The 115,343-nt window shown below is 39.6% G+C and overlaps 5 protein-coding genes across 13 annotated transcripts; 4 read left to right on the top strand and 1 right to left on the bottom strand.

Moving 5' to 3' along the window:
• Nucleotides 1-3,709: 3,709 nt before the first annotated feature.
• On the top strand, nucleotides 3,710-6,385 carry LOC122401185 (glycosylated lysosomal membrane protein-like). Its single transcript, XM_043403155.1, has 6 exons — nucleotides 3,710-3,905; nucleotides 4,506-4,763; nucleotides 4,857-5,060; nucleotides 5,133-5,363; nucleotides 5,446-5,738; nucleotides 5,818-6,385. The coding sequence occupies exons 1-6, from the start codon at nucleotides 3,834-3,836 to the stop codon at nucleotides 5,987-5,989; spliced, it is 1,230 nt and encodes a 409-aa protein (XP_043259090.1). The 5' UTR covers nucleotides 3,710-3,833; the 3' UTR covers nucleotides 5,990-6,385.
• Nucleotides 6,386-7,988: 1,603 nt separating this feature from the next.
• On the top strand, nucleotides 7,989-67,342 carry LOC122401210 (sodium channel protein para). The gene is made up of 33 exons (XM_043403210.1): nucleotides 7,989-9,210; nucleotides 20,815-20,892; nucleotides 22,756-23,281; nucleotides 25,022-25,199; nucleotides 29,116-29,148; nucleotides 34,696-34,851; nucleotides 35,156-35,361; nucleotides 36,909-37,037; nucleotides 38,945-39,036; nucleotides 39,514-39,726; nucleotides 40,235-40,295; nucleotides 40,366-40,675; nucleotides 41,298-41,585; nucleotides 43,936-44,400; nucleotides 44,686-44,776; nucleotides 44,838-44,906; nucleotides 46,734-46,984; nucleotides 47,318-47,491; nucleotides 47,569-47,919; nucleotides 48,580-48,794; nucleotides 50,062-50,087; nucleotides 51,198-51,287; nucleotides 51,552-51,657; nucleotides 51,750-51,874; nucleotides 51,953-52,215; nucleotides 52,375-52,548; nucleotides 56,401-56,523; nucleotides 58,915-59,037; nucleotides 59,950-60,144; nucleotides 60,210-60,455; nucleotides 60,530-60,800; nucleotides 62,019-62,323; nucleotides 64,013-67,342. The coding sequence occupies exons 4-33, from the start codon at nucleotides 25,053-25,055 to the stop codon at nucleotides 64,793-64,795; spliced, it is 6,081 nt and encodes a 2,026-aa protein (XP_043259145.1). The 5' UTR covers nucleotides 7,989-9,210; nucleotides 20,815-20,892; nucleotides 22,756-23,281; nucleotides 25,022-25,052; the 3' UTR covers nucleotides 64,796-67,342.
• Nucleotides 67,343-75,873: 8,531 nt separating this feature from the next.
• LOC122401204 lies at nucleotides 75,874-80,768 on the top strand. Of its 2 annotated transcripts, XM_043403188.1 has the most exons (4): nucleotides 75,874-76,262; nucleotides 76,341-76,453; nucleotides 76,540-80,336; nucleotides 80,627-80,768. In XM_043403188.1, exons 3-4 carry the CDS (start codon nucleotides 76,574-76,576, stop codon nucleotides 80,650-80,652), a joined length of 3,789 nt encoding a protein of 1,262 aa, XP_043259123.1. In that variant the 5' UTR covers nucleotides 75,874-76,262; nucleotides 76,341-76,453; nucleotides 76,540-76,573; the 3' UTR covers nucleotides 80,653-80,768. The 2 variants fall into 2 exon arrangements, with proteins under 2 accessions (XP_043259123.1, XP_043259122.1); XM_043403187.1 differs by having other exon boundaries at nucleotides 76,540-80,762.
• Nucleotides 80,769-81,974: 1,206 nt separating this feature from the next.
• Nucleotides 81,975-103,972, top strand: LOC122401205 (long-chain-fatty-acid--CoA ligase 3). Of its 8 annotated transcripts, none has more exons than XM_043403192.1 (10): nucleotides 81,975-82,178; nucleotides 82,263-82,932; nucleotides 92,554-92,662; nucleotides 98,229-98,583; nucleotides 98,724-99,092; nucleotides 99,406-99,801; nucleotides 99,879-100,191; nucleotides 100,293-100,556; nucleotides 100,637-100,912; nucleotides 100,977-103,972. In XM_043403192.1, exons 3-10 carry the CDS (start codon nucleotides 92,643-92,645, stop codon nucleotides 101,129-101,131), a joined length of 2,148 nt encoding a protein of 715 aa, XP_043259127.1. In that variant the 5' UTR covers nucleotides 81,975-82,178; nucleotides 82,263-82,932; nucleotides 92,554-92,642; the 3' UTR covers nucleotides 101,132-103,972. The 8 variants fall into 8 exon arrangements, with proteins under 8 accessions (XP_043259127.1, XP_043259124.1, XP_043259128.1 ...); XM_043403189.1 differs by having other exon boundaries at nucleotides 81,975-82,348; nucleotides 82,816-82,932; XM_043403193.1 differs by lacking the exon at nucleotides 82,263-82,932.
• A 5,748-nt stretch (nucleotides 103,973-109,720) lies between these two features.
• Nucleotides 109,721-112,588, bottom strand: LOC122401191. Its single transcript, XM_043403168.1, has 2 exons — nucleotides 112,531-112,588; nucleotides 109,721-110,134 (listed from the first exon to the last, which is right to left on the bottom strand). The coding sequence occupies exons 1-2, from the start codon at nucleotides 112,586-112,588 to the stop codon at nucleotides 109,989-109,991; spliced, it is 204 nt and encodes a 67-aa protein (XP_043259103.1). The 3' UTR covers nucleotides 109,721-109,988.
• Between the last annotated feature and the right edge of the window lie 2,755 nt (nucleotides 112,589-115,343).

Raw genomic sequence — 115,343 nt, 5'->3', positions numbered from 1 at the left:
AAACGCAGGCAGGGCTAATATACTAATTTCAAAGATGCGCGTGTTAAGTCACGGATGATGATGAAGGCCTCTTAACATCAATTTACCCCGAGAGGAATGTCCAACTGCCTTTCAGCGAGGAATGCCGCGAGTTAGAACCCTCGAAGTCGAATCAGGTACGTTGGTCAGCAGGTCTGAGTAGAGACGCAGGAAAGAAACAGGTAGATAGGTAGGTAGGTAGGTAGGTAGGTAGGTAGGTAGGTTGGTAGGTAGGTAGGTAGGTTGGTAGGTGGTGCGCCAGAGCAAGCGCTTTCGCGGGAGGCGAACGGTGGAGGCAAGTCGAGTCGAACCGGCAAGCCAGACGGATCATTTTGTGGAGGCTGAAACCCCCATGAAACCGGTTCCTCCTTGCGCGCGCTTCTCTTCTTTTCTTTCGTTGTTTTTTCTTGCGACGTAGTCGCCGTGTAACCATCGGCTGGTACTACTGCGATGCATACTCGTCTGTTACATGGTTATAGGTACAGGCAACCAGTCGAAAAATATGGTATAAGCGAAGGACGCGATCCATTATTTCAATATGGCCTATGTTTCTGATGCTTGTACACAATTTTAATGGCAACGTTGGTCGGAACGATGTACATACTGCCGCGAACAGTCGGGATTCGCGTACTTACAGTGGACCAACATTCTATAGGAATACTACTATTTTGAAAGAAGTGCTAGGAAATAATAGGACTAATAAGAAGTATGATCGAATTTAATCAAGGTTAAAGGTAGCCATGATTATAATATGATTATTACTACGTAGGAACGATTATGAAATAACGAAGTATTTTATAGAAAACATGTGACTTTTCTTGCCGCGACCGCGTTACTTGATCACGTCTGTAATTGCTTGTGATTTCTGCAGGACAGAATATAGGACCGGACGAACTGGATGCGACTAGTAACCATAGATGGCAGTCCGATGGTTTAGAACTGTCCGGTCGCCGAGGGATCATGAACAAGATACGTTTCCCAGCGCTTGTTCGCACGTTCCAAACTTTCGAAGTATAGTAGTAACACCATACCCAGAGTTCGACAAATTTTAATTTACGTTCGTTCTCTGTTTCTTTTAATCCAATATCCAGATGAAGTCACGTGGGTCGAAGATCTCCACAACTAGAACTTGAGACATCGTAGCAACTATTTGGAAGAATGTGGTTTTGAGAAAATAGCGTAAAAACGTGTCGATGATCGTTCGAAATTGGGAATTTCCCAGTCGCATAATTTGAGAAGCAAACTGATCTGTTCCGAATAAAATCGTTGGTTTCGGGCTAACCGGCTCGATAAACGCGACGACGGCAGCGTCATCAAGCTTCTCGGCGACCGGCCGATTGAACGCGGGCCGCGATCGTGCCGATTCTTCTGATTGGCCGAGAGACCCGGCGTTACTCACGGCGCAAGAAGACTCTTTGTCTGTTTTTCGTCCGGCCGGGCAGCCGGCAACCGGCGGAGCGCAAGTTATACGTGCAGTCGGAGGTCCTTCAGCCGTCGCGTCGGCTGCAATTATTACGCTCGCTTTCGAATTCGATCACGACCCGTTCCGTAGTTGTCGTGATCCTATCCACCAGAGCTTCCCTGTCGTATCGTAACACGCGGCGACCCACGGAAGAGAACCACGGACCGTGCCGGCGAACAGATCGGTGGTGTGCTTTTAAAAAGTTTTCCAGGCGAATACAGCGAGGATACTGAAGTAACGATAGTGGCGATCCGATAGAAGGTAAGCTTCCTTTTCCCCTGAAACTATCACGCAATGAAAGTTACTGAAAAATGGTGGAGATTCGTTAGCAAAATTTGTATAACAAGCTAGCATAAATTGCTCATTTACTGTAGCTACAAAAGATTGCCTATTAATGGTATTCATGATTTGAGAGACGTCCGCTTATTTGCGGAATTCAATTATTATTTTATTATCTTTTCCAAAACTACTGATCACTATATCTAAATTCGATTCAAGGCGATCTTTCTAGTATAGTTTCATTTTTCGATTTCGTGACTCAACGATTATCGAGACGAAAAAATTGAATCGTGGTTTTGTTTTCTTTGTGTACGAAGCTCGAGAATCAGTATTTTCATTACTTTATTTGTAATTCCTATCCTTGCCTTTTCGAGAGAGCAGAACGCGTAAAAGAATACGGAGGAGATAAAACCAGTTTTAGACTGAGTTACCCGGTACGTAGGACTGTTGTATTCTCCCGCGGATCCCGACTTCCTCCGACGACCTTCAGCAGAGTATCGTTAAATCGTCAAAGAGCATTGGCCGCGACTGCTTCGGGCAATGCGAGGAAACTTGTCAGAAAAGTTGCATTTCACTAGTTCGCTAAAAAAGTAAAAGAAATAATGTTATGTTTGTTATTCGATGTATCTCGTTGTGAAATTTTTGATCGAACTTATGAATGTTCGATGTGCAAAAACGTACGGATGGAGGAACCGAGTGAGAACCCGAAGAAACGAAGTTCCTTGAAACGCTAGATGTATGTACGAACATTTGTACACACGTATGCATGTATGTGCTTCAGGCGCGGACACTGCTTCGGTCAAGGTCGTAGTCTGCAAGTTAATGCTCTTTTTACACGTTCTCTTTCCCCGGCTGTATACGGTGTCTCGAAAGAATACAATTAACGTCCGCCTATGCCAAACAGTTTACAATAATTATTACAAATAATATGTAACACAGTGATCGGTTTTACAATAACGCGAATTGAATAAAATATTTTTTTTTTAGCACGATACGCAAGCCAATATTACTTTGCACATTGTGAATTTCATTTAGAAGTACGTATAACCAATATTACAACATTTATTTTCTTTTACCGTTGATAATCGTTGTAATATTTATATCATTATTAACAATAAATTCTCAAAATGAAATACTGTGCCGAGGATTGGTAACTCCACCACCGTTGGCGGAATTCAATGGCCAATGGGGTACGAGTTTCCTTCCCTCGACGCGAAATACAGCTGTAATATAAAGGCACGAATTATGCGAACTGAGTTAACAACAGCCTACATTTCACTGGAAACATTAATACTAAAATTTAGGTGCGTTGCAAACGTGTAAGTACTTCAGTAAGTATATCAATTCTTTGTTTCATAGATTTTGAATGTAGCGTCATCTATGTGCAAGCAAAGACGTTCATGATTCTGCCTTATCCTACGATATAATTTTAACATATTCACTTTTGTAAGTATATAAATCATTGAAACATATTCGTACAGATACGTGTTTTTACAGTGTGTTTTATCATTAGTGGATATAATTTAGAAATGAAAAACATTTCATACAGACGTGGGTCCTACTTGCTTGGTCCTGAGTCATAGTGTGAGTAATTGTGCCTCTTTGTGTTTTGTCTTCGCAGGAAACTGTTTTCAAAAAATCAAGTAGAAGTTTGCAAACAGTAATACTTCTTTATTAGAGGTATAAGTTTCGTGGAATCAGTTAGGCTCATGTTACACCAAATAACTATAAAAACAAGATCAGACAATAGAAGAGTAATTTGTTTAGTAATGAAGGATACTAGTAAAATGTATCTAGTAGTCCGATATACTTTCAATTAGTACTATAATATTAACTACGTTTTGATTTGGACAGATTTAAGAAAATTGGTGTTACCGAACGATTTGTAAAAATCCTGTTATAATTTTCTGTGAACGAATTCAAGAGGCGTCGCCACGGTCGCCATAACGTAGATCCATTTTGATACCAACGGCCGCGTCAAGCGCGTCTGCCTCGAATCAGTAGCAAATCAGTAGCGTCACAAGTTACGGTGTGTTGTCAGTGAATGTTTTGATGTGTCATAACGTCACACAAAATGAATAATATTTTTATGTTATTGTTATTCTTTACTACATTAATAGATTTTGGATATTGCACGCAAAGATCTGTAAGTGATAATACGTTATTATTACGACCGTAACCGCAACAATGCACTTTTATTAGTTCAGTTATATGGATCAATGTTCTTTCAAATGAAAAACAAAGATCGCGCGTATATGATTCATCGTTCAATTGTTGTCTCGAGTTCAGAGTCTGTTTACATTGTACAGTCGTATCTTTAATTAATTGTTGAATAACAATTTGATAGCGATTGGGAGCAGTTGCTTAATGAGGAACACGAGAGCCCATAACCCATTTATTAATTACCGTGAGAACTCTAATCGAGCAATTCGTAATGATATAATGTACCGATATTTAAGAGCAAATTAATCATGAAATTATCAGTTAATGTTTATTACGTGAAAATATTGAAATATCGTTATTAGAGTAGTATGTTTTCATAATTCGTCAAATAAATTTAATTTATGATCGAATATATAATACAAGTGTTATAAATAGTGTCGTTCGACAATTTTCGTACGAATTTTTTATAGTATGATAATTATAATATAAAATTATAATATAAAATTATAATTATACATTATTTAAATAGAGTTGTAAACAATATGTTACATTTTTTTATATAAAAGAATTTGCCTGGCACTAGTTACGATCATGGCTGAATCCTGACTGTGGCACATTATGTAAAGAGAGAAATTTGACAACACTTTATCTAAGAGCAGACGGTCCTAATGACACTTTGCATTATTTATGGGATTTTGGTGGTAATCCGTCCATATTATTAGCACTTACTCCACCTTCAGCTTCCATCAATATTAGTTGGGAAGATTTTATTGAAAAGAAGAAGAATTCGATACTGTTTTCAGAGAAACCTATTTATACTTTTGGAATAGTTATAAATAAGGTAAGTTGATGTCTACAATCACTGTATATTAAATCTTTCTTTGTGTTAATAGACTATATTCTATAAATTAATAAAAATTGATTTAATTTCTAGATTATAGAATTTAATGATTTAAATGACACAGGATTGGTAGATATTACTAATATTGTAAATACAAACATTTTGCACCCAATGTTTTTCCAATGGGAGCGTAAGGCTTTATTAACTAACAACGAATTTATTACCTTGGATATGGAAGGCAGCTATTACAATGATGCCAGTACAAATATCAGCAGACATGGAACTTTGAAGCTTTCGGTAAAGTATTATACTTTTTAAATTAGTGATGTATTTAATTTCAATGTACTCTAATTTAAATTTATTTTTCAGTTGAAAGGATTTTGTTCCCTCGATCATTCAGAAGTAATGCCTCATATGCTGCATTCAGAAAACTCCACTCAGGTTGATATTATTCTTGATAATCTACAAACCAATAAAAGCTTTCCCAACAGTAGATTTGCTATTGAGTTACTTGTAGTAGGCGAGGGAAATCCTGATATACCTATGTTTGTTAACCCCAAAAAAAGTTTAGACGATGAACATACTCCTGGTATATTTGAGGTAATATTTATATAATCGCTGTTATTGGCAAGGGAAAATAAATTAAAACTAACTGATGTTATGAAATTATTTTTGATTTTAGGTTGTTGAAGTTAGAACTCCACCTTATAGGAGTATGAATGATTTCCTGACAGAAGGGGCTTATTTACAGTGGATACCAGTCTCTTATACCTCTGTATCGCGTAGTGTAACAAATTCTACAGAAACAATGCAGTATCCACCATGGAAAGTAGCTAATCATACAGTTGCTATTCAGAATTCTATGTTATATTGTTATTACGGAGATAAGGTTAACGATCTGCTTATGCAAAGAATCATTGTATCGTTAGGAACAAAAGGGGATGGTTTTTATAAGAAAACTTACTATTCTACATGGTAATTTGAGGTTTAATTAAGATTCTATTCATTTTATGGCATGGTAGAACAAATCAAGTAACGTTGATATATTTTTCAGGACATTTTTAGTTGGTTATGGTACACCACCCAATGAAAAATTCTCTTATTTGGTGATTATGATTATTTCAATCGGTCTTGGCCTTCCACTGCTCATTCTAGTAGCAACTGGTTTATACATGTGTATTCGAAAGTTACCCAATAGAAGCAGCAATACTTATTTAAGTCAATGAGAGAGCTTGTAGTTTCTATAAAAAATTGTGGCTATTGGGTGTTTGCTAGGCATACGAGCACATTTAGTTGCATTTACGATACCACCATTAAACTATACAAAGAGATTTTCCTATATTTATATATAGCACTATATTTTTTACACAAATTTTCAAGTCGGTTCGCATACTGACTTGAAGTAAATATTAATGCAACGCATAAAGACTATTCTGTACAAATTTATACACGGTTCATTAATAAATTAAAAATGACAAATTGCGTGGCGTCTTTTGTCATTTCGGATTTTAAATCCCTCGTTCGAGCGAGAGACGACGTGACGAATGAATAAAATAAATAATAAAAAAAAAATCTCGTCAAACTTATTTCCACCGAAGGGTAGAAAGTTGCGCGCCGTTACAATGGCGATGGTAGCGGGACGACGTAAGATCGCAGCACAATCGTTGTCCGGGTAGTTCCTCGAAAAGAAATCTGCACGGTGCGAGCTCGTAGAAAGTGTCGGTCGTCCCGAAACGACAGGCGAATGTTTTCAGGTACAGATAGTAAGGATGGCGCGGTGTGGTACCGTGTTTCTCGCTATCACGGGGGTGGCGGGCGAGGTGCTGTCAGTGGAGGAGTACATTTTCATTGATCCGTTCGTGGCACGGAAGTCTGGGGCGTGCGAATTTACGAATCCTAACCGCGATATCGACCTCGTACCATTTATGATTGAACCGAATGACGAAGCAGAATACATTTTCCGCGAGTTGTTCATAAAACGGATTATCGGTGCACGAGTACGATCGAGAAAAACTGGTAAAAAATCGGGGAACGAATTTGATCCAATGTCGAGGTACGCGTACCGTGATTCTTCGGTCGAAAGATAGAATTTTAACACGGTGTTAAAGAAACTGAATCATTCCCTCCACTGTTTATGTTTCTTTAGCTTGAGCGAACACGGCATCTGTGGAATTAAGAACCCGCTCTGTGAGCTTCAAAACGATGCCAAACATGCATGAAGAACCCCCCTCTCCTCGACGAAGGAAAACTATTGGGGTCCTTCTACAGTATAAATGTATTTACTTTTTACTCGGTTTCATATTTTTTATGTTGTTTACCAAATTAGTGGATTTTAAAGTTTTTGAAATATCTAGGATTAAAAAAGAATCTTGTTGGTATAAAAAATTTATCTCATTGCTTTTCACAGAAGTAGAGTGAAATACTTGCGGGCCCCTCACACGTTGGCACGGTGGTCACTGGTGACCGGCGCCTCAAATTAACATAAAATAAATGAATTTTGATACTTGTATTTGTCACGTTATAATATGAGAAATGGTCGAGTATAAGACAGGGGAAAATTGGCGTGTCTGTCAACGCGTTAACACCGCCACGGACCCTGAATTCGAGACACGATTTTACGTCCCATTCATTCCTCTTCGAGCGACCCGTTTGAGTTCAGCTGCCAGAAAGAAATTCTCTGCTCACCCTTGGTTAGGGGAGTATGTATATATATATATGTAAAAATTGCACGTTTTAGAACATAGTTAAAAAAGTTACGATTTTTATGATTTCAGTCTTTCGCATACAAAATGAAGAACAAAATTGAAGAAATGCCCACACTTCGAAGTTCACTTACCGATTCTTAGATACTGTCACTTTCGCGAAGACGATATTAAATCGATTTTACTATCCATGAGGCCCACCAAATTTGCGAATTGTGCGAATTGTTCAAGTAGAAAGGTAGTTGAAAAAAGTTGGAAATAATTAGAATGGACGATTTAGGGTAGAATAGGGCCGGTTGAGGGAAGCCGACGATCCCGATTTTCGATCTTTAAGCGAGGAACTACTGTACCGCGATCGTGATTGGGCGAGTACGGATTTGTAGTTGCGACAGTCTCTCGCGCGCAGTAGTCGACTCCTGTGGGTGGTCAGACAGGGGGCGATTCGCGTAGAGGGTTGCGAACGGTGCGGGTTATAGTGGGGCGCCTCGAAACTAGTTCCAGTTGAGTCCGCTGCGCGAGATTGGCGCGTGGCGGTGCAATAACGCCCGCGTCGGGTTTGTCTGATCGCGACAGTCCTCGAGAGTACCTTTTCCGGCAGCAAAAAGTGCGCCAGGACACGCACAGTGGTCGCAGAACAGTGGACTCAGACTCAGTGAACGAAGTGACCGAAATCGCGCGGCGAGGAGAGTAGTTTGGACACGAGTAAAGGAGGCAGCGCGTACAAGAAAACGTCGAGAGACGAGGTAGAGTGCTAGTGACGACCGAGTGAGAGGGCAAAGGGGGGTGAGAAAGAGTGAGAAAGTGCTAGGTGGGAGACAGTGAGAGAAACATAACGAACGGGGCAGCGAAGAGGGAGAGAAGTAAGAGAAGGGTAGGGGGCGAAGACAGAGGGGAACCGGAGCGTTAGAGAACGCGCGCGCGCGCGCCTATGTGCCAGGGGGAAACGAGAGACAAAGGAAGTGGTGGAAAGGACCCGGACGGCGAGGAAAGTTAAGGGCAAGAAGAACGGCAGGAAGGCAGGAAAGACGAGGGAAGGTTCGTAGTCAGAGAAAGCCAGCAATACGGGGGTGACAGCGGCACGAGAGGTAGAACGCGTCGGGTCTGTCCCCCAGAAAGGGACCGTCGCGCGCAACGCGATCAATTTTCGTTGCGACGCGGGCGGCAGAGACTGGAGGAAAGGAAGAAATGACGACTGCGGCGAGATACCGATAACCGGCCAGATAATGTTGTCGCAGAGCAAGTTTTACGCTCTCTTTATCCACTACACGTTTGTGTAGCGCGACACGGGGCGGGTCCTTGCCGCTGCGGTGAAGAACAGAGAAGTGGGAAGAGGAGGTGGAGGCGCGTGAAGAACAAAGGACAAGAAGAAGAAGAAGAAGAAGAAGAAAAAGAAGAAGAAGGGAGGGAACGAAGGAAGAGTTTGCTGGCGGGGAATCTCGGATAGACCAAAGGCGCTCGAGGATTGCTGGTCGAAGAAAGAAAATAAAAGAGAACAGAGAGGGGGACAGAGAGAGAAAGAGAGACAGGGAAGTTTTGTCGTGGTACGGTGTTTTAAAAAAAAGTTTACAGTGTCGTTGCTTGGTAGTGTGCTACTCTCGCTGAAGCTGAAGAAGCAAGGCCCGCGGAGGTATCTCAGAACCCGCCCCTCCTCGACGTCGCAGTGCCTCTTCTCCATATCGCTACGTCGTACTTCTTTTTCGTTCAAGCCGCGACTATTCCACGCCACCCGGAGAAACTCCTCGACCGTAAGTGCCAACCTTTATACACGTATACGCGAGATCAGCTGGATCCCCCTCCACCTCCTCTCCTCCTCGCGTAATAATTAAACGAGTTTACCCGCGAGTGAAACGATTCGACCATAAACACCGTGCCGTATCGCGGACGTATCGGTTGATTTCACTATTTTCGGACCGCGTGTGCTAACCACCGAGAGGCGCTAATGGCGCTTCCCTTGCGGTTCGTGTCGTTTCATAATCGCATCGTACGGCCAGACTTTCCGTCGCGAACGGAAATCCATCGTACGTATCGTCGACAATTACGCGACAGCCCCTTGATAATCAATTACCGTGACCAGTAACGTTCCGTTTCGATTAGTCGAGAGGATAAGTACGAATCGAATCGTAAGGTGACACACACATACACACACATATACAGGTGACATATATCTACTTATAGCGTGACGCGCGACTGCTGTTCCATTCTCGATATATCGATCGATACCGCCTCGGTCAGGGATCAGTCAGGGGTTCACTCGCGACGACGATAAGCGCTTGCTCTTCTTCTTTGCTCGACTCTTCTCGAGATTGGTCGCACGTGAAATAGGTTTCGGCCTGGTCCGTTGTGTTGGTAGACGAAGGTCGTGTGTTTCCGAGCGCTCGTGACAGTACGTTTATATCGTGTTCCTCCGTATGCCCGCTTGTATTCTTGTGTCTCGTGATGACCTTCCTCCGCGCGAAAATTGCCGGTCAATACGACGTGCACGATCCGCTTAGGAGTCGTGCGATGGTATCGATCACCGGACTCGTGCACGACGACTTTCGCAGGGACTTTCCTTACGCGAGGAAACGCGTGAACCGTGTCCACCGATTCGAAATATCGAACGGTCGATCGTCGATCGTCGGATCGATCGAACCCCGTCACGCTCGGAGCCTCGTCTTGTAGGTTAACTCGCGGTAGTAGCACCTTGAGCCTTCATCGATAAAAATAAACGCGTCTAGTCTGCAGTTAAATAAAAAAATCATTCGAAACGATGCAATCTTTGGTATGTCATAAAAAAAATACTCGCGACAATCGAACTGGTTTTTTATCGATTTATCGAAAAATGTTATATCGTGTGCTAGGGGGTTAACGTTTTCTTGAAGTTTAAGGTTTCGAAAGTGCGTCTTTAATCGACGAAAATATAGAACTTTAAAGGAATCATCCAGTTTTATAACTGTTTTTCCTTTCCAATTGTACTTTGTAAATAGTTTCAGCCGAATGTATCGCGTACTTAATAATTTTATACTTAGATAACATCCACAATGCAATGCGTTAATACAAACACTTGTACGCATCGAACACGCGAAATTTTTGAAGTAGTTTTCGCGATCACGCCTACATAGTTAGTAAATTAAAATTTGTCGGTTGTCTTTTGTTTCGATATTGTGAATGCTTGATCGTAAATCGCATGCGATTAAAGACAGTATTCTTCTTAGAACGCTATATTTGCAACGCTTAAAGTTCGATAAAGTATTTTCCTTAATAAATAAAAGATCGATACTATAGCCGTGAAATGTCAAAGGTCGTATCAAAGCTACATTGTCTGTGCTAAAAGGAAGCGTATTTTCCCGTCCATTCGGTACGAGAAAAGCGTGACGTCAATCTCGATTCCTTCGACTCGGTTTAAACATTCCTGTTGCTAGTACTCGATACATATAACATTCAATTCAGTAAAATAATGCTTCCAAGGGTCACTTGTTGGCGTTTCGCGTGCAACATGTTTCCTGATCATACAATTTTCATATATATTCATGAATGCCATACTTAATAGATGTCTAGTTGCTTCCTCGAATTGTTCAACCCCCTATAAATAGCATTACACGCACGGGGCTCGAAATTTTCCAGAATTGCTATTTTAGGACTTGATCACAATTTTCCATCCTGGAACTTGCAATATTCGAAATTATACACTCCCAACTTTAGAAATTGTGATTTTACTAATTAATAGTTAATGCTTTTCTAAACTCTATTTATTCGAAATTTCCATTTCCCAAGATGGCTTAAAATTCGAGGTTTCGAACGACCGTAATCGTTTAGAATTACAATTTTAAGATATCCTCGTAATTTTAGAAATTACCATACTAAAAATTTGCAGTTTTAGAGCTCGTAATCCCAAGAATTGTAATTTCAGAATTAATGGTTGTCGAGAGTGGTGAAGGTTAGAGATTGATTTCGAAGAATTCGCTGATTTTAAGGGTGTTTGAGGGGTAACCGAAACTTTTTGATACGCCATGATAACGGGTGTAACAAAAAAAAAAAAACGCGCGCGCATCGGAGATGGCGAGGGCGAAAGAAGGAGGGAGATTTTGCAGGGCAAACGATGAGCGATCAAACGCAACAGGTGCGATATGCTTCGCACGACGTTCTGAGCACAAATGCACCGAAAGGAGTATGCGTGTACAGAGCCTCGATGTTAGTGTATTTTAATGGAACTCCGCTATCTGTGACCTATTATTATCCCGGTGGACAATTAACAATCAAAAGAAAAAATGTTGATTTCGTTTGGTATACTTGGATGCGACTCGATAATTTTATTTACGCAATTATTGATCAAACGTTACTACAAAGTGAAAATTAACGGAGTTTTTCAAATTCGTTCGAAGCAATTCTTGGTGTATAAATAAATATCGAGTATTTATAGTTCGTGTATAAATATCTTGATGGGAGGCATTGAATGAGATTCAGTACTTGGATCTATAACTTAAATCTTAATATTTTGTCAATGCTAGGTGGGGCAGTCGTGATTAATAATATTTTACTAAAATTTATGTAATATCAATAGTTTTTGGAATTATTGTACTTCTTTCGAGAAGAGAACATTGATCAAACATTACCAAACTTCGTCGATTTCAATAAGAAATGCAATACTATATAAAATAAAGTTTAATCTTGTCTACTTCAGCTACCATTAACCAAAAATACAAAATTAAGTTTTATTCGACTTCGATAGAAAGAAGTACAGTTTTTTGAAATTCATGGAAGATCCCAGATATTTGTTAAGAATTAACTGTAGAGAGAAATAAGATTAGACTTTCGACGGGGAGAGTGTGTGAAAAATAATGAAGGGTTCAAGGCTCTATCGATTGATTAAGAACAAGGTGATCGAGATCACATCCGATGTGTGGTCTTCCGAAGCGCAACGTCAAGTTAGACCGTAAGAGAAGTCAGGCGTTAGGCAGGCAGGCAAACGGGCAATCGATCGATTGTCCTCGCAAGAACGCATGGCCCTGTTCTGCACTGTACTTTAGCTTCAGATATACTTTGTCTTTTGTGGGTCGTGTCATTGCAGCTGATGCCGTGAGAACAACAATTTTGCATTGTGTGCTTAACACTTTTATTAATGTCGTGCGATACTCTGCACTATCTCAACGCCTACTATGCAGTTCGTTACACGAATAGCGTGTTAAACAGAAAAATAGGAGATGTAATTTCCAACTAATTCAATTTAAAAAAAGTAATTCATTATCCAAAGCCAGATCGTATTCGTTTCGAGTTCGTTTCATCGTACAATTTCGTTAGAGGATGTTTCCTACATTCTCTTACTTTTCACAAGTTTCGTAATATCAGAGCAATTTGTGTAATGCAACAAGTAATGATGTCGGTATTCGATAGTTAATGATTCTTAGTCGGTAGAACGTCTAATGTATCGGGCGAGTCTCGTAGCTGGTCTCCATAGGCGCACCAAACTTACTTTCTTCCACTGCGTCTGACTATTTCGTGCTCTTACTACTTGCAACTCACCTCGGAGGCTACAACACTCGCGCGAGTGGGTTAATTTGTCCAACCATAAACAGAATGACTACTTAGAGAATGATACTTTATTTTTGTGCATTAACAATTGTTGTTAAAAATTTTTGGATAATTCATGTATCTCAAAGGGATTAAAATAAATATGTAGGTGGCCTATTTGATCTTTAATGGTGTTTAAAATTTGGGAAGCACAACCAACTTTCCAGTATATAAATGAATTATATTAAATATTAATTAGCTTCCATAGTCCTAGTGTCGTTCCGTTCCCTACATTCATTACCAAATGACCGGCTGATAACGTAAGCCCACTGTTGAAATTTTATCTTAAGCCAAAGTAAGAGTCGATGAAAATTTAGTTCCATAAGTCCAGATTAGGTCAATTTCTGCCAGGTCAGCCTTAATCCACCAATATTGCTCTTTTCAACTAAATAATTAACGAATCGGAAGACAACGGTGTTCCTCGATACATACGATCCTCGAACCATTACTCTTTCGACGATTTTAAACATTCCAACTCGACTGCATTACGGTTGTTGCCGCCATTACGGCGTCGATTCTAATGAAGATGTCGTAGGAACAAAAATGTCTGACACCGGTTAATCCTGCTCCCCGAAGTCCAAATCGAATGACCTACATGGGATTCGAGTTCCCGAGGTTCTCGCGATCGTCTTCGCGATCATCGTCGGCGACGGATGGCGATACACGGGAGCAGGGGGTTGGCCGGAGTAGATGGCAATAACGCGTTCGCGATGTAAAAATTCTCCTCCCTATCGTTTTTTGCCGTTTTCGATCCTTGGCATTGGCGGATGTAGCTCGGGGGATCGTGGATGGTGGTGGTAACGACGGTGCGGCGACGGTAGCGTCAGCGGTCGTCGTCATGACAACGTTTTTCCGCAACGTACCCGGCCTGGTTCGTGACGTCACGCAACGTCGGCAGCGGTGTCGGCGTCGGGTCGCTGCTGTGCCACACCGCGACGCGGTGAAAACGGTTTTCCGCCGCTGGTGGTTTCTGGCGGCGCCACTGGGCGCTCTGCGCTCCATCAAGATGGCGGCCTCGCAATTACCGAGAATGCGGCGGTCCCACCACGAATGCAGCGCGTTTCACGCGAGCCTAATCCCACCAGACTCTTAAACCTCGAATGTGGGACACCCTCAATCGAAACACACCGCCTTATCAAACGCACAAACCATCAACCGCGTACGTTTCTTCGACTTCTTCTCCAAAAACCAAACGCCACTGCGATCTCCAACATCTTACACTCGAAATTTTTGATAAACTAGTAAATTTAGAAATTACTGTACTAAAAATTTGCAGCTTTGGAGTTCGTAATACCTCAAGAATTGTAATTTCGGAATCGATGGTAGTGGAGAGTGTTGAATGTTAGAGATTGAATATGCGGTTTTGAAGAATAGCAACAATCGAAACACACTGCCCTATCGAACACACAAACTATCTACAAACTATTGTATATATAAACGCCACTACGATCTCCAACATCTTACACTCGAAATTTTTGATAAACTAGTAAATTTCGTCTACTTTCCCCCAAAGATGTGCGTGCATGAGTCGTTAGATCTGATCTGTTTAGCAATAATGTCGTGCACGTTTCCGTTTGCTCTACGAGTAATAAAAGAGAATGTGTTGAAATTGGAAAAGAAGTTTTAGAGACGGTTTCTGAATGTACATTTATGGCAGAATAATATCAGAATATTGCACGGTTTTTAACACGAATGTTTGTGGAGACAGAATAATGAATTCAGGGATACGCGGTAAACAAAAATATTGATTATACCAAATTTATTCAGTACACGAAAGCGTGACATTTACACGGCGTAAAGAAACAGGCGAGAGCCGTTTGTAACGTAAAAATGTAAATTTAACAAAAAGTCGACGTACGATACGCCGCGAGACATCGAAATATAAACTATTTTCGCATACTTTTCTCGAAGATACGCTTGTACCTTCAGTGTTAAATCTGCCGGATCTGATCAGACTTTCAAACCACGAATGTGGGACAACTGTGAACCGAAACACTCTCCCCAACTCGATAAACTGCTAAATATGAAAATTTGTTCGCTTTTCTTTCCCCCCTTCAACGAAGTGCGTGTAAATCTACTAGATCTCATCAGAGTTTTAATCCTCGAATGTGGGACAGTGAATCGTTACACGTACACCCCTAATCGCTGATAGACTACTAAATATGAAAATTTCTTCCCCCGAACAAACACGTGTACTCGTATCCTAGATACACACTTTTCTAAACATGAAAAGTTAAATTTCTCCCCTAGTTTTAGGATCTCCAAAGCACCTTTGGAAAAATTCTGATTTAGAAATTCTCTGTTATTACTATTATGGCTGATATGGGTCCACAGGACTTAATTAAATTTCCCCTCGTAACACAAGTGCTCAGGAGCACGTGACCCTTCCTGACCCTTCCAGTTACGGCCCTGCACCCACGAGTTTCACTACCAAGTTTGCCCCGTTCGAGCCTCGAATGTGGAACAATCCGAACCGAACGCACTCCCGGATCCTCGGCGAAGTATTAAATGTAAAAATCTCTTCGTTCTTACCCCTTCCCATAAATAAAGTGCGTGCACGAGTTTCACTGCCAAATGTGTAAAATCTGGAACACATTCCGGGTAAAATTATTACTGGCGAATCAGTTTCTGGGTCGTCTCGGTATTATGCGAAACAAATTTTCGAGATTACTTTTACCACCGAACGATAAGTTGAAAACAACTCCATTACGCGTTTGAGCGACACGGAAGGGGACGCATGGAATTGATTTTCGAGCACGATCGGAGCTCGCGATCAGCTATTCCTGTTCTAGGAATATATCGTACGTACCGCGGGACCACTATATGCATCGGGACTATTTATTGATCCGCGATTCGGGCTTTCAAAAAGACCTTTGGACCGTCTTCTCGCGATATTTCCGTAACTCGACAGTCGACGGAACTGTGCCTTGCACGGCCCGTAATAAGTAGCACAAGTCCGATAACATAGCTTTGCGATGAACAACCAGGCGCACGTTCGTATACATTCATCCCTGCTATCGAATCACCGTCGTCATTAAGGTACAGTTCTGCTTTGTTCGAATCGAGAAATCAACCCCGTTGATAATTGCATTTTTTTAAAAATCTCCTCGTAAAATTGTATTCGTAAAAATTTTAAACGTTTAAAGACTTCCCGAACAGTTAAAGCCTTTCGAGTACACTATACGGGTCAACGAATACAACTTAAAACTTTTAAAGTCGACTTTTTCTTGGAACCACTTTACTCGACCTGGCGCCGATAAAAAAACTCCGAGAAATAATTAAGCGATTGGCTCGGAAGTTTACGTGCTTGTTCGGAAAATGTCCGTCCGTAGTTGTCTCTAGAATTATCGCTGTTTTCCGTTTTATCGAGCAAACTTGCCGTCATATTTTTAGAAGAAATTCGAACCGTTCATCCAGGACCGTCGGTTCCCTTACATTTTTTATGTTTTAAATAATTCTAGCACCGACGATAGCCACATTCGTACGGATTAAGTATCTTTTCTTTTCGTCGCTGGGGGTGATCTTGACATCGTTTTCATCAAAGCCCGACTCGTCTATCTTTTTTTTTTTTTTTGGAGGCTACCACTCGCGGTGTCCTCTACAATTAAATCCTTTCAGTATTTTTTAAATTCCAACGACACGTATTTACAGGTTAAACACTAACGAATCACGAATGCTTGTTTTGAATTTCTGGGCGACGATTTGTTTCTCGAAAAAAAAATATATTTTATTGATACTTTAATAAAGTATTGAGCAGGCTGTTTTTCAACCTAACAGAGGTCAGAATCACTGCAACGGAGGATCGATGTTGTTCGTACGCGTCCGTACGTTCGAGTTCATTTAAATACAATTTAAATTTAATTACGATACCATAGTCGGATTGTGTTTCGACGAATAGCGATCTCAAAGCGCCCTTGTAAATTCCACATCGTTCACGAAAAAACGAGTCCTTAGTCCTTTTAGCGAGAGGCCTCTTGTAACGTCGAATGCTTTTGTTGATTTCCCGATGAAGGCTAATTTACCATAGACATACCTGACCCCGTTTCTCCCTAGCCTGCGTGTTGGCAGAGTGCCGTTTTTATTGTAGCCGTATATCCGCAGGATAAAAGCTGCAATAGGCAATTAAATTGAGCATCATTGCGTCCCGGTATCGTTGAATTATGCGTTTCTACAACATTCCGTTGCGCATTCGGTGCGTCGGAGGACTTCCGGTTACCCGGGGACGCTCGATTTCAGGTACCCGGTGCTCGAACCGAGCTCAAACAACCCCTTTTTACAAAGTCGAACGTCAACAGTGATTTATCAGACTAAAATTACAAATCTGTGGGTTTCTGATTTCTTGGTGCTACTATTTCTGGATGAAATTACTTTCGTAAAATATTAGTTACATAATTTACTACTGTAATTTGGAATTTAATATGGAAAATTGCCCAGATGTTAAACTCCTTCGAAAGTTATAGCATTTCTAATAACGAAATTGGAATAATAACTCCAGATGGTCATCTTTTTGTAATTTTTTTTATTTTCTAGGTAAATTATACCTGCCTGATCGAGTAAACGTAAATAAATTGTTGTGAGATGATTTTCTTCGTTGTTTATTGTTCCGAATAAAATTTTTTCCCATCTCTGGTCTCAACCTATTGGTCACGACCCAAAAGTGGGTCGCGGTACCTTCTGTATTGGGTCGCGGGGCTTGAAAATCATCTATCGATAAAGGTTTTAGGTTTTCGTGAAAAAGAATTACTGAAAATGTACGTTGAGTTTAATTCTAATCGTTGCACTTAGAGTAGTATAGAGAAAATCAATTATTCTGAGGATTCACCACGTGGATTTCAACATAGTTACACATATTACATAACCTTTTCTATAGAATTTAAATTAAATTCGAATTTCCCCCGTAATATTATTAAAGTTATGTTTCGAAATGTATCAATTTACATTTTAAAATGAGAAGCTTTGTATAATATCTAGCGTTCGTAAAATCGGGCATTTTCATTAAAAATTTCACGTTGGGTAACGAGGAACTCTATAACACGCAATTAGAGTCGTGTTTTAAAGTTTCTTAATGTAATATTGAACCGTGTGTAACGCTGATGCTAATGGGCTATAACTTGTTTAATAATACGGATTTCAATATGGGGGACGATCGCGTATTATTTCCAAGATTTCAAAGTACGAAAAACAGTCGAATCTTTAAAGCACTATACCCCTTTGCAGGATTTTTTAAAATAGGGGAGAACGAAACTTATAATTAAAATCATATTTTTAGATTAATTTTTAACCTGAAAGTATTTTACTGATAATCGATAACCTGTTGAAAGTTGACGAAGACCTAGGGGTCAAAAAGTTAGCACTCGTGTTGAAAAATGGCCATCGTGTCTGATTAGTTATGGTACAATCTCCTTCGTATAAACGTACAAATTGTACCATAAATAATCAGACTTTTCCTATTTTTGTATAGCATGTAATAACCAAGTCGAGCTTCCGAAATTTCCACAAATTGTTTTATTTGTCCAGGAATATATTTTGCTTGAAAATCGTTGCGTAGCGTTTTGCTACACCCGCGCCACAAAGCAACCGACATTGTTCTTAACGCTTTGTTTTGGGAGGGTTGTATTATTTGAATGTTCGATTCGTTGGCACCGACCCAGAGTTGCAACCCATATATCCGGCCCGGTATTATCGTAGCTTTGCAGCGTAATAATTTATCGTGTAGTGTTAACTGCTTTTTGCAACCACGGTATTTTTCTCATTTTCGAGTCTCGATGTTTCCGTTTAGCAATAAAACGACGCTTCTTCGACTTCCGATGTTCCAGACAATATTCCACGATCGACTTCAATTTTAATTTTACCATTTCAATTTTTGGAACGCCCTAAATGCTTTGGTTCTTCGTCAAGGGTTAGTATTTAGCTACACTGATCTCATAAATAAAACAATCGACACTTATTAAGACACCTGATAGTCGTATCGATACGTATGAGTTCCTTATAAATAATCATAATCGTAGTTTCAATACTTTTGTCAAACATTATAGGCCACTCATTTCGTAAGAATATTTATATATTGTTCTATAATTCTTACTGGAATAATCGCATTCTAGAACCACGTGCCAACTGTAGAATTTTTTGGAGGTGCCTAGATATTTTAAACCCATAACTTGATACAAATATTTTCATTATTAGGTAGTTCACACTAAATTGCGTAAAAAATATTTCTACCAATCCTTTTTGTCATGCATAGTTATACACAGGCGAGATTTCTATACGTATTAAGAACGAGAAATTAATTGCTAAGCAAAAAGGGATACGTATTGGTCTCTGGAAACAATGCTATCTGAAATAGATTTTGCCCTGGTTAGCACCATAGAAAGTTGAGTTCGCGACGAATCGTGTAACAAATATTTCAGCCAATCTTTTTTGTCATGCACAGTTATACACAGGCGAGAATTCTGTACGTATTAAGAACGCGTAATTAATTGCTAAGCAAAAAGGGATACGTATTGGTATCTGGAAACAATGCTATCTGAAATAGATTTTGCCCTGGTTAGCACCATGGAAAGTTGAGTTTGCGACGAATGGTGCGAAACTATTGGTAACTGATATTGTTTCCAGAGAATTTCTATAGAACTGTTTTCTTTCTAGGGTGTCAATTAGTGGCACATGGCCAACCGTCGGTGTCTTTAGTTTAATGAGTGTGTCATTGAATTGGTGGCATCGGTACCTTTCACTCTTACTTTTCCTACTTTGCGTATGGGCTCGCGTTCGGCGTTGGCGCCGCGACGACGACACCGATGCATAAGCGCGTGACCGAGTTCCGGCGGAATATGATCGACCGCGCGAAACTCGGTCAAAGACCACCGACACCCTTCTTCGTGCTGCCTTCTATATATCGCGTGCTCCGTGTGAATTTTTGTTGTCGTGAATATGCGTGAACACGCCGCCACTCTCTCGCGAACGACGAAACTCGAGGGTCCGTTCTCGCTGCCAAAAGACACACGATTCTATACGAAAAAAAATCGTTTGTTCTGCGCGACACTCGAGGGGTAGCGGAAATTCGACTCCCCCTTTTCCACAAAGAACGTTAACGAGACCGAAAGGGATCGAAAGGAAAACGGTTTGCACGGAAATTCGCGCCTTTAAATAAAATAAATAAGTGAAACGTCCCCCCCCCTTGGATAAACCAACGGCGTCGTACATGCAAAGTAAACATTAGCACGATGAAAACGAAGAGTGCAAAGAGGCGAGGCACGGTCGACGTTCTGCTTCTGAACCTAACCCCGTTTTATGGTTATTATGCGAGTATTTACAGAAAAATATTTCATTTATTATACTTAGCCTGGTCGCGTTGTTTTACTGGGTTAAGTTGAAAATAGATCAAAGACACGCCTTATTGGTCTCGAGAGCGAAACAGGCAGAAAGATTTAATAATCTGCTTCGATGTTTCACGTTTAAAGCCTTCACGAACAATTTCATAACTCGTTGTATCAGAAAAATATATATTTTTTAAACGCTATTTTTTCTGAAGAATTTGTATATTGTATTATTTAAAATTTATATTTAAACTAAATATTCTGTCCATGCTTGTTACTATAGATCATTAAATCTTCGTAACCATCTTGCGTTTGAAATCAATGAGGAGTATCTTTATTGCCAAATCTTATTAAAATGTATACTTCAATTCTTCTATAGATCGTACGTTTGAGACAGTAATATTTCAGTATGTTTAAAACAGTTTGAGAAGCATTTTTCTATCGTAAATCGTGAATATTTCCTTCATGTAGATTGTTCTGTTTTTGTTGCAGATAAGTATCGATCGACTCGAAAATCAGACTATGTTATTTCGGATAACGGATTGATCGCACCCGTCGCTTCATTCACACGTAAGTATACTCAAAGTATTATTAAATCGTTGTGTGACACGGTTTATCCGACATACAAAACAGAAATACAATTCCAAAATGATTGATTCAATTTTAAAGAATCTTCAAATCTATTTTCCCGAGGACCACTACAAATGTGCGACTCGTTTTATTACAATCGACGAATTGATAATGTTCCATGTATTTTGCCAAAGCATTCCTCTGGAAGAATTAATGGATATATAGAGAGTACTTGTACGCGGTGGCCATTTTTTGAACGATAGACTTCGGAAGGAAGAATCTGTTGTCGACCTAGATAGCTCGATTTCTAGAACAATTGCTAGCAAACGAGAGGCCCCTGGTTTAAATCACGATTTAGCAAATCCGATCGACCGATTCTTTCTTCTTTTGTGCTCGTGTGTCCGTGGAAGATATGAATCTCCACCTTTTAATCAACATCGAACAATAGAGTACTTATAAATGTTCGTTTCATTGAATACCCGAGTGGAGTATTACAGCATCCTATAACACTTTGTCAGTCACATATTCCGTTAATAATATTTTTCAATGCTACCCTAATAATATCAATGGAACATTCCTCAACCTGACAGCTATTTTAAATAGTAAATAAAAAGATTTACGGTTACTCGGAGTATCCCATGGAAATATAAATACGCTTCTACGACCCTTCTAAAGTAATCCATCGAACGAGGTCTCATATTCGCAAGATGATCCGCCTTCTTAAGAGATCCCGGCGCTCTCGAGGGGCCCCACGCGTTTGCAAAGGGTGTATGCATATATAATGAGTGGAAGGGATAGAGTGACGTACTCAAAACGCACATAAGCGACGTATAAAGCCATACCCTCGAGCGTGGAAGCCGCCAAATGTGTTTCTCAGCACAAATGGCCGCATACGCTTGGAACGTATGGCTCCTCGGCGTGCACAGGCCCCCTTAATGCGCCAAAGTGTGCGCCAAATATTTTGGCCGCTCGAGGCCATTGGGTAAATCCCATTACGATGGTCTATCCCAGTGTTTGCCACTGTTTGTTCTAAAGCCAATGAAGAATACACAGTGACACAGCGACCCTTTTCCCAAGTTGAAACGCGACAGTGCAGAAGAAACCGAAGAGGAGGGTGGTTTGCATCGTCGCTCATAGTTGCAGAAGTGGCCTTGAGGAGTGAAAATATTTGGCGCCCACTTTAGTATCCAAAAAGCATACAGAATCGTTCCTGGGTTCTTGACTCTCGACACTCGAGCGCGCTACAATCTTCACCCTCCACTGGTTTTACGACCTCGTTAAACAGGACGCTCCGAAACAGGGACTACAAACTTTTTTGGAGCCCACACTGATCGTCCTGATACAAAAAAATCATCATTTATTACTTCCTGTCTCTTTAATCGTTATTAGCGGGGCTAAGGGTGGGTCGAACTTGCGCAACATTATTTTACTGGAGGCATTCTTAGCTAAATAACGTTTGCAGTGGAATTATGATATAAAATACGTAATGGAAAATGGGAACTAAACGACAGAAAATAATATATAGCACTGTTTTTCAAACCCGGGTCTCGCGAACTCTCGAAAGAACAAAAGAAACATATTATATAGCGCACGAAAAAAGTACCTCTCTCGGTGAAGCTTTGAAACCTTTAATCCAGCGTTGTGCCACATACTTATTCGGACAAGCCTTTCTTTTATTCGTTTTGTCGGTGCAATTGGAAAAAGAGTCAAAGTGTTCTACGTATTTAGAAAACGTGCGCCTCGCTTCGATTTACGTTAGGATTAATTACGAAGGCTCGTGTTTACAAAAAAAATTTAACAAATTCTCTGTCAAGTTCCAGGATAGTTTTCATCAAATTAACGGTTGTTCTCTCGTTACCGCAGGTCGGACATGAAAAATCTTGGTTCGCGTTGGACGGTCCCCGACATAGCACGCACTGCCGCAGCGCGTTCGTCATTTCTCGTCGCCATTTCGTCGGAACGAGATTCAGGTAGCAGCAGCAGCCGCAGCATTAGCATCAAAAACAGAAGGAGCAACGTTAGAAGTAGCGGTAGTGGCAGCATCGATATCGAGAGTATCGGCGGAGGCCATTGCGTGAACGAGCGCGTCACGGCGATCTACAAGAAGAGGGAAAGGTATAGCTACGGCAGATCGGCAGTCGACGTGCTGCACGAGGCGCATTTATCCGTCCGATCGTACGTAACGGCGTCGTCAAATCGCATCGACGGCACGACGCGTCCCGAATCGACGCCCAGGCACTGGCCCCTAGCCGGCAAGTCGCGCGGTTCCCAGCACCGGTCTCGTCCTCGTCAGCCGCAGCCGCAGCCACCGCAGCAGCCACTCTATTACCACCCCCAATCGTGGGACTCGCGCACATTACACTTCAGAAACTGTTAGCACCGATCAAAAGTGAGTACAACCCTCCCCCGTCGTAATTAGCGACCCTCGAGTACTCTCCGATATATCGTTCCGCGACAAATCGATTGTATCTCGCGATCCATGCGAGGGATCTTGTTCAAATTTACAGATTATGTGGTCCATGAAATACTAAGGAAGCCTTAAGTCATTGTTTTCTTGAGTCTCAATCTGTTCGAGATATATAGGATCGCAATTAGCGTCCTTCGAATATTCTGCGATGTATCGTTTCGCGATAAATCGATTATATCTCGTGATCCATGCGAGGGATTTTGTTCAAATTTGCAAATTATGTGGTCCATGAAATACTAAGGGGAGCCTAAGTCATCATTTCCTTCAATTCATTCGAGATATACAAGATCCTCAACCGCAATTAGTGTCCTTCGAGTATTCTGCACTGTGTCTTTCCGCAATAAATCGATCATATCTTGAGATCCATACGATAGATTTTGCTCAAATTTACAGATTATGTGGTCCATGAAATATTAAGAGGAGCTTAAGTCATCGTTTCTTTGGATTTCAATTCATTCGAGATATATAGGATCCTCAATCGCAATTAGTGTCCTTCGAGTATTCTTTAATGTGTTGTCCCACGATAAATCGATCGTATCTCGTGATCCATGCGAGCGATTTTGCTCAAATTTACAGATCACGTGGTCGACATAATACTAAAGGATGTTTAAGTCATCATTTCCTTGAGTTGCAATTTGTTCGAGAAGTATAGGACGTTGAAGTTTACAATTTTTGTAAATTCATAATTTTCAACATATTTTTTTTTGTTTTTAGAGGGGAGACCATTTCTATTCAATGGATTTGCAGCGAACGGATTCGTAAAACACGATTTACAGGAGGGGACATTGAATCAGCCTGAAAGTTGATTGTTCGATAAACCTCATGCATACTTAATGCAGTTTCTAGTTTCGCTTTCGAGTGCCCTCAGGAACTAGACATTATTATGTCTATTTACGGAGAATTTTCCCCGCTCGAAACGAACCTTGGATGTCGTACGAATTAATGCAAGACTTCCCTAAGAACGGAACAATTAAAGTATTCCGAATTCTTTGGGAACAAAAAATTTAGCCCCGCTTAAATTGATTTCCAGAATTCGACGCTTCGAGGAACGAAGTATTGTGAGATATCGAGGCACGGAAAACGAACAATAATATCGTTCGAAGTCTCTTTTTCCGCACAATACGTCCAATCGCAACTCGCCGACCAATTTTCTGAAGTTTCCTGTGTCGTTCCATTCACTCTCAATTGCTCTTTTTCAAAACTAACCGACGATACAATTTCTTTCTTCGAGACCCGACTACCTGGGACAAAGTTTTATGGTTTTACCGACTTAAAGTACTCTTACGTGGCATGTAATACTTTTCAAGTTCTAGATGGGTTTATTGTGCGCACTTTGGAGCGTGGTTGATTCTAATCCTCGGGCGATGTTACGAGCGACAAAGACAGATTATTGGTATTTTATTAAATACAAGTCATAGTAAATTTAAAACAGTCTTTACGATTCTGTTAATTTGAAGAATGGCACTTTTCATGTCTAGAATATGCAATTTTGGAAAAAAATTATAACTATTCATCCCCATTTGAAGATGTGAATTTTGGATAGTAATCATAATGCAAATTTGCTAAGAAGAGTGAAGGGTTTGGTTGCAAAAAGTTTGAAGTTAGTAGATTTTAGATGTGAATAATCGTGTGATATTGAAGAATGGTACTTTGGATGTTTAGGAAGGTGGCTCAGCTGTGTGCAGCTTAGACAATGTCCGAAAATTTAGCCCCTGCAGAAGAGGAAGAAAGAAGTTTGTTCCGTCCGTTCACGCGGGAGTCCCTGGCAGCGATCGAGGCTCGCATTGCCAAAGAACATGCCAAGCAGAAGGAGCTCGAGAAGAAGAGAGCGGAAAACGAGGTAGGAATGCGGGCGTATTTCCTTCGAAGCTACATAATAGAAACAAGCCAGCGCCGATTCGACGAATCGTTGCTGGCCCGCTGCTAGGATTAATTTTATTTTTAATTTTAATTGACCAAACGATATCTTTTCGTTGTTCTTTTTCGTTTCGTACTCGTTTAATCGACGAAAGAGTTCTGTTTCTACACCCCAAGTATTCCTTGTTTCTTTCAATTGAAACGTCTCGAATGTGATTTTCAATATCCAAGAAAGTTTCTCCATAAGATGCAACTGAAAAGGGCAAATCGTTATTGGAAACATTTCTTACTGTAATCCGTGTCACAGTGTTGACAGAAGAAATTTTTGACATTTCCTACGAGTCTCGATATTCTCTATTTCCATAAGTTAGTAATTTATCAAAATAAAGAGTCTACGTTTTTTATCATCCTATCGTAAGGGATGTTTCCTCGAACTAAAACTTTCAGTTGCACCACTGAAGTTTCGAGAATATCAGGTCACCGAGTGCGTGGTCACAATCTAAGGCAATCTTTTTCGTATCATTAAATATTTGCAGAGCTTAAGAACGAGTTTTTTCTAACAATTTCGTTCATCCAAAGGTACAGAAACCGATTTCGTCGATTATTCGCAACACTCGTTTTTGGCATCCACTCAATCTCCCATACAACCATATGTCCCTATACGTATATCCACGTACGTACATTTACCAAGAGAAACGCGACCATTGACACTGTAACATAAATGAAAATATCTCTTCGATTTGTTACCGATTCTGTGGCGCAGTTAGAGTACCTTTTTCCCGACGAATCGATCGGTCGGACGCGTTTTCAGTCCGAGAAGTTCCAAGAAGACACCGACGATTGTTATATATATACGTAACGTGCTTACACATTTGCATCGATGTACAGGTTGTTCTACTTGTGCAGACATCTATATATTAGCGAGTCTTCGAACGTACAAGCATCGCTATTTAAAGTGCGTTTACAAAGTGTTTCACTGATTGTCACTTATACTTAAGTACCGATTAATGTTTCCTCCGGAACGGTGAACGATGAAACACGTTCGTCGAATCGAACGATCGCTTCGGGATTTTTCATTTTTAAAAAGAAATATAAATTATGGGACGGATTGATCGGTCTTAAGTATTTATATATATACATACATATATATATAGATATTTATTCACGGTGTTGTCCGTGACGCTCGATGGACGTTTACTATCTTTTTTTTTTTTGGTACCCCGTAATCGTATTTTTTTTTTTGCGTAGCTGCAGTGCCGTTTTGCGAGATCTGTTTCTTCATGTTCACAATCATATACGATTATACTTCAAGCTGCGGTGTTTCTACCTATACCCCTTCTTGTAAACAACCGATTGTCGCTACCCGTCGCGTTGATTGTTTGCTTGGTTTATTGCTAAACGTAGTGAAATATACATGTCTATCCTTATTGACGACTATATCTATCTATCTATATCTACCTATCTATCTATCTACATGTATCTATATACATATATACATATATACATATATATATATATATGCCTCTATATTTCTCTTAATATATATATATGAATATATATACATATATATACATTTACCACACAACACGACTGTCGTCGAATAATGTATTGTTTTTGTGTTACCAAAGATATGTTCGCGTACGAGCTCGATGTCTGCAGTGTCACTATCTGTGCCTGTTTCTGTACGTACATAAATATCGCTGTGTCCGTAGTTCTCTCTCTCCCTCTAGGTTCTTCGCTGTATAGTTGACATCCCTATACACGTACGTAGTCATGTAAATACATAAACACACTACCGGCCATACATAGGATGTAGTCTAGCGTTGGTCGCCATTTTTTAGGTACTTCTGATGGTTTATAAAAAAGATAGTTGCAGAGAAACGTCACTCCTCATCGGTGAAACTATCTTTGTGGTTAATTCGTGTATTAATCTTCGTATTATTCTCTGAATCTTTTAATAAAGCAAATCGAGAGTCCGGGTTAACGAAACTTTAACGTTAATTAAAATAAGAATATCTTGAAAGCACAATTTACCATTCGATAATTTATAAATGTCGTGATTTGGGACTCGTTTAAATTTGTCTATTCTCTGGGTTTTGGAATACTTTTCTGTTGAAACAATGGTTCTGATAATACGTCTATTTTATTTATTTAACGTCAGAAACTAGAACATTATTGTAGTCCATATGGCTGGTAGTGGTACAGTAGAATATCGACACGTGAAATGAAATTTTTGGAGCCTCTCTCCGCTTGTGCGTTTCGTCCGGATAAACAGAGTGACTTTAATGAACCGATATGATAAATATTCATAATCGTAATGAATAAACGACGTGGAATTAATTATTTATTAGCACGGGATCTTTTTTTGAATATAGGGCACTTCATTAATTACGTCGCCAAAAGTATTTAACGATATTAATATGAATTTGTTTTCCACTCATCGAGGCTCGAAATGATTGTTAATTATGTAGCGTGTCTCGGGACAGGGACGACTGAATATTTATTCGAGTAATAGATAACTGATAAAATTAGCGTACAACAATTTATTCGTGACAACCTATGCGTATCAACTTAATAGTTTCAGTTATATCGGTGACTGACTATGCACCGACTGTTTTCACTTAGTCTGGCCTTTCTTTTCACGTTTCGTTCGTTCACTCTTTTTCTACAGGACCAATAATTATATTCTTTTCTATTTTTCGTTTTTATTATACAGTTATTAAAAAGGAAATTATATTTGGTTAGAAACATCCAGACGAAACCATACAATCGGAGAGACATTTAACGATAATTTATTAAGGGTCAAACGTTAATTTTGCAATTTAGCTAGCGTAAAAGTAATAGAACCCGCGACGAATTCGCAGTTCAACAGAAGCGTAAGGTGATTTCTCGTAACAAAATACTGCAAAGCTTCGATTATCCGCGCCAATATGGGTAAACTGTTACGGATAAACAAGTACCATGGAAATGGTCGATTTATTTTATTTATTCAACGTCATTATTGGACAAACCAACGGCATTATATAACATTAATGCGATAAAATAAAGTTTACAAAGAGGTGAGGGTTGCGATCGACGTGCTCTTTTTAAATTTCATCGATAATAATCTCGCCCACAACTGATACACAATTACTTTCGAGATATTTTGAATCATCCACAAGAATAAAAATTCAGTAAATATTTGTAATAACCAGTTTTTTTACCATTTAGTGATAAATAAATAATATTCCATGTATTCTTGGTGCCAATGAATGTGTCTGGAGGACAAAAACTCAGAGTATACGTTTCACGATTAGTTTTTTTATCATTTTGTAACGAAGAATCACCGTCGACGTTTCGAATCGTATTTCGCATCCGAGTTTCGGGTTCGATATTAATTAACAGAATCTCTTTTCACTGTCTCCGCAATACAGAGCCGGTTAGAGTTAGATTAGAGAGGGAAAGAGAGAGTCGAGATGGTATCAATTGATACGCTTCGATATTATTCCTCCTTTTCTCACCAGCTTGCCAGATCCCGCAATCCTCTCGCTTGGGTATCTTCCGTGTCGTATATACCCAGATATAAACATATATAACGTTATATACATACATAGATAGACCGTATATATATATATAGGTATTTCTGTTTCGTACCCGTACTATGATGTCTCTCCTCACGCCTCCTGTTTCTCTATCTTTTCTAGCATCTATCTCTGTAGCTTTACTCGAATCGATCCCTTTTGCCCTGTATTACATACGTATCACCTATTTACTGTTTCCGTGACTGCACATTAGCGAAACCTTGTTACTCACACGTTCGCTAATTCTATATAACCCCAACCCCTGTACCCCCTTTTGCCACCCTCTATTCTGTGTTGTTTCTGTGTGTAACGACTGTTTCTCCATTTCTCCAATTTCAGGGAGGTTTTGGACGGAAGAAAAAGAAAAAAGAAGTAAGACGTTACGTCACGCTAAGTAATACCACTCTCTCTCTCTCTATCATCCAACTTCTCTACCTTTATATCATACGATTTAAAAAAAAAGTACAACACATATTTGAAAAAAAATGATCTATATATACACACATATAGAACACCCTCTTGTATCGAGTCTGTCACGATTTTCATTTGCATTCGGTCGATCAGTCGGCCCGGATACTTGTCACTCGCTGCCCGATGATATGTACACGTACTATACTTCCACACGAGACACCTAATTCTCACGAGCGCCACGGTGTACATCGATTCCTATCGTTATACGTCAATAACTTGCCGCGATGTCAACTGTTTACGTGTCTAATAATGAAAGTCGTCAATTGCAGTATGGACGATCGTTATATTTTTCTTTTTTTTTTCTTTTATTTTTGGGCCGATTAATTTCGACAACCTTCAGCTAACTATCAGTATGTCTTGCTTCTTCAATATTGTGCCGGGTATTGACTATACTTCGCCATCGAACGCGGTTTGCTTTATCGCGAGATCGACGTCCATTCGTTATGTTTACGTACAGTGTCGTGCAAAAACGTGGAACATCACTCGATCTTTATAGAAAAACTTTTTATTAATAATATTCAATTTTAGGTAAGAGACCAGGATCATAGTGCAAAGATAATTCTAAAAAAGGAGACTCTTGACTGGTGAATTAAATTAAATTGTCCTTGCGAAAGTGTCTAAATTATATATCTTAATACAGTTCCACGAGGACTATTTAATTTAATTTTTCAGTCAAGAGCCTCGTTATGCGAGCGGATTTTTAATATCTTTTTTTTTAGGAAACTTTCTATTCTACGACCTTTTTCTCTTACTTCAAATTATATATATTTTATATTACATTTTCAACGTTACATAGTTATACGTACTCTTCAGTCCAGTTCTATAAAAGAGGTCGAAACGTTTACGTTTAACACTCATTTATACTATGCTAAATTCGTCTTCAATTTATTTCAGTTTACTTAAACTCGTTTCATTAAATCGTTGACTTAACTGAATTAATATTTGCCATTTTATACGATCTGCTAGTCCGTGGTATCCTGATTAGATGTTCATAAATTATCTTGAAACTATTCCAATTGGTCAGTGTATACTGTCTTGAACAAACAAAATTATGAATTATATTTTCTCAGGATATATTAAGTAATAGTGTAAGAATTAAGGGCAAATGAAGTATCTTTTTCACAGAATTATAATTTTTATCTTAAATTATATTTGCTGACCAATTAATATCTGAAAGATCGAAGGATGTTCCATCACCACGAAAACGATAGATTTAATAAAATTTCACCTGAACCTTTCCACGTTCGTTTCTTTCTGGCTAAATGATCGATAAATTAATTTTCTATCGAGGATACATCGTGGTCACACGTTGACACACATTCACCTACATGATCAAATATAATATAAACGCGCTTGTTGTGCACGGCTGAGCGCGTACACGCTGTCGCAAGTGTCTTGACGTCTTACAAGAAAAACTAAATGCGAGCCCTGACTGTGCGCTTTGCGAAAATTCTCATGTCTCGTATTCGCGTGCACGTAACTTGTGCGCTGCGCTCGATTCAAACGCTTTTGCGCACTGTGTCAGGTAAATATCACCATCACGATGAGATTTCAGTAATCGATCGATCACCTATCGAAGGAACGTCGATGTACTGCAGGGAGAGAATCAAGTAGTCGGTCCTGTTTTGAGGGAAACGCGAGCAAGTAGTATGAGGACATAATGGTTAGACATTGTTGATCCGCAAATCGATCGAGATGATTGTCTGTACCAGGAATCAGGAACATCGTTCGAACGTCCAGAAGGAAGGTTTTCATTGTGATAAATATTCTATTGTTGTTTTAAAAATATACTTGGACCAATATTTGCTTCGATACGATATCGATCCAATGGACATTTGAGGAACGGAGTTAACGTAAAGTCGAATCATATTATACGATATGACATTTAAATATAAATTTTGCGAAATTTTGATAATAGTTTGTGTCCAAATTTTGATTAGTTTCTTTTCGTAGGGAGCAAAATTAAATTTCATTCGTACAAATAAGATTTGCGGCTCGTAATTTTCCCCGGGACTAATTTTCCGTGCTTCCTGCAATACACGAGGGTTCTAATAGGCTTCCGTCTAATTGCACCGGCGCGCAGCACTCGACAAAAGAATTTGGACGTACTAGAGCGACCGAAATGATTAATACAACAGCGTTACAAAATTCACGCAATCAATAGATGCACCAAGGATAAATGTATCATTGTTGCTGATATCGAATATGAATAGGATGGTTTATTCAGTGGGTTTCGTGTAGACTGATGACCAACGGATCCTGACAAATTGAAGTAGCGTACAAACTGTACATTCTTGTTACATAATTTGTTGGATGTAGTCAATTTCTCCTTGATCCAACGTACGCGAGCGAAAGGTACGCTTTAACGTAATTAACTACGCGATGCATCGAGTCTAAACAATTTTCAGAGGAAAATTTAATTTGTTATTTTTGTCAACAAAGCGTCGAGTAATTTATTTCGTGAAGCAAGGCGATTCACGTTCGACTCGAATGCTTGCAACAATCGCGAGATCATAATGTTCGTTTTCCGCGGTAGAGCAATCCATCTTTGACCTCCATATTCGACAGAAAAGACTCGAGCGTACCGTTAACAACGAACAAAATTAAACAGAGTCATCGTCGTAGTCGGAACAATACGAGAAACGTGGAAAACAACTGTACGTCCGTTTTCTTTTTCGTCAAGTACTGTACGTCTCGTGTAGAGCTCGCAGCCGCCTGAAAACGCTTCTATAGATCGTATGCCCGTATCTGCAACGCTTGGAGTTGGAAATTCTATATACGTGCCTATTTCTTTTTTTTTTTTTACTTCTATTCATTAATTGTGCGCCTCGGTAGCAACATAAGCGTGCACGGTGCCGCGAATTACACATGATCGCAGCGGCGTAGCTTCTCCCGGGATCGTATTGATCTATCGTCAGCACGTCGCAATACAGTCTTCGGCGAAACGACAAGTCTCGCGTCAAAGGACATCGATCGACCGGAATATTTCATTTCCAAGCGTTTCCCTCGTCGCATAATGCATCGATGCCAACCAAAATCTATAGAATCAAACCAAAAGACAACAAAAAAAGTGTTCCACTCGTAAATTTAATGCTATCGATGTCCTGTGAATTCGAGTTCTCAGCGAAGACCGATATTCACGGCTCCAGTATAAATAATATCTACGAACGAAACTGCAAGTGTAAATAATATGCATAAACAGAACTGCACAAGAAGTTGATTGGAGCGTTCTTTCAAGGATTAGCCATTTTAACTTATCGTAAAATGTGGTACAAGGAAAAATATTATTATCATTCAAATATTGTATCGTTCCTTATATTTTCGAGAATCGTTTTGAAAAAAGCTGGAGGTTCTACTCGAAAGAGTGAACTTGAGCCAAGCTTGCCAGAAAGTAACTTTCCAAGTTTCACGAATAACCCAATCGCTTTATACAGATTACCTCGTATTTTACGAACAAAAATGGCGATCGTTGGTCGTTTATAGAGCATCGACTAAACTGTCGACGTTGATTCCGAGACGGTACGTTTGCGGTTGGCCGCACGTCTTCGTTCAACTTCTTGCGCAAACGAACGAAGTGATGGACGATGAACGTGTCGTGCTGCAACCCGTAGGTTCTGCTCTGGCCGCAAAGTTCAGCCTGAATATTCATCGGCAGACACTTCTCGCTTGCGTAAATTAGACTTAGGTAGACATTACACGTACGACAGCCTTAGTATAGATGGTTATTAGGAGTAGGAGGTTCGTGTATGTGCATCTAATTAAGAGGAGAATTCTTCATTTTTTTTTTTTAGACCTTTAAAAACGCTTCTATAGATGGTCTTGGGTAGCTTAGGTAATTATTACAGTGATCGAAAGTTACTTCGAGTCTCGCTTGTCTGAATCGATTTGTCCGGGAGTCGTGTACAATTTCTAGCAAAAAAAAATCATATTTAACCGGTCGTTGATCAACGTCGTCGATCGGTACACGATCTCAGCCATGACACTGATACATCAATATACCTCGATCATCGACGCGTAAAAACGCGAATGTTTTTCGCGTGGTCGCACTGTATATTTTTTTTTTGTTCTTTACGAAACGATATTATCGCGATATTACGGTCGGTCGGGCGCTCGTCCAAGCGCGAGGGTAGCTCACGAGTACCAAAAGCAGGTGGGCATACTTCGAATTTCTAATAATGACTCACGGGAGAAATTCGGTGAGAGGGGAGCAGAAAACGAGGAGATCACGTGGACCTTCACCAGGTTCGTATGTTCACGACCCGCTTTTAGCACCAATTTCGTACTGTACACACATATATATATAGACCGCCTTCTATACGAACTAGCCCGCCATAGCTGCTTTTCAGACTAGACGCGGAAATAGATGTTCCCGATGCTTCCAAAGTAGGAAAGGAAAAAATGTGGGCCAACGTTGTACCGTCGGTAAAGTGCACGTACGTGCTCGAACGGGGGCGTTGCTGTTTCTCTAACGTTGCTCGCGAGCAGCCACAAACACGTTTTAATCGCACGTTTTAATATTAAATCGACCCCTGGCCAACAGAATTTCTGCGCCTTTACTTTCAATTAATACGAACGGTGACACTCGAGGCTTGGGGACTTTGTCAAAGATAATTTTCAACAAAATAATAGTTAAAACTATCCGGTAGAGACTTTAATAGAAAAAGTTCGAGTCAACTGCAGGTTTCAAAATGGCGTCGCTGCACCCTCTTTGAAAATTGGCGGCAAAATAATTTTGTCAATAAAATTTGTACACCTGGGGACGGTTTGGGACTAATAAGCATGTTAATTGTTGGAATCAAAACCAGCACGAGACCCCGTGTTATTATTGGGAATTAGTAATTGTGCTCGCGATCAATTCGACGGACAAAGGTGACGCCTCCTCGTCGAGCGAAGAATGCGATTGGTAAACCCGTTATCTTCGGTTGGAGTCGAGGTGGTGCCTGCCTTGAAGCTCGGGACCGTTGTCTTGCGATGCACAATACCGCTCTGAAACCGATACGACGCATAGAAGCTCATCTAGAAGCGGGTTATGAATAATCGATGCACACATAGAAACGACGATACAAATGAATATTTCCAAGCGCTGGTCACTCACGCATACAAATAAAAAACATGGCGTACATATATTTTGTGCAACGTTGTTTTTTCTCACTCTCTCAGTCTACGCTATACGAGCGTCTCGATTTTCTTTTTCTGAGGACACCGAAATATTCTATACGCACGTGTTGGAAATATTTGTTTCACCCTTGATCGCTCGATCAGTTTTTTTGGTGAGCCACGGGGCCACGGTGCGCACGTGAACGAGGATGTAGCGCGTGATAATTATTGTACAGAGAATTCTAGCACGTCTGTACGGTAACGATGATTTAATGCAACGTATGAAGAGCTCGATCTTAATCGCTGTCGCCCGCTAGGGATCAGGGTAATTAGAAGTATCTTCGTTCGCAGGTTCGGTATGACGACGAGGACGTGGACGAGGGTCCTCAGCCGGATCCGATGTTCGAGCAAGGAGCACCGATCCCGGTCCGACTGCACAACGAATTTCCACCCGAGTTGGCCTCCACACCTCTCGAGGATATCGATACTTTCTATCATAACCAAAGGGTATCCATTTGAACTTACACCGTTTCAAACAACCACCTTCGATCGCTATTTGCACAACCATTTTATTACTCTTGAAGAAACCATACGTTTCAAAGTTTGTTTCAATAATAAAAAATAATATTTTCGTAGCTTCGACGATCGTTACGTAAAGGTTGTAGGAGCAGCCGCGGGTTGTTTTGATAAAATGGGTTAACTTAAATATCGATTGAGGGTGTGGTAACGTTAATTGGAATCCCCGAGCGTAATTTTATAATTGCACGTTTTGTTCGTCGGTGTGTTTCTTAACGGGACCGTGTGTTTTTAGACCTTCGTCGTCGTCAGCAAGGGAAAGGACATATTCAGGTTCTCAGCGACAGACGCGATGTGGATCCTCGACCCCTTCAACCCAATACGACGCGTGGCCATTTACATATTGGTTCACCCACTGTTCTCCCTCTTCATTATCACTACAATATTGGTTAACTGCATACTCATGATCATGCCCACTACGCCCACCATCGAGTCTACGGAGTGAGTATCGTTCGTCCACCTCGCCTCGTTAATTAGCGAGACGAAGGAATTCGATTAACTCTTTGCCTACGTTCCGTCGTTCCTCGGATTCTTTTTAAACTTTTTTTTTCTTTTTCCTGTAATTTTTATTTACACGCGTACGAGTATCGATCCCGTGCAACGAAACGGCGGACTCACTATTTTCCTCGTACCGATTAATCCCGAGGCAAAAGACCGATACTCGTGCGACGTGAGAAAGAAGGATTCAGAATAAAAAGAGACTTGCATATGATTCTTGGATGGATGGAAGCGAATAAGCAAACTAAAAGAAAGTATACGAACAGGTGTTTTGCGCTTCGATCGAACCGATATTATCCGAGACGAACCGAGACTGTTGCGATCGACGCTGTGGAAAAGCAAAACTTTTTGCGTGGCCGCGGACCCTTTCGAAAGAATCGAGTCAATACGTGGATACATTTTCCAACGAGTTTCTTTATTCTCTCAGACAATATATATTTTCGCTTGCTCTGCAGTGACTGTGAATCAACGTAGCCTAGCGTGCTTACGAGCCTAAGCCGGAGATGTGTTGCGAGAATATATTTTAAACCGTTGATAGATTTCTCCGTTACAGGCGATTCTGTGTCGCTTTGCAATTTTGGGAGAAAGCCATCGAAAGCTTACGGCGAGTACACGTTGTAAAAAATAGATATTTTCAAGCAATGTTCTACGTGTTATAGCTCTAATATATGAGTAGAGACTGTGATAAATTGTATTCCGTTGGTAAGTTTTGTCCTAGTCTCTCTAGAGGTAGCGTAGACGTGAGCGATCTGTGCGAATAATATTAATAATAACGACGACAGAGAACTCGCGATAACATAGAGAAATCGTTACGATGAAACATCTGTTTCGTATGTTTAACAACGAAACGATTGTTCGCTCGGGTCGTGCTCGACGTAGTCTGTCTACGGCGATCTGTAATAATTTAGACGCCGATAGCGATCGGACACTGTCGCGTAGTTTAGCTGAAGCGACGCTATTCGCTCGCGAAGGACAGTCTATGCAACAATTTGACCCTCTGTCTCAAACGTACTCCATTTTACAAATGGGTGGATAAAATACCTCTCGAATAACGTTGAGATCTATTCGATTCTTATACGGGTACCTCAAACAATGATAAGATTGCTTTTTCGAGTTGTTCAAACTCACATCGAACATGTTCAAACTTGTTATTTTAGAACAGGAATGGTCGTATTTCCCTTTCTCTGAAAGTTTAGTCATTGAAATTTGTAATATGATTGTTTGAAGTTTGTCAAACGCTTGCAAGCTTGGTGCAAATGTTTGAGAAAGCGAAAGTATTGTTGAGAAGTTGATCTCGTTGCTACTTGCAAACAAGGAATATCGAAATAATTCGGTATGGGTTGGTTTGAGATGTCCTTTGTGTGACGCGATGGTGTCGCTGACGCGACGCATCAGTGGAGTGTGACGAAACGTGAGATAGGCAGTAGAGAATCGTACACGCGCGTAAAGAAATCGCATTTAAAGCTGTGTGGTGTGTTTGTTGTTTTCAGAGTGATATTTACGGGCATCTACACATTTGAGTCCGCCGTTAAGGTGATGGCGAGGGGTTTCATTCTGCAGCCTTTTACCTATCTTAGAGATGCATGGAATTGGCTCGACTTCGTAGTTATAGCTTTAGCGTGAGTAGTTAAAAACTTATTCTTTAATAAAGAAAGAGAAAAAAAGAAAAGAATACCGAACGGTACAGAAATGACAAACGACCATTACGGTAGAGTACAGCGTGTGACGAAAGAGAATAGAATCGAGAAAGGTGCATAGCTCTATCATGTAGCGTGAAAATGGCGGACGATATCGAAAATCGACTAAACTCGACAAAAAAAAAATCTTGAAACCCACCCTACATAGTTTGCAAAGTTGTAGCCATTAATAAAACCAGCTAACGATGTTCGATCGAAGGTATACATCAACATAGGATAACTCTCCTTAGGTTAATGAGTCCATAATTTCACGTAATACGGTTACACGATTGAGATACATAGATTGTCTCGGTAATAATTGACACGTGTTGCTCGCAATAGTTGATTCAATGAAGAGAAAGTCATTTGAAACGACGTGTCGTGCGGTGGTAAGATCTGGTGGGTCTCGTGAAAGCGTGAGTTCGAATTTTCAAATCTTTCCCCAAACGAATTTTCCGTGTTAATTTCACCGAACGGAAACATTCTCGTTCGACGCGAATTCATTCGGACTTTGAGATCGAAAAAAAAGAGAAAACCGTCAACGGAGATGAAATTCACGCTTTTCTCTGGAGAATCATCAACGAATCTACCTACATTAGCAATGGGTTCCATTGGGCACGTTAGACTCGACGAGTTCGACACGCTTTAATCGATTTAAATCTGAAAACAGGCTTCGAACCGATCAGCCTGAGCAGACGTTCTGTTTTTCCTGTGTTTCCTTAGTGCCACGGGTAGATTCGTAATCACGATGATGATCCTAGCCGTAACCGCGTCGACAGGACTGATTTTGAAACGATCACGTCGACCTCCGTACGACCAGTTGGCGCAGAGAAGCGTTCCCCAACGAGAACGCTAAATTAGTATCAAGTTAGATGTTCAGGTTATGACAGTAGACCACGCTAGATACCTTTGATTACGCTATAAAAAATTTCTGTAGCACCGAGTTTATCAAGTACTTCAGTCTCTCTTCTCATGTTTACACACTATTTGCCAGTATACGTACAATAAACATCTACATGTACACACGTATAGTCACACGAATACGAACAGGTATACGAATTAGTCCACCTAGATAGGGATAGAGAATTTATTATGTCTAGCAACCACAGACGAAGAGTATCTTTATTATCATCGTAATGTTGATTAGCATAGTATAAACAGTCGATTCGATGAATCACTTATTAATTGTTTGTAGTTTAGTACTTGTACACGATGCGTGGTGCGATTGGAGCTGAATCCGTTTCGTCGATGATGGATCAAATTAACGGAGGAGGAAGTCGAACGGGCTCTGTAAGCGGAAAATACTCCTGCAAAGTATAAAAATCTTCCAAAACGTCATTCAACTGTGCATTAAAAGAAAGTACTTCTTTTCTCCACCATATTTGTCCCATCGTCGACGGCACGAGAGTTAGAATCGATTCCCATCGTACGACGGATCCTGTCTATATTATATATCTTCTATATATAACATATATTACGTAATTGTTGATAGATGGTCAATACGTGTATTTATTCGACGTAACATGTACTCGATAACGACTCGGAATCACGAGAATATAGTAGCTTTCGTTCTCTACTCCTTCCACGAGAAAGACTCGAGTGATATTGTTCGAAAAAAAAACATAACGAGGCATTAATTCCCGTGATACCGTGACAAATTAAATATTATATACATCGTGCATGCAGTAATAGCTATCTTATAATACACGCAGTTTCAAGCAGACTTTTGGTAGGCCATAGGAACAGTAGCGAGTAACCCTTTGAGTAATTTATTATCCTCAACTCTTTTCTAACGTTTTGTTTTTTTGTTTGTATCACTGTAATGTGTGTGATGTTCGGGTGTATTGCAGTTATGTGACGATGGGCATAGATCTAGGCAACCTTGCCGCTCTCAGGACATTTCGAGTCCTCCGAGCCTTGAAGACTGTCGCTATTGTACCAGGTATGCTTAGAGAAATAGAAATTGGTCGTAGACGCAGATATAGAGGTCATAGACACTTGTCGCGGTCGCTGTACACATTCTTTTCGCAATCATCACCGAGTAACGCCTGTTCTATCTTCGACACATCAAAAAACATTTATATCATTTCTTTATTCCGGCGTCAAATTTTTGTTCCATCAGCCACCCTCTGTATCTTTCACGCTCATCCATCGATCTCAATAATCATCGAACTGTATCGATCAATGTTCTTACACTTGGTCATCGGCTACCGTCACCGCCGTTTCTTCTGCTCGCCTATTCCGCCTTCTCTTAATCGTCATCCCCACCCCCTCATCCATCGTCCATCTCGATCCATTATTCCCAGCCCCGTCATCTCTTTCCACACGCTGAAACGAACAAGCGGTCTGTTAACGTCCACCCGAACCCGATACGCAGGATTTCTAACTGAGTCCGCTGTCCTTTTCTCTCGTTGTCTAGGTCTGAAAACCATTGTCGGCGCTGTGATAGAATCCGTGAAGAACCTGCGCGATGTGATAATCCTGACGATGTTCTCTCTTTCCGTCTTTGCGCTGATGGGCCTCCAGATTTACATGGGGGTTCTCACGCAAAAGTGTATAAAAAACTTTCCCAACGACGGCTCCTGGGGCAATCTCACCGATGAAAACTGGGAGCGATTCGTTAGTAACGAAAGTACGTACGCAACCAAAATGGCGTCCGTGGAGTTTCCTATCGAGAGAAGTTCTATCTCACTGGCTCGATTCACGAACCTTGACAGTCTCCAATCGTGTGCACTGATAAAAAATTGACCAAATAACTTTTGTAAATTTTTTATCGGTGTAGACGATTGGAAACTTGCGATGAAAACCTTCGCTGTTCCAACTAGGGCTAGGACTACTTGGAAAATTTTTAAATTGATTGCAGCTATTATAAAATTGCTTAAAGTACCTTTCATCATTTTTATTTGCTATTCCTATGCTTTCACGTCTAGAATCTCATTCCCATAACGTCCTTCGAGCTAGGTCGATACGTAGGCTAGCTTTTGCAAGGATTTCGAGATATCCAACCGCTTTCCTCAAAGTATCGGCTGTGAGAATCTTGGGTCGTTGAGCAATAAATTAATTATGTAGTCGTAGCCCGAGTTTGAGCGGCCATTAGAGGGCCCCGAACGTTTTCTAAGCAATTTATTTGTTTGGCTCAGCTAATTGGTACGTGGACGAGGCGAAAAACATGCCCCTGTGTGGAAATTCATCTGGAGCAGGGTAATTTGCATCTTCTAACGCGCTTTGGTCGCCCAACGTTTCGATTCTAACAGAATTTTCTTGAGCGCAGGCAGTGCCTTCCTGGCTACACGTGTTTACAAGGATACGGCGATAATCCGAATTACGGTTACACGAGTTTCGACACCTTCGGTTGGGCCTTACTCTCCGCGTTTCGTCTGATGACTCAAGATTACTGGGAGAATCTCTATCAGTTGGTACTAAGATCCGCCGGTCCGTGGCACATGTTGTTCTTCATAGTCATCATCTTCCTCGGTTCGTTTTATCTCGTCAACTTGATTCTCGCCATCGTCGCGATGTCCTACGACGAATTGCAAAAGAAGGCCGAGGAGGAGGAAGCTGCCGAAGAGGAAGCCATCAGGGTACGTCTTCTTTCGAACTTATCCAAGAAACTTGGAAAAATTACATCCTTATGGGGGCTAACGAGCACTGGCATCCCCACTTTTTACAGTCTACTTGTTCCTCTACTGTCAGTGTGATCTAAAGCAGTGTAAACTAGAATGCAGACACTCGTTAGTCTAGTTAATTTACTTATTTGCCTAACTCTGATGAGTGCTTCACCAATCTCAATAAGATTGATACACGTTATAGAGAATATCTGTTTCAAAAATTAACTCAAAGTGGCATCCTTAACAATACTTAACCCTTTGCACCTCTATGTCAACATCAGTCTTTATCTTAGGAGCTCATTTGGCGGTTGTCGACACATACGTAATCTTTTCATCCAAGATCCTCACATTTCAACTTCAGTTGATTTTAATAGTATAAATAAAACAGATATTTAATTTTTGTTTGTTATTGTAAATTTCAAATAAAACACTTAAAAGCACGAGCTGCTGGTAACAAAATTGAAATATAATTCGGAGTGCAAAGGGTTAAAGATCGGTAAGGTTCACCACCCTCTTGAAACCTCCAGTTCTATTGTGGACCAGTTTGAACTATATCTAATACGAGAGATTGTGTTTCATGTTTGGAACGCACCAGGAAGCGGAGAAAGCTGCCCTGGCGAAAGAGAACAAGCAATTGGCCGCAAGGGAGGCAGCAGCGCGGGAGGCAGCGGCGGTGGCCGCCGCAAACGCGGTGGACCAGATCGTCAAGTCGCCCTCGGATTTTTCGTGTCACAGTTACGAGCTGTTCGTCGGCCAGGAAAGAGGGAACGACGACAACAACAAGGAAAGGATGAGCATACGTTCGATCGAGTCAGTCAGCGAGCAAAGGGTGAAACAGATCAACAACCACACCACCACCACTAAAGTGCGAAAAGTGAGCGCCGTAAGTATCCGACCGGTGTATGCATCGTCGATTATCTCCTCCTGTAACGTAACGTATTTTGTTCCTTCGAACTTGTCCCCTGACCTCGCTTCCACGAGAGCAGATCACGCGAGGCTGTTCGATGTTGACTCGACTCGTCGACAAACTGAGCACAGTTTAACTATTTAGAGTCCTCGGAGCAGGCAGAGAGTTAGTCTGGATGGATGCAAGGACGATTTGCAATCGTGTCGCGCGATAAGTATCGGGAGTAAAGGTTAGGAGGACGAAGGATCGTTTATAGAGGTGTGTGGATCGTGGCGATCGCAGCTTAGGGGTGTGAAAGGATGCTTGGAGGCGAGCTTCGCAAGGGTGGCAGAGTCGAACGGTTTTCGCGCGATTGTTTACGAACGCTGGCCTATTGGAGCGTGTTTTGCCTACCTCGACGAGTCGAGCCCTACCACCAAAAATCTGTCGCTCTGTAGCATGCTTGTCGTACAAATACTTTTGGTACTTCGTTAGGATGCTTTTGAACTCCTTGTTTTACGTTGATTTGCTCGCTAATTCAGTCTCTCGCGCGGTACGATCGGTTCAAGTCTCGACTTCCGGTCGTGGAAGAGTAAATCGGGTCTGGCATCGCGTACTGTTTGAACTCATTGTGCTGTCTTGCATGCAAACGCATGTGTTTTTAGTAGAGAAAGGAGATACGAACTGTCGGATCGTGAAAGATAATGGGCAAGGTTTTACAAACAGAAAATTGAATTTATATTAGATATTTTCTTGCTAGCGAAACTTCGTCGTAGCGGAAGACATTGTCAAGAAGGTAAACGAGATGTCGACGTAAATTTATGTGTTTATTCGGTGTGGTACAGCTAGCGACATCGAATGTCTGAGGATTTGCTGAAAGATGAACCAGTAAGATAAATAAACAGTACATCCGCAGACTCCTGATGGAGCTAGCTGGCAAAATGACAAGTCCTTGAGCGCTCAAACCGCAAATACCCGTGAAAGATGGCTGCAGAGGATGGATCTCACCGATCTTCGTGTCTCCCATTCTTCTATTCCTTAAATAAGAGTTTGAGTAACTTTCCCTCGATATTTGTTGCGACGAGTTGTGTATCATCTCCGCGCGTAAACATCTTGCTCTTCTGTGTATGTACGCTTTGCTAGTATTTATTATAAATATATCCGTATCGAGTGCCTCCTTGGTGTACACTTTAGACCACGTTACGAGCCGTTTGGTAGGAGATATCTTTTCTTGTTTTTTTCTTAAGGTCTCTCGCGCCGCTAATGGCCAGTTTACTTATGCCTACCAGGAAAGCCTGCGGAAGGTATGTGTGTCACGACGTATCTGTCAGCACCGACCGTACGTACTAAATAGCTGTACAGGATCCACGATCCGAATCATGTCAACGCGTCCCAAGTCTGACGTGTCGGAATGGTGTGATAAAATAAAAAAATATCATGACTCAACTTAGTCGTTATCACGGAGGACGATTAGCGATTGATAAAAATGATGTAGCGAATCGTTTCAAGTACGAATACAATTTTTGTTCTCGAATTCGCGTTTCTTTAAATCGTAGAGACACTGAAAATACAGCTATGCGTTCCCCCCAGACGATGTTTTTACGTCAATATTGATACAAAGTCGCTTTCGGTGTGTTCTGTTTCCCTATTGTTACTGTTTCTGATCCATCTGTGATGCTGTGATCTCCGTCGTTCGATCCACCGAGTCAGAATGCAATCGACTTGGCCGTTCAAGGTCGTCGAGAACGCTCCGCCCCTTAAAGTGATTCAAGAGTGGGGGTACCGACCTTGAACAGCCAATTGAATTTGTCTCCGACCTGTTGATCATTTACGTGTACCCTTGTTTATGGATGCATGTCTCTCGTTTTCTTTTAACCGAAATAATGCAAGGCAGAATTTAAAAGATCAATGTGTTCGTACGGAAAACGAGTTACTATATCAAGCGAAGATAGCTAAAAAAATTCCAAAAATCTTTTCGCTAGCGATGCTTCCTCTAAGTTGAAACGTACGATCCAAGAAACACGTTACCGATCTCATTCGTATCAGACGTATCAAGTCATTAGAGTACATCCATCGACTTCATGATATCCTCTGTTTATCTTGGGATCGAAACTCTTTACTTCACGTTGCGGGGAGGCATTCACCAGACATTGTCAGCTTTGATAGCGCCTACGATTCATACGTTAACGAAAGATCGTGGAATGTTCATAATCGTTGCTCGAGGAGGTACAAGAAACCCTGGTTCCTCTGACGCGTACCCCCGATCCTGGCCCTTCATCCGCGTCCTCCAGAGAAGCACGAGAACGGTGAGAGAGAAAAGCGGTGGTCCGCTTTGTTGTAATTTCAGGCGAGCCTTAGTCTACCTGGCTCACCGTTTAATCTTCGTCGGAGCAGTCGTGGTAGCCATCAGTTCACGATAAGAAACGGTCGTGGTCGTTTCGTCGCGCCTCCTGGGGGCGACAGGAAGCCGTTGGTGCTCTCCACGTACCTCGACGCCCAAGAACACCTTCCGTACGCCGACGATTCGAACGCGGTCACGCCGATGTCCGAGGAAAATGGTACTATCGTGGTCTCCGGTTACTATGCCAATCTTGGCTCTAGGCACTCCTCGTACACGTCCCACGCTTCGCGGTTTTCGTACACGTCCCACGGCGATCTTATCGGTGGCATCGCCAACGCTGGGAAACCGATGACGAAGGAGAGTCAGTTGAGGATCAGATCGGTCAGGCCACCTTCCGTCAATGGACATTTCACGGATTCTAATCAGAAATATCATTACGTGAGTATAGGAGGTCGGAGAGATACACTGATTGTCACGTTAATGTCTCCGAGTATGAGGGTTTCTTGGTAGGCTGCGATCACTCGCCATTTTTCAGAATGGAACATGAGTTTTTCCAACCGGGTATTTTGTTACAATTTTGTTAAAGTTAGTTACAAAGTGTGAGGGAGGAGGGGACGTGGTGGGCTCCTCCAACTTGCCATAAGGCTCCTTTCAAACACTTGGAGATATTAACATGGGAATAGTTGCTGGGATCGATCTGTTCGTTCGAAAGGAATAGAGATCGAAGTATAAATGATACGATTTATCTCCTAGGAGGGTGACCTGGACGATCCAATGGGCAAGGCAAAGCAACAAGACAATCCGTTTATAGAGCCTTCTCAACAACACGCTGTCGTTGATATGAAAGGTACGATTCTGATAATATGTTTTACACGAACAGAAAATACTGATTGAATATATATTTTCAGACGTGATGGTACTGAACGATATAATAGAACAAGCAGCTGGTCGTCAGAGCAGAACACCGGAGCAAGGAGGTAATGTCGAGAATCCGTCCATCTTACGTCATTTTTTTCAGTTTATCACCCTTATCACAGATGTGTATCTCTTGTGTGATGAGCATCCTATAATTTGATGTACACCGTTGTTGAGACTCTTGTATTTCTTTTCTTCGATTGACATTCAGTGCTGAAGATTTTTGTCTGAGCGCCTTGTACATAGTAGACTGAATCCTTTCTTTTTCACTACTACTTCTGTTTTTGTTTTTTTATTATTTAATTTCAATTTATAATTGTATTAAACGTTGTGAGATGACGACATAATTTTATTGGATATCGGTGACACGATGTACAACAGTGCATGGTACGGTTCTTTGTTCGTCCCGATACGTCTTGTAAAGGACATATATTATTTTCATTCCTACTGTCGCAGCAAAGAAGATGGCATTGCTCGATCGAAGTATCATTGGTGTAAAAAGTCGTGATTCGTAAAATGTGCGACGATTTTATACGGGAATTGTAAACGATACGCGTAAGACCTCGTTGAATGGATTTTAACAGTCTGTAGTAATTTTCTTTTGGGGAAACAGTGTTTGGTTTCCTGACGATACGACACAGATTAATATCCTCGCTGCAGCTGCACGACATCTTGGTCGCTTCGTGCCTGGATTATTGCTTTTACTTTACCTACGATATAAACTGCAGCGAAGTTATCATTTTTTCATTTTGCCAGAATTTTATTGAAGGCACCGCCGCGTACGCCTCAACTGCACAATCGGATCGTAGGTTTTAAAACGCTTCACTGACCGTGTTCCGCCAACGTTAAGTCTAAATTCGACGCTCTAACCATCGCGATTAGAGCTTTCCAAATAAAGTTTACCGTCGACACTAGGCAATTACGCACGCATAGTCGCACTTCGATCGCTTTGAACATGCTTGTTGCTGCACCAAATATCGCGACGTTCGAAGGACAGATCCGCCATTCGTACTTTCCTTCGCTCGTCCTAACCATACTCATTTTTTATCTTCTGGTTGTAGTTGGTATGTTGTGCCATGTGACGACTCACTTGTTCGGAGCAACGTTAACCCTCAACTGGTCGAATGGTATCAAACTTAGCTGAGCTTGTGGAATCACCAGTTCTTAAATTTAGTCGTGATTAGTCTGATAGTAACTTTTAAATGACCCATATATCATAAACCATGCCCATATCATAAACATCCGCTAGATGCCCTCAACGAATTAAGCGACTACCGTTTCACCCTACCAGTTGGGGATTGATCATGTATCGAGCATCCGTTTCGATTGATTTTACCACAATTTGCTCTTGATTTTCCTCCGACACGCACCCTTTTGGAGTAAAACTACACTGCACACATAATCACCATGAATTTGCATAACATTTGCATCACTCTGTTTGCTAATTTAGCTCCCTTTGTATTTGGACGTAGCCTCTGGGGCAACCGCGTTTAAATCCCCGCCGTTCGTATTTACAGCGACTCAGAGATTTGTTTAAACAAACTACGAGTACTGTTGAAAGAATCTTGGATTATGGTTACCTCGACTTACATCAGCCACATTGGAACCAATTAATAAGTTTCGTGTAAGATCAGATCCCTGAGTCTTTGTACGTGTCTCATTGGACTGCTTTTGCTCTGTAGATAGAGTCTAACCCTCCCAAAATTTTGGTTATTTTCTTTGGTTCGCTGTAACAGTACACGCCTGCCTGTTCGTATATAATCTGTGGTCCGAAAAAAAAAATACAAAGAACAAGCTTGACGAATGAGAAAACCTCTTTCCCCAAAAAGAGTGGTGCCAGACAAAATTACTAACACGCGTTACAGTTTCGACCTATTACTTTCCGACAGACGACGATGAAGAAGGGCCCAGGTTCAAGGAAAAAGCGCTGGCAGCCATGTTGCGCTGCATCGATATCTTCTGCGTGTGGGATTGCTGCTGGTTATGGCTAGAAATTAAAAAATATGTGTCTCTTGTGGTGTTCGATCCGTTCGTAGAACTTTTCATCACCCTTTGTATCGTCGTCAACACGCTCTTCATGGCATTGGATCACCACGACATGGACAAGGATATGGAAAAGGTGCTCAAGACGGGAAATTATGTAAGCAAAACAGTGCCAGAAAAATTTTAGGCGCTTGGAGACGATCGCACGTTACGCAAATTGATTTAACTTTGCTTTCTTTTTTTGTTTGTTAACTCTCTCGGCGTATCTCCGTCCACGAAGGCTCGATTTTAATAAATAAAAAATTAAAACTTGGATTCAGTTGGAAAATATCAGAGTTATTAAAAAAATTAATAAAACCCTTTTCGTAAAGAATTTAACCGAGAGGGTTAAGTACACTAGTGGCAGAACCATAGCTATTGGTAACCATTAAACGCATGTTTACCTTTTCTCCAAGGCAATATTATATTAATATACGTGCATAAATTTTAGTTCTTCACGGCGACATTCGGTATCGAAGCAGGGATGAAATTAGTAGCAATGAGCCCCAAGTATTACTTTCAAGAAGGATGGAACATTTTCGACTTCATCATCGTCGCCCTCTCGCTTCTGGAATTAGGCTTGGAAGGTGTGCAAGGTCTCTCCGTGTTACGATCGTTCAGATTGGTATGTTTCAACTACGAGATACCCCAAAATGATTATTTATTTAAAATGGAGGATCAAAATAATGCTTTCGTTTGCAGCTGAGAGTGTTCAAATTGGCAAAATCGTGGCCCACATTGAATCTGCTGATTTCCATCATGGGCAGAACGGTGGGCGCGTTGGGTAACTTGACGTTCGTGTTGTGCATCATCATCTTCATCTTCGCCGTGATGGGTATGCAGCTGTTCGGCAAGAACTACACGGACAACGTCGATCGGTTTCCCGACGGCGATCTACCAAGATGGAACTTCACCGATTTCATGCATTCGTTCATGATCGTCTTTCGAGTGCTGTGCGGAGAATGGATCGAGTCTATGTGGGACTGTATGCTCGTTGGCGACGTCTCGTGCATACCATTCTTCTTGGCCACGGTTGTCATTGGTAATCTGGTTGTAAGTATAGTTAGCGAGGAACGAAATGGTATATTCGATCTGTCATCAAACGTTTCTCAACCTTAACTCTCGACTGGTAGGGTGAACTGGTTAAAATATTTTTAAAATAGTTTGTAAACTAGTTGGATTCTTGATAAATTCAACGTACAATCAATTAGTTGATAAGTCTAAGTTTAACCAATATTAATAATTTATTATTTCATCGTCATTAGTGCAATAGTTAATCATATTACTTAGCTAGAATCCAAAGACCCTGGGGTCGAAAAAGCTGTATAATTTCACAAGGGACTGTAAGTGTGAGCTTTTTATTTCCCAGACACAGCTGGAGCGAAGCGAAGAAGTGTGGAGTGGGACTCGGTGACCTTGAGTGACTGATTCTATCGAGGCTGACTATAGCAGTCTTCCTGCGAAGAAACGACATCCATGATGTCCACGATAAATTCTATTAAATGTGCAAATTCTCGAGGGGAAAAGAAAACAAAAGAGTGAGATACAGCAAACAGTGCGGTCTAAAAAATTGATCGTTCGATTGATAGTCGAGAAAGATGTCAGCAGCTTTGAAGCGTTTTTAAATTACTTCCTGTATTTCACTCGACCAGTTGAGGAGAACAAGTTGTATGCAAATGGTTAAAAACTTGACGTCGTGTCTGTAACGAATAGGTGCTGAATCTCTTCTTGGCCTTGTTGCTGAGCAACTTCGGTTCGTCGAATCTTTCGGCGCCGACAGCAGACAACGATACGAACAAGATCACGGAGGCGATCGATCGAATAGCACGTTTCGTTAAGTGGGTCAAGCGAAATGTCCTTTATCTTGCTAAATTGATGCGAGCCAAATTCACCAATCAGATATCCGATCAGGCGCCAGGTGAGGGACCGTCCAACAGTTGGAAAGAAGGTTTATATCCAATCAGATCGCTTGCTGTGTGCGCTGTGTAGTTCGTGGCACTGTTTTCAGTTCTGCTTTTCACTTTTTTCAGACTTTCTTTTCGTTTCGGTGCCAGTCGACGATCGAAATCATTTTCCAAACACGATTGCCTCTCTTAAAACAAAATATATATATATATAAAAAAAAAAGATAAACAGCGCGTAACGATTAGCAAAATCAATCTTTCGTACTGTTGAACCAATTATTTTTATTTTGTTTAACGTTTGCATATTTTTTTTTTCGACAGAATAACACGTTGACTGGCATGTTCGATTTTTTATGCAAATTTTTTAATCGGTTTGCTATTTCTCTTCGTTCTGTGAATAAAAGTCTATGATCAAATGGGGGTCAAAAGAAGGAGTTGATAATGTGAAAATTAATTTTTGCTTCGCTGATTAGCCTGGCAGTTATACGTTGCTTTATTTATTATTTTATCGTTGAAGAAAACAATCGTTTCGTCTATAGGGAAACGAACAAACCGCTTCGATATTGTTGGATTACTCTGAGAGTAGATCGTGGATCCTCACGCGGTACATCTCTGGATTTGCGTTAACACTAAACCTACCGGCACTTCATGTATACCCACTCCTACCAAAACCGGTCAAACGATCAGTCTTTCTTTTTCTCTTTTACGAGGCAATGTGCTTCTAATTTTTGCATTATATGTATAGAAAGTTGTGTTTTGATGTTTATTCGTAAGATATCCTTCTCTCTTATGTCAAAAAATTGTTTAATTTTCATCGGATAGAAGTAAAACGCCCTCGAAAACGAATTTTGTTCTAAGTCGATAGTTAGTTCTAGAGAAAACAATTATTTAAGAAAAAGTACTGGCTAGTGATTGCGCAAACATCCTGTATTTAAATTTAAATTAATTTTCAATTAAATAAACAATTTATGATCCAGTTTTATCGAACACTAGTCGTACGATCAGTAGGAATTGCTGAAATTTCTTTGGGTATGTAGCGTCAAAGTAATCTTCAAAATAAACAGGAAAGACAGCATAAATTATAATAGGTGATATGATCATTAGATAGAGGATGAAATGTTCTTTAAAAGGAGAGTTTGTACGAGTCGATAGCGTTATTAGTTCCGGAGATATGATGATTTTAGTTTTAAGTCGATGCGGTGGCTAGTTTCGGAGATATAAGGGTCCGAAGCGTTTGTTTACATTCTTACTACGGCCTTGTCAAGGTCGTTGACCGATACGTGACTCGTAGTAGCAGGCTACTCGGTCACGAATCACGTACGAGAAAGAGAGATCCGGCGCGACGCGTCAGACGGAGACAGAGATATTCGAATTAAGAAAAATTACCTTTTACATAAATTACGATATCTCAAAAACGGAAAGTCTGATCGACAAAATTCAAAAGCCATTTTAAAGGGGAGGCTTTGCCACTTCTAACGATACTTCGTTTATGGAGAAAACACTAGCAGCTTCGGAACTGCACGTTTCTAAAGTTTAACTATTTCAATACGCGTTGTAAGACTGTTCTAAGACAGTGGAAACTGAAAATTCTCTCCTTCCGTCGTTGCTATACATACATTTCCTATTTACATCGGAAGCTAATCAGAATTTGATACCAAATTTTGGCCAGTTCAAATATAAAGCATTCAACCGGTCAGATGACCGGTCGTGGTAGACAAGGCAGGCTACATATTTTTCTCAGAAAACAAACAGTAAGAATAGAAGTGAATATTGTAAAATTAATTGTACGTGTACTATAAGAAAAGTTGTGAAGTTAAATGGCGCTAAAATAATATTGTGTGTTAGAAATTCTAAACGAAAATTTAAAAACGGTCATTTGACCGGTCGCGGTAGGTTTAGTGCTAATGAGATAAAAATTAAAGTTTCTTTATAACATTTGAAAGGGACATGGGAATATAAACTCGTCTCAATTTACTATTTTCACTATTGCATACCTTTTATTATTTACGTAATATATAGCGTTGTGCTTTCTTTCGTGCACTATGATTATGAATCGTTTAATACTCGTATAATACGATTATAATACTGGTCTTATGAATTTAATTAAAAATTGGAGTAACGATTGGAACAAAACGCGATCCATTGTGTACCGCGCGAGAAGTTAGTTATATTTATTAACAATCGAGTTAGACCGCGACCGGGACAATTGCATGAGAAATAGATGAGAAGTTTATACGCAATGAAAAAAAAATTTACGGCTTTAAATTTCTTTTAATATCTTCGAAGAGTGGAAGACTATAAACAGACAAGTAACTGATCGGTTACTTTCTTGTACTCGGATATGTTTTTGATGAGATTATTTTGATAAGGGCGGGTTAGAGATTTTGGGTGACTGTGCAGGTAGAACTGATCGCGACGGGAACCAAGATCGCGCTGATGGCAAGTTGGAAAAGAATGCAAAGGACACGAATCAACTTGAAATTACTATCGGAGACGGAATGGAATTTACTATTCATGGTATGGAAGAAATGCGAATAAAGTCATTCCTAACGCGCAACATTATTCTTTAACTTAACTTGGAGTAAAAATTCACGAATATCAGTAAACTGTAATCTTGTTACGAATCGTTCCTTGAGAACGATGGAATATTTTTGGTATTCATCGAATCGTACAATCATTTTTCCGTATTAAAGAAATGTATACGAATCAAATTTCACTATTAAATCGATAAATTTAAAGTTCCACCAATAATTAGATGAGAACGATTTTTATTTTTCGAAGGAGATCTGAAGAATAATGTCAGCAAAATTATAGGAAATTCGATAAACCATCATGACTACAGGCCGGACTACAATTACATTAATCAGAATGAGGATGACACGATCAGGTTGGTCGAAACTATTGCTGTACCATTAGAAAATAATTATTAATATTGAATCGTGTTGATCACATTGATTTTTTTGTATATTTCTCTGGCAGTAACAAATCTTATGGCAGCCATAAAAACAGGGTGTTCAAAGACGAAAGTCATAAAGGTAATATGGATTCTCTGGACGGTGAAGAAAAGAAGGACGCGAGCAAGGAGGACTTGGAACAAGACGATGGCACTTGTTAGTAAAAATGAATTTTTTATTGCAATTAAATATTTATCGCGTGTTTCTGATTGAAACGTACGTTTCAAGATTTCGAGGACGACGTGGACGAAGAAAAGGGCGAGCTAGGGGACGCCATTATCCAAGCAGACGAGGACCCCATCGAATCCGATTATCCGGCTGATTGTTGTCCGGAAAATTGTTACAAGAAATTCCCGTTTCTGGCCGGCGACGACGACGCACCGTTTTGGCAAGGTTGGGCCAACTTGAGACTGAAGACCTTCCAACTAATCGAGAACAAGTATTTTGAGACTGCCGTCATTTTGATGATTCTTACGAGTAGTCTGGCACTCGTGAGTATGAGCAATATTTAATCCCCTTCAACGCTGAGAGCCTGGCGATTTTACCATAGAAAATTTAAAATAAAAAATAGAAAGTGATAGTGTTATCGTCAGGCTCAAAGCGCGAGAGCGTTGTTAATATTCACGAAATTAATTTGATAATTGCTCCAGGCCTTGGAAGACGTGCACCTTTCTGCACGACCCATTCTGCAAGATATCTTGTATTACATGGACCGAATATTCACTGTGATTTTCTTCCTCGAAATGTTAATCAAATGGTTGGCTCTCGGTTTCAAAAAGTACTTCACGAACGCATGGTGCTGGCTTGATTTTATCATTGTCATGGTAAGTTCTGTCGAATCAACAAAACCTATGTTACAACCTTTTAGTTGTGCATTCTAAATGTGCGTAATCTGTTTCGATAAATACTACACATTCTCGAACGATTGCCAGAGATATTTCCACGAGAAAGACGATTACACGCATAAAGAATCCCCAGGATATTCATAAGAATATTTATGAATGTTTCTAATATTATTTCATGATTTATACTGCAGCCGAACTACGTTTTGTTTCCTGATAAAGCAAGCTTACGACGCGACACCGTCGTATAAATTCTTCTGCAAAGCTCGCTGTCGAAGAAGCGTGTTCAAACATTCGAATTTGGCTCGTAAAATTCGTCGTAAGCTTGTTTGAGTATCTTTTGAGAAAACTGTCCCATTTGAGAACTCTTTGACGCAACAATCTCCTCCGTCTTTGTCTCCCCCGTTTTCCTTCGACCCCAATATCGCCCCACAATGTCTGCCTGCAAAGCGGGACCGCAGCGTGGAATCTTCCAGCGGATTTCTCTTATTCAATCGTCTGCGCGATAACGACGACAATCACGAAACACGTGTGTCCATCTGATGAATATTTGATGATAATAGCTGTCACTGATCAACATCGGCGCAATCATGGCCGGCGCTGCCGACATCCCGGCCTTCCGTTCCATGAGAACACTGAGGGCTTTGAGGCCTTTAGGAGCTGTTTCACGATGGGAGGGCATGAGAGTAAGTCATCGGTCGACGTGAATCAAAAATACCAAAAAAAAAAGTTTAAAAAAAATTATAAAGAAAAGAAAATCAGCCTGATCCCGGTGATGTGACGACCTTTGTCGGATCGTGCAAATCTGACGGAACTGATCTTCGTAACTAGAAAACCTTTTTTAAGTGCACGTCGATCCGTCACATTTGCTACGAAGGCTATATTCGAAACGGTCGATCTGAAAAAGGGAAAAAACTGAGTACAAAGCGTGGAAAGGGATCGTGCGAACCGAGGGGAACACGTTGGCGGAACAGATAAATCGCTACAATGATCGTAGCCTGTGCTACGGTGTGCTTTCCAGTGTGCGGAGGTACACCGGCGTCTCTACTTGGTGTCTGCACTGATATCTTGGAGTTTTTGTCGTACTAGCTATTGTCTATGTACGCCTTTCCTAACAGTCTTTTTGGCACAGTGATCGTTGTGCAACGTACAGTGTATCTATATACTGTATATACATATATATATATATACATAAAATGCTTTGTGTGTAATGTACGATCTTCCTTGTGTGTAATACGTGCGTCTACGCGTATAGTATATTGTAATATGTTTTACCAGGTTCTTGGTTGTTCGTATCGCAACGCACGGTCACGTGCCCTATTCTTGCACGCGTCTCTCGAAATTATCAAGGGAAACCAAACAAACTATCTAACAGTCTAAAGTGGATCTTTTAATGCAAAAACTCTGTATACAAATTTAAAAACAGAAATTTTGTCTGCTTCAACCCTTTGTACCCAAGACTATTTGCAGTAGTGACAACTTGATTCACAGTAATATACAGGGTGTTCGGCCACCTCTGGGAAAAATTTTAATGGGAGATTTTAGAGGCCAAAATAAGACGAAAATCAAGAATATCAATTTCTTGACTGAGGCTTCATTAAAGAGTTAATAAAAACTTAAATTAAAAAATTTCAAATCATTTTGAAAAAACTATTTTTGGTTATGGAGCTCAATTACAATCATTTTTTGTAAATACACATACCCCTGAAATCCTACCCATTTTCGAGGAAAGAATTCGAGTAGGTACTGAAATTTTTAAACGAAATTAAAATATTTCAGATCATACTAAAAAAATTATATTTAGATACAGGGGTCAATTACAAGTATTTTTGGTGAATAGACATATCCCGAAATCCTATGTATTTTCGAAAAAAAAAAAATCTAATTTGAGGCCAGAAATGCTTCCCCGCATGCAAATCTTTAAAATGTCATAACTCCTGAACGGATTGGAGGATTTTAATTTTTCAAAATGCAAACAACGCGTATATTAGTGGAGAATATGTAGAAATTCTAATAATATTGAAAAAGTTATTCTTTGACACCATAAAGTGAGAAAAACCCCCTAAAACTGGTTCAATTTTCAAACAGCCATAACTCTTACAATAGTGAATATATTTCAATGAAACTTTTTTCTGAAGCAGAGCCCATGGGTACTTACAAAAAAGTATTACACAACTTTTCTATAGGGCGTCAAATAAAATTAGTAAAAATGAATAACAAATTTTTAAGAAAAAGCGACAAGGTGCTGAAATTTTTCGGCGAAAAAAAAATTTTTAAATCATTCTGAAAAAATTATTTTCGGTTGCGGGGGTCAACTACAAGCATTTTTTGTGAATAAATATGCCGTCGAAATCCTACTCACTTTCTAGAAAAAAATTTAGTACGGGCGGAACTTTAAACGTTAATAACTTTTTAACGAAGCCTCCATCAACAAATTAGTATTCTTGATTTTTGTCTTATTTTGGCCTCTAGAATCGCCCATTAATATTTTTCCCAGGGATGGCCGAACATCTTGTTTTTAATTTTTACTATTAACGTAATTTAATTACTGTTTTTGCTTGAGCTAACAGTGTAATATTAATGCAAATCTACCTAGTCTTGTCTTAATCGTATTAAAATAATAATGGGAAGTCCAGCTCGACACGTGACCGCAAAGAGTTAAATGCTATTGTAAGACTGAGAACTCATACTGCATTGAAGCTCACAGAAAGGATAATATAAAATACATTTCTCTTCCTGTTCCTTGCATATAAACATACTTAACTTGTTGCTGATCAAATGGGGACTGCTTTTGCTCGAACTAACAGTGTAATATAAACGCAAATCTACCTAGACTTGTCTTAATCGTATTAAAATAATTATGAGAAGACTGTCCAGCTCGATATGGGACTGGGAGGGTTAAATTCTCCTGTAAAATTGAGAACACTGCATTGAAGTTCGTAGAAAAGTTAATAAAAACAAATATAAGGGAACACATACAATTATACGAAACCTTTATGTATAAAAGGTAACATCCACTTTAGTCAAAAGTAATTAAAAAAAATCAAAAGTAATCAATCATGGACTTCGATTGAATGCAGTATAAATTAAATATTCGAGCATTTGAGAATAAGATCCCTTAATTATTTCGAGCAGCATACAATAACTAATGCAAACAACGAGGGAATGGATTTTCATCGATAAATTATTTTAATGGCCGAATCCTGCATTGTGATCGCAAGTATGACGAACATTTTCATCTGTTTCAGGACGAAGCCAATAATCATGCTCGTAATTGATAATGATTCTTGTCGAGCCGTACATTGCTCTCTGCCTTGTCGACTGTACATGCGCGTATGCGTACGATCGTTCGCGTTTATATCATACACTTTATAAATATTCACACACGCGTCTCTAAAACAGCGTGATCGTACGGAAACGCGCATCAAAGTTATGTATATTTCTGTTCACTGTTAACTGCTACGTGTGCCATACCTGGTTTCTATCTATGTCTTCAACCCCCCTGCTCTGGATATTTGTTGTATCGTATTTAAAAACGTGTATATACACTATATAAATGGAAATCTAAGCTCTCCACAGATGGGACGGCCGCCTGTGTGTGATATCTGCTTCGATATGAGACCCTCGATCCATCGACGAAAATCTTCAAACGAACACATCGACGGTCAACCTCTGCTCCCTTCCCCTTTTCTACTCTTTCTCTATTTCTCTCTATTTCTCTTCTTTCTATCTATCCCCCCTATTTGCTACTTCCAGTTTGGAAACGATGAAATCGTTTCATACGTGTAGCCTGTCTACCTGTTGCTGTGATTCGCTCTCGTTTCTCGCTCGCAGGTGTCACTCATTAACTTCGTAGCGTCGCTCTGTGGCGCTGGCGGGATCCAAGCCTTCAAAACAATGAGGACCCTAAGAGCCCTAAGGCCACTCAGGGCGATGTCTAGAATGCAGGGAATGCGGGTATGTAGCCCACAGTCTCAGCAGACCTTGCCAATTACTCTATTTATCCCGTCGAATCAGTTATTCTTTTAGAATTCAAGTCGTCCATTTGGACGAATCGACACCCAGAGTTGGGCATAGTAAATTGCAAAGGATTGATCGTGTACTCTAAATAACCGTAGTTATTATTTGTTATTTTTCATTCGCTGGCCAACGAGCAAACACGCGAAATTACCAAAGTATTTAACGCGAAACAAAGTATTCCGAATCGTCTAAAACAATGGAAAATAATAAATAATAAGTATTTGTCGAGCAACGTCCAACTCTGTTCGGTTCGTTCATATCTTCAATATAGTCTTTCTCGGTGCCGTCGAACTGTCTTATCGATGTGATAATAAATGTTATTATACCTTGTTAACAATTTTACTTTGCCTACAAGTTATTTTTCTTTTTGGAAATAACGAAATTTTTCGGAGACAAACTCATCGGAGCGTTTCACTGTCTTTCCAAGTATACATTATACAAAAGAAATATATTTAAACGGCGGCACCGTTTCTGTTTTTTTTCCGTCGCGAGACTCGACAAAGAGGCCGATAGGAATTACGTGTAACATGAAAACTATGGTCACCATTGTGTATTTTCACTTTACGTAACTGTTGCAAATGACATATGTACGTTTTTCACTATTTTTTTCAATTTGTTGCAATGCAATGATCATAACCTTCGATCTTTGACATAGTCGCTACGTAGGATTTTAGAAGATTGATAAATCCTCGGCCTCGCGGTGTCCGAGGCTCGACAGAATTCTCCTTTTGCACGTGAACATGCGTAGGGCAATCGCGAATGCACTTGAGCTTAACATTGCGAATGTTTAAACGGCACGTAGATTTGTTCCTCGCGAACAACTTTTGCGAAATATGCACTTTAGAGGATACACGTACATACACTGCTGTCCATAAGTTCGAGGTCACTACCTTACTTTCATTTCACACGCGAACATTTCAAACAACGTCCTACGATCCTCCTCCTGGGTATAATTTCACCAAACATTCGAAGACAATTTTTTATTTATTCATTTGGAATTACCAAACACTCGTTAAACTCGTACCGATTGGATGAAACTCCTACACCTATTACAATAGTTACCTCGTGCGATTAGGATGAATCTAGCCAAACGTCGTTTCGTCAAACATAATCAAACACAGTACAAGGAAGAATAAAATCGTTCGAAAGTTTCTCGAGAGATGCTTGCAACTCGTGTAATTAGCAGCTTGTTTTCTGTCAATGGTTTTAGTTACTATTATAATAAGATGACCCCAAACTCATGGACGGTACTGTATTTAGATATTACCTCGATCTGTTCTTTTGACAACGTGCCTTCTACTCTAGATACTGCTAGATACATATTATAAACGCTAGCATCAAACACACGTACCTACATACATGTTAATAACTCGTCATCGGTTACAGTCCTTCGGAGGGTTAATTAACAGTTTATATATCTCATTACAGACGTAAATGATTCTACATAACCGTAATACAAGGTCGCTGAGATACTGGGCGTAGAGTCACTGTCATGCCCACACCCTGACACTATCTTATCCTCTATCGTAGTAGTCCGAAGCTACTATTATCAGCATATATCGATGTGTTTTTTACTTGTTTATTTGATTTTAGTTTTAGTTTATATTTTTATTTTCATTTCTGCATGAGATTGCCGCCCGTTGTGTTGGAGCTGCCATGGCCACGATCTACCCGCCACCTTTGCATATATGAGATCTGTGTTTCGATGTACGCTTACGCCGGATGTGCTGCTTTTTCTTTACTTTTTCTACGTATATTCTTATATGTATCGTGTTCCGCGAAGCAACGTTATTGTACCACGTCACATCGATCAATGATCAGGCAAATTTCTATACCTCGTATCTTTTTTCATTTCGTTTCCGTTCGTTTGCGAACGTATTCGCAGAGAACGCAAAAAAAAAGGAGAATATTTTTCTTTTTTAATTTGTTGAAATGCTTATTGTTTCGAATACTTAAAATGTCGGATATTAGTCGTTCGAAGAAGTAAGTATGCGAGATTCAACGTTTACGTTTACGAGCGAGTGAAAAATTTTTATCGGCTGTCTCTTTAACTTGCGTAATTATTGTAAGTCGATTTAACGATAGCTAACGAAGCTTCCATAGAGTTTATCCTAAAATTAGTCGTTCCGCGTCGGCGTTCTCATTGCTTTTATTTTAACGCGAGATGAGTTGAAAATTAAATTGCACATACGATAATGCGTACACATAGCGTAGTCACATAGAGACGCATATAGCCGCATATAAACGCATACTTAGACGCATAGAGAAACAGAATTCACACGATCGAAACCGCCTGCCTGTACTACAACGGTGAACTTTGTCCCGCAGGTAGTCGTCAACGCTTTGGTTCAAGCCATTCCATCCATTTTCAACGTGTTACTGGTGTGTCTTATTTTCTGGCTGATCTTCGCCATCATGGGCGTGCAACTTTTCGCTGGCAAATATTACAAGGTAAATCTATCGCTTTAACACTATTCCTACCACGATCGGTCAAATGACCGTTTTTTAAATTTCGTTTAGAATTTCCTATATACAACGTAATTACATCGTCTTTAAACTTCACGACTTTTCCTAAAATATACGTATAATACTTTTTTCAATATTCACTTCTTTTTTAATTGTTTATTTTCTGAGAAAAATTTGTAGTCTGTTTTACTTACCACGACCAGTCAATTTACCGGTCGAACGATTTATATCTTTATGTAACAGTATTATCTCGAAGACTCAATTCTGAAACTATAATGTCGTTAGAAACGAAAGATAATGCAGTTGTGGCATGATTTTAGCTGAAAAGTGCCTTCCAGAAACTGCTTTAGGCACTTCCAAGTGTTTATAATTCTCACTTGCCTATCGGCCTTATGGTGTTTATTTGCCAGACTGGTATCTGAAGTGGTCCAAAACCTCGGATTTTCTTACACCATCTTATCTATTATAACTGTAAAATAAATAAAATCATAACCAAAGGGGATGCCTAGACGACTTCTCACGAATTTAAATCAGTAAAGTCTTGTGATTCGAATAGAGAGCATCAAAACGTGAAAGTTGCCCGGAGCATATTCGGCAGTCATTTATTATTTTATATTTTTATTCTATCATTATTCTACTCTTATTTTATCTGAATAAAAGAAACTATATTTTTATACTGTAAAATTGGCTATTATCTTCATTCTATATTAAAAAATATAAGTTGTGCTGAAAACCGGTCATTTGACCGGTCGCGGTAGAAATAGGTATACGTGAAGTATCGGTAGGAATAGTGTTAAAAACCATTAAAAATTCATCGGATACCAAACTTTTCAAATATCTTAATCAAATAACCTTCAACTGTATGCAAAGTCGAATTCTTTATTGTTTTTTTTGCAGTGCGTAGACGCAAACAAAACAACGTTGAGCTTCGAGATAATTCCCGATCGAAACGCCTGTATAGCCGAGAACTACACTTGGGAGAATTCGCCAATGAATTTCGACCACGTAGGAAAAGCGTATCTATGCTTGTTTCAAGTGGCGACGTTTAAGGGATGGATTCAAATCATGAACGATGCTATCGATTCCAGGGAGGTGAGTAACGATTTAAACTATAAACTAGGGTGTTCATCGCTAAATCGAACCTTTTCCCCTCGCAGCTGAACAAGCAACCGATTCGCGAAACGAACATCTACATGTACTTCTATTTTGTATTCTTCATTATATTCGGATCGTTTTTTACCCTTAATCTATTCATTGGAGTGATCATTGACAACTTCAACGAGCAGAAGAAGAAGGCGGGAGGTTCCCTAGAAATGTTCATGACGGAAGATCAGAAGAAATATTATAACGCTATGAAGAAAATGGGTAGCAAGAAGCCACTGAAGGCTATTCCTCGTCCAAGAGTAAGAAACATTAAATAAATATTCGTACCGTAGATTTTCGCTATCGTCAACGTTGTTTAAATTTTCTTTTACAGTGGAGACCGCAAGCGATAGTGTTTGAAATAGTGACGGACAAAAAGTTCGATATGATAATCATGTTGTTTATCGGACTGAACATGTTAACGATGACGTTGGACCATTATCAACAGACCCAAACTTTCAGCGACGTTCTAGACTATCTGAACATGATATTCATTGTGATATTCACCAGCGAGTGTCTCATGAAGATCTTCGCTCTGCGTTACCACTATTTCAAGGAGCCGTGGAACCTCTTTGATTTTGTTGTTGTTATATTGTCAATATTAGGTAATGTAATGTAATGATTAGTTCAGTCGTATGGCACACGTGAAATCGATACAAGTTGACGAAAAAAGAATCCTGTCAGCTTTTCTATCACACGATCTTTTCCACGAATCTTTGATTAGCGACTTAGTGTTCGTAACAATTGATAATGGGCATGTCACGCAACATCTACCTTATGGCTATCTCTTATGCACGCAATACTAGTTATCATCGAAACAAAAGGCGGACAGGTTCGTTGTTTCACGTGCGCCGCAACGACTGATCAGCGTCATTACGTTACGTAGCCTTACATTGATGTTGTCTTTGTGATCTTCCATCCAACCTCTACGATCCCCCCTCATCCAAAAATTCGATAGACCGCTGAATCGTCGATACAACATTATTTTAACAATTGATTGCGATCAATGATTCTTTATTTACTAAAAATCAAAGTATAAAAATATTTGTTCAATATAAATATAAAATTACTTAATGTTGTATTCGACCGGATTCGCATATGTTAATCGATGTAAAGACGATCATTAGTCAAAGCATCCGGGTAAGAACGGGTCTGTATTACGTTGATTTTTAACTACTTCTTATTCAAAAGTAGTATTTCACTAGAGAGAACGGATCTTACTTGTAGTTAATTCATATTTAAACATCAGAATGCCTAACACCAAATTTTGCAACATCTCTCTTATACAGCACCGTGTCGTTTAACGAGTGATCGAGCTTTTGAACAACTTACGAACTATCGAGCAATTTCGATGCATGTTTCTTTCGATCTTAAAAGATTCACGGAAACAGAGTTAGATTCACCGAATAGATAATTCTTAGAACGATGCATGTTTATTTTTTTCTATAGTTGCATAAACAACACAAAAACTAGAGGCACCGACGAGAGTAGTGAACAAAGAACTTGCCTTGGAATTTGATCGATCAAGTTCCCTCTTTATCGTTAGTCACAGCAAAATTTAGACGAATACAATCTCGCTTACAAACCAAAGAACTCCAACACCTTTTTTGAATTCTAGTGAATGAATCCGGGTACTAGAATATCCGTAAACCTAAACAATCCCTGCAAGAATTCCTATGAACAGAGCTGCATGAGAATTAGAAGAACATCCATTAACATAGAGTGCACCTTGAGACGAATAGCACAATTCTTATCCTTCCTCGATATCACTGTATTTAATTATTATGATCGTTTCATGCTAACGTTGCGCTTGTTCTTCTCAGGTCTGGTTCTCAGTGACATTATCGAAAAATACTTCGTGTCACCGACGTTGCTTCGTGTAGTAAGGGTGGCAAAAGTCGGTCGTGTGCTTCGACTCGTGAAAGGTGCCAAGGGCATTCGAACTCTTCTCTTCGCCTTGGCGATGTCGTTACCAGCCCTCTTCAATATTTGCCTATTACTGTTTTTGGTGATGTTTATCTTCGCGATCTTTGGAATGTCTTTCTTCATGCACGTCAAAGACAAGAGCGGACTGGACGATGTGTACAATTTTAAAACGTTTGGCCAGTCGATGATATTGCTATTCCAGGTAAAGCTTGAACGCATAGACGATAGGGAGAGTTCCCCAAGTACCGGACACTTAAGGTTTCTTCTAAATCATTAAACAAATTTAATATTTCATACCTTCTATACTGTTCTATTTATAATTTAACAATATTAGAAATCAATATAAAGCAACAAAACAAATAATATTATTATAATAGTTAACTGAAACTTTAGTTAACCATTGGTAATGGAAATACTTCCAGAATTATTTTGTAAATATTGTCTGCAAAACTAATGTCTTCTCATCTTCTTTTCTAGGATCTTCAGATCCCATCGTTGAAGTGAAATCTTGCTGATTCCTTATTTCTTCATGTGGAATATTTGTCATTTCATAACCTGCATAATCAATGTCTGAGAATATATTCCTACCCAGAGGATAAATTCCAGTATATTTGAAGCCATTAATACGAATATGAATAAGCAAAATTTAGATTTGTAGTGTCCGAGACAACAAAGCCATAAAATAAAGTTTGTTTCATAAAAACCAGTGCACTATACAGAGTGTTCGGCCACCCCTGGGAAAAATTTTAATGGGGGATTCTAGAGGCCAAAATAAGACTAAAATCAAGAATATCAATTTCTTGATTGAGGGTCCGTTAAAAAGTAATTAAAAAATTAAAATAAAAAATTGCAAATCATTCTGAAAAAATTATTTTTAATTGCGGGAGTCAACTGCAATCATTTTTAGTGAATAGACATACCCTTGAATTCCTACACAGTTTCAAGAAAAAAATTCATTACCGAAAATACAATGTCTGACCATACATTGATATGTTTCACTGAAATTTCATGCGTATATGTAAAACATCATAACTTCTGAACGGATTGGAGGATTTTAATGTTTAAAAAGGCAAACGACGCGTATTTTGGTCAAGAATATGTAGAAATTCTAACAATATTGAAAAAGTTATTCCTTGACCCCGTAAACTGAGAGAAACCACATGAAAGTTGGTCGAAATTTCAAATGACCATAACTCGTACAATAGTGAATATATTTCAATGAAATTTAGTCTGGTGGTAGAGCTCATGGTTACCTACAAAAAAGTATTAGACAACATTTCCGTAGAACGTCAAACAAATTTATTAAAAATGAAAAACGAATTTTTAAGATAAATCGACAGGGGGTAGGTGCTAAAATTCTTCGCCGAACAAAAAAATTCTAATCGTTTTGGAAAAATTATTTTCAGTTGCAGAGGTCAATTACAATCATTTATGACGAATACACATACCCCTGAAATCCTACGTACTTTCGAAAAAAAAATTCTTTACCGAAAATATACTGTATGGCCAGAAATATTTCTAAAACTTGATAACCAAGTCTCAATCAACAAACTGGTATTCTCAATTTTCGTCTTATTTTGGCCTCTAGAATCCCCCATTAAAATTTTTCCCCGGGGTAGATGGCCGAACACCCTGTATATACAAAATACAAAGGTAATTACAAAAGTAGCTCTACTCTAGCTTCTAATTAGATGGAACAATCAACTGATTTTTTTAGCCGATTAGAACATGGCGAAACTCGATCATTGTTTATTCTATCCCTACTATTGTTTATGTGAAAGAACGATCGCATAACGGTTTACGCTTTAAAGATGTTACTGCTGTCCGGTTTTAGGGAAACTCCCCATAAATTCTTTAGATCGAATAGGTATAAATTGTTAAATTGTTTAAGATGTCCACGTCCGCGGGTTGGGACGGTGTGCTCGACGGCATAATAAACGAGGAGGACTGCCAGGAGCCAAACAACGAGATAGGATATCCGGGTAACTGTGGTTCCTCGACGATCGGGATCGCTTATCTTCTCTCGTACCTGGTGATCAGCTTTCTGATCGTCATAAACATGTACATCGCGGTGATCCTGGAGAACTACTCGCAGGCGACCGAGGACGTGCAGGAGGGTCTCACGGACGACGATTACGACATGTACTACGAGATCTGGCAGCAGTTCGATCCGGACGGGACGCAGTACATCAGATACGATCAGCTGTCCGACTTCTTGGACGTGTTGGAGCCACCGTTGCAGATACACAAGCCGAACAAGTACAAGATCGTATCGATGGACATTCCCATATGCAAAGGGGACCTGATGTTCTGCGTGGACATACTCGACGCTCTGACGAAGGACTTCTTCGCGCGTAAGGGCAAGCCCATCGAGGAGACGGGCGACATCGACGTCCAGGGTCGCGCGGACGTGGTCGGTTACGAGCCAGTTTCTTCCACCCTTTGGCGCCAGCGCGAGGAGTACTGCGCCCGTTTGATACAGAACGCGTGGCGTAAGCACAAACAGCAGCGTCTCGGCGGCCCGAGCGAGGAAAGCGACGACGCGGACACGGATCCGCGCGTCAGGCAGACCGCGGTCCTGGTCGAGAGCGACGGCTTCGTGACGAAGAACGGTCACAAGGTCGTGATACACAGCCGTTCGCCCAGCGTCACTTCGAGAACCGCGGACGTCTGATCGCCGACGTCGACGTCTCCAGCACCGCCACCGTCGTAGCTAGCGTCGCCGTAGCCACCCGGTGCCCGTCCGTAAGACGAACGCTCCAATTGCAGCATCGCCGACGACGAGACCAGGACAAAGCGTCGATCCTGCACCGATACGCAGCCGTTGATACTGCTCTCGGGGAGCAGCGGCCTCACGGACCTCGCGCGCGCGCTCTCCATCGACAGCCTTATAGTTGTATAAAAGATTTAAAGAAAAAAAAAAACAAATTAATAACAAAATACATTCCTCCAACGAGTTGCCTTCAATCGACTCTAAACGCCACGATCGTTGGGAGACGCGTCGTCAGTCGAACGAGCGAGGACGACTTAATCGTTTTGGGAGAGCTGTTCAGAAGAGAGAACATTAAAGAAGACTGCGCATTGTCCGCGGTAGCAGGAACAGGTGTTAAGGGCGCACGAAGAGGAATCGAAGGACAAGAACGAGATAGAAAACCATAGACGACTCAGCCTTCGAGTCAACTTCCCCAAATCAAGGCTCGAAGGCTGACGCCGCCCCCGCCTCAGAGGAGTCCCCTGCCTTCGATGGACTTCGTAAACCGCCCCTTAACGTTAGGAGAATTTTACGACGACGATCCGCGCTGGCTGCGTTAGCTGCATGCATTTCAATAACGATACGAAACACGATGAAACGAAATCATATTCACGAGACGACGACAATGAAACGAAGACCTACACGTTTTAACGGTGAGCTAGAGTAATATTGCCGCATTTATACAATATCAGCGATCAGTTTCATCCCTAAACACACAAGTAGGCCGGTTTCCCGTAAATTCTATCCGCGATATTGGATTTTTTACATGGTTTTACAGCGGCCCCGCCAACACACGCTGGATGAAATAGAGAAAAAAAAAAAATATGTATGTTGCACGCGGTCGAAGTTCGCGGGTGACGTTTGGTTATTTTGATCGGTGGCATGTATATCGCAGTTCAGAACTAAACTGGAAGATAAATGATTTTGACGAGAAAACGACGGAACAACGGAGAAAAACGAAGACATTGACGAGGACACGCTTGATCATAACCGACGATGATAGTGAGGATGATCATAGGATGATTTAGACGACGATTATAGACGATTATCACGAGAGGACGGTGAACAAGAATGTTACAAAGAGACTCACTCGTGAAATGTACGCGTAGATTACTACAATTCGCTCGGCTTGAAAAAAAATTATCTGCGTAAAAACACGGGGCGCGAACGTCTGGTCGCGCGCGGCTTTGTTTTATCCGGCTCCCTCCCTCTCTGTTCCTGACTCTAAAGTCGAGCCTCGAGCGCGCATTCATCGACGACCCTATATATTATATAATCGTCGTTTCACGTATTCACGTTCTCACGTTTTTCAGCGATCCGGCAATTTTTTACAATCATATCGTCCGCGAACTGTTCGAAGAATCTCAATGTTTAACCTCAGAGAGGAGAAAGAGCGTTAGATAGCCCAAGTTGTCCAATCAGCGAGAGATTCCATCGTCCTTCCGATCGGCCGGAAATTCTTCTTCACGTTAGAATTTTTCAGAAATGGGATTCGCCCTCGTGCCTTTACGTTTAGTTTCTTTCGAGATTTCTGTTCCCGTGCCTGGTCAGACTGGCCCGAGCCGTAGACGGTAGCCATTTTTCTAATATTAAACTCCGGAGGAAGGAATCCGTCGATGGCCTGGATAGCTCAAAATTAATAGTCCAATAAACGAATGATTCCGGGTTCGAATCCTGGTTCGGTGTACACTGACCGATCGATTCCTTCTTCCCTTACGATCTTCAAAACTGGGACTCGCCCTCGTGCCTTTGCGTTATAGCTTTCGTGTTGTTTGGAACTTTCAGTATCGAATGATAGCAATTTTTTCAACTTAGACTCGAGGAGAAATATCTCCCTAAATTCTTTTATATTTTCGCTTCGTTTTATCTTTCTTTTCCGTTTATTCATCCGTCTATCTACTCGTTTTAGCTGATAGATATCCCCTTGTTTGGGAGTTTCGTCTAAAGAACGAAACCATCGTAGACGTTGTGCCGTGAACACGCAACACGGTTCTTGCCAAAAGGGACGGAGAGGGGAGTAGCGACTACGAATCTTGCAATCATCATCAGCTAGATAATTACACATTTGCAAAACTTACACAGACACAGTCTTACACGACGTAGTAATGCGCTTTGGCATAAATGAATATACACAATAGTGTAACGTTATTTCGAGTAATTGTAATCGACAAACCGTACGCCTGTAAACCCGTCTCGCAGTTAAGTGCGTAGTGTGTCGCCTAATGTGAAGTGAATTTATACGCTGAACGTTTCATTCGACGAGAGAATTTCGATCGACGATCGATTCTAGGAGATCGACACAACTATCTCTACCGTGTCTCCATCGTATTGGCATTTCTAAGAGAAATTTCGCTCTCGACGAGTACTGTGAAACATCTGATCACGATAAAACGAAGTTAATTTTACCAAAACGAAAAAAAAACAAAAAAAAAAGAGTAAGTGGAATAAATGAGAAACATTGCCGATAAACAATACATTCAGCTTATTGTTTATTGGTGATTCGCTTGAAGTTTAACGGTAGACGGAAAAAGAAATAAGTATACTCGGTGGAAAAAATATAGCGAGGTACTCGTGGAACGCTAATAAGTGTGCGTCACACTCATCGATATATTTAAGCTCGCAACGTGGTGTGAACGGTGTCCAAAAAGTGTACAAAAATCGTCCCTGGGGATCTCCCAACATTTAAATGTGCTGTCGTCTTCGGTATTGTTTTTACGATCTCGCTATATTTCTGCCACCGACTATAAGTTTTAGACACGCGGTTACCAAAATCTGACGTTTGGTGACCACACCCGCCCCCCACCAAAGGATCAATATATCTTTGACAACCTTTCGAATTGGACTCAAACGTTATTTTATTTTTTAATCTTTCCAAATAACGTTCCATTTATTAAACGGTCCATTCTCCGAACGAGACAGTTGTGTCATCGTGCTCCTTTAGCTTAATCGCGGATGCCAAAAACGAAACGTTAAGTTTTCAATGAGGATTGTTTGTTAAGATTTTAAAGCGTATAACTACTTTGATGTTCGTTGCTTCAAATATTTACTGTATAGTTTCCGTTATTAATCGTCAGGCGTTTCGCGTTTCTCGGTTCGCCAGCCGCGAAAAGTGATAAAGTCGAAACGTCGTACGATCGTCGCGTGCGTATCGAATGGCTGCACGATCGTTCGAACGACGCGTTTCGAGGCAGTCGAGGAAAGGGGAACCACCGGGTCGATTTCGAACGGGTTTACGTGCTTAACATCGCGGAGAATCGCGTGCCTGATGCATTCCTGGCCCGCCATCGCGGACAACAGGATCGCATCGCCGATCGAAAGAACGAAACATAACTTTAACACGCGGTTCTACGCGAATTAACCTAAATCGCATCGCGCAACGTAAGTACGTACGCATACTGTGGCGACCATGTACCTACGCGTAAAGATGCACTTTAATTAGAAAAATTTACTCGCGATCACCGGATGGCGTGTAGCTGCGGTCGACGAAGCGTTTAGAGGTTGGCTCCAGTTTTTTTATCACGTAGAAAACGCGCGAGTACTTGAAACATTAAGTGCCAAGAACGTCTCGATTATAATAATCAAACGATTGTTTTCTTCTGTTTGAAACAGATTACGAGTTTACGAGAGAAACATATTCGATTGTTCCGTGTAAAGGTTAAGAGTCTATGAAAACATAAATTTATAAGTTGCGTCCACGTAAGTACGTGGCCGCCATTGTAGGTCGCGCAAAGTAAATCGAGTAACGTCACACGTTCGGTAAAAGAGCAATATTATTTTACGAATAGCAAACCATGCATTTTTCAGAAATACTTTCTTCGAATCTGTTCGAAATATACACGAAGCTCGTATAGAATACTGGTAAAACTTTTAATTCTGACAATTGGTAATACGTTGCACGGTTTACTTTGCAATAAAACGTGACTTACGTGCCTCTGTATAATGCAGATCAACGTATATTGTACGCGTAGGTACTCGCACGAATGAACGTTATCTCGAGATCGCGCGCAACATGCGCGTCGAAGACGAGAGACATAGGACAAAAAAGAAAAAAAAAAGAAGTATGCGTGTATGCGTGAGTGTGTGTGTACGCGCGCGCGTATGTTAACGCGGACCGCGCGATCGTTATTTTTCTACGTTTACATCCGCGATCCGGAAGGGTGGAAAGAAAATGGGAGGTCGAAGGAAAAGGAACGAGGATCGGTAATGTTCGCGCGTCATCCGAAGCGAGACGACGGCGGAAGCGTGAAAGATCGTTCTCGCTGGTCGAAAACGGACGTAACGTGGAAAAGAAGCTCGCAGCTCGCTTTAAAGAATCTGTAAATCTATATCCAAAACGTGGCAGGAACGACGGTTACGAACGTTACGGTGATCAGAAACGGTCGAAGGGTTGGTAAACGACGGTCGAGGTACGCGGTGGGAGACGTAACGACAATGCAGGAAGCAAAGCAAAACCAAACAAACTAACTAGAAAAGAAAAAAAATGTTCATTATTTTAAGCTACGAAGGCTCAAGAGGGTGAGGATCATTGTAAATTACTCGTACAAAATAATTCACACACTATCGGTGTCGAGTCCGCTTTATCAAAGTATTTTAGAGAAGCCTGTCCGATATTAATGTCCTCGTACCTTTTCTACGTATATTATAATTGCATTTCACGATTCTCGTCGCGGGCCATTCGATGATCCTTTCGTGAGCACGCTTCAACGTATACGCAATTCGCGTGGCTGCGTCCTCGCGACTCGTTCGTTCGGAAGAGGTCGTCGTTCTTCGTTTCTTTCGAGATTCGGCTTTCTTATGCTCCGAGATCTACCGAAGCGAATACAGGGACGCACCCGATGCCCGATGCGTACGTCGATCGACGATCGGTAGATGGCGTCGCATCGATCGGGGAGGGGAGGGGGGAGATCCATTTGCAACGGAAGCGGAGAAAGGTTACGCCTAAAAAATGTTGCCGTTGCTGTTCGCGCGCGCGCGCGAATAACCTCATCGAATTTTTTCTAGACGCACGCGTTTCCATCGCCGGTCAGAACGATCGCGACGATATTACCAGACAGCATGAACGCGCGCAATCCCCGTACACACGGAGCACGACGGACGACGACGACGACGAAACGAAATGAATCGAGGCACGAGATCGATCGACGATCCACCCCAACTCGTCGATCCATCTTCTATCGATGTACGACGTATCTGATGGTCCGTCCGGCTCACTGTCTAATTACTCCGATACCCCCTCTCGCCCCTTTTTTGAGTTTCAACTACCCTACCGTGCTGTAATATGTGCAAATAATTCGATAATAATCAAATGGTTTGTACGCATATAATATACATATATATTTTCGATACTACTTTGTCGAATGGGCAACCGCGAACTCCCAGAAGCAATAAAAAAATCTCGAGACACACGACGAGCGTAAAGGAAAAAAAGAAAAGAATGGCGTAAACGGGGCGTGACGAGCGAAACGAGGTGGAATTTGTTGCGCGCGCAGAAATGTGTTCCGAACACACACACTGGCCTCTTTAACGATACGGACCTTGATCGCGTAGAAATCGTTCTTCCCCGAGAGGCGCGCCAAAATGAAGATCGTTTATTCTTCTTCTACTATTCTCTTTTTACTTTAGCCTCTCGTTTTTATCTTGACGCGCAACCGATCGATTCGTCGGGACCGAATGTTGGATTGAATCGCAAACTTCCCCGGGTTTTCAATTTACGTTTACCGATCGTATGGTAAGCGTCGACATTCGATCCGGTTTGAATCGGTGGACGGAACGAAAGGAAAAACGGTACGGAAGTCGGGAACACGCGTCTCGTAGAGTTTGCCTGGAAATTCGTTTGGACGTAACGCTCGGGACGGAAACTCGAGAACGCAGGAAAAACGTTCGTTCGATCGGCCAAATTGCTACGGTAACGAGAAGAAACGAGGGTGAGGGGGGTGGAAGAGTATGCGTGGTGTGCTTCATTGATTTTCGTTTGTTTTACCAAAACGTACATTAAAATACCAGTTTTTGCGCGACGACGGCTGTAAGATATTAAAGAAAAAAAAAAATATATATATATATATACATACATATAGGGCTTTCCTTCGTTAAGCGAGGTAAGACGAGGTTTAAACGTACTTTCTCCGTGGACGATACTGCCGTTACGCATTGTATAAAGAGAAATGAAAACTAAGTTAACTAATCGTAAATGCACGAAATTTTCTTAAACGGATAGCGAACAAACAAAGGGCTTAGTAGTGTCTCGAAATTCTCGAAACTCATTAACCTAACGTCGTCAGATAATAAATAAACGATGAGTACACAAAAGCAAAAAAAAAAAAATAATAACGAAACAAAGATCCTAGGGCTGGGCTAACAAAAAACAAAAAACGAAAAAAAAACAAAAAAAAAAGAATACTCAAGCAAAGTGTCAAGCTGCGGAGCCTGTCGGCCAGTATAATGAACAAGCAACTGCCATGGGTCAACAAGCTAGGTAGACGAAATGTGCTAAGAAAAAAATCCAATTTTAACGAGCTAGCTGTCGAAAAAACATTAAGCGCGGAGGTTCGTCCATTTAAATGCGTGCTCCGTGCGTGCTCGCGCGCGTCCGCGCATGCGTGGCCGCGAGTCGTCGAACTGCGCACGCGCAGACACGAACAGCGAACGCGCGCGAGCAAGCAAAGAGAGAGACACCGAGATAGCGTGCGTGTGAGAGAATGAGAGAGCGAGAGGGAGTGAGGGAGAGCGCGCGAATGAGAGGGAGATCGTAGAAGAGCTCCTCCGTTGAATGACATTCATTATTATTAAACAAAATAAAATATGGATTATTTGCACAATATTATAAATAATTACTATGTTTACTACGATTATTAAATTAAAGAGCAAATAATAAAAGGGATAAAAAAACTGTTGTTAAATAATTAATACGAAAAAGGGGATGAGCGAAAAATAATACAAAAAACGATTTAACTGAAGACCGATATCGGATTCGATAAAAAATAAATAACAGAAGAGAAACAAAGTAAGGAAGTGACGAGGATATGATGATCAAGACGAAGGAAGGATGGAGGAGGAAACGATTCGTTTGTTATCGATTAGTTAACGATCATCCTTACATTACATTATTGTAATTATATAAAGTAAACGATTATTACCGTAATAGTTACAATTAACAAGTTGTTACCGCTTTGTTATACATAATATAATTAATATACTAAGATTAAAAAAAAAAAGAAAAAGTAAGCGAATGCATCGTTGATTCGTCCTTTACTTATGTAGATACTAAATACGATCGACTCTATATTGTTTTCAATGTCTTCACCGTATTCCTTCGTTTGCTACCCGATTTCGTTTCGTTGTCGAAAGATTCGGTTTTGTCGGCTTACCTCGCCCGGCCACAATATACACACGTTTTACAGAGATATTTTCAATAAACGAAAAAGCTTAACACTCATACGGTTGTTGTCCTTGTCATCACTTGACCCTATTATTACGGATTATTAATCAAGAATTTCGTGACCCGAGTTTTTGCGAATAAGAATATTAAATATTTGGAATTTCCGCGTTTAAGCTAGCTTATTTTGAAAAAGGTGTTTTACAATTCGACAGTTTTACAGGCGTTTTTCAAATAATTTCGTGGTGATGATGCAATGATACGGTACACTTGGTAACATGGATTCCGTGCCGAGTGAGGGGAAAGTCTCCCAGTTCTGCTTCCCCTTCTCCTTCACGGTTCGCTTTTAGTTTCACGCGTTCGAAAAGTTAAGTGACATTATTTTAGTCTTATGATAGGATATCAATATAATGATTATTATTTATTTACTACGTATCGTTTCATTTTAATACATGTTTGTGTATATATCATTTAAATAAAATATGTAAAATATTTGTTACGCCTACAGAAATACTTCGATTGATAACCTATTATAGACTTTGAATAGCATTTTAAATATACATAATTTAACATTTTAAATATAGATCAATTCTAAAATATACAGTTAACGCCCTCGGCGGGAAAACGTTCAAGGTTTTTGTAACCAGCGCCCTTGGTGGCAAAACGCCCACGCTTGTAGCTAGCGCCCTCGGCGGTAAAACGTCCAAGTTTATAATGGAATAATTTCTGTTTATCGGCATTGTAAATAAATTCTGTTTTTCTTTATGCATAATATATTACTTGCAATCGTCAGTTTATGATCTAAAATTAATCTGAGCGTTATCTTCTTAATAATAAAGGTATTACATTTTGCTATTGAGGCCACAAGAACAACATTTTTCAAAAGAGAAAACTAGGGCAAGAAAAAAGAAACTTAAATAATTTCCAGTATTAGATACTCTTCTAATAGGATTTGTATTACAATACTAAATAAGAAAGTAGGACGAAGGTACCCAGAGCAATCCATCAAAGCATTAAACTAGTATTCATTAATTATATATCATCGCGTTTCAAACATGAATTCCGACACGTGTGATCTAGATACGCCGAGTGCTATAACAGCTGCAGCTTCCTGATATTTTAACTTTGTAATAAAATTATGGATTACCAGTCCACGTAACCAATATTCTGCATATCTTATTTAAACGAAATATACGCACATGTATTAACGTGAAACGATACGTGTTTCGTGAACAGTAATTTGTTCATTGCACCGATGACCTATGAAAATGTTTAAATACCGTCATCTAGAGTTTCAGCTACGCGACACTAGAAACGTAGTGTGAAGTACATAGTAGGAGAAGCGGAAGTTAACGATTTCCCCTCCAGTGGCACGAATCCATGTCACCAAGTGTACAATACTGATGCTGTGGTCACGCTAAAGATCAACTGACTAGCCAAGGTTACTTCTCTGAACTTAAATTACGTCAAACACAACATCCATTGTACGCATTGTACTCATTGTTTAGAACAGTAATTCTTAACTTATGGTCCACGGACTTCAAGATGGACTTCTGACAGTACACAAACTTGCGTATACAGGGTGTTTGGCCACCCCTAGGAAAAATTTGAATGGGAGATTCTAGAGGCCAAAATAAAACGAAAATCAAGAATATGAATTTCTTGATTGAGGCTTCGTTAAAAAGTTATTAAAAAATTAAATTAAAAAATTTCAAATCAAGCTGAAAAAATTATTTTTGATTGCGGGGTCAATTACAATCATTTTTGGTGGATACACATATCCCCGAAATCCTACCCACTTTCGAGAAAAAAATTCGGCTAGGTGCTGAAATTTTTCGACGAAAAAAAAATTTTGCAAATCATTCTAAAAAAATTATTTCCCATCGCAGGTGTCGATTACAATCATTTTTGATCATTATACATACCCTCGAAATCCTACGCATTTTCGAGAAAAAAATTCTTTACCGAAAATCTAATGTGAGGCCAGAAATTTTCTTGCATATCTTTAGAACGTCATAACTTCTGAACTGATTGAAGGATTCTAAAGTTTCAAAATGCAAACAATGCGAATTCCGGTGAGGAATATGTAAAAATTCTAACAATATTCGAAAAGTTGTTCCTTGACCCCGTAATGTTAGCAAAACCCCATAAAAATGGTGCAATTTTCAAACAGCCATAACTCCTACAGTAGTGGACATATTTCAATGAAACTTTTTTCGAAAGTAGAGCTAATGAGTACCTACAAAAAGTATTAGACAACTTTTTTGTAGGGCGTCAAACAAAATTATTAAAAATTATATACGAATTTTTAAGAAAAATCGACAGGGTGTAGGGTAGGTATCTTTTCGGCGAAATTGAAAAATTTCAAATCGTTCTGGAAAAATTATTTTCGGTTGCAGGGGACAATTACAATCATTTTTGGTGAATAGACATCCCCTTAAATTCTGCGCATTTTCGAAAAAAACGTTCAGTACGGGCGGAACTTTAAATGTTAATAACTTTTTAACGAAGCTTCCATCAACAAATTGGTATTCTTGATTTTCGTCCTATTTTGGCCTCCAAAATCTCCCATTACAATTTTGTCCAGGGGTGGCCGTACACCCTGTATAAATTTTAAATATTTCTTTACTCGCGGTAGCCTTTTAGTACACTTTATGTATAATCATGTCTCAAGCACCGATTGACATTCGCCGATTTTTGCCTATCGAGTTTTTGCCATATACAGTAGAAGGTACGTCCTGAATTAATGTCGAAAGTCAGCTTTCTCCTTGCTTCTTCGCGAGATATAGATGTATACATCATACTGTGTGTCTTTGGTCATCCGTATATGGCTTTCGAACTGGAACGATGCTGCATGACTACCTAATTTCGAAAGAATATCGCGATCTCTTCGTTGGACCTTTAATGCTTCTCTTAACGCGTTTACTGCCAGATCAAACCCGTATAATATTCTGCACAAGTAAAATTTTGATTTTAGACTATTCTAAGCTACATAATCTAAAATTTGTTTCAGTACTTATTTTCATAACCTTGTTAAAATTCACTAATTCTATACAAATTTATTTTTCTTAACGTCTCAACTTGAGATCTAATTTTTCTAGTATCACAATGGTAAATCCTGTTACCCATATATGGGTGACGTGACAGTCAAAGTGTTAAAATAAAATGTGGTAACATCGAAAAGTTTGAAAAGCCTGCTTCCTCAAATTCGCAACTTCCAATGTTAGTTGACAAAATGGCGGGATCCTTTTGGAAGCAGAGCTTTGTCGGAGACTCTTTTGAACAGTGCATCGTCGTGCACTTACGTATAAAGACGGAATGTCTTGTAAGCAACCTAACTCGTTAACAGTTCCCTCTAATGTAACTAAAATATATGTATCGCTTGGTACACGAGTGTGGGGACTCACTGTGTGTGATTCTGCGCGACGGTTAAGGGGGAATCTGGTAATGGGTGGGGTCTGGACGGTGAATCCCTTCTCTTCTCATATCTGATTCGAGCTGATTCGAGTCAGTTTCGTGTAGTTCAACAGTATCCTTGCGCTTGACGCATGATATGCGTTCATTGATGTTCATGTAATTACCAGCGCTAAATAATCACAAAATATATATATTAGTTGCGGAACGAAGACGTTCCGGGATCGACCGAACTTCGTCGTAACTTCTAAATATGTTCAATTTCCGTCCGTATCGACGAAAATAACGCGAAGAACAGTGTGATTCATGAAAGTGAAGTTCATATACATATGCTCTTACATTTCATCTGTCAAGATAACAAGTGAGACATACATACGTATTGCAAAAGTCTGTTTGAAAGAGGTGCGGAGATCTTATCGTTATTATCAGCACCGCATTCGATATACTGACCTCAGTTTATAGACACGCATTTTTCGTTCGGTCGAACAATATGAATGATCGTGGTTGACACTTGTGAGTCACATAAAATTTTGGCAAATGTACAAAGAATTCGCCCTTCGCTAAATACATATCGGAATCGTTGAGCTGAACGTCTGTATAGAGGTTAGCAGCAATATTATTCTATTTATATACATACACGTAATAGTATATAATTGTTTGTAATCGAAGTATTTTTTGAAGGTGTTTAGGATATAAACATATCGGTAAACAAAATGTAATCTATTCAATGGTTGTTCCAAAGTTTTTACATTCATATGTATATATACTTTTTGCATTTATACACATGCATATTTGTAAGTACATCTCCAAACTGCTTATATATTCATGTACATATGAAAAATTATTATATTGCATTGTAGTATATAATGGACATTTACAGGTATTTTAGAATTAAATTAGAAAAGTTATTCTCGATGCAGAAAAGAAGTATCACTGGAAAAGATATCCTAAGAATGGATGGTCTTTTACCACCAACAAGACGCTTGCCTGTCTGCGATGCAGTGACCTCATCCGATAAGAAAAAAGAGAAAAAATGGTCTATTGGTGGTATTTTTAAACGAATATCTGCAATCAGGGATTACGATAGTTCCTCCAATGAAGAAGAAATGGTGTATTGTACGAGGCAACCAAGACCTCGTACAGTGTTTAATCGAAAATCACATAATGTTATTCTTCGTCCAGTCAAAAACAATTTGCATCAGCATTTAGATAAGAATAGTTCCACTAATACCACAGCTACAAACTCAGTAGATACGCCAAGTTTACAAAGGGACTTTGCACACTCCCGTAGCAGTGATGGATCGTTGGATGGTCTGAGCAAAAAAACGCGTAAAAGTAAATTAAAAGCTCGAATAGAAGCAAAAAGAGATCGCATTTGTGCAGATAGCAGTTCTGACGAAGAGTCACGGAAATCGTGTAATTCGTTGCCGAGATTTCAGAACGAGACCCCTGCGCAAAATGTGTTGAAAAATAGTTCCTCTAATAAAAAAAGTCGTACCGCGCGTACGGAACGGTACATAAAACGTTTATCGAGAGAGGAGGGTCATAAATTACCAGAAAACTTGAACAGTGTAACTAACAAACGCAGCAGCCTAGACTTTATGGATGGAAATCAATCTTTTGATACGGATGCTAGTGAATTATTTCAGCCTCTGCTGCAACCACAGCGTTCAGTTTCCCAATCTAACAGTTATACTTTCCCAGTGCAAAGATCCGTTGAAAATTTACGTCAATCAACAGCGTCTAGTTTACAGACAAAATCGTCCACTGATCTCACAAAACAATCTACAAATCGATACATTACGGATTTAAATCAAAATAACACGTACGCAAAAGCAAATATTTCGCAAGATGGTAGAAATTACGCAAATCGCGACAATAGTAATTATTTTTCAAGTTCGCCTATAACTAACAGCGATTATGCGAGACCTTATAATTATTCAAGAAACAATCACTATCGAAGTTCCTCCCCACCAGAACCACCGCCAAGAGATCTACGCTCTAAAGTTTTTACATACGGTTGTAATTCCTTTCCATTGAATGGAAAATATCGACTATCAAAATATGACGATAATACGGGCTCAAAGGTGAATAATATTCTCGAAGCGTCGAGAGACCATTTAAAGGGCTTGAGATCGTACGAATCGAATAACGAAATCAGGTGGTGTGGTTCGACCAAGCAATGTCCACGACGTCCATTGTCTCTAACGGTAACTCCAACGCAATCGTGTAATTTATCAGAATGTACAAATAATAGACATAACTCGACCGGTAGACACATAGACGAAACCATCGTTCACGAAACGGAAGCAATGAAGTGCCAGAGAAGGAACGTCCGGAACGATCAACTTAATTCAAGGTTTAACGATTACAACGTTAAGATACGCGAAAAGAAAACATCAACGCCCAGTGCCCAAAATATATACAACAACTCCATGCCATTTACTTATAATAGAACTTTAGAATCTCCTTCTGCAAAATCACCTTCTAAACAGAATGTGTATAACAGTGCTTTGGGGACAAATACAAAAACAGTAAAAGAGGAGGAGACGGAACTGGCAGAAACGAGCGAGCAAGATGCGTTGGATAGGAAAAGAAGTTCGAAAAACCTGGAGGAAGCACTGTCCGAGCTAGAAGCGATATATAACAGTTTACGTCTAGGAGACGAAGATCTTCTCGATCGAGCTGAACGACGTAGCATGGAGGAGTTCAGTTTACGCAGAGCGAAAACTGACGATACGGTTGCGTTAATTTCAGCAGATTCTCCGGATAGAACGAAAGACGATATGGCTTACAGAAGAATGCATCCGAAAGAACGACCTGCATCCTTGTCGGAGGTAATCGGTCAATCGGCGCTCTCAAATATCAGCTACTTGATGGCCTCGCCAGTTTTGTCACGTAAAGACGTAACCGCCGATTATCCGTATTCATCGGTTGTGGATTATCCGGTGCGCAAAGACGTACCGGATGTGACACGCGACGATGTCGTTTATCGGAGCATTAATTATGCTAACAAAACGTTAAAAGTGGCAGACCCGCAGCCACCGTTCGGAATACCTTTGGGGCCTGTAACCACCGCCACGGAAAGCGACTATCTGCATACAACGCCGACCAAACTAGATTATCCTCGTTCGTCGTACATACCGCAGTGCGAGCCTGACATCGTTACAGACGACTTGGCCTATCGAAACCTTCGGAAAGATGCCAACACGACGAAGAATACCGTCGAAAGTAAAAGCAGCCTCGCGAACGATCAGGAAATTGCATTCGGGACGAAGAAAAAACGAGCCGTTAGGTCTCTGTCCGCTAATCTGTACGGTTTGATAAATCACGATCGAATTCATCTTCGTAGAGAACCGAGCCTCCAGGAGATCAAGGACGAGATCAGCGACGCGGTGGTCGATATCAAATCGTTGCCTGTGCGACCAGATTCTTTCAGACGCGTTGTCAGCGACGGTGAGCTCTCCGATTATGACACTCGATGGCGCACAGAGGGCTCGTTGAAAAACAGCAAAACCGATATAAATGGAAATCATTCGTTCCCGAACGTGGACCGAAAGAAACTCCGCGTTTACGTTTCGGAATCTACCAAAGTGCAAAGTACGAAGAACGAGGAAAACGCGGGAGCACGGAACACTGTGCCGTCCAATGACATACTGTCGAAAGCAATGAACAATGAATTCTGGCAAGATAGTTTGCAGTCAAAATCCAATAAGTCGTCCAATACGGATACCGAGTCAGATTTCACCGCATATAGTCGTTTGTGCCAAGATTTAGTTAATTTAATCGAAGGACAGGACAACGTGGACGCCGAGCCGATCAAAGGAACGACTGATGTTGATTTAGAGCAATCTCCGAGAACAGATATTCTGGATGAGGATACCAAAGTCGATAACTCCTCGGTTTTGCGTATTCAGTCTTTGGGAAGCCATTACTCGGAACATAACGAGGAGAATCGTAAAGAAATCACGAACAACGGGGACATTGAAAGACTGACAGAATCCATTTCTAATCCCAAGAACGAAGATGTTAAGAACTTGGACGAGAATGCGTATGACTTCTCTCTGCGTGTCGCGGTTGATAGTATCAAAGTAATTGCGGACGCGTTGAGCAGCTTGGCGGATGGCTGCTTACGTGATGAACGTTCAAGCCGAAAGAATTCGCTGACGTCGCGGTGTTCTGAAATAGACACCGATAGTACGGTGCCCAACACCAGCACGCGTAGCTCCGTCACATGCAGTTCGGACGACGCAAACGACGACCCGTGTGGCTCGTCGAAGCCCATTGATATATTGCAGGTAGCACCGGAAGAAGATGCAACGATAAATACAGAGGAGAACCGCGAGAAAGTTAAACCGGAAGAGGCAACGGATAATTCGAACGTCGACCCAGAACTCGATTTGACCAAAGCTGTTCACGATTTACAATTAGCCGCGGCTAGTTTTTGCAAACACGAGAAAGAGATCGAAGAATTAGAGGCATGGCTAAAGAAGGACGCGAGCGATAACGTTCCTTGTACTTCTAACGTTACGATCGCAGAGAAAGATTATTTGTTGGCCTCTGAAAATAAGCCAGCGTTAGAAAGCGAAAGAAAAGAAATAGATTGCGACAAAGAGGAGACTGTAGTATCGACTGATGTTAAGTTGCAGACTGATGAACATGACCCAAATTGCGAAGGTGAGAGCATAGAATGCAAAAATATTTGTGGACTGCACGACATCAACATCGTTCGTACGTCTGGAATGCGTGTTTCGTATGTCACTAACCTCATAACTGTTACGATAACTACATATTTTATGGTTTTGCTGGCTTGTTTCCTTGCACTGCTTCTAGCGATCGTAGCAGCATCATGACCGGCTCATTAACGACAGTGCCTTAACGCATTTTGTGATTAGGTTTGATACAAAGCGGTGTTACACTATTTTGAGAGGCTATTATTATTTTGAATTATGTTACGAATGTCGTAGGTATCCTGGCACTTGATCATTCATGACGTGAAACCATTCTATACGAGTGCATAAACTAACCGATACACGACGTTGTTGAGCGACATGCGGCAGGACAATTGAATTTGTTTAAAGTCGAATTTCTATGGACTGTTTGGGGAGGAATGGTTTGTTCTTGTTGTTCTTGTTAATGTTGTTGGTTTTAATAAAGTTTAAATGTTAATTAGGTACATGCATTTTTTCCCTGTAAAACACATACTTATTTACCTTAAGACACCATTATTCTTTGAGGCGATAGAACTCGATGTCTCGGCTAAAACGTACGGGTTTAGTTATTAAACTATTAAGAATCTAAGACTTCTATGCAAACGATTGTTGATCTCTTCAAAAGGAAACTCGTATTATTACGTGAAATTTTAATATTATTCGGTATTGCTGCATAATTGTTTTATAATGTATTTTCATATTCGCGTTTATTAACAAATAATTCCCCTTTCGTCGCGTTGTTTACTGAAGTTTACTGTTGGTATTAGAGACAGCAGTCATCGACATGGTCGATAAAAACTAACCCACATGGTAACAAGTCGGATTGTTCTATAGGGTGATCTCATAAAAAAATAAAAACCAATTATACTAAAATCTGATTAGAGGAGCATATTCGCGATTTTGTTGAGATATAGCAGATTTAAAAATCGACAATATGCGATTATACCATAGGAGATGCATGACGCAGTAAAACTGAACATTGATCGTATGTAATACTACAATAACAGGTCAGGAGGGGTATACTAAATGTCGTGTAGTTATCGATTGCGGAGTATAGTGACGTCACCACGGATCACGCCACATCCCCGCCCATTGGAACTCGGCTTCTGATTGGTTCACGTGTAGGCCACCTATCTATAGCGAGAAGCATGACCGTAGCGGTTTTGCAGGTCAAATCCTCGAGTCCTTACATGCGCATCAGATTACTTTACGCTAAATTTTTATACGTTGTTTATACGTATTTGATCAATTTATAGTAGTATCAACGTTTGTTAAGTCACGTGAACCAGAAACACGAGGTTATAACGCGTAAAACGTTGAAACACATTTTGTCAACATACCGAAGAATTGGCGGGAGATTTCAAATTAAAATTGAGGCCGAGTTTAAAACGATGCTTTCCCGACGTTGCACCGGGAATAAAATCAGTCGTTGTTAATAAATATAATCGATAATGTTTCCTAAGACCGTGCAACAGTATTTTGTGCATTTATTCCGGCAGATTTCGCTATAGTTCCCTCATCGATTTCTTCAGTTTTAAACCCCCGATAGCAAGATGGCCGCTTCTGGATCGAGTATGTATAGAGTAGTCGGTGTTTCGCGCTGGCGTTAGTACGTGTCAGAGTACGGTACGCACGGTCTCGCTGAATTATACTCGGTATCCGCGGTATAGACGGACGTTTGATAGGTTAAAAGTTTGACATGTGCGGAGAAAAAAGTGCTCTGTGCGAGGAAGGAACGATATCGTTTGCAAGTTATTCACGCGAATACTGAGCCACACCGTTCAAGTGCGCGTTACGTGATATCGCCGTAAGTGTAGAATTGGTGGGATCATTTGAGTTCATGATACAGAAGCACGTGGTGTTAAACATTATTTTCGTTTATCTTATCAAGTGGCAACGAGACGTTGGATTACATTGTTCCTTGCCGGGGGACGATTCAAAGAGGTTCGATCTTTGCGATCGATAATCATAAAGAATGTAAGAATAACAAGAACGCTCTGGCGTTGCACGTTTGAATCGAGCACCCGGCTTCTTTATCTGTCACATTTTCTCGTCGATCAACCGATCTCGTTCTCGATGTATTAATAATACGAGACACGCGTAGGCGATTGGCCGTACAGCTGTCTGACGGTCGTACATCTGGTCGCGTTTACCTTCCGCGGACACTGGGCAATTTCAGCCACGAGAATTGGTATGGGAGGCGTGAAAGAAAGATCAAAGATCGAAGATTATCAGGAATATTCTAAGTCGCCTAGCCGGGGATACAGGCCACGATATAAATTCAGTTGTTCGTCGTCCGTTACGGTGCACGTTACGTCGCGATCGGCTGTCCCTCGTGTCCTTTTCTCTTCCCTCGTTCTTTTGCGTACATAAACGGTGCGTGTAGAGGTACTAATGTAAGGTACTTACACACTCACCGTTCTTGATTCTTGGATCGCGTATAGTGATAATTTCCTCTTCTGGTCGCGGTGGGAAATCCGACTTGTTAGTCGACAGAAATCGTCGAACTTGTTAGGAGGCGGGCACGAAAAAGGCCAGGATACTTGGTGATAATACGGAAGGTAAGCAACGGTTTTGCTTTATTTTTTATATAAGTCTAATTCGATCGAAAATATTCGAAATCCACCACGCGCTGAAACTTCCCTTCCGTTTCGAAGTCTGTTTCTGTGCGTTCGCGTTGTACACGAATCGAACGTAAATAATTCGCGTTTTTAAAATGACATTTGGCACGTACGTGCAGCTGATTTGTAAAGAGGCTCGATCGAAGTCACTTTGAATCGCTTCCAATTCAAATTTCCAGGACGCTATTGTTCGCGATGCACAGATAGGATGCTGGTCGGTGTCGTTCTTCTTTTATTCAGACGTATGAATATTTTTGCTCTGGTTGTGGTTCTCCGCAAAGAAGTCATCGATCCCTCCGCCGGATATTGAATTCACGGTCAAATCGTGCGCGGTCGCTGATCAGCGCTGTTATCGATGAATGAACAGATTATGCAAGCGGTTATATTACCTATGCGCGTATGCGTCTAGTTTCACATATTTGAAACCTTTCTACATCGAGCAAGGTTTAATCCTAGCAACATCTCGTATATCCAACTAAATATAAAGGATACAGGCGAATTGTTTTTCTTTTTATCCCGTTGCAAGTTCATTCTTAAACGATAATGTTTCTTCTAAGTATTTTGTACATTTTTTCCATACAATACTTTTAACGATATTTCTTATGTAACCGCTGAATAAAAAGAGCCCTCCTCCTCCTTGATATGATTTTACTTCCAGTGGATCGAATCGAAAAGATATTAATCTATCGAAGTAGAGCGTAAATAACATCTCTGCTTTATCTGTACATTAGATTTAAAGGCGATTAGTTTATTAGTTTTTCTAATATCGTGTATAAATGTTAGATTAGAATATAAACGAACTGCTTTATCGGAGAAGATTTATAATGATACGCGAGAGTAAAGTGCGCGATCATTCGTCACGGTTTGTATCAAAACGCGTGCGTTGGATACAGATATGTCTCGTGATTTTTCCTGTCGAGCATCGGGTTTTTGGGATCGCTCCGTTGGCGCTGCGTGTTAAAGTCTTGCGTGGGGATAACAGAATTTCTGTAGGTTATTGTTGTTCCGAGATGGACCACCATCGCGACTTCCACGCCGCGAATGGCGATGTCCAGTAGCGTCCAATACGTTGTTGGACGGGGACAATAGTAATTCCAGCCAGTGACAGTAGAGCGGATGAAAACAACCGGTGCGATAGCACACGTTGGTTCCATGCTGGCTCGCGTGGTCTATTATTTAGTAATGAGAACGTTGCACGAAATCTTCCCTCATGTTGGATCGATGCTCCCTTTCGACGGTCGTGCCCTTTCGTTTATAATATTCCGCCCACACGTTCACGCGTCTGGAAACGTAGTTCGCTCAATTTTTATCGCTGTCAACCTTAACATTAGCGACTGGGAATTTAACATACCAATCCTTCGGATTCTTTGGCCTGCCTATCGGAATTAAGTAATTCTGATTCACTTTTTCTCTGATCCAACGCGAAAGTGACTTTCATGTTTTCAAAGAAAACGATAGTCTTTGGTCTTAAATTATTGGGGGCTCGATAAATATTTTTCATTCGAATGCATTCACGAACTTTAATAATTACGATATTTATTATAGCAGGAAGAGATATCATACTTGCGTTGCTATATGTATACTGCATTACATTTACACGAAGCGTATATTACACGTATCGTATGACAGTGGTATAATGTAACGTATAAAGAAATACGGAACAATCGCGTATTTGTCTTAATCACAGGTGTTGGATTTGCTTACCGTTTTGACTGAATCATCGTTAGTTTAATTACACGGTGCAAGTGCATACAGCATTTACGTGACAATGTAATCACCTCAGAACACGGTCAACAAGCGTGATAAACTGTAACGTTACATTACCATTTGCTTCGATAACGTATTGTAAACACAGCGTGGACCCGTAGTGGCGGTACGTATATTCTAGTCGTACCGTAGAGTCCGTGTTCACCTTGGCACAACTTAAGCGTAACTCGAGTTATGCAGGGTCCGATGTTCAATGTCATGAAACTCGTTATCTCCGGGCTCTGTTGATCCGTTCGAGCGCTTTGCAATTTCTTTTTATTTCTTTGTTACATCCGATATCCATCGATTCGTAAAAATCTGCTCGCGAAAAGTTTATTTTTTTCTGCCAAATATCCGATAACTGTGTTCAAAGCGAGTGGGGTGACGGAACAAATACCATTCGCGATACGTTCCCCGTTCAGTTCTGTCATTTGCATGAACTAGTGACTTTGTATACTCGTACAGGTGAGCTTTTACAGACTTGGGCTTTGTTATACTCGTATCGCGTTGACCCGCGTTTCCGCTTGTCAGTTTATCGTGTCTACCGATGACGGACCCAGCAATTTATCACAGGGGTTGCGAACTATAATTTAACGGACGCGAATAGGTTTAAAATATGTGTTCGGGTGTTCGATCGTACCGAGTATTATTTATTCAAGCAATCCGGGACTCGTACCTTCCTTCAATCTCGTTTCGAGTTCTTCCTCGAAATTTACAGGTGTAATTCTGATTTTACGGGTTCGGTTCGTTCCATAAATTTTCTATGGAATTTAAATCCAGTGTTGCGGAGCACAGTGTAAAACTTTCAACCGTGTACCAAGTATTCTTGGACGACTCTTTTTATTTCTATCGATAGAAATTAATTTTCCATCCGTGGTGCTCCGAACGAAGTGGTTGGATATTGTGAAAATGATTGTAAAATAGAGTTTCGACTTAATATCAAACACTTGGAGGAAACACTTGTTACGTATAACAAAATGTCAATGGTCAAAGAATGGATATTTCTGGCATAAGAGGGATGAAATTGCATCCCTTATCCTAGAATGGAAACTTGTTATCGGTTTGAACTTTAGAAACGTTCGAGTGTTTGGTCAGCTACGTTTGTATAGGGTAGGGAACGAAATATTTCATTCTTTGATCCTGTTTAAAATGTATAGGAGGAATTCTCGAAGCAAAAGTCGAACGATTTCACAGTAGTCGAGCACTCGTGTTTGCAGTGCTGAGTAATTGATTCCGAGCATAGCTTCAGTTCATTTTACGAAATGCAACGGTGCAGTCAAGTAGCCCATATCTATGATAATTCGATGTTGCAAGATATAATTGGGTCGATGTCGTGTCCTTATTTCCTTCTCTCGTTGTCTATTACAGGAACTCGTTAATGTGGGCTCACACTTGTAACGACATTCTGTTCTGTAACCTGTAGTTACGAAAGAAGAAGAAAAAATCGACCAATGGATAATTTGTGTGAATGTTAATCTAGTTTTAGGACTTCTGTTACATTTAATGAACCAGACCACTGAAACAGGCTAGCCAAACTTAGATTTTAAAACGTTTCTAAAATTTATAGTGCATCTGTGCGGGCATAAAAATAAAATAATACCTAAAGCACGTAAACAAACGAGGGGCGTAGTTAGAAATGTTTAAAACCCTAACCCCGTCAAAACTTAACCTCAATTTTGTTTGGACTATAGCCCCAATATTTCCGCGCGTCAGCGATGGGCAAAATTAAAATAGAATAATAGATAACGAATAAAAATAACGCACACGATCTGTTCTATTCGCGATGTTTGTTAGATCGAACGGTCGCTCGACTAAAATTGTTATTTGTTGAAGGAACGTTTCTTTGTTGTTCCGTTACCAGTGTGAACCTACCCTTATGCAGCACACGCTTCCGGTGGAAAGTAAAAGTAATGGCCGTGTGTGGCCAATAAATTTTCTACTGCCGGTTCTACGCATGGCTCGTAAATTTACTTGTCAAGCTGGAAATGTATCGCCACTTCCTATTAGTCGAACTTTACTAAACGATGTCGTACTAACAAGGAACCATCGCGAACGGTCCGGCTTCGATTTTGATGAAACTTTGTACACTTATAAAGCAGCCAAAAATAATCGACACGTATTTTTTTTTAGCTGCGGTAACTCGAGTTTAAGGGGTGAAACCACCCCTTGAAGTTTTGGCTCGAAACGGCTATCTCGAAAACGGAAAGACATACAAAAAAATTGTTAATGGGCGAGGTTGATGGTTTCTTATGTACAATAACATGGTGTTAAAAAATTTAAAAAAATACAATTTGTTTATAACAAAAAAAAATTTATTAACTTAATTTTTCATTTTATTGAAATTTTCATTACGACAAAAAATGACGAGCATTTCATTCCAAATCCATTGGTATGCGATTTTTTAAAATTGCCTCCTACAGTTTTGCAGATTTTGATGATTTACATCTTGCGCGCACATCCATTATGGTAGTAGCCGTTCTAACTTTGATTTTAATGAAGCACTGTAGGCTTGCACTACTTCTAGAGGACAAAATCGGGAAAAATACAAGAATACCAATTTGTTGATGGAGGCTTCGTTAAGAAATTATTAAAAAATTAAATTAAAAAATTTCAAATCCTCCAGGAAAAAATTATTTTCGGTTGCGGGGGCCAATTACAATCATTTTTGGTCAATACATATACCCACGAAATCCTACGCACTTTCGAGAAAAAAATTCCTAATCGAAAATGTAATTTATGGCCAGAAATGTTGTCCGAAAATTTCATGCGGATCTTTAAAATGTCATAACTTCTGAACGGATTGAAGGATTTTAATTTTCAAAAATGCAAACGACGCGTATTTTAATCAAGAATACGTAGAAATCGCAAAAATATGCAATAAGTTGATCCTTGACCCTGCAAAATGAGAAAAACCCCATAAAAATGGTCCAATCTTCAAACAGCCATAATTCCTACAATAGTGAATATATTTCAATGAAACTTTTTTTTGAAGTAGAGCTCATAGGCACCTACAAAAAAATATTGGCCAACTTTTTTGTAGGGCGTCAAACAAAAATTATTAAAAATGAAAAACGAATTTTTAAGAAAAATCGACAGGGCGTAAGGTGCCTAAATTTTTCAGCGAAAAAAAAAATATCAAATCGTTCTAAAAAAATTATTTTCAGTTGCGGGAGTCAATTTCAATCATTTTTGGTCAATATATATACCCCCGAAATCCTACGCACTTTTGAGAAAAAAATTCGAGAATGTGTGAAATTTTTCAACAAAATTAAAAAATTTCAAACCATTCTGAAAAAATTATTTTCGGTTGCAGGGGTCGATTACAATCATTTTTGGTCATTACACATTCCCCCGAAATCTTGGGCATTTCGGAGAAAAAAATTCAGTACGGGCGGAACTTTAAACGTTAATAATTTCTTAACGAAGCCTCCATCAACAAATTGGTATTCTTGTATTTTTCCCGATTTTGTCCTCTAGAAGTAGTGCAAGCCTACAGTGCTTCATTAAAATCAAAGTTAGAACGGCTACTACCATAATGGATGTGCGCGCAAGATGTAAATCATCAAAATCTGCAAAACTGTAGGAGGCAATTTTAAAAAATCGCATACCAATGGATTTGGAATAAAATGCTCGTCATTTTTTGTCATTATGAAAATTTCAATAAAATGAAAAATTAAGTTAATAAATTTTTTTTGTTATAAACAAATTGTATTTTTTTTAATTTTTTAACACCATGTTATTGTACATAAGAAACCATCAATCTCGCCCATTAACAATTTTTTTGTATGTCTTTCTGTTTTCGAGATAGCCGTTTCGAGTCAAAACTTCAAGGGGTGGTTTCACCCCTTAAACTCGAGTTACCGCAGCTAAAAAAAAATACGTGTCGATTATTTTTGGCTGCTTTATAAGTGTACAAAGTTTCATCAAAATCGAAGCCGGACCGTTCGCGATGGTTCCTTGTAAGTCCGATGGTTTAGACGATTTAAGGACGACTTCCGGTTTGCTTCATGCATTTCTTAAAATCTTGAGATCTGATCGAGATTAAATATGTTTTCAACAACAACCACCACTGATTATTCCTATTATAATTTGAAGAAATGTCGAGGATATCTCTAGATAGGGAAAATGGTTGACAATCGTGTCGATGGTACTTTTTGTAAGGGAGTTTTTGTGAACAGAAAAATGGAGTCGAATCGAGTCGATTTGGGATCGAATCGCGTGTTCGAGAGCGAAGTATTGTCGGATACGGTTCAAAGAGGATAGCGAAACGATAAGGCGGGGATAATCGCTCAGTGGCTTTGAGTAGTCAATATTTTCTGACCCGTGTACAGTAAATGAGGTTGTGACCTGATACGTAGTAGCGTCCTTCAATGGTCAGACCATAGCCTTGACGTAAACGGCTCAGAAGCCAGTCAACATCACAGAAACTAGGAAAGCAGGAGCTTCACCGATTCATGATAGTAATCATCGGTGCATCGAATGCATATGGATGAACTTGCAAGGTGATTATATGAAATCATATTTAAGATAAAAACTTTACACCTAATCCAAAACTAGGCAAAAACAAATCCCATTCGTTCTAGTTACTTTAATCAGATTTATGCACGAAATATTGCTAATTATGATTCACGACTATGTTTTACAACGATGTAAAATTGCCCATAAATATTAGTCTCGTTAAAACACTTTTTATAACAGGATAGATTAGAATAATACATGCAGTACGTTTTTGTAGAAAAATACTACGTTCGCGATGTTGCTTTTTGTAGAATGTAAAAAATAATAAGGAATGTTGTTTCAGCCGTGTCGAAATTAATGCCGTCTTATCATCGATAAAACGATTCTAAACCTTTTGGAAGTCCGATAACAAGATCGTTTTATTCGAAACGTGGAGATGTAAGGTTTGCTGTATCATCGGGTCAGATGATACGAAAGGAGATACCACCTGCCACGAGTTTGAAGAAGAGTTGATAAGATAATTTTATTATAATTCTATAAGTTCAGACTGTTGCTCAATTATATAATTTAATTTTATATGGGGATAGATTGGTTGCTCCAATAGCTTTTTTTTCTAAACTTTTGTTTCAAACAAGCATAACCTTAAATATATAAGTTTAAGATTAAACCATAATTCAAGTTTATTTTAAAACTGTTCTTATCGCGTGTGAAGTGTACGTGTAGAGTAGCCGATTGAACTATTGTTTTTCTAACAGATAACTTATCTTACAAGACAGTTTTTACTGACTTATCTTGTTTGTAATAGCGGGATTATGCCATCTTGACGAAGTAAAAATAGACCATACTCACGAATTTTGTCCTACTGTACTATAGACCCGATTGAAATGAATTTTACTTCCATGAATAAAACATAGAATGATCTTTCAAGAAATATTTCTTACGTTCACTTTAGACGAAACAAACCGATGTTGTCTAGAATTCGGACTCCGTCAGGTACAAAGATGAACTTCTTAGAACTCATGATTCTATGGTTCAATTTTTTTTTCATTGAGAACGATGACTAGACAAACCGCTTGATATCTTGGATGAAATCATTCAAGGCTCTCCCGGAATATAACGTAACCTTTAGAAATATCGATATCATATTTATTGGTATATTGTATGATGCAGCATAATGCTGAAATCGTGTCTCATGCACCTTTGTTTATAATCAGAGCGGATAACATTTTTTAGAATATGCTTAATATTATACGTGACTTAAAATGCCCTAACTCGTTAGCAGTAGAAAGATGGAGTCTATTCTTGGTGTCTTTCTAGTCTCGTTCAAGGTTGTGATTGGGTCACTCGAATGTACTACACATGTGTGCATAGAGGGTGTCTATGGTATTTGCTCTGCAGTTCCTTGGACCTTAGACGTTGCTCTTATCTATATGTAGGTTGTGTATGTCCAACTAGCTATATATGTATAAACTATGATATGTATATACAGGGCGTCCATGGATGTTTGAAAGCAGATCCGAGCTTCTCCCGTTCCTTGACCCTATTTCCATTATGTGCTAGATGTTTATATTACGTCTTTTATTTCTGGCTTCGTGTTATCTTGAATATTGCTGTGACCAATGAATAGCACAGCTCGTCTTATCAGTCGTGTTCGTACAATGTAAAAGAATATAGCATTTTACGTAAAAGAAACCAAATAAGCCAACGATATTTCAATTATTCTTCTCTCTTCTCTCGCTTCATTGATTTCTGAGGAGATTCTTGGACAATGGCTTGAACACCCGATATACATATAGAAGGCTCCGTAGATCGTAGATCCGTCGCTCAGTGACCCCGTTGTCTATTTTCAAAGAGGACAGTCCTCCACGAGTGGCCCTTCGAACTTGTTCGTTGTTTTTTATTCGCTATTGATGTAGCCGTAGTTGTCGATCTACTTTTCGAAACTCGAAACACTGATCTTAATTCGCTCTGAACTTTGAAATTGAACAATTGGCGATTATCCGATACGAAAGTACACTGTAAGCTCTCATCTGTTGTCTTTTATCTTTTAATTATCAATGAAAAATATTTGTTTTATCTTAATTATTCAGCGCGATAAATATCTAGATGCTTCGTCATCATAGGTGTTTCAGATATTTTAAATAATTTCATCGTTTTTTTTTTTCGTATTCCAAACGTCGTTGAAAATTTTACAAAGCTAGAGAGTATCTTTTACAGCGTGCTGTACTACGATATAGCATCTGGCATTTGGTAAGCTAGAGGCGGGAAAGTTTGTATGGGAAAAGGAAGGCGAAGGCGAAGGCGAAGGTGAAGGTGAAGGCGGAGGATATAAGATTCGTTCATGCTTGTAGAGGCCCCCTCTGTGGCGCTAGCTTCTGGATTTACAATTAGACACGAGCACATCCGCCTTTAGAGCGAGGAATCTATATATATATCACACTATAGACTGACTATAGATAAATATCTATTCCGCTATCACGTCAAATTAAACTTCCTGTTTTGTAGAAATCTCTGATGTTCGAAAATCTCGTTTCCTGAAGAAATTGACAGAGAATTTTGAATTTCAACTACGTCTTGGTAGCACTTCCGGTAGTGATTTCTCGCTACCAAACGTGATAGAGACTTCGAGGCATCGAGAGATTTGTTAGAGCTATTGCTAGAATGTAATAGAGTATAATACTTAATATAGTTTTTTAAATGTTTGAAACTGTCTTGCCATAAATTTGTTATCCAGTCGGCCGGAAAGGCACGTTGTACGTTTGCTCGATCGTGCAAGAAATTCAGTGCCTGGCACAGAAATTGCCAATTAAATAGCAAGGCAAGGGTTGATGCCACAGACGACAGGAAGAAGCGTGCACTACACGTCCGTGTGTAAATTGCGTTAGAACGTCGAAACGTAGCTGGTAAATCAGAAGATTGTTTGTAATAAATGAAATGGAATTCAAAATATTCGAAAAAACGAGAACTCGCTCCACGTATTTTAAACATTATTTTATATCGTGTTTATGTAATGCTCGTAAACCATGTGTGTCTCGAGTGGTTTGATTACAAATTCAATTACCATATTTTTGGAAAAATATGAGTATCATGTTGCACAGCTGATATCATATCAAGTGCTCTCAACGTTTGTTGTTCTTAAATGTTTGACGTGCGATCACTTTATTTTATAAGTTAACATCGCGTTTCGTTTAACGTGTCAAGGCCGCAACAGAATTCTTTTCGCGATCCTAATCGAAAAGAATTGACATTTACGTCGAAAACGATGACGTTGTCGTCGTAGAGAGCGACGATAAAGAGTAGACGAGCGCTATCGAAACGTATTAATCATTTCGACTATGGGAACGATTTTTCTTGCAGTGTCGTTAAACCACATCGAAACAAGACTCCCATTGTAGTACCGGTGGTACATATCTCTTGGAATTAAGGGGTGACCGGAATTTGCCACCATGATCGTGGAGGATAAACAGTGAGTCGTAGCTACCATTCATATAGACTAACTTTTCTACGCTCTACTGTCGTAAATAGATTTCGTTCGCATGTACGCCCACTATGCATGTGCATGAACACATCTTGTGTAGGCTTACATTAATGTAAATAGTAGCTTTACCAGACAGTAGCTACCTAATGCATTTCTTCAAATAATAGACAAGATATATTTTGGGACATTTTCATTCCCTCGTGAAATACTCTTTTAATAGTATCTGCGCAGACAATATTTTACTGCAACTTTTTGATATTCTTATATACTTGATAATAATAATCAGAATTATTATAATAAGATACTGAACCCATTACTGTTATTAAATGATATCTTTTTCAATATATCTTACTTGTTATTTGAAATACTCGAATGAGAAACCTTTACAATTTCTAATATTTTTCTAGTTTCCAATGCTGGCAATTTTGCAGATGCATGTGTTTAGGTACGAAATATATTCTTCGATATTGAAAACTAGTTTCGTTGAAATATGTAAAAATAAGATTGTGTAGTTGCTGAATTATTTGACTTATAATGCACATGCCATGTTGTTTGCTTTTCTAATCCCGCCTGTTTTCATTGCCCGGCACAATTTTATGATAGAACATTGAAATTTGTTTCTTGCACATTGTGCTGGTCAAGATAATAGCTTAAATATAAAATATAGTTTTGTTTCTAAGAAGACACAAAAGGTCGAGTGCAGAACGTTGAAAGATCGAGAATGACTATCATAGTTTATATCTGTAAGTGAACCGAGAAATTAATGAGATTGGCGGTTATCACACTTTTTAAAACAAGAGGCTTCATATCGACATTGATCCTTAGACTGTAATTTATATGCAATATTGTACTTACTTACAGTAAAATTCCGATTATACTTATGTACATATGAAGTGATAAAAACGAAAAATATAATCATAGACGAAGTATACGACTAGACCTTTCATCCAATGTAATTTTTCGGCCCATTTTATATATTTTATTTAACCTATTACCATTTTCGTGTCACTTGCAACATTACATTATATTACACACATTACATTTTCGGAAAGGAATTTTTTTCTCGAAACTGCGTAGAATTTCGGGGGCATGTATATTCATAAAAAATAATTGTAATTGACCTGTACAACCGAAAATAATTTTTCCAGAATGATTCGAATTTTTTTTTTTAGCCGAAAAATTTCAGCACCTACTCGAATTTTTTTCTCGAAAGTGTGTAGGATTTTGACCAAAAATGATTGTAATTGACCCCTGCAACCGAATATAATTTTTCCAGGACGATTTGAAATTTTTTTTTCACAAATTTAGGCATCTGTCGATTTTTCTTAAAAATTCTACTCTGTTATATTACAAAATTATTACAGCTATGGAATAGCATCAAAAGTCATGTAAACCTCCTCGTTATGGTAAGAGTTAATTAATTTGCAAGACGAGACGAAAGAGATTTTGAATAACGTTAGATACGTCCACAATTATTACCATTTATCCACGTGTCTCGGTTCTCGTCGCGTATGACCGGAAGAGATATCGTGAACTTGATACTTAATCAAGCGATATCTAGAGTTATATCCTCTGTCATGCAAGCTCGTTAATTGTATTTCTAGTCATTCATTATTTTACTGTGCTTGTCTTCTTGGTTTTTCGTGCGAATCTGCGAATATAACTTTTCATTTTTCAAATAGAAAGACGATTGTCTAAAAACAGGATTCCCAACGCGGGGTATGCTGTTCTAAAGTTGTGCAGTATTCATGACTGGCAGGTTCTTGACTCGTGACATTCAAAGTGCATTGCTATCTTCGTGACTCATTCTTTTCGCAAGTTCGTTATATCTCTTCCATGTATGATACACATAGAACAACTTTAAGGTTAGGTTTCTCTGGCTAGTACCTCGCCATTGTGCAAATTATTTTTACATATACGTGTTACTGTATCCATGTGAAAAGAAAGATTACTAATGATACTAATGATAGGTCTTTATAGAATGTATATAATAGTATTTACTCAATGATATTATTAATCTGAGCTAAAAAATAAAATACAGAGTAAGAAACAATGGTCAGTATTCATTTATATCGGTTAAAAGTAATAATAACATTATAGACATAGACGTAGTCATGATAACGATTGACTTGAACTAAATAGATTGTCAATAATTTTAAATGGAAAGGAACTGAATCCTTCAAGACTTTCGAGGGTGGAATGTATTTGAAACAATTCGTTGTTTGATTCAAATGTGCCTAAGTCTGGCTACATGGTGAACATCTGGAAGTATCAAAGAATAATATGGGAGTATCGAAAAAAGTGTTTTGCACTTAGAAGCGACTCCAAAGAGCAAAAGAGTCTGGGTATCCAGAGAGAATGCCCTTCGTTCACAGGCACAGAGGGCGAAAAGACTATGTGTGCGATATGGACCCTGGTCAGCACGTCTTCAACCATGATCGTCGCGTCGGTCTAATAGCGTCCAAAGTCCGCAGCGATATTCGAATCTCGAGCGTTTGTCACACGTCTGCTGCCATGCTTTCGGACGAGTGCGTACCAATCGCCACGGTGCATCACATACGGAGTCTCCTATTGAACTTTGTCCGATTGTATTTGTCGAAACGATTGGGTATGCAAGAAAACGCTAAGGAACGAAATTGGAATCGTTACGTGTCTTCGCGTAGTCCTCTTCCTCCGATGGGATTCTGTATTTTCTTAATTTGTCGATTGGACCGTTTTTTAACTGATCAGCTCCCGTTCCCCTGTGCGTGTAATTAAGAACGATCGTTATCGAGTCTTGCTCGGGAGACATTATCACACGAAGAGATAAATGAGGCGGTTATTACGAAAGTGGCCCAAGTCACGAAACAAAGAATTGGTGCGTCCACGTTCTCCAATAATTCGTCAATTTTGTATTTATTCGTATAGAGATTATTGCCTTTGAATTCGTTTGAGTAGTACAAAGATAAAAAACGGACAGCCAGAGTGGGATAAACACGAGAGGAATACGAAATGAATCCTCGGTTCCAATTGTTTCGATTGAACGTTACAGATTTGTTTATCGTCTATTGTTGAGGACAAAAGTGAAAGATGCCTTGCAAGCGAGCTAAGTAACTTTTTATTGTATTATTTATGCAATGCTCGAGCCCGTGGAATGCTTGATCAATTACCTGCACGCTTCGATGGAATGGAGGAATCTTGGAAGCAAACGTGCAACTGTTATCAGAACGAATCATGGTTTCATTGAAAATCGGCCTTCGAGTGCCTCGTGCAATTACTGCATTAAAGGAGACATATCTCTTTATTTGCACAAGTGATACTTAACCTCGCAAATTAAACTTTTCAAGATTACGAAGTACCCTTGGAATGCTCACACGGAAAGCGTTCTTCCGTAATATCGTGCATTGCACGGAACATCGGCAACAAAACGTGAAAAAAGGTACACAATAGCTGGCAAAAGTGTTTCTAGATAACAACGCCAACGAGCTCCATTAAAGTTTGAATGGAACTTGCTTGAATTCTTCTTCTCGTACTTTGAATGCATTTCTAAACTTTCGATCCTTCGCTACGGTGCAAAAATCATTGCTTCCGCAACATCTGTTTCGTTTTGGTTTCATCGAAGATTTTGTGTTTTAGAAGCTTTCAGGTATTTTCGATCGCGTTCAACTTGGAGCCTTCTTAGCGGAGAAAACTTAATGTTTTGCCTTGATAAGGTAATTTTAACCCCCATTGAGAATGCCTATTTTACCAAATTTTAGATGTATTTCTAACACGGGTAACTAATTATTTGCCCTTACAATTAATGACTACGTGTACTTCACTAATAAAATAACTTATATCTGGGAAGATAATTATATATTAAAAGTTTCTGGCCTCTTATTATATTGTAATATTTCCTTGTAGCATGTTCTGTTAAACAGATGCGAAATGTACGATTTCTTGACATGTATTGCCGCAAAAATGTATTCCATAATTAAATGTTCGTAAGAAGACGCGTTCTCTTTGAATGTCCCTTTTTTTATCATTTCACGCTTTTTCCTTTGCACGCCTGCACGTTGGATCCTTGTCGACAGCATGTGGTTCAGCTTGTGACCAACGAAACGCCTACTGTCGGAAGATTAACACGCTGAAACGCGTAATCGTTCGGCGCTATCGAAATCGTCCGATCGTAAAACCGTCGATGTGTATTATTTTTGCACGGCGCATGCTTTTGTTCGCGTTTCCAGTCGTTGCAAGAATATCGGGAAAGAGGTCAGCATGCTAGCTTATGACGGATGACAGAAACGGGTTCGTTATGGAGAAACGGTGAATTTGCTATAACGAGCGAGAATCCTTGGTCTTTCTGGTCGGAGACGCGATTAACGATGCGCTCCAGACCGATCGAATCGCCTCGAATCTGTGCTATCAGACTCGAATCGCTTCGAGGACTGCTTGATTTCGAGTGTCTTAATAGGTCTTGGTAGGTCTTCCTCGGTTTGGAAGTCTTAAACGGTCCTAAACTAGGAACGGGGTTGTTCTAATTGTGTTATTTGAATTTGTAAGTCCCTCAGATAGCAAAATTAAGTATTATATAAACCTGAAAAGATGACATCACATCTTTGGAAGTTTGTTTATTGATTGAAGTATTTCAACAGACTTTAAAATAAAATAAGTCGAATGACGCAAATACCTTGCGCGAAAGAAAATTGAAAAGTGATCATTTCGTAATCCGAGGCGCTGTTTTCGAGATGCAAGCAGTCGAAGTTTATTAATGTTACTCCGCGCGCCATTTATATCCCAGTCAGCTGATCTCACGGTGGCGCGGACACATGCAGGAAACACGTGTCCGTGACCTTCTCTCGCGTTGAAACTTTAATTGCTTGTATATCGACAACGCGGTTCCAGATTGCAAAATAATATAAAACACTTTTCGATTTCTTCTTGCACGCCAGATGCGTGTGTTTCGGTAATATTTAAATTGTTGATTCAAGTTCAAGACTTCGAAATCCCAAGATTTGTCTACCAAGATTTGCAAAGGCATTCGAGAATTTCCAGTCTCGAAAGTTTCGAATCGCTTTAAAGGTACGCAAGAGTCATCGAAAATCATCAAATAGAAACGTCGTAGTCGCTCTGTTTACAATTCGCGTTGGCTCTGCTGGCCCCACAACTGCTGCAGAGAAAGACACTTGTTACATAACTTGTACGATGGGATCAATTTAATCCTCATGGAATAAATAGCTTGAATATACACTTAATTTGTTACGGAACCGTGAGTCGTCGAATCAACGGGGAAAATTGTCGCTGTGCAAAACGCTCGCTTCGTCGTTTATTGGAAATTCGTTCGAAATTGCCAGAGACGCGAATTTATTTTATTTAATAATCGTCATTGGTTTGTTTAAAAGAGATGCTCAGTCTGGCCAGGTTGTATGAATGGCCCTGTATCGTATTAACGGCGTCGAAACGCGGGAAACCTTTTCCAAAAGGACACACGGAAGCCTCGAGAGGCATTAACGGCGAGAGCTCGGACGGTGAAAGACTCAAGGACACAAAGATTAGAGGAAAACAAGATTTTTCTAACCTCGTTCCTCCTTTGTAGGGAAATGGAAGGCTTCTGGATTAGCGGCGTGATCCACGCGATCAAGGCGCTCTCGTACGTGTACGACCTGCTGACGTTTCCAGTCTACCTGATTCTGCAACGACCCTGGGAGAAGAGGAAGGCTTCGAGGAGAGTCAAGGCTCGGGTTGTCGCCAAGGACGAGCACAGCCTCACATACAGGAGCGTCGATCCTCCGGGGCTGATGCACGTTACCCTCGAGCGCGAGAAAATCGACACGCTCGAAAAAATGTTCTGTTGGGTCGCGAAATTGCACGGCGACAAAAAATGCCTCGGCACCAGGCAGATCCTGGCGGAGGAGGACGAACTCCAGCCTAATGGTAGAATTTTTAAAAAGGTACTCGAGAATCTTCTCTCGGACTTCTACAAATTTATTAAAGGTCATAGAGAGTTCGACCAAATAGATTAGAACCGTTTGGGTATCTTTCGCTTTGCAACGAAAGCATTGTAATTTTGATAATTATTTTTCTCACCCAGTATAAAATGGGGGAGTACAAATGGAAGTCGTACGTGGACGTGAACAAGCTTACGATCTCGTTTAGTCGAGGTTTGAGGGAACTGGGACTGACCACGCGCAAGAATATCGTGATTTTTGCGGAGACCAGAGCAGAATGGATGATCGCAGCTTACGGTTGCTTCAGGCAGAACCTGACCGTGGTCACGATCTACGCAACTTTGGGCGATGATGCTATCGCGCATGGCATCAACGAAACGGAAGTGGACACCGTAATAACCAGTCACGATCTACTATCGAAATTCAAACGGCTTCTGGAGAAACTACCGATGATTAAGACGGTGATTTATATGGAGGACCAGCTCAAACCCACCGACACGACTGATTTCAAGGTAATCCGTCGACGTCAATGTGTTGAGTCAGTTCGGTTCGTTTGTAATGTTAATTTGCCGTCGCGTATCGGAACAAATTAATGAGACGTTGAGATCGTCTTATTACGAGTACATCGATAAGATTACAGTTCACTTTTTGTTGTTTACAGTCAGTTGCATCACACCACTCTTAATTTATAATCGTTATATAAATATTCATTAATCGACAACAGGTTTGTCGACTCGATTTCTCGGAATCCCTAATTTTTTATGGAACTCTGAATAAATTTTAAAAATCAATTTCTCCGATGCAGGTATATTTTTCATGTTGTAGAATGGCGTGAGGCTCATACCATATTCAGATGTGATTAAGAAGGGCAACGAATCGGATGCACCAATGTCACCGCCACGTGCTGACGACACAGCGATAATCATGTACACGTCTGGTTCCACGGGAGTCCCAAAAGGCGTACTCTTGTCTCACTCGAACATAATTTACACATTGAAAGCATTCTGTGACGCTGTAGAAATAAAATCGAACGACGTCTTCCTCGGATTTTTACCTTTGGCTCACGTTTTTGAACTTCTCGCCGAGAGCGTGTGCCTTCTAACCGGTGTACCCATTGGCTACAGTTCACCGCTCACTATGATCGATTCCAGCAGCAAGATCCAGAGGGGATCCAAGGGTGACGCGTCCGTTTTACATCCAACGTGTTTAACTTCGGTACCGGTGAGTCTTCCGATCGATGTACAAAAATATCAAGTTCTATTCGAATCTTCTACACGTATGCTTCCTCGTGTCTTCAGCTCATACTCGACCGTATCTCCAAAGGCATAAACGAGAAGGTGAAGAAATCGTGCGCCTTCAGGCAAGCGATCTTCAAGTTTGCCTACGAGTACAAACTGAAATGGACGAAGCGCGGTTACGATACACCATTCTTCGACAAACTCATCTTTGGAGCTGCCAAGCAAGTCCTCGGTGGCAGAGTCAGGCTTGTACTATGTGGAGGTGCACCATTGTCTCCGGACACGCACACTCAGGTCAAAATTTGCCTTTGTGTTACCGTAACGCAGGGATACGGTCTTACGGAGACAACTTCGTGTGCTACCGTTATGGATGGTACGAATTTTCTGTTAAAGTATTTGCAAAAGTACTTTGTACAAGGTCTTTAAAGCTACTCTTTTTCCCCAGTAGTATCGAATCGTATGTTTTCGTTTCAGTACACGATAGAAGTACTGGAAGAGTAGGAGCACCGACGACAGTTTGCGACATTCGACTGGAAAATTGGGAGGAGGCTGGCTACAGAGTGACGGACACACCGTTTCCCAGGGGGGAAATTCTTGTCGGTGGAGAAAACGTTTCGATCGGTTACTACAAATTGCCAGAGAAAACGAAAGAAGACTTCTTTTACATGGATGGAAGGCAATGGTTCAGAACGGGCGACATCGGGGAGTGCCACGAAGATGGTTGCATAAAGATTATCGGTACTGACTTTGTTCTTAAGGAAACAAAACAAAACAATTTCAGAATTGTTTCTTAAATTCGGTTGATGCGATTATTGCAGATCGAAAGAAGGATCTAGTGAAGTTGCAGTTGGGTGAATACGTGTCTCTGGGAAAAGTGGAGGCGGAATTAAAGACGTGTCCGGTCGTGGAGAACATTTGCGTGTACGGAGATGGGCACAGGGCTTACACGGTGGCATTGGTGGTGCCCAATCAGTACTATCTTGACGAAATCGCCAAGAATCTCGGTATTGTTAAGAAGTCGTTCGAAGAACTGTGCGACGATCCGCAAGTCGAGAAAGCAGTACTCCAAGAGCTGGTCGAACAAGCCAAAAAATGTAAATGTCTGATGATTCGTTTCGTAATGGGTACACGAGGTATAATATTTTTTTTTCTGTGTAGGCAAACTCCAAAGATTCGAAATACCTGGCGCTGTTAAATTGTGCGCGGAACAATGGTCGCCGGATATGGGTCTGGTAACAGCCGCGTTCAAACTGAAGAGGAAAGCGGTGCAAGAGAGATATCAGCACGAAATTAACAGAATGTACGCTTCGTGATGTCGCGACAAGTCTTGCAAGAAGTGTAACGGATGAAGTGATTCGAAATTTAAAACTTCCACGTTCGACGCAACCGTGCCTCGACGATCTTTAAGTACGTGTTGCGAGTCGAGGTCGCGATCCTAAAACTTCGAAACGTCGTGCATTTTATCAGTTTTCCTTTATTGCGATCGGCGAAGAAGGTGTCGACCTCGAGGTACCCAAGAAGGTCTGCTCGACGTCACAAAGCACACGTTACTGGACAAATGCAATGTATATTAAACGTTTACTCGGTTTCTCACTTCGGAAGGATTTGGAAAACGTCGATGATCGACGTGCGCGTACAAAGAGCTAGAACAAACAAATGGTGCAAGACTGCTTGTTCTTCGTTGGGAATAATGTCGTTATATTTTTTTTTTTTCTTAGAAATTTCTATGATCGTCTTAATAATATATTCATTCCTCTCGATATAAACGACTAAACTTCATGGGGAAATCGATTGTTTGCAACCGCGAGTAATTTCCTAAGTTCACGACTCGTACGGTGTACTTACTTGGAGTATTATTCGAATCGAGATCCAGTTTTTCCAAACACAAATAAAATCTACGACTCTCGGAAGAAAGAGAGTCTGTTCTATATTAAGCTATATATGTATATACAGAAAATTGAATGAGTCAACTTTTACTTATTAATATAAAAGCGCATGATGTTAAATTTATTTCGATGCGTTCGACTATGCCTTCGCATAAATTGGATTCCTTTCCACGCAACGTTTGTATAATACTTATGGATATGTTCTTGCCTCCATTTAAATTGTTATCTCATCGAAACATCACAGATATATAATTTTCCCTTTGCAGCAGAACGATATTTTTACGTGTGTGCGTGAGTCCGTGCGCGTATGCGTGTATGTTTTATTGTTGTGTATGCTTGCGTGCATATATGTCCATAACAAGGATACTAGGAAGTAACGCGTGTGAGCTTGTAAAAGAAATGATGTTTACGAAGTAATTTTTTAGTCTTCCCATTCGTCGTATTCGCCAATTATCCGACCTATCTCGCTGAAGGTTTCTTTGATATAACTTAGCCTCAAGGTTCGCTTAACGAACTTTCTTTCCATCCGATTTGTTCACTCTGAATCACGTTGTTTCGCACGAATTCTATTTGTAATTCATAGTCTTCCTTAACTTTAAAACGAAACATTTGCGTTCCATTGGAATATCATTACACAGGGTTAGCTGCAAACGCTTTTGGTCGGACATCTTGACTGGAAAATACGTTCTATGTGATTTAGGATTTTCGTTGAAGCTCGTGGGTAAATACGGCGTTGAACGATGGATAATCGTATCGTTGATCGCACATTTTTTGATGCTTAGTATCTAAGTATTCATGTTGACGACGCGCAAGTAAGAAACGAAAGAATTGTTTAACAGTTTTGCTTCTACATTGCGGCTTGTTGGATCGCGAGTGTACGAGGGTAATGCGATGGAATTAAAGGATATCGAACAGCAACTCGTTATCCTTTTACAATCGCGTTGAGAGTTCCTGCGCTATCTAAACATGCGTTACGAATTGTTACGGATCCCGTTATTCATTTCGATAAATTATTAAAATGCTGTATAATATTAGATAGGAAATTCCCAATTGTAATTTCGGTATAATCATATCATCGATACCTATTGTTATTATTATTATTATTATTATTATTATTATTATTATTATTATTACTACGCCTATAATTCTGAAATGATGACATACAAAAAGATAAATATACAGATCTATAGTATATGCAATTAAGGTAACAGCATCTATGAATGATATGGCACCTAAAGACAGAACTTCATTTTGTTTCGTTCAATGAGAAGAACGTCTTTGAATTTTGCTAGCTAAATTATATCTCAATTTAATAATCAGAACTGGATTTGTAAAATATCGTGTTACGTGATTTGAGGTCATCTTTAGGTTCCAAAGCACCGTTATATTTTAACAGATGATAGAAATGTCTGCTTTAAAGTTTTATTCTTGTGATTTCAGCAATGGTGATAATGTGATATGTTTGTTAGACTTGGGTGCCTGAAGTGTTAGCTACTTCAAATTGTTTTTACATTCGTCTCAGACTAATTGTTTAGCTAATTTGTTAGGAGAAAAGAAAATTGGAGATTCGAGAAAGGTAAGACAATTCGTTGACGGAGAATAGTTTGCTAGAGGAGAAGTCGAGTGCCTTAAGTGGGTAAAGCAGCTGTTCGAGGATTCGGGCGTATTGTCCTTATGAATTATTCAATTCGTAACTTGTCGGAGAAAGAAAAGTCTTTTTGACTGTAGGTAGCAAAAATAATGGCAGAGAAGACGAATGGCGAAAACACGGAGGTTCCAACAAACCAAATAAATGTTCTTTTTTAGCAACGAAGATATATCCATTGTCGAATACATAGAATTTCAATCATTTCAGTTGTTTTTGTCTAAGGTGTTGTATTTAGATATTAAAGGTCTCGTGATTGCGGGAAGTTATTGACCAAAGAATAAAAAAATCCTCAAGACGTCAACTACAGGTGCAGTTACCTTACTATTATTATTACGATTCATTTTTCTCTATTGTTTACGATCGTAGGTGCCGCAACTTCGTTAGAAATATTATTTTGTAAGCGATGTAAGTTGATTTTATAATCTCGACAATAATATAATTCACGAAAATGGATTCATTCGGCGAATAAAAGTATGAGAACTCTCACCTGTATTTCCATTCTTCGGTTACGGTACCATATCCTGTATGACGATATAATCAGTATTTTTGAACTATAGATCCATAGTTTAAAACATCATGAAACTTCCATTTAGTTGCTGCAACAATTTTTTACAAAATTTATAAAATGATTTTATTTCGCGTGTCATACCAATATTGGTATATAATATATTCTTTTCGCTATATGTATAATCAAAAGTATCATGAATTTCCATAAATCAGTGTCTCCATATTTGTGCAAGATTTAAACCACTTTTATTTATAAAATTTGCAATTATGTAACGAAATTAATCATCCAGTATCAAATTTGCAGTCGATTGAGTCATCTCGCGCACGACAGTTCATCTCGGATAATTATAAGTTGTAAGTTGCAGATAATTAGTACGAATAGGAATAATTAAACTCCTTGTTGATGTACAGATTAAAATTGTACATTTTTTTAAAGTACAACGAAAGAAGTCTTCTCTTTATAAGAAACTCAGTAAACGTTACAATTAATTAAGAAATTATGTACATATTTTCTATGTGTAAAATCTACAACGTCACAACGTTATTATAAACTATGTTACTCATCGTTTTACATACAATATTGTTAATTTAACAAGTTATATTATATTGTTACCGTTGATCGATCGACATGTTTATTTCCGTTTCGAATTGTATTAATAAGTTTATATAATATTTTTACTACATCTTTTACTGTAACTCCTCTTTACTATTTACATCATTTGAACGAATATTAATTTAAGAAAAATCATCCGTATGCGTATCGTGTTTGACATTATACAGATTGATTTCGAATTTTAAGAAACGATTATTTAACACAGCGTATCCCATTTTTAGCATCTTGCAACGGATAAAGAAAGGAAGGGGTTCTTCCAAGACATTCTTTAATGGTTTATTCGTTACAAATTCACTAGAAGAAATAATATATCGTAATACATAGAGCAATCTATTAAGTTGGTCATTGCAATAGATGTTGTAATATCGAACCGCGCCTCGGATTTGATAAATCTCTTATCATAGATAAAACAGCAGCTACTTTCAATAGAAACACGAGTTATCCACTAAGCGGCCCATACTCGCGAGCACTTTACATAACATCCAATTAAATCACTAAAATCTGTCGCGTTCGCGACGAGATCCTCGATCTTTCGTAGAAAAACACTTTAATTTTCGCGATGCACGATCGCGCGCGCGAGGAACATCAGAACTTAGTTTCGTCGTATAAGCCTCTTGTAAAGTTCTTCTAAGTTTGAAGCAATTAAAGCTCAACTGTACAATCCCTGATTAATTTTACGGCGTTTTAAGTAGAAAAAATATGAATACTCTCGGCACACTTTAAATACAATAATGTATAATTCATTCTAAAGTGATCTTCGTATCTCGGAGAGGCTTTAAAATGCTTTCCGTCGCGTGCATTTTATCGAACAAATAATAGTGTAACAATATTTCTACCGAGTGCCTGATTTACGTAACAATTCGAAGCCTTTAAAATATCGGATATGTCACTGACGAGATAAGGGGTTTCAACCCTTTGTAACCCTGCCTGGTTTTCAGATGACCACCTTAATAGGATCATTAACAATCTCTTTGTAATAACTATTATTCTATTGTGTAATTTTTTACAGAAGCAGACAAGAATTGGGTTACAGAGGGTCAATAGGTAGCTCTTGTCAGATTATTAATTATCGTGTAGGTAAGTACAATAACACGTTAAGAATACGTACCTTTATTGGAACGTACAAAATCGAATCGTTCAATTATCATTTGATCCGCCAAGAGGCTTATATTTCACTGCGCCACCCACGTCGTCCATTACCTATCATAATAGAGTTTACCCACGTCTCAACAATGTGTATAATTTTCTAACAATGTGTACACGTTACTCTACAGTCGCTCTATACAGTCTACAGACCATAATAATCAGATCGAGACCCTGGTATAATCTCAGTTCAAGAAGTATATTTCTAAAGTTTGGTCAGAATCCTTACGTTGTACGAGTTAATTGTTACATTGAGACCCTTTTGTACGCTGAACGGCTGACAATCAAGATGTAAAGTCTCTTGGAGTTAAAGTAAATTGTCATTTGTGATAATGACTATCCAGTTTTACTACAATTTATTTTCTGCAATTCTCTTTTTCCTACTGTATAAAATTCATGCTCAGTTTGTAGAGAGCTGGTAAGTTTAAGGGACGAAAGAGAGGGGAGAGAGGGTTTCCATTTCCTCTACCTGTCCCCACCATTGATCATCCTACGTTTTTCGTACAGTAAACAGACGGGAACTCTAGAGTGTAGATTATAACAAATTGGGATTCGTCAACTTACCAGCTCTTTACAGCACATGTACCAAGTGGAGTAATTTTGATCCCTCACAGAATTTAGATAAGCTATTGATTTCATTGTACAGTTTGAGTATTCTTTTATGCTAAAAAATATCATTTCTGCCATAATATTCTCAAAAACAAATCACTTTGACCCCGTTCGGTAGAAGCAGATAGTAAATTCGGTAGTCGTAGTGTTAAGATCTTGATCTCAGGCGAACTATGTCTAAAATGTCGAGCGTCCTTTATGCATGCATACATTATTTTCTCTTTAATGTAATTGAGGAAGGTCGAAGACACAATAAATCTCTTATTACGCAAACGAATTCGTACCACTTTTCAGTAACGAATAATAGGAAGAAAACGGTGTTTAAAGTCCATTCTTAGAGCCCGTATTTTTCTTATTCTTATTCGTGTCTTCCTCCTGTCCGATCTCCGTTTTCAAACATTGTAGACGTTCTTTACAGTCGCCTTGATACACCAAATTAACGAATAAAAGTTTTCGTGACAATTTCCAAAGACGATATAATTAATTAATCGAGTAGCATTCGCGTTTTAAGATTCTTCCAGAGGCGGGCGGAATTTTATTTAGTTCACTGTGAAATATTTTACGCTACAATTTAGGTTTTTATTTGCGTCTGGATAAAAATTTTGCTCTCTGGAATTCTCTTCCGTATCGAATTAGTACTTTCATGTAACTTACATCTATTAATGTCTTTTGTTTTAGATGTGACCTCGAGGAACAAGTGAGAGCTAATTGTGCGTCCAGTTTTTCTTTCATTCTTCACCCGATTACTCGATAATTGGCTATTAAGATCGCACGTCGCTTACGTTTCGATTGCTCATAGGAAATCATTGAAAAGTATCGTGAATTCGTTTAAACTATTTGCAAACCGTTGAAACATCAGCGCAGAAAGTATCGATTCGCGTGTAGCAAGTCTAATTCTTTTTCTTTTTTGCTTTTGAAGTTTCCCTTCGCCGTGATAGACAAAGAAAGAGCTTAACAATCTCGCATAAATCGACATCCGTATGTTCTCGAACGAACGTCACATACCCGTCAACGTATAAAATTGATCAGTCGAGCGAAATAGACGCGTGTTCGAAGTAAAAGCTCCGAAAGCGACGCCGAAAGAGTATATTGCTGCTTGGCAGGGAAGCTTGGTCGTAAATCTGACTGTCGCGTTGCTTGCCAAAAGGTTTGTTTAAAAATTTACTCGACTGTGTCTGGAGACAGAGACCAGCTACGGGTACTAAAACTTCTGATTTATTGTGAATCGCGTTTTCGCAATCTTTGGATAAAAATGAATTTTAAAATGAAATATGTATCCGCCAATAACGAAACTAGTGTCAAGAATTTGGAAGATTCGGTTGTTCCTACAGTTCCAAAAACTATTCTCATTCTCGACTGTTCTGAATATTAAAAAATAATGTGTATAAACTTGGTTTCAGACAATATCTTTACGTTCGCCATTTGCAAGATTCAGTCGATTTAATTGTATCTAAAATGTTGTCAGAGAATAAGCTTTAGAACGAACGTAAATTCAATACACAGAAGGAATATACAGCCAAGGAATTGTAGTCAATATTGCCTGTCGTTTTAAACGTTCCTCGTAAAAGCTGTTACAAAGGCCGCCACTCCCACGCGCAGAACGTTTTAACGTATTTCCATTAAATCTAATTTTTGTTTTTGCTCGACACAAGTAAGTTAATGTAACCGATAAATCACGTCGAATTACTGTCGTGCAATCAACGGTACTCCACGATTCGTGTTTTTTTTAACTTTACTCCTTTCCTCTAAGGTTCATCGTTTTATGTAAATTATTTTGTACAATGAAAGTGTGCGAATGTTTTAAAAGCTCGCTTTGTAATGACTTTTCGCGTCACCGAAAACTGTTGCTGAGCGGTACAGTTTTTTGCATCGAACGTCAACCCTTTCTCGAAATTGTTTTTATTTCAGTATACGTGACAGATATATGAGAATTGTACGATCGAGCGAAATGGCGTTTCGTACATTTGAATCGTATCATCTTTATTCAATACAATTCACATTTTCATGTCAGAGTGGAGAATCTCGGTTAACCGGATTTTTATTTCATGATCCTTTGCCTCTTCGAAATCCTGTCCTCCCATATATCGAGCAATATACGGATTCTTCTGTTTATATAGAAACGGTGTTATTTTTAAATCAATACTTTTTTTAATTGCGTCAGAGCCGGGCAAAGTTCGTTGAAAATTTAAATGGAAAACAATACAAAATTATATTTCAGTCTTTTCAGAATCAAATGAAATATTTGAAATAGCTTTTATTACACTTCTATTTTAATTATGAATGTATAAATGGTTGAAGTAATTCCTTTCAATGCTATGAATTTAATAAAAAACTCATCACGGTTCACCATTTTCTGTATAATTATTCTTTTGAAAATGTCTTGAAAGAACATCATTCCATTTAATAAATTACAAAGTGTGTAGAGTCTTAGAATCGAAAATTTACAATATTTCCTGTATTAGGCTTTGTTTAGGAGAAAATTATTGTGCAGCCGTTCGTTGCAGATACATTCTGCACAAAAGAAAGCGCAGTTCTGATAAATAAATACGATTCCAATGATTTTCCACCACTCTCCGTCTCGATTATCCTATTCTACTTTCAAGTTCCGCAGTTTTTCGCGTTTCAAGTTAAATATTTACACGGCGATAAATCGACTCTGTTCCCGTGTCGAGAATCCAGCTCATCCGGAACGCTCCCAGGGTTGGGGGCAGAGACGGACAAAATTTTATTCGAATAATAGATGATGAGCAAAACCAACACTGCTCGATTGGACAATTAAACTTTTATCTATTCATTGTGAAATGCTTCGTTCGACAAGGTGCATGCTAGTATATCAAACTCACTTCAATGGTCAATTGAAAACGTCAAAACATGTGTTCTATTTGCCTTGTTCCCGAGTTAGTCTTATTTTTATCAAACTGCATACGACATAGTCTAACAGTGAGTGTGTGACTCGGAAATTTGAGAAAGAACTTGGTTTAACTATCAAAGTACAGACTAATTGCTTAGAGTGCGAGAGGTTAAGTCCAAAGTTTTGTCAAACTGCTGGTTCACAGATAATAACACTAATTTGTAGTATCATAGAGCCAGTAATTGGCAAAGTTGTTGGGTTCAATATTACATTATAATGTTTGGAAATTACTTACTGTACCAACTTCTTGTTCCTTTGTCTGGATTAGTGAAAGAAGTTTCATTAGACGTTGTACGTCGCGCGTGATTTACGTATGAAAGTGCACCGTTCTATCTCAGCCCGATAGTTGGACAGTTCTTAAACGAGCGATTTTCTAATAGATGGGAAGGTCGTGTTCAGACTGCCAACGAGTTCGATAAAAGGAATACATACAAAACTGAGTAAAAAAGCTAGATTAAATATAGATTATTAATGGACCATTGAAGCGAGTCCCCTTTCATGTAGGGACACGCCCTGTATGTGGCAAAATGTTGTTCGCGTTCTCTTCGTTGATCGAAATCTTTTTTATACGGATAATGTAGCCCGTCTCTGGTTCGGGGAGAATATTTTCTTGGACGGTGGCACGGGGGTGGAAACGAGGGATAAGGAAAGGGAGGAGTCGGTCGATTTTTCCGTTCGCCACGAAACGTCAAGTCGCTCGAGCTGAAACGCAGTCATTAGTCACCGGACTTGAGCGTTAGACGGTGATGTAGTACGCCCTCGGCTTGCCTCTCGATGTCGTCGGGCTGAAGAAGACGCCTGGCGTCGAGGGGGAGAAGGACCAAGAGGCCCAGGAGGGCGGCGGAAGCGTGCGTCAGGAGGCGTAATATCCTTCGTGTCGTTTACGACACTTCTCGCGGGCGATGTAGCACAAGGCGATGGTGATCAATACAGCGATGGTGATCCCCATGCCGATACTGATCCAAATGATCTCCTCGTTTATACCACTGTAGCCTTTCCCTGAAAGCATGCTGGATTTATCTTGTAATCGTAACCTTGCACCGAGACTCAATCGACGGGGCATGGAGCTAAAACTGGAACTCGTCGGGTTCTATCCGGTCAGCCTTTCAATCTGGTTATCGGTCTAATTAATCCTAATCCTATGGTGCAGACTCTTCGAGCAGTCACAGATTCAGTCAAACGCTTGCACACTTGTAGATCCAGTCATCTTGTTCATTAACCCCTTGCCTTACGATTTAATTTCCAACTGTGCGTGCTAAAAGCGGCACCAAGATTTGGCCCGGTAGGACTTCTCACGTCTCTGAGACGTCTTATTCATGTTTGGCCCGATAGACTTATCATGTCTTTGAGACGTAATTGTAAGCTAAGGGGTTAACATCATTCAAACACTCAATAGCTTTTGAGGCATTTGTGTTACTTCAAGTGTAGTTCGATCTTAAACGATTATCAAGTACCGCAACGTTAGTGGAACTTAGTACTTATCATTCTAGGACTTCTTCAATCACTAACATTCCAACAGTTTCCATCAGCACGCTTTTATTACAATATGACACACCATTTTCACGTTTTAAAATTTTTCCATACACATCATAGATCGCATGCATGTGCTATGTAGGCGTATCCGGTTAATTAACACTGGAAAATGTTCGAGCTTGTTCTTTGACGCCCCCGTTTACATTTTTACGCGCGGAAGGTTCCGTTTACATTAAATCGAACTCGATCTCTCTTTCGTTGAAAGTTAGATAAAAATTGTTTTACTCGACTCGAATTTCAAGTACTCAAATAATTTAAGCACACAAGCACAGTAAGATAAATTCAGTTACTTATAAGAACGCAATCTTCAAGCGAAATAGAAAATTTAGCAATAAAAAAATGTCGTTCATATCACGAATTATAAAATATTCATATTTCTGAAATAACACATAAACATCGTAATTAAACATGTTAAATTTGAAGTATAATAATTATGATTTTAGGTGTTTTATAATTAGGTGTTACTACAGAAATGAAAGCAGTTTATAATTCGTGACATGGCTGACATTATTTAAGCGTTAAAATTTTCATTTGTATGCGTCCACTGTACACAGGGTGTTTAGCTACCCCTGGGAAAAATTATAATGAGAAATTTTAGAGACCAAAATAGGACGAAAATCAAGAATACCAATTTGTAGATGAAGGCTTCGTTAAAAAGTTATTGACGTTTAAAAAAGAATTAATAAAAAAGAATTTTTTTCTCGAAAATGCGCAGGATTTCGGGGGTATGCCTACTTACCAAAAATGATTGCAATTGATCCCTGCAACCAAAAATAATTTTTCCAGAATGATTTGAAATTTTGTTTTTCGCCGAAAAATTTAGGCACCACTGTCGATTTTTAGTAATTTTGTTTGACACCCTACAGAAAAGTTGTCTAATACTTTTTTGTAGGTACCCATGAGCTCTACTTCAGAAAAACGGTTCATTGAAATATATTCACTATTGTAGGAATTATGGCTGCTTGAAAATTGAACCATTTTTATGGGGGTTTTCTCACTTTACGGGGTCAAGGAACAACTTTCCAAATATTCTTGGAATTCCTACATATTCTCCACTGAAATACGTGTTGTTTGCCTTTTGAAACATTAAAATCCTCCAATCCGTTCAGAAGTTATGATGTTTGAAAGATTTGCATGAAAATTCAGTCAAACATGTCAATGTTTGTATGGTCAGTCATGAAATTTTCGGTAATGAATTTTTCTCTCGAAAGTGCGTAGGACTTTGGAGGTATATCTGGTCTCCAAAAAGGATTGTAATTGGCCCGCGCAATCGAAAATAATTTTTCCAGAATGGTTTGAAATTTTGTAATTTCATCTTTTAATAATTTTTTAACGAAACCTCAATCCAGAAATTCATATTCTTGATTTTCGTTTTATTTTGGCCTCTAGAATCTCCCATTAAAATTTTTCCCAGAGTTGGCCGAACACCCTGTATACCAGATTCTGGGACCAAAATTGAATTCTCTTAGAATAAATCACCGCCCGAGCCATACAAGCCTTAGCTTGTTGTTTTTATTAATATATGGCCATCGTTCCGAACATTTATTAAACAATATTACTATCGAACTGCATCTTTGTATTATCGGTAGCAACATGGACATCTGGAATTATTAATACATTGAATTTACATTTTCCTTTAAAATACGCGCTATTAATCCATGAATTCTTTTTACAATTACTTATGTGCAATTGTACAATAAAACCTTTCCCATCATCGTCGTTATGGGCATCATTCCCTGTCGTAATTATGCACATATTGATAACATTTTATGGTATCTAATAAATGTCTACATACACAACGAACATTCAGTGTTGTATTAACATTCACACACGCAACAGAATAATATCCCTGTTTACATTACCATTATAATGGGAACTGTAAATCCCGACTTTTCCAGCAACCCGTCCTCCCACCGGCATAGCTGTTGTTTTACGTTTCGCCTTGCCACCTGCAACAATTCGTCCTTTGTATTTCATTGTTCAATTCGTGACAAAAAAAAAACGTAATAAATTGAATATGTCACGGGTCCCTGTTTCCTGGAAAAATATCTTGCAGTTGAAAACCTGAACAGGGTCGATACGAGTTATTTTTAAAGTCGTTTTTTATAAAAACGATCGGGCGTTAGCGACCATTATTCTAGAATTTGTATACATTCGTTGTATACTCGACACGACTGTTAATTGCTTTTCCAAAAGAAATATGATCGTTGCACCACCTAGGGGCTTGATACAAAGGAGAAAAAATGTGGTCGAAGTCTGGTTCAAATTAGTCGACTTAAATTCGCGTATTATCTGTACACAGGTACGCTCCTACGTTACTGATAAGGGTAACGTTTAAATCTTGTAGCCTACATACGTAATTCCATCCTTGGTTTTATTCCAACAGTGTACCGTAGCAGCAGTTTCTGGCAATGCGACGTGCAACTCCGTAGAACGCAAATTTATTCCGTGACTAAGCTGTTTAATTCAAAGTTTAATTCAGGGCGTTAACGCGAACCAATTTTCCGGACAAAGCTGAGATAAAGCGAACGCATACCGAGCACAGATCGATTCAGCAGAATACACCTGCCCAAGGAACTATTTGTTCTTTAAAGTGCGTTAAAAGAGAAAATTGGAAACCAAGTTCTCTTAATGCAGACCCGAAATTGACGCAATAAAAATTCAACTTCCCGTTATTCGATCTATACGAAAATTGTTCGAACGAAAATATTTGTTTCTGATTAGTTAACGATCGAACTGAAAATCACGTATTTAATTCGCCGACGTAGATAAACATACGAAGCCGAATCGATACGTTTGTAAAACGAGCAACAAAGTTTTGAGGTGCATGTATTTTCAGTAGATACGAATACAATCGATAACCGTTACGAGATTTGTTGACATTGTCCATAATATTTGTGAGCTTATATTGGACGTTATTTATGAGTTATATTGCTTTCAGAACTGTATTTTGTTTGAAAAATAACTGTACCTTCCATTCTCTTTATGAATATACTGAGCATTGTGGAGACACGACATTTCATAAATAATGCGTCTTATTTTTAATAGGTTATTTACATCTTGTACATAAAACTTTACAGACACGAACTTTCGTCACATATTTTTTACTAGTGTAATTTACGTAGCAAAAGCGATAATGGAAACGAAAGAGTGTAAAATACAGTATATCGAATTCAAAATATAACCTTCAATAAGTATGCATATTTACTTACATAGCCTCTGTCGCCGATGACCGGACAAGTTATTCGGATACTTCTCTGCTGACAAGGTTTATCGTGTGCACTTAAAAGCTTTTTCAAACATTTCTTGTTCACAATGTCCTTTACATGCAATACGCTTTCATTTTCACGGGAGACAAGAACCAGTGCAACGGTTACAATACGCAAGCTAATCTTTCGCGATACACAAAGCTTTATTGTCATAATTCACAGATTAAAAGTTCAACCAGTTCAATCACTAATACGAACAATTGCAAGTAATTATCAAAGATATACACTGAAATTCGAACATACGTTGCACGGTACAAGAGTAAAGATCAATTAGTAATCGATATCCAACGTGATGTGAGGTTACTTTTTGCGCGCGAGAATGCAACTTTGCAACAGCGCCCCCAGGAGGTGCACTTTACTAAATGCTCTGCGCAGACCGGAAGTAATTTTGGGCGCGTGAAACCAGTATTTCGACCACAAATTATATATTTTTACAATATTATATTGCTAATATTATTGCATAAATAAAGATATTTATAGCGATTAATTATTAGCGAATTAAAACGCACATCCGGGTATTATTCTTAAATACGAAAGGACAAACCCATAGAGTTAGTGACACGCGTGGGTTGTAATAACCATCAATCATCGAAAAATGGAATGTCGTGCTTTTGTTTTCCTATTTTGAAGCTTTTGTTTTTACCCGACCTTATCTTCGGGCTCGAGCACATGGATCAACATTGTCACGTTCAAGGTACATATAATATTTGTCGACGATTTGTTTTTTCTCGATACATAATACAAGCCTTGCTGGGGAGGGTCATCACTCTGTTTCACCATGCCCCCACTACTGCTATTTCGTTTCGTGACGGATTCGGTCTTTCCCTCTTGGGACATTGACCTGGTAAGACGTGTTAATATTCGTTCAATATTTAACCTCTCGTAATACCTATCTCTAACCTCGTTAATCTCACACGATCAAAGGTTTCGGTCGCTGTTGCATATTGTTCAGTATTATTTGTACAGGATCGAATCATACTTCAATATATTAGAATTGTGTTCGTATAAAATAATCGATAGAACTTTCAATATGCATAGAGTCAGTGCGGTTGCATATTAACCTGTTCGAACATGAATGGCTAAAGAACTTTGATTCTTGCAATGAGTTTTTCAATATTTATAAGAATTGTTACATACGTGTTCTAGGCCTTTAATATAACATTTTTTAATTGGACAATTATTGTTTTATTATTATATTCGTGAATTTTATCGTTTAGACGTACAAGTATTACAATTTTAGCGTGGAAATGCACAGTTGTTCATTGCCATTGATTATGATGTTACTGGTTATTTACTACATTCTTAGAAAATATTTCGCTGTTCTGATATTGTCTTGCTATGTTTCAGGTAACAATGAACATGCATTGTTGGTAATTGCTAGGAAAAGCAGTATTTCCGTCGTGAAC

This window comes from Colletes gigas, unplaced genomic scaffold (genome assembly GCF_013123115.1).
Source record: "Colletes gigas isolate AHSC1104 unplaced genomic scaffold, ASM1312311v1 Colletes_gigas_Sc00022, whole genome shotgun sequence".
Classification (NCBI taxonomy): Eukaryota; Metazoa; Arthropoda; class Insecta; order Hymenoptera; family Colletidae; genus Colletes; species Colletes gigas.
This window is presented reverse-complemented; position numbering and strand designations above follow the sequence as displayed.

What these genes read in the sequence shown, in the direction of transcription:
- LOC122401185 (XM_043403155.1), top strand. Translation starts at nt 3,834, where the DNA reads ATGAATAATATTTTTATGTTATTGTTATTCTTTACTACATTAATAGAT. An exon ending in TTGGAATAGTTATAAATAAG is followed by an intron (nt 4,764 to 4,856) that starts GTAAGTTGATGT and finishes TTTAATTTCTAG; the next exon opens with ATTATAGAATTTAATGATTT. An exon ending in ATACTCCTGGTATATTTGAG is followed by an intron (nt 5,364 to 5,445) that starts GTAATATTTATA and finishes TTTTGATTTTAG; the next exon opens with GTTGTTGAAGTTAGAACTCC.
- LOC122401210 (XM_043403210.1), top strand. Translation starts at nt 25,053, where the DNA reads ATGTCCGAAAATTTAGCCCCTGCAGAAGAGGAAGAAAGAAGTTTGTTC. An exon ending in CAGAACACCGGAGCAAGGAG is followed by an intron (nt 44,907 to 46,733) that starts GTAATGTCGAGA and finishes ACTTTCCGACAG; the next exon opens with ACGACGATGAAGAAGGGCCC. An exon ending in GCTACTCGGTCACGAATCAC is followed by an intron (nt 50,088 to 51,197) that starts GTACGAGAAAGA and finishes ACGGGAACCAAG; the next exon opens with ATCGCGCTGATGGCAAGTTG.
- LOC122401204 (XM_043403187.1), top strand. Translation starts at nt 76,574, where the DNA reads ATGCAGAAAAGAAGTATCACTGGAAAAGATATCCTAAGAATGGATGGT.
- LOC122401205 (XM_043403193.1), top strand. Translation starts at nt 92,643, where the DNA reads ATGATCGTGGAGGATAAACA. An exon ending in ATGATCGTGGAGGATAAACA is followed by an intron (nt 92,663 to 98,228) that starts GTGAGTCGTAGC and finishes CCTCCTTTGTAG; the next exon opens with GGAAATGGAAGGCTTCTGGA. An exon ending in TGGTTGCATAAAGATTATCG is followed by an intron (nt 100,557 to 100,636) that starts GTACTGACTTTG and finishes CGATTATTGCAG; the next exon opens with ATCGAAAGAAGGATCTAGTG.
- LOC122401191 (XM_043403168.1), bottom strand. Translation starts at nt 112,588, where the DNA reads ATGCCGGTGGGAGGACGGGTTGCTGGAAAAGTCGGGATTTACAGTTCC. An exon ending in TTACAGTTCCCATTATAATG is followed by an intron (nt 110,135 to 112,530) that starts GTAATGTAAACA and finishes GCATGCTTTCAG; the next exon opens with GGAAAGGCTACAGTGGTATA.